This window comes from Coptis chinensis, chromosome 2 (genome assembly GCF_015680905.1).
Source record: "Coptis chinensis isolate HL-2020 chromosome 2, ASM1568090v1, whole genome shotgun sequence".
Lineage (NCBI taxonomy): Eukaryota > Viridiplantae > Streptophyta > Magnoliopsida > Ranunculales > Ranunculaceae > Coptis > Coptis chinensis.
In genome coordinates, this window is record NC_141457.1 from 10,047,769 (window position 1) to 10,191,641 (window position 143,873).

General features: G+C 36.4%; 7 protein-coding genes, 5 long non-coding RNA genes and 2 pseudogenes across 13 annotated transcripts; 9 read left to right on the plus strand and 5 right to left on the minus strand.

The window, feature by feature from the left end:
- Positions 1 to 8,052: 8,052 nt before the first annotated feature.
- LOC147514799 (uncharacterized) lies at positions 8,053 to 10,336 on the minus strand (annotated as a pseudogene).
- A 3,678-nt stretch (positions 10,337 to 14,014) lies between these two features.
- On the plus strand, positions 14,015 to 15,099 carry LOC147514800 (uncharacterized). The gene is made up of 2 exons (XR_015213295.1): positions 14,015 to 14,155; positions 14,375 to 15,099. It is a non-coding gene; the product is annotated as an uncharacterized LOC147514800 (long non-coding RNA).
- Positions 15,100 to 37,310: 22,211 nt separating this feature from the next.
- On the minus strand, positions 37,311 to 65,930 carry LOC147514801 (uncharacterized; annotated as a pseudogene).
- On the plus strand, positions 45,824 to 54,416 carry LOC147514802 (elongation factor 1-alpha-like). The gene is made up of 4 exons (XM_086594998.1): positions 45,824 to 46,285; positions 46,402 to 46,458; positions 46,587 to 46,618; positions 54,377 to 54,416. The coding sequence occupies exons 1-4, from the start codon at positions 45,824 to 45,826 to the stop codon at positions 54,414 to 54,416; spliced, it is 591 nt and encodes a 196-aa protein (XP_086451124.1).
- Positions 58,571 to 60,482, plus strand: LOC147514803 (uncharacterized). Its single transcript, XR_015209673.1, has 3 exons — positions 58,571 to 59,078; positions 59,677 to 59,775; positions 60,116 to 60,482. It is a non-coding gene; the product is annotated as an uncharacterized LOC147514803 (long non-coding RNA).
- Positions 63,689 to 64,231, plus strand: LOC147514804 (uncharacterized). The gene is made up of 2 exons (XR_015209675.1): positions 63,689 to 63,798; positions 63,905 to 64,231. It is a non-coding gene; the product is annotated as an uncharacterized LOC147514804 (long non-coding RNA).
- Positions 65,931 to 68,507: 2,577 nt separating the features above from the next.
- On the plus strand, positions 68,508 to 70,810 carry LOC147514805 (3-ketoacyl-CoA synthase 4-like). Its single transcript, XM_086585203.1, has one exon. It carries the CDS (start codon positions 68,993 to 68,995, stop codon positions 70,511 to 70,513), a length of 1,521 nt encoding a protein of 506 aa, XP_086441329.1. The 5' UTR covers positions 68,508 to 68,992; the 3' UTR covers positions 70,514 to 70,810.
- A 4,162-nt stretch (positions 70,811 to 74,972) lies between these two features.
- LOC147514806 (uncharacterized) lies at positions 74,973 to 80,662 on the minus strand. Its single transcript, XM_086592692.1, has 9 exons — positions 80,089 to 80,662; positions 79,423 to 80,000; positions 78,871 to 79,201; positions 78,554 to 78,732; positions 78,360 to 78,456; positions 77,977 to 78,263; positions 76,912 to 77,034; positions 76,122 to 76,263; positions 74,973 to 75,244 (listed from the first exon to the last, which is right to left on the minus strand). Exons 1-9 carry the CDS (start codon positions 80,660 to 80,662, stop codon positions 74,973 to 74,975), a joined length of 2,583 nt encoding a protein of 860 aa, XP_086448818.1.
- Positions 80,663 to 84,696: 4,034 nt separating this feature from the next.
- Positions 84,697 to 93,527, plus strand: LOC147514807 (uncharacterized). Its single transcript, XR_015209677.1, has 2 exons — positions 84,697 to 84,772; positions 92,760 to 93,527. It is a non-coding gene; the product is annotated as an uncharacterized LOC147514807 (long non-coding RNA).
- On the minus strand, positions 89,328 to 90,586 carry LOC147514808 (GATA transcription factor 19-like). Its single transcript, XM_086594412.1, has 2 exons — positions 89,904 to 90,586; positions 89,328 to 89,790 (listed from the first exon to the last, which is right to left on the minus strand). Exons 1-2 carry the CDS (start codon positions 90,327 to 90,329, stop codon positions 89,512 to 89,514), a joined length of 705 nt encoding a protein of 234 aa, XP_086450538.1. The 5' UTR covers positions 90,330 to 90,586; the 3' UTR covers positions 89,328 to 89,511.
- Positions 93,528 to 100,089: 6,562 nt separating the features above from the next.
- Positions 100,090 to 100,704, plus strand: LOC147514809 (uncharacterized). The gene has a single exon (XM_086592693.1). It carries the CDS (start codon positions 100,090 to 100,092, stop codon positions 100,702 to 100,704), a length of 615 nt encoding a protein of 204 aa, XP_086448819.1.
- An 8,276-nt stretch (positions 100,705 to 108,980) lies between these two features.
- LOC147514810 (uncharacterized) lies at positions 108,981 to 110,662 on the plus strand. Its single transcript, XR_015213296.1, has 4 exons — positions 108,981 to 109,021; positions 109,282 to 109,350; positions 109,422 to 110,406; positions 110,497 to 110,662. It is a non-coding gene; the product is annotated as an uncharacterized LOC147514810 (long non-coding RNA).
- Positions 110,663 to 120,854: 10,192 nt separating this feature from the next.
- On the plus strand, positions 120,855 to 123,606 carry LOC147514811 (uncharacterized). Of its 2 annotated transcripts, XM_086585218.1 has the most exons (4): positions 120,855 to 121,647; positions 122,011 to 122,100; positions 122,212 to 122,279; positions 123,364 to 123,606. In XM_086585218.1, the coding sequence occupies exons 1-4, from the start codon at positions 120,991 to 120,993 to the stop codon at positions 123,500 to 123,502; spliced, it is 954 nt and encodes a 317-aa protein (XP_086441344.1). In that variant the 5' UTR covers positions 120,855 to 120,990; the 3' UTR covers positions 123,503 to 123,606. The 2 variants fall into 2 exon arrangements, with proteins under 2 accessions (XP_086441344.1, XP_086441348.1); XM_086585222.1 differs by lacking the exon at positions 123,364 to 123,606 and having other exon boundaries at positions 122,212 to 122,283.
- An 80-nt stretch (positions 123,607 to 123,686) lies between these two features.
- On the minus strand, positions 123,687 to 135,717 carry LOC147514812 (sugar transporter ERD6-like 6). Its single transcript, XM_086585215.1, has 18 exons — positions 135,439 to 135,717; positions 135,295 to 135,357; positions 135,126 to 135,215; positions 134,965 to 135,024; positions 134,810 to 134,875; positions 134,608 to 134,673; positions 134,443 to 134,518; positions 127,585 to 127,649; positions 127,392 to 127,484; positions 127,134 to 127,214; positions 126,943 to 127,027; positions 125,365 to 125,411; positions 125,193 to 125,255; positions 125,039 to 125,098; positions 124,861 to 124,926; positions 124,719 to 124,778; positions 124,086 to 124,200; positions 123,687 to 124,003 (listed from the first exon to the last, which is right to left on the minus strand). The coding sequence occupies exons 1-18, from the start codon at positions 135,652 to 135,654 to the stop codon at positions 123,891 to 123,893; spliced, it is 1,485 nt and encodes a 494-aa protein (XP_086441341.1). The 5' UTR covers positions 135,655 to 135,717; the 3' UTR covers positions 123,687 to 123,890.
- Positions 135,718 to 143,873: the final 8,156 nt, after the last annotated feature.

The following is a 143,873-nucleotide window of genomic DNA, read 5'->3' on the forward strand; positions in this document are numbered from 1 at the left end:
GAATTAGTATTATCTAAGCAATTAGGAGTGGAACGAATTCTTACTCTAGTTTTGTTACATGATAATTGAGAGTAGAATTTTGATATAAAAAGACATGCAAATTATAGTTTACTTCTTCCTAGTATAATTAGCTAAGTAGGAGTAAAGAGCAATTTTCATTCTATCAAATGGCGCCGCTGCCATCTTAGTTGTCTTTAGAATTAAATTCCCTTAGTTTTTTCAATTCTACAAATAACCCAATTCACCCACCCACCCTATTGTTCTAAAGTGTTTGTGTTTCTGACTATGTTTTCTGCTTCCTGAAAACAGGATTTTGCTCCTGGCCTCATGGGAAATCCACTGGAAAATTTTGAAGTTGTACACTCAGAGCGCACACGCACCATATTTACACTATATCTGAGCGAGCACGCGCCTGCCTTCTAGTAAAGCTTAATTGTTTTGTGTTTTATTTCCAGTTTTAAGGCCCAGCCCGTTAAGAAATCGCACGCAAGGCTGTTTCTTAAATAATTAACAGAGCGCGCACGCGCCCTTGTTACTTTATAATTGAACGCGCCTGTACCCCTTTGAAGAAATCCCAATATACACAGGTTAGTTACAGGTCATCTTTTTGTTGTAAATAATTGTTGATTCAGTGTTCCAAGCTTCCACAGGACATTGATGTTCGTATTAAAGATGTTATTCATAAGCGTAGCAAGGAGGCATTCAGGTTCTCCTCCTTTCACTCCTCGTTTCTTCTGTCAGAGGAGTTTAATTCTAGTATATCAGGTTTTTGTTTGATTACTGTTCATGTTTCTTTCATATTGGACTTAGCCTTGCATGAGATTAAGGTCTGGTAAGAGAAAACCATCTAACGTTATCTATCGTAAACGTCAACGCGCACGCCTATCTAGAATATCACACACTACACCTGCATCAATGTCTGAAGAAGTAGAGACTCCTCTCTCTGATTTTTACAAATCCCTAAATAATGGCCCTAATCATGCATTGTTCTTGCAGACCCAGTGGGGGATTTTTGAATTCCCCCGAATATTTTTAATTTGTTACCCGTTTTTCATAGTTTAGACCACGAAAAAGCCTTATCAGCATATGCATGGGATAGAACAAGTTATCACTACATTCCATCATCCTAACGTAGGTTCTGAACAAATTAAACTGAGGGTGTGTTTCCTTTCACCCTAGCCGATAAGGCGACATCTTGGTTAACTACCTTAACGCCTAATTCCGTGGACTCCTGGGCCAAACTTGTTCAATTGTTCATGGAACAGTTTTACCCACCACTGAAGACAGATGAAATTATTCAAAAGATTCATTTCTTCCACCAAAACCCTCATGAATCCTTTTCAGAGGCCTGGAACCGGTACACTAATCTTCTTATAGAGTGTCCACATCATAACCTTACGAAAGACACGCTTGTTCGTGCCATTTTCAAGGGGTTTTCACATCATCATAAGGAGCTTCTTGATATAATGAATGGGGGTAGTTTCCTTAGTAAAGGAGCCTCAGAGGCTTATAGGCTTTTAGAAGATCAATCCAAGCGTAATAATAATTTGGGGGTAACGACATCCCCAGCTCCGCTACTTCTTCTTCCACAGCTAAGGCTGCCAGTATGTTTGAGGTTAAACCTAATCCCGAGCTTAGAACTCTAATTGAATCCCTCAAAAAGAAGGTAGAAGCCATTTCTGTTCACCTTAAGCCTACTCCTGTCATGAACATCAACTCTCTTCCATGTAATTTCTGTTTTAATCTTGAGCATACTGACTCCTATTGTCCTTCTGTCTATGAACAACCACCCGCACAGCCAAACAATATTTGCTCTTTAAATAGCCTTCCTAATACACCTTGGAGACAACCCTAACTTTAGTTGGCGAAATAATCAACCAGTTATACCTCTGGGGTTTAAAAATCAAAATGTTAGGCCAGCAAACAACTTCAACCCAGCTCCACCAAGACAAGTACAAGGACCAAGTAATTATAATAATTATAATAATAATAATAGAGGTATCGTCCTAGTTAATAACAACTATCACAACCCACCCGTTAATAATCAACGTGAGATAGTTCCTGTCACACCACCTGTGGCCACTACACCTTCACAATCAAATCATTTCGATGCCTACATGCAAGATCAACAATAGATTCTACAATCCATTCAACAATCTATACATACAATAGTTAACCCAAGAGAAAGCCCAACCAAAAAGTGTGTTTCCAAGTCAAGCTATACCTAATCCTAAAATGCCAAACACAACCTTTGAAGTAATCGGTAATACTAGTAATGAAAATTTAAACGTAAGTGAGTTAAATGTCATCACCACTCTCCGTTATGGTAAAGTGGTTGATAACGCCGTAACTATGCCCGTTGATACACCACCAGTGGTCATTACAAATGAAACTTTACTAGATACCAAAATAGAAACTGAAGATCCTACCTCTGTAGAGGTACTAGTTAAACCAGTTACAACTTAAAAGGAAAGCGGCCAAGGATAAAAATCCTATTGACCCATATGGTAAATATAGAGATAAACTACCATTTCCCCAGAGACTAGCTATATTAAAAAAGGATACAAATTTTGATGAGATTAGAGAAGTTTTTAAAAATCTAGCGATAAACCTACCTTTTCTTGAAGTTATTAAAAAATTACCACAACATGCTAAGTTTCTAAAAGAGTTGTGCACTACTAGGTGGAAAACAAACATTCCAAAAGACTCCTTTTTAACTGAACAGTTTCTCACTCTATCTAAACATAATGGAATCGTTAAGTACAAGGACCTTAGTCGTCCTACTGTACAATGCATCTTAGGGGATACCCACATGACAACTGCTTTATTAGACCTGGGGGCGAGTGTTAACTTACTCCTTTATTATCTATATAAACAAATAGGTCAACAACAGATCCAACCAACTAAAATGATGTTGCAATTAGCTGATCGTTCTATTAAGTATCCTAAGGGTGTTGTTGAAAATGTGCTTGTTAAAGTTCAAGATTTTTACTACCCAGCCGACTTCATTATCCTCGACACAGAAGTCGCTAACGACTTTGTTTCTATCATCTTAGGGCATCCCTTCTTGGCAACCACCAACGCGCTCATAAACTGCCGCGATGGTTCAATGTCCATGTCCTTTGGACACTTTTCTGTTGAGGTGAATGTTTTCAAAATAATGCAACAGTTACCCGATACGACTATCGATGGAGAAGTTAGCATGATAGAGAATTTAGCTCAAGATTATTTCAACAACACGTTTCCAGAGAATCAAGTGCACCAATTCATTTCCTTTGGAAGTTTTGACTTCGACAATGACTCCTAAGTAAAGGAAGTCAACGCCCTTTTCGAGTCTACTCCTATCTTAGATCCTTCTGTAGCTCCATCTTCTGAGTTTGAAGACCTCTTACCTAAACAAGTCTTTACTACTCAAGATGAAGACCCTCCGGAAGCCTTTCTACCTATTCCTCCCACCCCTATACTTAAACCTCTTCCTGCTGAGTTGAAATATATCCAACTTGATCCAGATGGTAGTCATCGGGTGATCATATCTTCTCAGTTGTCTGCTGATGAAGAGGCACATTTGATTATTTGATTAGGGTGATTAGGGAATATCGTTTCGCGATCGGTTAGTCCCTAGACGACATTAAGGGGATTGACCCTAGCGTATGCACACATCACATACATTTGGAGGATAATGTGAAGACTTCACGTGAACCTCAGCATTGTTTGAAACATGCCATGAAAGAGGTGGTCAGGGAAGAAGTCTTACGGTTACTCGATGCGGGTATCATATATCCCATCTCTGATAGCGAATGAGTAAGCCCCAATCACGTTGTTCCTAAGAAATTGGCTGTTACCATTGTGCGTAATGCTGATGGTGCATTACGCACAATGGTCAATCCCTAATTTCTTTTAATGTTTCAAAAGCCGGTTTTCAACATAATTGAAATCAAATATGGCATTTTTTAAAAGCAGATTAGTTAAAGGCCTAGCTAATTTTGAAAAATCCTTGATAAAATGCCTATAGAAACCTGCATGGCCTAAAAGGGCTCTAATATCACGAATAGTCCGTGGTATAGGTAGAGACACTATTTTATCTAATTTGGACTTATCTACTTCTATGCCATCACTAGATACAATATGACCTAGAACTATTCCTCTTTTAACCATAAAATGATATTTTTCCCAATTTAAAACCAGATTCTTTTCCTCACACTGTGTCAACACCTTAGAAAGGTTAAACAAGCAGTCACTGAAAGAGTTTCTATAAATAGAAAAATCATCCATGAAAACTTCCATAAAGCACTCCACCATGTCACTAAAGATATGAAGCATACACCGTTGGAAGGTACCAGGAGCATTACAAAAGCCAAAAGGCATCCGTTTATAGGCATATGTTCCAAAAGGACATGTGAAGGTAGTCTTGTCTTGGTCGTCAAGATCGATAATGATCTAAAAATAGCCAGAGTAGCCATCTAAAAAACAGTAATAAGCATGACCAGCTAGACGTTCGAGCATCTGATCTATAAAAGGTAAAGGAAAGTGATCCTTTCGTGTCATAGCGTTTAGGTATTTGTAGTCAATACAGATCCTCAATTTCATAGGAACTCGTATGGAAACATATTCACCAGTAGCATTACGCATAGTGGTATCACCCAATTTCTTAGGAACTACGTGAATGGGGTTTACCCATTCGCTATTGAAGATGGGATATATGATACCCGCATCGAGTAACCATAAAACTTCTTCTCTGACCACCTCTTTCATGGCAGGGTTTAAGCAATGTTGAGGTTCGCGTAAAGTCTTCGCATTATCCTCCAAATGTATGTGATGTGTGCATACACTAGGGTCAATCCCATTAATGTCGTCTAGGGACCAACCGATCGCAGAACGATGTTTCCTAATCACCTTAATCAAATGTGCCTCTTTGTCAACAGATAACTGAGAAGATATGATCACCGGATGACTACCATCCGGATCAAGTTGGATATATTTCAACTCAGCAAGAAGAGGTTTAAGCATAGGGGTGGGAGGAATGGGTAAGAAGGCTTCCGAAGGGTCATCCTCTTGAGTAGTAAAGACTTGTTTAGTTAAGAGGTCTTCAAACTCAGAAGATGGAGCTATAAAAGGATCTAAGATAGGAGTAGACTCAAAAAGGGCGTTGACTTCCTCTACGTAGGAGTCATCGTTAAAGTTGGAACTTCCGAAGGAAAAGAATTTATGCATTTGATTCTCCAGAAACATGTTGTTGAAATAATCTTGAGCTAAGCTCTCGATCATGCTAACTTCTCCATCAATAGTCGTATCGGGTAACTGTTGCATTATTTTGAAAACATTTACCTCAACAGAAAGGTTTCCAAAGGACATGGACATCGAACCATCGCGACAGTTTATGAGCGCGTTGGCAGTTGCCAAGAAAAGACGCCCTAAAATGATAAGAACAGAGTCGCTAGCGACTTTTGTGTTGAGGATAATGAAATCGGTTGGGTAGTAAAAATCTTGAACTTTACCCAGCACATTTTCAACAACACCCTTAGGATACTTAATATAATGGTCAGCCAATTCCAATGTCATTTTAGTTGGTTGCATCTCTTGTAGACCTATTTGTTTATATAGATAATAAGGGAGTAAGTTAACACTCGCCCCCATGTCTAATAGAGCAGTTATCGTATGGGTATCCCATAAGGTGCATTGTACAGTAGGACGACCAGGGTTCTTGAACTTAATGATTCCATTATTTTCAGATAGAGTGGGAAATTGTTAACTTAAAAAAGGCATCTTTTGGAATGTTTGTTTTCCGTCTAGTAGTGCACAACTCTTTTAGAAACTTAGCATGTTGTGGTAATTTTTTAATAGCTTCAAGAAAAAGTAGGTTTATCGTTAGATTTTTAAAAACTTTCCAAATCTCATCAAAATTTGTATCCTTTTTTAACATGGCTAGTCTCTGGGGAAACAGTGGTTTCTCTCTAAATTTAGCATATGGGTCAATAGGATTTTTAACCTTGGAATTTTTTTTCTTGGGTTACGGTTTAACTAGTACCTCTACAGGGGTAGAATCTTCAGTTTTTATTTCAGTATCTAGTAAATTGTCATTGATAATGACCACTGGTGTTGTATCAATGGGCCTAGTGATGGCGTTATCAACCACTGTGCCAGAACGAAGAGTGATGATGGCATTTAACTCACCTACGTTTAAATTTGAAATACTAGTATTATCGGTTACTTCAAAGGCTGTGTTCGGCATTTTAGGATTAGGTATAGCTTGACCTAGAAACACACCTTTTGGTTGGGCTTTATCTTGGGTTAACTGTTGTATGGATTGTCAAATCTGTTGTTAAGCTTGTACGTAGGCATCGAAACGATCCAGTTGTGAAGGTGTAGTAACCACAAGTGGTGTGACAGGAACTATCTCGCGTTGATTATTAATGGGTAGGTTGTGATAGTTGTGATTAACTGGAACGATACCTCTATTATTATTATTATTATAATTATTATAATTACCTGGTCCTTGTACTTGTCTTAGTGGAGCTGGGTTATAGTTATTTGCTGGCATAACATTTTGACTATTAAACCCTGGAGGTTTAACTAGTTGATTATTTCGCCAACTGAAGTTGAGGTTTTGTCTCCAAGGTGCATTATGAAGGCTATTTATGGAGCAAACATTGTCCGGCTATGCGGGAGGTTGTTCATAAGCGAGAGGACAAAAGGAGTCGGTATGCTCAAGACTAAAACAGAAATTACATGGAAGAGAGTTGATGTTCATGACAGTAGTAGGTGTATGTTGAATAGAAATGACTTCTACCTTTTTTATGAGGGATTCGATTAGAGTTCTAAGCTCAGGATCAGGTTTAACCTTAAACATACTAGCAGCCTTGGCTGTGGAAGAAAAAGTAGATTAGCGGGGAATGTCAATATTGCCCCCCCCCCCCCAGTTATTATTACGCTTGGATTGATCTTCTAAAAACCTATAAGCCTCTGAGGCTCCTTTACTAAGGAAACTACCCCCATTCATTATACCAAGAACCTCCTTATGATGATGTGAAAGCCCCTTGAAAAAGGCATGTCTTTTGCAAGGTTATGATGTGGTCACTCTTTAAGAATATCAGTGTACCGGTCCCAGGCCTCTGAAAAGGATTCATGAGGGTTCTGGCGGAAGAAATGGATCTTTTGAATCATTTCATTTGTCTTCAATGGTGTGTAAAACTATTCCATGAACAATTGAACAAGTTTGGCCCATGAGTCTACGTAATTAGGCGTTTGGGCAGTTAACCAAGACGCCGCCTTATCGGCTAGGGTGAAAGGAAACACCCACAGTTTAATTTGTTCATAACCTACGTTAGGATGATGGAATATAGTGAGAACTAATTCTATCTTATGCATATGCTGATAAGGCTTTTCGTGGTCTAAACCATGAAACACGGGTAACAAATTAAAAATATTCAGAGGAATTCGAAAATCCTCCACTAGGTCTGCAAGAACGATGCATGACTTAGGGCCATCGTTTAGGGCTTTGTAAAAATCAGAAAGCAGAGTCTCTCATTCTTCAGCCATTGATGCAGGTGTACTGTGTGATATTCTAGATAGGCGTGTCCATTGACGTTTGGGATAGATAATGTTAGATGGTTTTCTCTTATCAGACCTTATTCTCATGCAAGGCTAAGTCCAATATGAAAGAAACGCAACAACTGTCAAACAACAACCTGATATGCTAGAATTAAACTCCTCTGACAAAAGAGATGAGGAGTGAAAGAAGGAGAATCTGAGTGCCTCCTTGCTATGCTTATGAATAGCGTGTTTAATACGAACCTCATTGTCCTGTGGAAGCTTGGAACACTGAATCAATAATTATTTCCAATGAAAAGATGTTCTGTAACTAACCTTTGTATATCGGGCTTTCTTCAAAGGGGTGCAGGCACGCTTAAATATAAAGCAACAAGGGCGCGTGCGCGCTCTGTGAATTTTATTGAGAAACAGACTTTCACGCGGTTTCTTAATGGGTTGGGCCTGAAAATTAGACAGAAACACGAAATAAGCTTATTGGAAGGAAGGGCGCGTGCGCGCTCAGGTTTAGTGTAAATAAGGGCGCAGGCGCGCTCCGAGTACAACTTCGAAAAATTCCAGTAGACTTCTAGGAGCAAAATCCTGTTTTCAAGAAACAGAAAACACAGTTAGAACACAACACTTTCGAACAATAGGGTGGGTGGGTGAATTAGGTTATTTGTAGAATTGAAAAAACTAAGAGAATTAAATTCTAAAGTCAACTAAGATGGCAGTGGTGCCATTTGATAGACTTAAATTTAAAGCTCTTTACTATATCTTAACTAATTATGCTAGGAAGAAGTAAACTATAAATTATATGTCTTTTTGTATCAAAGTTTTTACTTTCAATTATCATGCAATAAACTAGAGTAAGAATTCGTTCCACTTCTAGTTGCTTAGAAAATACTAATTCAATTCGTGATTAACAATAAAACAATACGAGAGTAATGGTTCTAATTATAACTAATATTGAATATATTCTAAATTGAACTATGACAATTAAATAATAAGATATGAATATGAAGAAGGAATTAGGGAGATTTGAAATCCACATTGATTAATCCCTAACATGCTAGTATAGAGTTTGTTGCAACCCTAATCTTTATGTTTTCACACAAGGTTCAACATAAAGGTTAGGCATTTTTATCCCTAATTATTCATGGTATCTCTAGCCAATTAATAATTAGCATGAGAGGAAGTTGAAACCCATTCTCATAGTGAATGAACTATCCACTAGTCTAGGTTAATTTTACTTATTTCTGAATAGAAAACCCTAGAGTTGAAGCTCTTTAATACAACTATTTTATACTAACACATCAAGTCTTCATCAAAACTTCAATCAAACCCCTCTAATGGAGGTTTAGCTATAGTTCATTAGACTATCATAGAATAAATCATAAGAAGAAGAAGACATAATTAAAGTAGTACTTGATTAAAAATAACTTGAATTGTATTAATGGTGGCTAAGCTAATAAAACATAAACTAGGTTAAACTAAAGAGAAAAGGTAAGAGATATTTAGAGTTTTGCCTTAGTCCTCTTTATATATGAGAGGGCTAGGTTTACAATTTCGTGCATGGCTTTAAAGCTATGTTTTGGGCCACTAAATCAAATCCAAAACCTAATTACTTAAGTCCAAAAAAGGTTTATCTACTGGAAATTACTGCAACACCCTTTTCATTCACCTTTACTCCTCTGATTGGATCAAGGCTAGGACCTTTAGAAATCTCTTTCCGAGCCGGTCATTTTGACATATAATATCCCCAATTCCAAGGTATGAGTCCAAAGATACGGCCTGTAGAAGTTCTGTTGACTTTTATGCTCTATTTCTGCCCGCGTTGACTTTGACTTTTCATCTTTGACTGAGCTTTAAAAAGGCTTTTTCTTCTTGAAACTTGGGCTTTAACCATATAACTTTTTAGCAACCAATCTTTGCTCCTTTCTCTTGCAAAAGTGTCATATTTCTTCACATAATTGACTCCAAGACTTGAAATATACAAAAGTACGTAAACAGTACTAACTTTTATTTATTATAAACATAATTGGTATATATGTAATATTATTAAAGGGTCAAAACTACATTTTTGGGTTCTTATCACATACAATCTATAGAAAAACAAGATTGAGCATGCCAAACAAAACATCTAGTCTATGTAGATCGGATCTTGAAGCAGAGTCTGTTCAACAGTTAGGGAGTGTAACTCATGGTAATGTTTGAGGCATTGGCCATTTACTTGAAATTTGTTGTTATCTTGTGGATTAAGCAAAGAGATTGCCCTATAATCGGTCATAGCTGACATAATGAAAAGACCAGACCATCGTGTTTTCAATTTACCAGGAAAAATGTGTAATCTAGAGTTGTAAAGTAAAAATTTTTGGCCAATTTTGAAATCTTTACGCAAAATGTGCTTGTCGTGCACTCTATTCATATTAGCTTTGTTGGATTTCGAGAGATCATATGCATCACTCCGAATCTCCTCAAGCTCATTTAATTGCAGTTTTCACTTCTTGCCTGCCGCGTTGATATTGTAATTTAGGCTTTTGATGGCCCATAGAGCACGATGCTCAAGTTCAACCGGCAGATGACAAAGTTTTCCAAAAACAATGCGGTAAGAAGACATCCCTATAGGTGTCTTAAAGGCCGTTCGGTATGCCCACAAGGCATCCGATAAGCAGAGAGACCAGTTTTTCCTTAAGGGATTGACAGTTTTCTCTAGAATGGACTTTATCTCTGTGTTGGAGACTTCCACTTGGCCACTCCTCTGTGGGTGATACGAAGTAGCAACTTTGTGAGTAACTCCATATTTCTTCATTAAAAACCCAAAAAAATTATTACAAAAATGTGTACCCCCATCACTGATGATAGCTTTGGGGACACCAAAATGAGAGAAAATGTTTTCTTTTACAAATTTCACGACAGTCTTATGGTCATTTGAGCAACATGTGAGTGCCTCAATCCATTTGGACACATAGTCCACTGCGACTAGAATGTAGAGAAAACCTTGAGAAATAAGAAAGGGTCCCATAAAAGCAATGCCCCAAACAACAAAAATGTCCACAATTAAAATGGAATTTAGGGGCATCATATTGCGTTGGGTAATGCGACCCAGGTGCTGACAACGAATGCAAGCTTTGTAATGTTCGTTAGCATTGCGAAAAAGAGTAGGCCAGTAAAAACCACATTGTAAAACCTTGGCCACAATTTTCTTCCCACTTAAATGATCATCGCAAGATTGTTCATGGGAAAAAGATAACATGTCGTTACATTTTGATCTAAAATGAGATACAATTCAACTCTCAATGCGAAGTGCTAGATTTGAAGTGTGTTTTTGTAAAGCATTGGGACAAGTCCTTGATGTATAAGGTCAATGCAACATATCAGCTATTATAGTGGAGGACAAGTCAGAGCGACCTACTTATTTTTGTTATTGGTGTACTTTAATTCTTATATTGATATAATATCATTTGTAGACTGAGTATGCTGTTGTACCGCAGATGCCATTTTAACTCCATTTTAGATGAATGATTAACAAACCAAATGACTCAACTTTGGAGGTTATATATGTCCTAATCTTCCAATTCAATACATACGGTTGTTTATTACCTATTTACCTAAGATTTGGATACTTATTTCAGTGAATAATGTTACATAGATGCTTTTGATGTACTAATTTTTTATCTTTCTCGTTTGCAACGTGCATTTGCTAGGATGAGAGGCTCAAATTACGTGTGATTTGGAGCTATACTTAAAAGTTTATTGCTTACGTATATTTGAAAATCAAATATAATTGGAGTTCCCTTCTAGTCTAATTTTAAAGAGCTGTCGTGTATGCTCAGGCATGATGTGAATTGTAAGTATGCTCAGCAATTATATTTACACTCTTCGGTGAGTTTTGTTTGGCATCACGTGTATCTTGCAAAGAATGTTTAACATACCAGCTGATACCTCTATTTTATCGATTAAAAGAAAAAAGAATGTAAAAGCTACCTGAACAAGAATGTGAATCGCCATACAATGCGATTGATCAGCCTGCAAATGAACTAACTCAAAAGCATGGAAATAATTTACAAAGTCAATAAAACTCTTGCCATGTGATAATATAGAACATTTTCACTTCCAATATGGCTTATTTTAAAAGGGAAATAAATAAATAATAATGATAATAAGAAGAACCAATGGCACCGCTTATTGTAAAGGTTAAAATATTCAATGAGCCAACCTTCCAAACCTATAGCAGTTATAGTGTAACTACCAATTCAAGAAGGTGTCCAGTGGCTTTCTTGTTAAGCTTTGGGAAAGGGGATTTAAGGGGTTTAGGGAATAGAAGTTCTAACTATCAAAAAACAACAACAAAAACAAACCCAATAAAAATAGAATCAACAGATGCCAAGTGTTGTTAAATTCACTAAGATAACTTATTGTCCCTAATGAATTTAAGTCTCAGAGTATAATAGCTCCTGTAACTTCTATGACTGATGAGGTAGGTAAATATTTGGAAGACACTCAAGTTTGCTAAGTTCAATATGTAATACAAAAAGGAAGAGTTGCAAAAAAATTTAACAAGCAAAACAGAATGTCTGAACTTACACTTTCAGTTGCATGCCTAAATCCTGAAGAAATGTGCAGTACATACGACTTGTGCAGATATGATCATAGTACAAAATATCCCGATATATCGCGATATTTGGGGATATCTATCCATATTTTAGAAAAAGATATTTAAATATCACGATATGTTTAGAGATATATACGACTGCAAATATCAGTTATATTTCAATAATATTTGCGATATTTATGATATTTAGGGATATTTTGTGATATTTTGCGATATTTTGTATATATAACAATTTTATTTAATATTTACCATTATATTTCAAATAAATATAAATAATTTATCATGATATATCAAGAAATATCCACAATATCTACGATATTTGTCGATATTTTGGATATATCCTCGATATTTGCATGTGGAACAATGTCAAATATTCCCAAAGAAGGGGATATATCCACGATACATATCTAGAAATTGAATATCGATAAATACCCATATCCTGATATTTTGTACTATGGATATGATTCTTTCTTCAAGTCAACGCCATCTCTTCTAGATGGCGAACATTCTTCAATGTCCCTTCCTAGAAAGATACCAATGACGACTTCCTTCTTGCTTGTCTTCAGAAAAGCTGTAAGATCCACTTTGAACCTACCTTTCCATGATGAGCACAATCCTCAGATAACAATCCAGCCATATGTAGGTTTTTCCTCAACTGTAAACATGACAAATAATATAGAACAAGCCCTTCTTTCCAAAGAAGTCTAGAGACAATGTTTCTTCTTTTGACATGACCAGAAGAATTCATTTAATATGACCAAACTGGTATTTCACACCATAGAACGGCATTTAGCTATGTTGTCAAAGACAGGGCATATGCCGCCAAGCTCGCAATTGTTAGTGAAAAGAATTGCAGGTTGTTGGCAAAAGCATTGTTTGAGAAGGCGCAAAGGTGGCCCAAGGCATTATTTGGGAAACCTAGCACCTCGAGCCTCACCCCTAACAACTTAGGCATTTACAGATTGCAAATCGACATTTAAAATTGCGCCCTCAACAGCATCATGCCTTTGAAAAATGTCAAATTCTGTACTGTAAAACATAATATATCGATGATATCGGTCAATATATCAAGTGGTTGATATTTCACCACGCAACGATATTTACTATTATACTGCATAGCAGTGGGGCGTGAGCTGAGAGAGAGAGGGAGGAGGGCGTGGAGAGGGAGAGAGAGAGAGAGAGAGAGGAGGGCATGGAGAGTGGAGAGGGAGACAAAAAGAAGAAAAATGAGGAAAGACAGACAGACAGAAACCAACCAAATCAAATTTTGGTCAACATACCCTCTTCAACCCAGAACGTTCGCTCCGCTCACTTGATTACCAAGTCTAAAGATTATCAAACACTATAAAATTAGCCCTAGAGGAGAATTTAGCAGAAGGAACCAATTTTTATGCAAGGTCACACTTTCATGACTACTATTTTTCCTGCCAAATTGCAACCAATATGGGAATGTCATAAGAAACAAGTACTATTGCATTAACCATCAAAAGGAAAAAAGGAATATAGCAGCAGTCTACAAGAAGCCTTTTGTAACCGAAACGACAAATCATGGCATCAACAGGAGCCTTTAGTTACCAAAACAAAACAACATCAATAGTGTATCAGTTGAGTTAGAAATGACATGTAACGCGATACAATAAGGTTTAGACATATAGATAATTGGGTAAATTAGCGATTGCCCCCAGTTTTGAAGATTGGTTTTGCGATACCCCCACATAATAATTTAATTTGGATTACCCCCACATTCTAACTTCCCGTCAGTCAAACGTACAGTTAGTTGACTTCGTTGACCGTGGGCAAGATTTATGGTGAAAATGCGTGACGAAAATGGCCCTTACCTAAATATGACCGTTGATAAAAAAAAAAAAAAAAAACTATTATATATTAGATCTGAGATTATGACCATTATAGAGATTCTTTTGCAAGAACACCTTCTACCACCATTACTGGTTCTAGTGAGAGCAAACGACGCCGCCGCCCAAGTACAAATCACAACACTTTTTAGGCAAAATGAAGGTAATATCATGTATCTAAACCATGGTTATGCTTTCAAAATAAGATTTTGTGGTTAGTTTTGAATTAAAATGAAGTTTTCTTCTTCTCCTTCTTCTTCTTTAAGTATGAAGGTTTTGCATTGTGTTTTTTTGGGGGGGGGGGGTTAATTTTAATTATGAAAATTGGGGGTATCACAAGTGGTTATTGACTTTGTATTGTATTGCCTATGTTGAATGTCAGATGTGTAATCAACTTGGACACTCGGCTATTGAGTGTGAATTTGTGTACTCTCTTTGCAAGCAACCTACTTGTCACGGCATTCGAATGTTGGGCATCTCACATACAATAGCTAATCCAGAAAGAAAGTGTCTAAAGTGTTAATATCAATCATGCCCAAGTTATTTATAGTGGCTAGATGAAGCTATTTGTGAAAAACTATCTGGTATTGGACCAAGCTCATCTACCATTGTATGTTTTGAATGTGGTGAGACTGGTATTGGACCAAGCTCATCAATAAGCCTATGGGTGGACTGTAAATGCACGACAGAGAATTGTAGAGGAAGGAGGACACTTAAGACAACAAAGAGTGGGTTGAATGCTGGGAAGAAGTACTTGAAGTGTTATGTATGTGGGAGCTTTAAATGGCTTATTGATGCACTGAGAAAGGAAACAAAGACAACTACTTTGGCTGTGGAACCAATTGTTACTTTGAAAATGACTTTGTCAAAATTTTCAAAGCTTAATATAAAGTGAATAGTTGTAATGAAAGAATTTAATTCATATGTAAGAAATCCATTGCAGTTTTTTTTTAGTGAGAATTTCAGATAGCATTTATATACATCACATTGTCTGTGCATATTGCTAAACCTAGACACAGCTGTTGTATTCTGTAAGTGGAAGCCTATGGCTCTTGCCGATAAAAACAAGAGTTCTGCTAAATATAGCTAATACATTTTGCTGCTTCAGTTTCATTGTGGAGCTGTGATAATCATCTTTTGTGGGAATTATCAATTATGTCTCATGTCCTGCTGCTATGGAGGCTCTTTTTATACGGTTGTTGTTGCTGCTTTTCCATGAGATGAAAGACAATGAAATTCAAAATCAGAGATGTTGTTTTCAACAAAATTTATGAGATCTTATAATCTTCAGTTGTTCAAAATCAAATTTATAATGAGATGCGTGATCACCACAACGTGATATTTCTGACTCTTAAGTCTTAATATTATCAAAACCATGATTAATGAGTCTAAGCTACTGAACATCTCACACGTTTTATGGGATTATAATGAATATTCTTCTGCTGGCATTTTTTTTGTAGTCTTCAAGGATTTATTATGACTTACACATTCACAAGTTAATTGAATATATATAATGGCAAGGTGTCATAGTATGTAATGTCTAAAGGCTTAGTATGAGAGTACGCTAGACAGAGTGGCCTCTGTATGTGGATAAAGACTGATCACAAGGATGCTTCATATTTCTCAGCCCCTTAGGAAATAAGGATCTAATGAACTTAACTTACTTGGGAAAAACCACTTCACATAAATCAGTCATCTACACTGACCAGTGACATATCCTTCCATACACAAAAGCAAAACACATGTCACATTCTCTTTGCAAACACAAAAAAAGGTGAGAAGTATTCAACTGCTCAAGTCATGGTTTACTAACGAACCCACTAAAAAAAACATGAAGTTATATGTTCAAATGGTCCCACCCTCCTCTATTGCTTGTTGGTGGTTGCTTGAAATAAAGTCTTTTTTATGAACTTCTCTCTAGTTCACCTGCACATTCATGTGTTTGTGTTTCTGGTACTGCAGTATGGGGCACTTCAACTTGAGCTGCAACTGGTGTACTAGGTTGTTTCTTATTCCTGGGCCTCTTCTTATTTGATGCACTAGCTTGAGCACTTTCATGTGCTTGTGGGGCCTCTGTTGCTGATTGACTTTGTGTTGTTTCGGCATTAAGCTTTGCTTGTTCTGGGCAAGTCATGATGTTGTGGCTTGAGGAGTGGCATTTGCTACATCTTTTTATTTGCTTGGGTTTTGCTGCTGGTTCAAAATCATTTTGTTCCTCACCTGCTTGTGAATATGAAGCATTTTGTCCCGCACCAGCTTGTGAAGCATTATGTCCATCACCTGCTTGTGTTTGTTCATCTGCATCTTTTCTTCTATTTTTCTTTGGCCTTCTTGGTTGTCTTTTCAATGATGGTGGGAGAACTTGAGTAATTGGTTTCCCCCAGTCTTTGTCATTAGGTATAGGAAGAACAACCCTGCTATATGTCTTCACATATGCCCTCACTGTTTAAGTATTCATTACAATAGCTGCACATCAAAAATTAAAGTATTGATTAATAAGACAATCGAAGACCATACAATAATAAAAATATGTAAGAAGATGCAGGAAAAACTAACCTAGCATAGTTCAACCTCCTCTGTTCAATGATACAAACAACATGCATACAAGGTATTCCAGTGAGTTGCCACACCTTACACTCACATTCGTGTGCATCTAGGTTCACTAACCATCTGCTTCCATGTGATCCAAGCACAGTAAACATGTGGTCTGCAGCAGATATGTAAGTATACTCCTTAATAAAAAAAATTTGTTTCTCATGTATTGCCTTCACCCTAGGAACAACATCATTAATGTCCATCTCCATTGCCTTGATTCTTCTTTTTCTCATAAGAGTCATCAACATCAAATTCAATTTCTCTACAAAAGTGCATACTGGATTGTCCCTCAAATCCATTATCCATTGATTAAAACTTTCACTAAAGTTGTTATTGATATGCTCTGATTTTGTATAAGTCCAAAAATGTGATCTACACCATGTGGTAACATCCCTCTTTTTCAACCAATCGACTGCCTTCTTGTCAACCTTCTCCAAATCATCAAGAAATCTATTGCAGTCACTAAGCCTAAATGCCCTAGCTGCCCCCCTCCCCACATAACTCCTCAAATAGTTTACCTCCCTTGTAATCTTTCTTGAAATTTTTGTACATGTGCCTGAAGCAAAATCTATGAGCTGCACGTGGAAAGATAACATGCATGAAGCACTTCCTTAACTCCCTTTTGCATATCTGACATGAAGGTAAGGTTTTGTTCATGGTTTGACAAGTGTGAGTGCATAGCTTCCAAGAAAGATCCCCATGTAGCCTTGTTCTCTCCTGTGCATATGAAGACGGCCAGTAGGAATAGCCTATTGTTCCTATCTAAAGCTACCATGCTTAGACATACACCACCATATTTGCCTTTTAAAAAACAACCATCAAGGCCTATAATTGGTCTGCACCCCTCGACAATGCAATACACACATGATTAAACTCAAGAGTACCATCTTCTCTGGAGCAGCTACCCACAGAACCAGGATTTCGTTTCAATATTTGGACACACAACTCTGGAGCTTTTGCATAGCTTTCCTCATAATTACCATTTACCAACTCCATTATCTTTTGCCTAGCATGCCAAGCTGTATAATATGAAATCTTAACATCTAATTTGTCCCAGACTTCTTCTTTAATCATGTTACCTTTAAAAGTCATATGACGTCTTCTAACTGTATCCTCCATCTTCTCAGCCACCCATACAACATTAGCCAATTTGTTTCTAATCTTGATATCACCCCTACACTTCTTATCATGATCCCTTTGATACTTATTACACTAGGTAATATACCCATCATTCTTCTTGGATTTGCTAGCCCTTGCATAGAACATCCATGTGCATTCTTCTCTCTTGTAGTTAAGTCTCACTCTGTCACCATCATTCTTTTTACCCCTAAACTCAAACCTGTTTGCAATAACATATATCCTCAAATAAGTCCTACATTTTTGTATAGTAGACCACTCTATGCCTACATATGGCTCTTCAATTTCAATTTGCACAGGTGGCACCTCACCATCTGCTTCATCAATAATTCCATGAGTCAATTCTTCAAACTCCTCATGCTGTGGTTCATAACCTTCGGATCCTTCACTCTTTGATTCATCACTCCGATAGCCTTCTTTAGGTGCAATTTCATCAATGTTAATATTGTTTGGATTCAAAACATCATATTCTTCTTCAATAAGTGCATCTTCATCTTCAACCATAGGTGGAATTGGGTCCAACGTACTCCTCCTATGACAAGTCATTAATATCATACACAAATGTACCTTTCTTTTTTTTTCTTATGCTTAACTTCATTAATATGTGGAGTAGGGAATATATGGTCTAGTTCATCTATATCTTCATTAGGGGGTGGAATAAGAACCTCAAAATTAATAAAAACATTTAGGAACTCAGTATCATCAATATCACCTTCTCTCATCATCATCAACCAATCTGAATCATTTTCCACAGGGATCCTTACTCCATTTCTAAGGAAAAGTGGATAAGGAACCAAGTTAATGGTATACCCAAAAGAATTTGGAATGGACTCTAATATTGATAATAATCAACCATCTAAGAAAATGCCCTCCCCGCTAACATCATCAAGCACTATACTTCTACCTCCTGTGTAATCATAAGCTAAAAATTTACCATAAACCTCGGGATTCTCACTCCAACTACCACCATAGTGCACCCTAACGTTCTTAGATGGAAATATACCAACATTGAACTTCTATTTATATATCATTAGAAAAAAAAGGTAGACTTGTTAATTTCCATCACTAATTAAACCCTTGCCAAAACAAAACAATTTTTTTTTCTAATAGATTACTAACCTTGGTATTTCTTTGCTATTTCCATCCTTAATGTTGATTTCCGGTTTTCTCTTCATATTAGTTGGCAGAGAGAGAAGTGTGTAGTTCTTCCTGCTAAAATATTGGCTAAATAAAAAATAAAAAAAATAAAAAATAAAAGAGAGAGAGAGAGAGAGAGAGAGAGAGAGAGAGAGAGAGAGAGAGAGAGAGAGAGAGAGAGAGAAAGGGATAAATACATGGTTTTTCTCTTTCTTTTATTTTCCCATCTATATCGTGTAACTAAAATCGAACGGTCAAATTTAATCAAGGGCATTTTCGTCATGTAGTTTGAAAGAAAGTGGGGTGCATCGCAAAAATATTTTCACCAGAAATCTTGACCACGGTCAATGAAGTCAACTAACTGTTTGACTGACGGGAAGTTAAAATGTGGGGGGTAATCCGAATTAAATTGTTATGTGGGGGGTATTGCAAAACCAATCTTCAAAACTAGGGGCAATCGCTAATTTACCCTAGATAATTAGATACACAGGATAAAAAATAGCTCTTCATGTAATTGATATAAAACCGTTGTGTACACTTTTTACCCTAATCAATGAAATGAAACGTCCATTATCAATGAATTGAAGCCATCACGTAACGCCAATCATGGTGGGCAAATAATGTGACCGGATGTACCCAAGGTTTTTCCCTTCTACCTTCATCCGAAAATTAAAAATAACAAGGAAAACCATCAGGGGTGGCTCTGAGGGTAGCCGAGAGAAGCGGGCAGCTGGGGCCCCAAATTTTTTGCTTATAACTAGGGCCCTAAATTTAGTGACGACTATTATTACATGTTTTATGTTTTCTCACTGTTGACTAAGAAAACTACTAGTTTGCTCACAAGACAGAAAGCGTACTACACAATGACATTTTCTTCTTCTCCAACCTATAAATTCACCTCATTTTAATCAACTCTCTATATAGATTTTTTGTAGGATCTCAAAGGTAGAGGGGCCTCATATTAAGTGCTTGGCTAGGGCCTTAAGAACTTAGGGCCACCCCTGAAAACCATGGTAAAAGTATTTTACTGATCTTCATCGCAACCAACCCCCTTGCATTAATAAAAAAAAGCTACTAGGTTTGCCATGATATTCTTCACACTACCAAAAAAAGAGGGAACAAAAAAATTGACCTCAATAGGCGACTAGTGCATCCTCAAATCTTCTCAAAACCCCATAGCGAGTGACGTACCACAAGAAACATTGCACCTTCAAAGTAACCGTGGGTCCTCTTTTGCAGTGGCGGAGCCAGGAATGTAAGTGGGGGTGAGCCACCCATAAACCAAGCATAAAAAAAAACACTAATTTTTTTTTAACTAAAAATTCAAACCCAATCACAAAACAAGTATATTTCGAACATAAAAAAATCATATAAAATAATTGCAATAAATGTAATATAAAAAAATAAGAAAAGAAAAAATAATTCAATCTAAACAAATACTTATTCATAGTTGTCCTCGGCGACTTTCTTTTTTGTCATCTTTCTTCATCTTTTGGAAGCGTTGCAAGATCAACTCAGTATCAATGTTATCAAAAACTTCTTTTTCAATGTATGTTATTAAACAATCATTCAACCATTCATCCGCCATCCGATTGCGCACACGATTCTTTATGATATTCATAGCAGAAAAAATGCCCTCTCCATGAGCAGAGCAAGAGCAACAGTAAAATCAGCGCCAACTTAATCAACAAATACACAAGTGGGTACACAATGTCTTTCTTTGTCTCAACCATTATTTTGGCTAGGCTGCTAATTCCGTTTACTTTACCAAACTTAGTATCGGAAAGCACATCAATGATATAATTCTAAAGCCCATCCGCTAATTCCATCTGATCTATCTCTGAAAAATCATCGGGATAAAGTCTAGCAAAATGGATCAACTTTTGCTTATCGAAAGCAGCAAACAACTCACAAGGATCAAGTCATGCCATGCAAAGAAGTAATTATGTGTTTGCTTCGTTAAACCGGTCGTTTAACTCTTGAAGTTGCAAATCAATACAGTGATAGAATAATCCAACACGATAGTAATGTAAATTGGTGCTTCCTTCTGCTCTTCGTCGAGACCTCCCTCAAGCCACATACCTCTCTTCCATAATTGGAACAAACACATCATGTTTGGCACATAGTGAAGAAACTTCAATCAAGAGACTATCCCACCCATCATCTCTCATCGTCTGTAAGCGTACCTTTGTTATTTTAATAAGAGCCATGGCATTGACAATGTCTTAGTCTTCCTGTTGCAAAGCCTTTAACAAATCATTGCTAATTCCTAGTATCGCTTTCATCAAATGCAAATTTAAGATAAATTCAAAAGACTGCACTGACCTCAATAATCCGTAAGCCTCACCTCTTTGTTCCGAGCTTGAACCATCTTCCGCTATATTATCAAGCACATCAAGTACTGAACCATAACTGTTTATCATGCCAAGAAGTGTATAATTGTGTGAGCCCCATCGAGTGTCACCAGATCATTTAAGACTAGTCTCTTGATTCAACTCTTTACCACTTGAAATTTCTCTACTTTGTAAGGCTGCAACAACTCTAGCCTTCATTGCTTCACAAGAACATATCTAAATTAAACACATGATGCTCCAACAGTATTTACCACATTAGAGAGAACACTAAAAAGGTTAGCAATTGACTCATGGTTCTTTGCAACTGATACAAGGGCTAACTGAAAAAGCACGCAACACGTAATTATTTATATGTCGTTGTTTGTGTTATGTATCTTTTGCAAATCTTACTTAGCCTAATATATATTGATTATTATAGTGGCTAGCAAGGTATCAATCCTACTCTAAATAACTAAGTGATGATAATAGAGATTCCTAATCTAAATTACTCTAATGGATGCAAGTAAAAGATGTGGCTAAGTAATATAGAATATATAGTTGATTTGGTTTGAGATTTAAACTATGCATAAAATAAACTAAATTAAATATATGAATATGAATTAAGAGAAAGAATATCTTGGGAGAGATGAATCCACCAAAATCATATAATTAGTCTAATAAATCTACCTATCATGCTTAATATAAATCACCAATAGAAACTCACCATACCTACAAACCTTATGCTCATAACCATGATGATAATATGTAGCTTTCAACGTGTTTTCTATCTTTCCATCAAATACTTCTTCAATCTCCAATGATATCTTCTATCTAACCAAATTGTGCTTTAAGTGGCATTCAATATACAACTCTAGGTGCCATGGAAAATCCACATGTGGCATTAACCATACAACTAATTGAGGTGCCATAAAGAATCCAATCATCACACTAGAACACTAAAAACTAGAAGAAAAGAATCTAGGGTTTGTGGTATTTGGCTCTACACAATCTTGAATTACCCTATGACCTCCTAACCTCCACAGGAGCATTAGATCAATGGATGAATAAGAAGAAACTCAATGAGGGATTTAAACTAAAACATGATAGAAGAATAACTAAACTAAAACATACGAAAAAGGCTTTATCTCCCTTCCCAAGAGAAGAGAGATTAGCCCCTCATACTATGCTATGAACACAATATGAAAAAGAATAATATTTATAGATATTAATGGTGAAAAGGTCTGAACTTTCTTCTCTCTTAATTCTAGATCTAAGATGCAAACACTAAATTTCCTAGATGATATAAACTGAGGTTTTTGTGCCTTATATATATTGGCTTACATGCCCGTCTGGATAGAGATCCGAATCCTATGCTTATTTGGTGTCAAACTCTCTGTAATCTTTCTAGAAGTAATCTTGGAAAAGTTAAATTCGGTTGGACCAAAGTTGGACGTGGTCCACTTTGCCCTTCAGGCTATTTCCCAAGCTGCAGCTTCTGACAGCTTTCAATTTCCTAATTCTTGTGAAACTCTGACTTCTTTTCCATGTTGATCTCATCTTCCTATGAAGTCGAAATTAAGGCTTTGAGATCAGATTGAAGACTCTTCTAACTCAATTATTATCCTCTTTTAGAGTCCCATTAGGCTTGGCACTTATGGAGACAAATATGACATTTTTTTGCCTAGGCCTTTAAATTGTAATTCCCAAAGGACTCCTTTTTGACTTGTTTGACTTCTTTCCCTCCATATTTCATATTTAGGTTCTTTGACCTACAAAAACTCAAATTGCATCATATTAGAATATTTAAATATAAAATGGAGACTAACATACACATAATTGGGGTTATAAATTATTACTTTTGAGCACTTATCACAATCCCCAACTAGCATTTTGCTAGTCTCTTAGCAAATATGTGGTATACTAGAGAAGTGTTCAAAGCTAACAATACTAATTAAATAATAAACTAACTCACTTTCGCAGGCATCGCGGTTGCATTTACCATATGCAACAAGGCCTTAAACCTTTAAGTTACCCTTAAAGGACGAGTTATAGCCTCGTGAGGGTTTTCAGTTGATATACCCACAAAATCAATTTTAGATATGAACTATGGTGAAATCTAGAGAAAACAACTTTTTCAGTTAAAATGTCTAAATCAAAAAGTTATTACTTATTATACCCATGATCATAAAACATTAGGCTAAGGTTCTATTCATAAAGATAGAAAAGACTGACTAATCATCATAACTAGAGCTTATTCATTTTAACCATTTTGATTCCTTTCTCTTTTCAAACAAGCAACTAATTTCTACCTCACCTTTGGATTAGTATTTCGACTTCAAATCTCACCATTTCATACACTCACAAGGAAATCTCTCTCAGATAAGTTTTCTATTTTACCTCTATATGCAGGGAAATGAGTAAAAAGTAGAGCATCCCACATATTTAATCAGAAAGACGGAAATTTGCAAATATATAAATAAAGTCTCATGGAAAGAATGTCAATCACATTTGAAGTGTCGGGTCCTTCACTTTAGCATCCTCTCACCTATTATACACTTTATATCATACTTTAGTGATAAGTCTGGGTATTAAAATGGGGCCTAGGACAGGTTAACAAGAAAAGGGTAAAAAGGATTAAAAAATTTCTGAGAATATACTAAAGACTTTTTGCTTTTGACCTTCTTGGAAATTTTCTTCACTTGTAGACTGCAACGCTTGAACTTTATCACTACTTTTGCTCAATTATATATATATATATATATATATATATATATATATATATATATATATATATATATATATATATTCTTTCTTTTTTTCCTTTTTTTTTTTTTTTTTTTTTTTAAGCAAAAGGAATGATTTTCTTCATTTGACTTTGGTAAAATTTCCTTCAAAAAATCTTCTTCATTCTAGTTTGCCTCTTTAGTTCTTTAGAAACCCTCAGAAATATGGATAAGGCTAATAATATGGGATATACTCCTTATCTGGAGTTGGGTTTAAGATGATTGGTTTAAGAATAAAAGGTTTAATATATAAGGCTCAAAAGTGGTTAACATGATAATCCTACTAGGTGGGATAAAGGCTGATTGGTTCACTACTTGACTTATCAGTATGATATTCCGCTTTGAATAGACTACAAGACCTAATGGCTATCTCCCCAGTTGATGCCACCTAAATGATTGACCAAATCAAGAATAAATGAGACTACACAAATCTAATTTAAGCATGAAAAAATGGTTGAGTCAACTTGGACTCAGATTTACGTAAAGACTCTCCAAGAAATTAAAATTGAAAGGCTCAAGTCTCACAGGTCAAGTCTCTGTACTAATCCTCTAGTTTGGTAGAAGTTTAAGTTACTCTTTCATTTGAAATTCCTCTAGTGGTGTATTATATGAACTTACTTTAGACTAAGACTTTTATCAGTGAGATCTATTTCTAGTAATAGAAACTTAGTCTAAAAGTCTTACTAATCCTGGTCATGACTTATAATTTCCTATTTCATTAGCCAGTTTAAACGATAAAAATATACTTTTCACCTAGAATCACCATAATTCACATATAAACTTTCCAAATATTGTAATTAAAATATTGCAAAATTTTAATTCTCACACCCCTAACTAAATTAGGCATTGTCCTCAATACATGCAAAATTACATAATTGAAATAATCAGAGAAAAGGAGAGATATTACCTTAAATACGTGCAAAATTACATCAGCTCAAATCTGTAGAATTTATATCCTTAACAAAAGAAATAGGAGTAATGATTCGTGAGGAATAAAATTACTACAACGACTAAATATTTGTCATGTGCATGTCCATAGAGTTATATGCCTCCAAAAAGGTGTAGGTAGAATGTAAGAGTTACATGTACAAATGACATGACTGAAAATTTTAAACAATGAATAATAATAATAATACTAATAATAATAACTTAAATTAATAGTTTCATTGTTGCAAGATTTGTCTCTGCCTACAAATAAGAGTGATAAAACCATAATAGACAATCAAGTACATGAGTGATCACATTAAGAAGTACTGGAATACATAATCCTAGATAAAGTACTCTATTTCGATTTTGGACGACCTCTCTTTTGAACAGATGTTTCAGCTTTGTTGTTCTAGAGCGTAAGAATATGTTCCATCAACTCCTTATGTCGCTGAATACTCATCTCCTCCTTGTTTTTCTGATAATTATACAATTTGTGCATACCCTTAAATAGTGTTAAACCCATGTCTCGCACATTCGGATCCATCTGAGCATCAAAGACACTAGTGTTTTGAAAATAAGGAGGTGGGGAATCGTGGTCGGATGAGCTGGTGTCATACCAAAACTGGTTCACCCTCGATGCGTCAATAAAACTAGGCTCCCAAAATCCGTGGGCCGATTGTAAAATCTGCCTAGGAATCTGTCCTTCTTTAAGTTCTATTCCTTCTGCCTCAACTATTTCTGCACTAAATAATTCTAACTCGCACAAAAGCCTAGTGATAAAAGCTGGAAGGATGAGATACCCATGATTTGCATTTTTCCTCTCCATAATATTCTTCATTATAGTCTTTCCCAAACAAATTTTGCTATCCCTCTTCATTAGCATAAATAGGATATGACCACCAGGTTCATAGATCATAGAAAAATTACTCGACCCAATGACATTATCACAAATCCAACGATATGTCAAAATTTGATTCACTTGAAGGGAGCAAACTCGGACACGATTTGCAGAATCTACTTCTACTCTTTCTCCAAGCACGGCTCGATAGTCACATGATTGTTTCGCCTTTGTTTGTGGTCCATAGTGTGCTGAAATTCCCATTTTTTCGACTAGAAAATCAGGAGTGATGATGGTGGGTTCAGAGTCATTATCCCGATACAATTTCATTTTCCCATTCACCTCTTCATAATCGATTCTGCAGTCGTAGAAACGTCGAACAATACCTTCATGATATTTGTCTCCATTAGAATAAAATAGACAGTCCCAACCCCGAGTTTCACATTCTTCTTTAAAAAAAATCCGTTCATGGCATTGTTATCAAACAGCTCTCCATAACAGAGTTCAGCGTGAATCTTTCGTTCGGTTGTCATGTTCAACTGTTTGCGAACTTATCCTCGAGCTGTCGTAATTCTTATGGCCAAAAAAGAGGGTAAGATAACACAACAACACCACAGGACAAATACTGCAAATAGTTGCTCAGTAAAAAAAAAATTCATCCTGTACACAAAAACCTTGTTTCTCCGAAAATTTTCAAGCCAAACAAGTATTACTATGGCACCATTCCTTCCTCTCAGGTCAATACCCCCTGACTACCTTCACGTTCTCCCATTCTCCTCCGACAACAGCTAACAACAAAGAAAAGACAGAAACCCGATTTCAAATCGAGAATTTGAACAACCCATAACCGAAGCTGAGCGGTGATACGCAGGCATCGCGGTTAATATGGAAAGCAGGACGTCCAAATTGGGAATTGACCGGTGGTTAATCTTGCTGGTTAGCAAGTGTTTCACATCTTGGATAGGTGTAACTGGAAGTTCCAGCGCCTGGTAATGGGTGGAGTTAAATTACGATGAGGTAGTTGTTTGTTGTGATGGATGCGGCTGGAAGGGTGCGGCTTGTGATGGATGCGGCTGGAAAGGTGCGGCTGGAAGAAGAAGAAGGAGTGGTGGGTGCGGCTGGAAGAAGAAGAGATCGTTTTTTTCTCTTTTTTAGTTGTTGGGATTTTTTATGGTATTTAGGCCCAAATAATTAGATTGATAGACAGAGTAGGATTTGGTTCCGAAACTAAGAGGTATTCTACCTCACTTGACCAAAACAGAGAGGAATTTCACCTCACTAGTTAGCGGCGAAGGATACGATGCATCACAAAGACTTCTAAGTTCATATAAATTAACTTCTTATTCATAAAAAAAAATCATATTCATAAACTATTGATAATATAAATAATTAAAAGTAACTAATCTCATGACAGTAGAAAATAAAACTACTACTACTTTCTTCCTAATACTATACTATACCATAACGACTAAAGATAAATAGATTAATTCTCCGTACTCTTGATACTTCAAGCTCCTTCCCGAACCTTGTCATTGCTATCAATGTGCTCAAAAATTATCTTCCAAACTTCCTTGTCGGTACAATTTTTGTAAATATCTTCATCACTCCAATAACACCTCGACAACAACTTTCTTCCGTATTTGATGTCCAATTTAACCGTATAATCCCAAGCCAAGAGTCTAGAGCGCCTAAGAGTGATGTGTAGTGCATTGACTGTTTGAATTGGGATCCAATCTTTGTAGTGATTCTCTAAGCCTGGACACAAGTGACGTACCATCTTGCAAATAAAAACGGGGAGCACTAGCTTATTGGTGTTCCTAAGAAAGACGTATACGATTTATGTTAGCATTCTATAGAATACGTTGTAGAATTCTCCGTTCTCCAAAGCCTTTAGTAAGTGTAGGCTATATTTATCACCGGAAAATAGATTAGGATCACCGAAGATATTGGTAGAGATCCACATCAAAGCTAAGGCACGGTTTCGAGCAAAGGTGTTTATAGGGATGCGCTTGCGATCTATTACTTTCTAACCTGGTCCTAGTTGCTTCTCGTAGGTGAGAGCCCCATTCTTTGGTTCTTGGTTTAGAAAGTTCCTATTGATTCCTCGACTCATATCCTCCACCAATCCTGCTAGTTCACGCCTAATCTCTTCATCTTCTACTCCAAACATCCTTGCAATCACTTCGGGGCTTATGCAAAAGTGCATGGTTTTAAGAGATCCTACTAGGTATCCCATAGTACTGAAGGTTTGAAGACAAGAATAGAATTCACGAACCATCTGAGGAGAGTAGGTGTCTTCTGGTGTATAAATCAAACCAGCCCAGTTTCTAATTTCTAATTGATTTCCGAAGTAATGTCCTAAAAGGCTGTTAAACAAATCTTGATAGCACTTCTCTGGTATGATCTTGGCATCTGGAGAGAGATTGATTTGGGTGAATTCAACAGTCTGGAATGTACCTAAGTTCATGTAATTCATTGTAGCACATGGTCAGTTTATGATTTGAGAGGTATTTGCGGTGAAAGCGGTGAAATATGGAGAGTATGGGTCGATTTCTTCTGACATGTTTTGGCGATGAGATATAGAACGAAAGAGATTTAGAACGTATTGAAGTAGTGAACTCAGGAGACGCTACAAAGTATAGCTTTATAGGAGAAGTTTCAGACGTGCTCCACTTCTCTCCTAGTCGAACGCAAAGCTAAAAATACCTGACTTCACGACCGGGTAGATTTCTATTCCTTTTTGAACTCGAATTCTATAGACTACCTGACTCTCTCTTTTTTCTTTGTACGAAAATATTTAGTCTTTTGGGTTATGTTGGACTATCCTAAGTCCTCGATCCTAGTTAAAATGGAATTAGTATAAAACTAATGAGAGCTAAAGTGGAAGTCCATCTTTTATAGTTGAAGCAATGTGAGTTCAAATGAGGTTTACTGCTGTGAATTTTCAGCACAGCTCGTGCACGATTTCGCTTTTTTTTTTTTTTAGAAAAGGAATAATTTACTATCTGTTTAAAACTTACTTGGGTTTGCCTCCCATAAAAGCTTAAGTTTAATGTCGCCAGCCGACACAGAGGGGGAAAACTTAAGTTTACCCCCCTAACTAAATTAGGCTCATCTTCTAATGTGGTCTGATTTACTCTATCCTTCATTTTCTAGCGGCAGAAAATAAGAAATGAATGGAGCTTATTGTAACTGGTTCTGCTAGTACAAGGATATAATCTTGCAACACCGTGGGTAGTTTATCCCATAGATTGTTTTCCGGATCAGGTATGTCTTTGTATATTGGTTCTATAAGTAAAGTTTCCTCTATATCTCGTGTAGGTAGCTCTAAAAATGGTTTTAAACGGTGTGCATTTACTTTAAAACTAGTACCTCGTTTTGGATCCTCTAACTTTATTGCACCATGATGTGTAACGTTTCTTACAAAGTAAGGACCTGACCGTCTAGACCGCAATTTCCCTGGAAATAATTCTAATCTAGAGTCATAGAGTAAAACTTTCTGACCTGAGTAGAAATCTTTCCTTAAAATTTGTTTATCATGGGCTAGCTTTGTTATTTTCTTATAGTTCTTTGAACTTTCATAGGCGTCACTCCGAATTTCTTCTAACTCGTTTAGTTGTAGCTTTCTTTGTTCTCTAGCCTTATCTAATTCAAAGTTCATGGCTCTAACAGCCCAATAGGCTCGGTGTTCTAGTTCGACAGGTAGTCTTGCCATAGACAATACGATAAGGGGACATAGCTATAGGAGTTTTGAACGCAGTACGATAAGCCCATAAAGCATCATTAAGTCTAAAATACCAATCTTTCTTCGAAGGGTTAATTGTTTTCTCTAGAATATTTTTTATCTCCCTATTCGAAACTTTGGCTTGCCCATTTGTTTGTGGATGGTATGGGAGAGCAACTTTATGTGTTATTCCGTACTTGGACATTAGATTTCCAAATACCCGATTGCAAAAATGCGAGCCATTATCACTAATTATTGCTCTAGGAGTTCCGAACCTAGGTAAAATATACGCTTTAAGAAAATCTACGACCACTTTATGATCAGCGGTCCTTGTTGCTATGGTTTCTACCCATTTGGACACAATCAACTGCCACTACGATGTATAGAAAACCATTAGATTGAGGAAAAGGGCCCATGAAGTCTATAACCCATACGTCAAAAATTTCACATATGAGAATGGATTGTTGGGGCCATTCATTTTGTTTGGTTATTTTTCCTAAATGTTGGCATCTAGAACAAGCTTTACAATAGGTTATAACATCTCTAAACATGGTGGGCCAATAAAATCCACACTGCAAAATCTTAGCAGCGGTTTTTCTTGAACCGAAATGTCCACCACAAGCTTGGTCATGGCAAAAAGATAGAATAGATTGTTGCTTAAATTCCGGGATGCATCTACGGATTATCTGATCTGGGCAATACTTAAATAGGTAGGGGTCATTCCAAAAATAATCCTTTACTTTGACGAAGAAAATATCCTTCTCTGGTTTGGTCCAATGAGATGGGATTTGATTTGTCACTAAATAATTCATGATGTCAGCATACCATGGTACTCGTGAAATATTATAGAGGTGTTCGTTAGGAAAGTTTTCTCAAATAGGTGGGGATTCTATGAGAGACTCACACACTAGCCTAGATAAATGGTCAGCGACTACATTTTCCTTTCCCTGTTTGTCGTGGATTTCTAAGTCAAATTCTTGTAAAAGAAGGATCCAACAAATTAAACGTGGCTTAGCGTCTTGTTTAACTAATAAGTGGCGAAGCGCCGCATGATCAATATAAACTATAACTTTAGATCCAATAAGGTACGAACGAAATTTGTCAAGGGAAAAGACGATAGCTAACAACTCTTTTTCAGTTGTGGAATAGTTTCTTTGAGCATCATTAAGTGTTTTACTCGCGTAGGATATTACATAAGGTACTTTGTCCACTTTTTGGCCTAGAACAGCTCCTACGGCATAATCGGATGCATCACACATAATTTCAAAAGGTAATATCCAATCAGGAGGTTTGATAATTGGTGCGGTTGTGAGTGCATGCTTAAGTTGTTCAAATGCGGTAAGGCAGTCTTCCCCAAATTCAAAATCACTATCTTTGACTAAGAGATTTGTTAAAGGTCGTGCAATTTTGCTTTGCTAAAATCCTTAATGAACCTACGGTAGAAACCGGGCGTGTCCTAAGAAGGCTCGAATATCTTTTACACATTTTGGGGCCGGGGAGTTTAGCTATTAACTCAACTTTTGCTCTATCCACTTCGATACCCGCATCAGACACGGAATGACCTAAAACAATCCCTTGTTTTACCATAAAATGACATTTCTCCCAGTTAAGTACTAAGTTGGTGTCACGACATCTTTTTAAGACTAAAGATAAATGGTGTAGACAATCGTCAAATGTAGGTCCAAAAACAGAGAAGTCATCCATAAAGATTTCTATGAATTTTTCTACCATGTTACTAAAAATACTCATCATACACCACTGGAAGGTAGCTGGTGCGTTACATAAGCCAAAAGGCATATGCCTATAAGCAAATGTTCCAAAGGGAGATGTAAATGTAGTCTTCTCTTGATCGTTAGGATGAATAGGGATTTGGTTATATCCAGAGTATCCATCTAAGAAACAGTAAAATGCTTGGCCGGCTAATCTTTCTAGCATTTGGTCTATGAATGGTAAAGGAAAGTGATCGTTTCTAGTAACACTATTTAGCTTTTTATAGTCAATACATACTCTCCATCCGGTTTGCACTCTAGTAGGCACTAACTCATTGTGATCGTTGGCTACAACCGTTATACCTGATTTCTTTGGTACTACTTGTACTGGACTAACCCACTTACTATCTGGTATTGGGTATATAATATCGGCATCTAGAAGTTTGATTATTTCTGCAAGTACCACTTCTTTCATGTTAGGATTTAGACGTCGTTGTGGTTGGCGAGAAGTTTTGGCATTTTCTTCTAGGTGAATTCTATGTTGGACAACTGAAGGACTTATCCCTTTTATGTCACCTATGGACCATCCTATAGCTTCTTTGTTTTCTCTTAGAATTTCTATTAGTTTAGTTTCTTGTTTACTAGTTAAGTTTGAAGCTATCACAACGGGTAATTCCTTTGCCTCATCTAAGAACACATATTTTAAGTTTGTAGGTAAAGGTTTTAACTCACGCCTAGGTGGTTCCGTTAATATAGGTGGTTCAATTATATCCTGTGTCTTTTCTTTAAATTTATTAGATGCACCTGGAATGTTTTCATCTAGCAACGCATTAACCTGACATCTAACACTATCCTTCTCATAATCAGTAACTAATTGTGATAGGCACATTAACAGTGGATCTTCTGGATAGGTTTGTTCAAATGTTTCGGGTGCTAATTCCTCAATCATACACATATCATCTACCCCTTCGGTATCATCAGGATGTTTCATAAGCTTAAAAACATTTACTTCCACTTTTAGATTCCCAAATGTTATTGTCATGCTCCCATTCCTACAATTTATTAGAGCTTCTGCTGTTGCTAAGAATGGTCTACCCAAAATGATAGGAATTTGGTTTCCATTTGTAGGTAAAGTGTCAAGAACTATAAAATCAATGGGGTAATAAAAATCAGAGACCTAGATAATTACATCCTCGATTACCCCTCGTGGAATCTTGACAGATCTATCAGCTAACTGTAGTCTAACATTTGTTGGTTTCAAGTCTTTTAACCCTAGTTGTTTATAAACTGAGTAAGGTAACAAATTCACACTAGCACCTAAATCCAATAATGCTTGATCAATGTAGTCCTCTCCTATTCTACACATAACTGTAGGACTACCGGGGTCCTTATGTTTTACTAAGGCTTGGTTCTGTAGAAAGGATGAACACCCTTGTGCAAGGAAAACTTCTTTTGGGATATTTTTTTTCTTTTTTACTAGGTCTTTTATGAATTTGGCATAGGAAGGCATTTGTTTAATTGCACTTAGAAAAGGAATATTGATATGTAGATTTTTAAAAATATTCATGATCTCATTATATTGTGTTTCCTTTTTGTTATCTTTTAACCTAGAGGGGAATGGTGCGGGTGGAATTTTTCAGTTACCTGCTCTTTGGTTTTCTCAGTTTCAACTGCCTTTTCCTTATCTTTTGTTATAACAACTTCATCAGAATCAAGTATGTCAACTTTGTTATCTACTTTCTTTCCTGACCTAAGGGTAGATATCGAGTTAACTCCCTCTGTGGGTGCGGATGAAGGGTTGGTTTCAACTTGATAAACATTTCTACCTTTTGGGTTTTGTTCAGGTTGGCTTGGTAAGGTTCCTTTGGGTCTCTCGGCTATACTAGCTAGTATCTGATTGAATTGTTGGCTTATTTGTTGAGTCATAACATCAAATTTTTGGTCAATCCTTTTGAATTCATTCTCGGTCTTGGTGGCTAAAGCTTTCATGGTTTCATTTATGGTGTTGGGTTGGGTTTGGTAATTAGCCATAAGATCAATGGTTAATTCTCTGTTCAAGTTTGTTTGTTGTTGTTGTTGTTGTTGTTGTGGATAATACTGTGGAGAAGGTGCTACCGCGCCTCTATTATTCATGTATTGTTGCCTATTGTTCCCTTGATTACCTTGAAAACCATATTGGTTTTGCTGTGGAGACATGTTTTGTCTCCATGAATTGTTTGAGTTATTCCTAAGATCTGGGTTATAGTTGTTGTTGTTGTTAAAATTATTTTGATAACCCTGTCTTTTGAATGTATTAAAAGCACAAACATCATCAGTACCTTGAGCAACAAACACAGAGCAAACTGAGGTGTCATGATCTGTAGTAAGGCAATTTTCACAAAATTGATTGACACTCATTGCTTGTTGAGGTTGATTATTCTTTGGAGGGTTTAAAGTGAATGAATCAAATTTCTTGTTTAAGTTTTCGATTCCTGTGGTTAAACTAGCAATGACACCTTCAAGTTTCTCATTGAGTTCATTTTTAACCTCATACATACCTGGTTTACTAAAACTCATCCCCCCATCTACCCGTGCCATGTCCTCATGGTCACTACTATTGGCCCAATCCTTAGAACTCTCAGAAAAGTTTTGCAAAAAAGTGTAGGCTTCATCAGGAGTAAGACTAGTAAATCTTCATCCATTCATTGATTCAATTAACTAACGGTTCATAGGTGAAAGACCTTTTATAAAGTAATGTACTATATTAAGTATGTCAAAACCATGATGTGGGCAACGGACAAGTAAATCATTAAATCTATCCCATGTTGTATGAAACTCTTCATTAGGTTTTCCTTTGAAGGTTGAAATAGCCAATTGCATGGCCTCAGTTTTACGTAAAGGGTAATATTGTTTCATAAACTTTTGTGATAGTTGCTCCCAAGTAGTTATAGAATTAGAGGGTAGGGATCTATACCAACGTAGTGCGGCATCCTCAAAAGTCAATGGGAACAATCTTAATCTAGTCTCTTCAGGGGAAAGATGAGGTGCTTTAAAAGTACTTAATATGCTCAAGAACTTACTCAGATGATTATATAGTTCTTCATTTGTTTTTCCATAATATCTTGGCAACATCTTAAGAATGGTGGGCTTAATCTCATAGTTATTGTTATTGTCGGGCATCACTATGCAGTTCGGTGGTTGAACTGCGATAGGTTGAAACAAGGTGCTAAGAGTTCTTTGATCAGCCATGGCGTCTAATGGTACTCTCTCTGGTGTATCCTCTAAATCTACTAGTGGTGTGTGTGTTTCAGATTCAGACTCAGATCCTGAGTTCAATGGTGTGGTCTCCTCCAAAACCAGAATTGGAAGATTGTTACAAGAATTAGCTCTTCTAATTAAACGTTTACGAGGTGAATCACGAAACCAAGTTTTCATGCACTAGATAATAAAGCTATGTAAAATAATCTAATATGCACTTAATTAACTAAATTATATTATTAAACTATATGATGCTAACTATTAATGCTAATTATGAAACCGCTAATAGGGGATTCACGGTGGAAGAGAAGCACTTACTGTTACAGCAAGCAAAACAAGTCCAAAAATTTTGAAATGTTTATAGAAGCTACCTGATACGTTCAGAAAGTAGCCTGTAAAATTTCAGAGCATTCGGAGCTTGGTAAGTCCCTCTTTTTTACTGTTCAATCCTGCAGAGTCTAGTGAAGAAGTTTTCTGCACACACTGTAAACAATCAATTAAATAAATACGTAAAAGAGCACTAAAAATCACGAAATTTTTACTGGAATTTCAATTTGCACAGGTGGCAGCTCACCATCTGCTTCATTTTTGTATAGTAGACCACTCTATGCCTACATATGGCTCTTCAATTTCAATTTGCACAGGTGGCAGCTCACCATCTGCTTCATCAATAATTCCATGAGTCAATTCTTCAAACTCCTCATGCTGTGGTTCATAACCTTCGGATCCTTCACTCTTTGATTCATCACTCCGATAGCCTTCTTTAGGTGCAATTTCATCGATGTTGATATTGTTTGGATTCAAAACATCATATTCTTCTTCAATAAGTGCATCTTCATCTTCAACCATAGGTGGAATTGGGTCCAACTCCTCCTATGACAAGTCATTAATATCATACACAAATGTACCTTTCTTTTTTTTCTTATGCTTAACTTCATTAATATGTGGAGTAGGGAATATATGGTCTAGTTCATCTATATCTTCATTAGGGGGTGGAATAAGAACCTCAAAATTAATAAAAACATTTAGGAACTCAGTATCATCAATATCACCTTCTCTCATCATCATCAACCAATCAGAATCATTTTCCACGGGGATCCTTACTCCATTTCTAAGGAAAAGTGGATAAGGAACCAAGTTAATGGTATACCCAAAAGAATTTGGAATGGACTCCAATATTGATAATAACCAACCATCTAAGAAAATGCCCTCCCCGCTAACATCATCAAGCACTATACTTCTACCTCCTGTGTAATCATAAGCTGAAAATTTACCATAAACCTCGGGATTCTCACTCCAACTACCACCATAGTGCACCCTAACGTTCTTAGATGGAAATATACCAACATTGAACTTCAATTTATCATTAGAAAAAAAAGGTAGACTTGTTAATTTCCATCACTAATTAAACCCTTGCCAAAACAAAACAATTTTTTTTTCTAATAGATTACTAACCTTGGTATTTCTTTGCTATTTCCATCCTTAATGTTGATTTCCGGTTTTCTCTTCATATTAGTTGGCAGAGAGAGAAGTGTGTAGTTCTTCCTGCTAAAATATTGGCTAAATAAAAAAAAAAAAAAAAAAAAAAAAAAAAAAAAAAAGAGAGAGAGAGAGAGAAAGGGATAAATACATGGTTTTTCTCTTTCTTTTATTTTCCCATCTATATCGTGTAACTAAAATCGAACGGTCAAATTTAATCAAGGGCATTTTCGTCATGTAGTTTGAAAGAAAGTGGGGTGCATCGCAAAAATATTTTCACCAGAAATCTTGAACACGGTCAACGAAGTCAACTAACTGTTTGACTGACGGGAAGTTAAAATGTGGGGGGTAATCCGACTTAAATTGTTATGTGGGGGGTATCGCAAAACCAATCTTCAAAACTGGGGGCAATCGCTAATTTACCCTAGATAATTAGATACACAGGATAAAAAATAGCTCTTCATGTAATTGATATAAAACCGTTGTGTACACTTTTTACCCTAATCAATGAAATGAAACGTCCATTATCAATGAATTGAAGCCATCACGTAACGCCAATCATGGTAGGCAAATAATGTGACCGGATGTACCCAAGGTTTTTCCCTTCTACCTTCATCCGAAAATTAAAAATAACAAGGAAAACCATCAGGGGTGGCTCTGAAGGTAGCCGAGAGAAGCGGGCAGCTAGGGCCCCAAATTTTTTGATTATAACTAGGGCCCTAAATTTAGTGACGACTATTATTACATGTTTTATGTTTTCTCACTGTTGACTAAGAAAACTACTAGTTTGCTCCCAAGACAGAAAGCGTACTACACAATGACATTTTCTTCTTCTCCAACCTATAAATTCACCTCATTTTAATCAACTCTCTATATAGGTTTTTTGTAGGATCTCAAAGGTAGAGGGGCCTCATATTAAGTGCTTGGCTAGGGCCTTAAGAACTTAGGGCCACCCCTGAAAACCATGGTAAAAGTATTTTACTGATCTTCATCGCAACCAACCCCCTTGCATTAATAAAAAAAAGCTACTAGGTTTGCCATGATATTCTTCACACTACCAAAAAAAGAGGGAACAAAAAAATTGACCTCAATAGGCGACTAGTGCATCCTCAAATCTTCTCAAAACCCCGTAGCGAGTGACGTACCACAAGAAACATTGCACCTTCAAAGTAACCGTGGGTCCTCTTTTGTAGTGGCGGAGCCAGGAATGTAAGTGGGGGTGAGCCACCCATAAACCAAGCATAATAATAAAAAAAAAAAAAAAAAAAAAACACTAATTTTTTTTTAACTAAAAATTCAAACCCGATCACAAAACAAGTATATTTCGAACATAAAAAAATCATATAAAATAATTGCAATAAATGTAATATAAAAAATAAGAAAAGAAAAAATAATTCAATCTAAACAAATACTTATTCATAGTTGTCCTCGGCGCCTTTCTTTTTTGTCATCCTTCTTCATCTTTTGGAAGCGTTGCAAGATCAACTCGGTATCAATGTTATCAAAAACTTCTTTTTCAATGTATGTTATTAAACAATCATTCAACCATTCATCCGCCATCCGATTGCGCACAGACGATTCTTTATGATATTCATAGCAGAAAATGCCCTCTCCACAGTAGCAGTAGCAACAGGTAAAATCAGCGCCAACTTAATCAACAAATACACAAGTAGGTACACAATGTCTTTCTTTGTCTCAACCATTATTTTGGCTAGGCTGCTAATTCCGTTTACTTTACCAAACTTAGTATCGGAACGCACATCAATGATATAATTCTCAAGCTGATCCGCTAATTCCATCTGATCTATCTCTGAAAAATCATCGGGATAAAGTCTAGCAAAATGGATCAACTTTTGCTTATCGAAAGCAGCAAACAACTCACAAGGATCAAGTCATGCCATGCAAAGAAGTAATTCTGTGTTTGCTTCATTAAACCGGTCGTTTAACTCTTGAAGTTGCAAATCAATACAGTGATAGAATAATCCAACACGATAGTAATGTAAATTGGTGCTTCCTTCTGCTCTTCGTCGAGACCTCCCTCGAGCCACATACCTCTCTTCCATATTTGGAACAAACACATCATGTTTGGCACATAGTGAAGAAACTTCAATCAAGAGACTATCCCACCCATCATCTCTCATCGTCTATAAGCGTACCTTTGTTATTTTAACAAGAGCCATGGCATTGATAATGTCTTGGTCTTCCTGCTGCAAAGCTTTTGACAAATCATTGCTATTTCCTAGTATCGCTTTCATCAAATGCAAATTTAAGATAAATTCAAAAGACTGCACTGACCTCAATAATCCGTAAGCCTCACCTCTTTGTTCCGAGCTTGAACCATCTTCCGCTATATTATCAAGCACATCAAGTACTGAACCATAACTGTTTATCATGCCAAGAAGTGTATAATTGTGTGAGCCCCATCGAGTGTCACCAGATCGTTTAAGACTAGTCTCTTGATTCAACTCTTTACCACTTGAAATTTCTCCACTTTGTAAGGCTGCAACAACTCTAGCCTTCATTGCTTCGCGTAACATATCTCGTCGCTTACATGATGCTCCAACAGTATTTACCACATTAGAGAGAACACTAAAAAGGTTAGCAATTGACTCATGGTTCTTTGCAACTGATACAAGGGCTAACTGAAAAAGCACGCAACACGTAATTATTTATATGTCGTTGTTTGTGTTACGTATCTTTTGCAAATCTTACTTAGCCTAATATATATTGATTAGTATAGTGGCTAGCAAGGTATCAATCCTACTCTAAATAACTAAGTGATGATAATAGAGATTCCTAATCTAAATTACTCTAATGGATGCAAGTAAAAGATGTGGCTAAAATGTAATGAGAATATATAGTTGATTTGGTTTGAGATTTAAACTATGCATAAAATAAACTAAATTAAATATATGAATATGAATTAAGAGAAAGAATATCTTGGGAGAGATGAATCCACCAAAATCATATAATTAGTCTAATAAATCTACCTATCATGCTTAATATAAATCACCAATAGAAACTCACCATACCTACAAACCTTATGCTCATAACCATGATGATAATATGTGGCTTTCAACGTGATTTCTATCTTTCCATCAAATACTTCTTCAATCTCCAATGATATCTTCTATCTAACCAAATTGTGCTTTAAGTGGCATTCAATATACAACTCTAGGTGCCATGAAAAATCCACATGTGGCATTAACCATACAACTAATTGAGGTGCCATAAAGAATCCAATCATCACACTAGAACACTAAAAACTAGAAGAAAAGAATCTAGGGTTTGTGGTATTTGGCTCTACACAATCTTGAATTACCCTATGACCTCCTAACCTCCACAGGAGCATTAGATCAATGGATGAATAAGAAGAAACTCAATGAGGGATTTAAACGAAAACATGATAGAAGAATAACTAAACTAAAACATACGAAAAAGGCTTCATCTCCCCTCACAAGAGAAGGGAGATTAGCCCCTCATACTATGCTATGAACACAATATGAAAAGGAATAATCTTTATAGATATTAATGGTGAAAAGGTCTGAACTTTCTTCTCTCTTAATTCTAGATCTAAGATGCAAACACTAAATTTCCTAGATGATGTAAACTGAGGTTTTTGTGCCTTATATATATTGGCTTACATGCCCGTCTGGATAGAGATCCGAATCCTATGTTTATTTGGTGTCAAACTCTCTATAATCTTTCTAGAAGTAATCTTGGAAAAGTTAAATTCGGTTGGACCAAAGTTGGACGTGGTCCACTTTGCCCTTCAGGCTATTTCCCAAGCTGCAGCTTCTGACAGCTTTCAATTTCCTAATTCTTGTGAAACTCTGACTTCTTTTCCATGTTGATCTCATCTTCCTATGAAGTCGAAATTAAGGCTTTGAGATCAAATTGAAGACTCTTCTAACTCAATTATTATCCTCTTTTAGAGTCCCATTAGGCTTGGCACTTATGGAGACAAATATGACATTTTTGCCCTAGGCCTTTAGCTGTAATTCCCAGTGACTCCTTTTTGACTTGTTTGACTTCTTTCCCTCCATATTTCATATTTTGGTTCTTTGACCTACAAAAACTCAAATTGCATCATATTTGAATATTTAAATATAAAATGGAGACTAACATACACATAATTGGGGTTATAAATCATTACTTTTGAGCACTTATCACTAACTGAAGCTGACACTACCAAAAATTTGATTTTCCCCAACAGTAAAGCAAGAGCTTCCTCGATACTCATCAATCGTCGTTACCTAGCAATGGTTTAAGACTGCAAGTACTAGTAAATGACCGTCACAATTTTTTCGAGTTCGTCATATTTTATAATTGCAACTCTTTGACACTCATTTTTTGTTGGGAAATGTGTCACATCATAGATGTCGGTAAGAAAAACCATCGCATTGTTATCCTCGATAGTTTTTTTTAAATTTGCTCGATGTAATTTAACCGTTGGAAGTAGTAATTGTTCCAAATTGTTGCAGAAACTATCACAAAATCTTCTATTATCATTGTTGACTTCTCTTAATTTCTTTTAACTGAAATTAAAACCTTTTACATTAATATTATTATTTTTTATTGTTTTTCGAATAGAAGAAGCATAATTGTAATAATTTTGAATATGGAACGAGGTTTAAGATGACAATTTTTTTTTTTTTTTTTTTTTTTTTTTTTTTTTTTTTTTTTGAGACTACATACATATACAACTTTAGACTATTTTAAATATATTCAGTCAAGTTTTTGTTCAAGTTCCAATAGAACACCAATATTAATTTGTTCCATTCAAGAAACATGCATGATTCACTTATATACTTATCGAATTAAACTTTAAAAATTGGTGATAATCATCTAGCCAATTACGAACTTCGAGATAATTAAAATCAAGAAGCTAGTGATGATATTATTATTATTGTTAATTAATTATATGCAGTTAGGTACAGTTTAAAATTAAGTTTAATATTAGAATCAAATTAATCAATAGGACGAAGCAATATGAAGAGTTCAAACATCAACTATACAAAGTTTAAACTATATATGCAATATATATTAACCTACAAGTTGTTAAAAGGCATGAGCATCACATCCCTCTTTAGTTTTGAAGTGTCAATTTGTAATTAATTAAGGTTGTCGCTCCAAGTGATGTCAAAGTTTAAAATCCTGTTTTTTTAGCGTCTCTCAATCCATTGGCGGGGAACTATATATAGGGTGTAGATAGTTATAATGTATACATTAGTGTGAAATAATTGGAGTATAATTTGAACACCCCCAAACGACACACCCAATTAGCCAGACATGTTTACACCCCCACCCACGGCCCCTACTAGGGCAGGGAACGGGTCGGGTTCGGGTCGGATATGGCTATATCCGAATTTGAACCCGAATCCGAATCAGAATAAAACCAAAATCTTATATCCGAATCTGAACTAAACCCGACCAACCCGATCGGATAACACTAAAAATGCAAAAAAAAGCCCAAAAAATATATCCGAACCCGAATCTAACATACTCGAATCCGAACTCGACCCGAATAAATAAACGGATAAAAAAATTGACCCAAACCCGAACTATTCGGATTCGGGTCAAACCCGACCCGATTCCTACCCTAGCCCCCCCACACACACACACACAGTTTAGCATGGTTTCACCCCATGGAACCGCATACATGCACACATGCACAATTACGTAGACTGTTGACTATAGTAATAAGAATGTAGTAATAAGAAAAGAAAACAAGTGGGCCTCTAAAAATGGGTTAACATGGTTTTTGCCCATGGACTTGGTTAAAATAAGTGACCCGAATCAGACCCCAAAAAACTTGATCAAATGTGACTGACCTAAGTCGTGGATGATAACAAATGAGAATGGGGTTATTTCTCGCTGAATTGCTGCGCATATCGAAGCGCCAAACCATCGAATTTCTTCTAAAACACCCTCGAAATAACTAACTCCCTCTAAAAGATTGCAAAAAACCCACACTCCCATGGTCGTGCAAGTTAGTTTTCCTCCATCTCCACAATCTAGGTGTTTATATATATGTGGCTCAGCCATGTCGTTTTTCACAAATCCAGAGCTTTCTTCCAAAGAGTTTGGTATGGAAACTTTTACTCTGTGAAATAGTTCTTCTGCCTTATTAGAATCTTTACTTGTTACTTCTTTAATTGTTAGTTTAGTTTGGGACTTTGGTGTTTGTCACTCTAACTGGTGTCTTGCATTTTTCATCTGTATAGACTTATGGATCCTTTGGACGAACAAGATGGTAGCAATTCGCAAGGTGCTGGACAAGAAGACGATAGCAACTTGCAAGGTGATGGACATGACCGTAGCAATTTTCAAGGTGCTGATTTGGGTGACAATGAGATAAGTGGTAATATACTGTGTACCCTAAACGTTCTTGTTTTATAACATTTTATTTTATGGTGTTACCATATTTATTATTCTGACACATGTAGGAGGGACACCTGCAGTGACTTCTTCGACCAAGAGAGGACCCTCAAAATCCCCTAAAGCATTACCTGATGGGAAGAAAAGGAAAGTTAGTACTAATGAGCTAGGACAGCCCAATGGGTTAGATCTGGATACCAGGACATTTATTACCGGGTTAGGAGTGAACACTAGGAAATATGTTCCAATAACATACCAGAACTTTCGTGTAGTGCCAATTGACTTTAAAAAAAAAAGTTTTGAGTGTTCTGGAGGTATATTATCTTTTAACTATGTTTATTAAATGTAAGTATGAGTTTATTGCTTTAGGACATACTACAGTGTGTACTAATCAATGTTACTTTTACATGCATATTAGGACAATTTTGATTTTGATGACGTTTCACTAGAGTACCTCAGAGAGAGAATGGATCAAGCTTGGAGAAATCACAGGCATAACTTGCATAAGTGCCATATCAAAGGTAAAAGTTGGGCATCAGTGAGAGCAGCTCCACCCCCTCCTTTTTTTAACAGAGAGCAGTGGTATTGGTTTCTAGAATACACAAAGAGTGAGAAGTTTCAAGTCTCAATTACATAATCCTGTTTTTTTCTTTGACTCCTCTTTGATTAAGTATTTGACGACTTTAATTAGTAATGAGCTAATGAATTTTTTTGTTTGATTAACTTAGGCTGCAAGCAAAAGAAACAAGGCTAACCGTTCGAAACTCAGAGCACCAAATACACTTGGCAGGAGGAGCATGGCTACCACACGGCATGTCATTGTGAGTATGGTTCAATTCTTTTGTGAAGTGTGATAATTAGGCATATTTTATTTTTTTTTAAAGATGCAATAAAGGAATTAGAATAATATTCCTGCTAAAACCGGGGAGATTAGTCCAGGAATATCATTTGCCCTTACATCTGATAAATCTATTCTTGCTAGCCTCCTATACTGGTTTGATTGGGAATTGCCTAGTGGTGTAGAAAAGAAGGATGTGGATATGACTGAATCTTTTGGTCTCACAGTTAACCTTAAACTATTCTATTAATTCCAGTGTCTCCCTTCTCTTAATCCCTGCAAAGGTTCTTGCGTCATTTTCATTAATATGAAGAGAGTGGAATGTCAATATGTCACATACTATGTTCTGTTAATAAGAATAATGTTATCACGCATTTACTGTATATAAGATTTGCATCTTATCCATCCCCTGCTTTTCTTTGCCATCGCACCTCTGGCTGTTAGAACAATGACTAAGCACTTTCGGCTTCATAGTTAGTCACAACCCCAAGTCTTTGTGCAAGAACTCATATGATTACATTTGCACATTTTCTGCACATAATTTATGTGCCGTCATTACCCATTGCCAAGAGAGGAGCCGAGCCGCCTGCGTGTTGATTTTCACAACATCACTAGCGGTGGGTATCCAAGACACTTGCTTGATCTGATCGACCATTTGTATCTGCATTGGAAATTTGTGCAGTAAAGAGAGTTCAATAGGGTCATTCTTCATATAGCCATGTTATGATAGGTTACTTTGGTTGTATTGCAAAGCTAAGACTTCCAATTCTTACAAAATATGCAAGAACATTGAATTTCTTGAATTATTATTTGTTGAAAACATGAATGTTGTGAAACAGATTATAAAGGAAACAAAAATTCAGCAAGCGTCATGCATAATGAAGACCGGCCTGTAGGCTATCTTGAGCATGAAAACTCCACATATGTTGTCCATGTGCAATGTGCACTTATGTTTGGGGACATCTAGATTATGATACGTTTAGAGATGCCATTAGGAAAGCTGACTTGGAAAGTTAATATCATAAATTGCAAAACCGAAATAAAACAACAAGAATATCCATAATTCCGTATCCTTGTTAGAAAGTGGCACATACACGCAAATGTCATCTGCACATTAAATTAACATAGTTGCTTTTTATACTCACATACACCTATATTTTAAGGCTGTGGAAAACAAGTTCAAGTCTGACTTGGAGGTTGGGAGGGCAGAGGTATACATTTGAGCCCATACTAAGAAAGACAAAACCATTCAGTGCCCTGAGATCGCTGTAAGTGCTAAAAAATTGACTACATTTTATTCTTCAGTCACTCATAGTTTTACAAAGTTTATTAGTTTATATATTGCTAACTAGTTAAAAATGTTTTAGGAAAAAATTCAAGGAATTGTGAATTCTGATCCTTCGTCCAACATTTTGAGTGTTGATGATGCACTTGCATAGGCAAGTTATACTTAATGCATTGGTATATATCTTTATATATTTATTCCATCTGTTTTTTATGTGTAAATCGGATTAGTCTACAGACACTTGGAAAAGACAAAAGTGGACGTATGAGAGGTATGGGTGCTGGTGTTAGTAGTACCATGGTGAAAAAACTGCTCTAGTTATGAAGAAAAATGAAGAGTTGAGATGTGAAAACACTACTACAAATTCAAAGTTAGACAGGTTAGAAACAGAGCTTCAAATGGTGAAGGACATGATAGTGGCATCACAGGTACATGTGGTAGGATTATTGAACTTTAGAGCGGTGTTGTTTCTGGTTTTCCTTAGTTGCTAACATGTAGTTTGTCTACATTTAGCCTGCATCCCAAACTCAAAGAAATCCTATTTCAGAAACACCTACTGTAGAAGTTCCATTAAGGCAGCCTAGTCAGGTATATTTTTTTGGGATAGTTTTATATATTGGTGCATTTTTATATGGTGTATTACTTTAAAAAGGTATTTATGTTAGTTCAAAATTAATGCAGATGCATTATTCATTTATGAACAAGATGAGAGATTTGCATTTTGTCGGGGGCTTAAAGGTTGCTAGTGGAGAGATTGTTGTAGTAAACCCACAATCTATTTTCCATGGTAGGCCTATGGGAGAGGGGGTTTTCAAAATTCTCTTAACTAAGGTGGTTGACAGTGAGGCCAGAGTGTTCTTTCCAAATGATTTTGCTAGTACACTTGGAGAAGTGGGTGTGCATGGATATGTCACTTGGCCAATAGCTTTTCTGCAAGTTCCAAAGGACGACGCTTAATGTTTATCTTGTCCGGGCGTGGGTGCCAAGCCTCCAGGCGTAGGATCGGTTACAACATCCAAAAAAAAAAAAAAAAAAAAAAGTTGTTTATTTTACTAGTTTTGTTTGGACGTGGCTGTGTAAATATGTTATTTGACTACATTCGTTTAGACTTCTCCATTTGTACATACGTTATGATGTTGTTTGGCAATGATCCACAAGGTTTGTCTAAGGTTCCCTTGTACATTCATTTCTTTTGCTGCAAGCTTGGTTCTATTCTGCCTCACAAGCTTTCAGTAATGATGTAATTGAGCAGTCCCAAACAAATATATATCTTACATCATATTGCCCTTCTTGTTAACTTTGTGAGGCCCATCTGTGCTAGCTTTTAGATTCATTTTGTCTGCAGCATTTTGTTTTCCTTTGGCAATGAGCACGTATCTGATCTATATCCCAATTGTCTCTTTTCCTTCACTTTTATTAACTGCAGCCATGGGTAAGGAAAAGATTCATATAAGCATTGTTGTTATTGGTCATGTCGACTCTGGGAAGTCCACAACCACTGGGCATCTGATCTACAAGCTCGATGGAATTGACAAGCGTGTCATTGAGCGCTTTGAGAAAGAAGCGGCTAAGATGAACAAAAGGTCTTTCAAGTACGCATGGATTCTTGACAAGCTTAAGGCTGAGCGTGAACGTGGTATCACCATCAACATTTCCTTGTGGAAGTTCGAGACAACCAAGTACTACTGCACTGTCATTAATGCTCCTGGACATCGTGACTTTATCAAGAACATGATCACTAGAACTTCCCAGGCTGATTGTGCAGTCTTGATCATTGACTCAACTACTGGTGGTTTTGAAGCTGGAATCTCCAAGGATGGACAAATTCGTGAGCATGCTTTGCTTACATTGACTCTGGGAGTGAAGCAGATGATATGCTGCTGTAACAAGGTATTATTGGCTTCACCTTTTTTTGTATTTTCTTTTGTTCATATCACTTTTGCTAGTGTGAAGTTTTGTTACTTATCTTGTAAATTTGTGTTTATTCCTTTTGGTTTTGTTTGTAGATGGATGCCACCACACCTAAGTACTCCAAGGCGAGGTATGATGAAATTGTGAAGGAGGTGTCCATAACTTGAGGAGATCAGTCCGGGAAGCTGCTCTCTCAGCTCACTGCAGTCTTGCAACATGGATTCATCAAAAGAAAATCATTCCTATGATGGCTCCGGACATTTCTTTGTACCTTTTGCAGGGACTTGATTATCTGGTGCCAATCCCACCAAGGTGCTTGGAATTAAGAGCAAGCGACTCTTTCAATCTCCTGATGATACCTACTTACTTGAGCGATTAGCCGATGGTCCTCCATGGGGAAACTATGATGAAATAGGGAGTATGTTGACTGACATGGATTGACTCCCCAAGTACACAAGCCCAAATAATGGATTTCGTTCAGTAAGGGGTTCAAAATATAATGCTTCTGATGCCGAGGGATCATTTTATCTGATTTTCATCTCTGCATAGCACTGATATTTGAGATAGCCAATTCATATAACTTTTCGTCACTCTTCAGTGAAATGTCCACCATCTGCGCAGTTCAGATTATAATGGTATACGTTTAGCCCACATAGGCCCCTACCATAAAGACTAGCTTAATGCATTTCTAAGTTCGTGTATACCTGAACTTGTATTACACCATTGCGGTACACATCCAATTGTTGAATTTGTCAGGTAAAGAGATTTTAGCAACATATATACAATTCTTCCCCCCAATCATCACAGAGGTCCTTTGGACCTTCCCTAGCACAACCCTGGGTGAACTCATGCTGCTGAGGAAGAGTGCATCTTGGTTCTCCATGATGCTAGGACTACTCTGTTGGAGCTTGACAACATTGTTCCCTTAGTTATTCGGTATACCACGTCATCCATGTTATGAATACACAACCAGTTCTACACCTCAACCTCCCTGGCACACAGTGTTGCGACTTATCACCATAGTACAAAATATCAGGATATGGGTATTTATCGATACTCAATTTCTGGATATGTATCGTGAATATATCCTTCTCTTTGGGGATATTTGACATTGTTTCACATGCAAATATCGTAGATATATCTAAAATATTGACAAATATCGTGGATATTGTGGATATTTCTTGATATATCATGATACATTATTTATATTTATTTAAATTATAATGGTAAATATTAAATAAAATTGTTATATACACAAAATATCGTTAAATATCTCCAAATATCACAAAATATCTCTAAATATCACAAATATTGCAAATATCATCAAAATATCGCCGATATTTGCAGTCTTATATATCTCTTAACATATCGTGATCTTTATATATCTTTTTCTGAAATCTGGATAGATATCCCCAAATAACGCGATATATCGAGATATTTTGTACTATGCTTGTCACAGCTTCCTGTTGGTCAAGTTAAAGGCGCATTTTGGTCGTTGCACCTTATTAACAGCTTCTTTTTATCTTTGGTAAGCTTTTCATCTTTGGTACGCCATGTGTCACACCCCGAATTTCGATAAATCAGATAATAATAATAATATCCGACTCCTCGATATCCGAGATGTGACAACAACCTCACAACCCAATCTATATCATAACCCTAATGAATAATAATACATGCGGAAAAACTAAACAATAAAATACTCAAAACAATCCACTCATCATTAAGAAAACTTGTGATAAAAAATTAAGTTACAAACTTCTTCACTTAAGAATTCGGAAAAATAAATTAAACATATGTCCCCAACAAATTCCACTACATCTCTGAGGAAAAATGAAATGACATCTTATTAAAAATAAATGCTAACATCAATCACGAGTAGCACGCCACCTTTTCGAACATCAGCTAACCCTGTCCAAGCTGATCGACTATGTTCATATAAGAACACACCCGATTAGCAAACATGCAAATCAGGTCAGCATTATAAATAATGCTGGTATGAGTAGCCTTAGCAAAACCATTTAGACATACATAATATTTCATTCTTTACATGGTAGGTAGTTCCTCCATCGAGGCGCCTCAGCTTAAGGTAGTTAGTTCCTTCATAAAGGCACCTTAACTTCTAACTAAGAGTAAATAACTTAGGTCAGCCTAGTACATACCTTTATGCATGCTCTATCGCAGAATGGGTCCTCTCTGCAAGAATAATTAGTTTAACCCACTCTCCTGCAAGCAATTTGTAATAATCATAGAAAAAATGAAACTTAACTTGAAAGTCTTAAATCAATAACTACAAATGAGGAAAATATCATGGCAGTAACATTTATCAAGTGTCCCTAGTAACCCGTCGTCTCTATGTTTTACCTAGTTTTCCTGGTTACCACAATCGCTACCCAACGCCGAACATGTACATCCACATGCCTCCCCTTACATAATGTACCACTCGTGCGTGTAACTACCTGGCGGGATGCGCGACACCGTAACCCTCACACGAAAAGCCATTATGTAAGTAATGCCACTATTCGGCATAAAAGTAACGCGCGTCTCGTTCTAAAGTTTGGCGAACGAGATAATCAAGCCACTATTCGGCTACGCCAGAAGGGCCATTCAGATTGCACATGCCCACACAGGGCCAATCAAATTGCACACGCCCACACAGGGCAAATCACATGAGTTGTGGTAGCTAGGTTCTAGGATTTTCGTTACGTAATTTATTCAAACGTATATATCTATGCATCTTAAAATTTCTCTATCTTCACGTGTCAAAATTTACACCAGATCGACGTCAAATCTATATTAGATACTGACAAACAAGTTTATACAAGTGTCACCCACATCCTATCATCGGATTGGTCCATAAAATCAATCTATAACATTTTTGGAAAAAGTCAACAGTCAACGGGTCAACAGTCAACCCAACAGTCGACGGTCCTAACCGATGGTCATTCCACCCGGTCCTCACCCAAACCCATATTTAAAAAGAGTTCAAACCCTGGTCCTAATCGACTGGCTAAACTGACCCAGTTTAACCCGGCCCATAAACTAATCTGGCCCAACTGGAAATTTCAAAACTAACTAGATCCCATGCGATCCAATTCAAATTTTAGGACCATCCCACATAAACCTTTTAAACCGGCCCAAACCAGAACTGATAGGGTCCGGCCCAACTAATTAGTCCCAAGTCAAAAAGTATACCGCGACCTGGAGCACTAGATCGCTCTCACGGTCATCCCCTTCGCAGCAACAGCTGCTAGCTTCCAGCCACCCCCAAAAATCCTTCACACACCACCCACCAATAACTCAACGAAAATTGTGTGGGTGAAAAACCCCACAACTTTACTTCACCAATCGACCCCAAATTTTCAGTTTTCGCAATCCCTCTCAAATCACAGATCCGACTGCCATTAATGTTCTTGGAGCTCTTAACCACTCTCAAACTTTCCCCCTACCACCATTCATTCAACCAACAACCCTCAATACAAGAAAAATAGTTCAAACACGGAAAATAAATACAAAAAAACAAATCCCTCAGTATCACAGTAATGGGAGTAATGACGTTCTTTACAGGGGAGGAGGTTTGGGGCTCGCGCCTCCCTTTACCACCACCTAATGGTGTTGACAGTCCTAACAAATCTACCAAGTTTTAAACCTTCACAATAAGAATACTCTTTGAACAGAAAATAGCAAAAAATGAAAGATGAACAGAACATGGTTTTGGACATACAGTTAACTGTGTCTATATACGGGAAAAATACGAAAAATAAACTACTCACTTCCTATGTTATCGGCAACAGAAAATATCGAAGAAAATAATGAGAGAACCAATCCCAGCTAGCTCGCGAAATCCGCGTTCTTCTCCGTTTTTTGCTTGTGTGTGTTGTTTGTGGTTTTCAGGAAAAACTAGTTTCCAAAGTACTAAATATTCTTATATCATACTATGGAAATATTATTTCTATTAAAAGTATATATATATATTCCTTAGGTTAATATCTTGTTTCCTTTTTATTTAAAGCTTTCCAAAAATTAAAGATAATCTACCCACATTCAAAATTCAAATATTATTTTCCTATATTAACATTTTTTTGAAATTACTATTTGGTATTCCACATGCTAGCACGTTGACCAGAAAAATACAGTCAAATACAGAAAATATTAAATATTGTTACGCAGATAATGTAAATATAAAATAGGGGTCTTACACCATGTTTGACTAAACCCAACGAGGCTACGACCTCATTATTGAAATGAAGTTCGTCAACCAGATGAGCAGCAGAAATGAAGACCAAGTTCTGAATTGAAGTCTTTGTATGGCATTGAGATCTGGTAGCATACTATATTAAGCATTAATACCGCAGTTATGGCCACAATATTCCTCAACATATCTACTAGACATCAAATATTTCGCTTAAGAAATCTTCTAACTTGGGCCACTTTTCCTATACAGTGTTAAGAATCCTTGGTTACTTGTCATCGCTGTAAAGGGGTGTTTTGGTTTTCCTTTAGATGCAATGAAGAGAGGAGAAAGGGTTGAGGTTTTATGGAGAGACCGAGTTCGCTGATGAGCGAGCTGCCTACGTATCTTCTCTTGGTTTTTTCAGGGGAGAGAAGAATCAGGTCTCACGTAGTTCAAGTAGGTGGTATTTATAGGCCTAAGGGAGTGTTGATCTCTGAGACACGTGTACCCTCTTGTACATGTGTAGGGTGGAGATTATGAATGTGTGTTGGACTGGTTTTAGTATGAGTCGTGGGCTGATTGGAAGTTGGTGAGGTAGTCCCTATTTCCCGGTGGTGGGAAGTACAAGTAAGATTTTGGTAATTATAACACCTGGTGGTGTTTCTGTCTGAAGCGTTCTGTCTCCAGCCGTTTGTTCGTCTTGAGACATCCTTGAACGAGCTTAAGCGTACCACCTACATGAAGGGAGCTGCTCACAGATCGGTCTTGGGGGTCGATGTCCTGAGTTCGCTTATGCTTCGCGCGTGTACAATATTCCTTAATGAGGATATTGCTCCCCTACAATCGCTAGTTATATGTCTTCTACATTTAGAGAGATGTAATGTGAAGGAGAAAAATGAAACTCCGTGAGAGCATCTGGATGAGCCAGAGACTGAAAGAGGTCAAATACATAAGCGCTGTGAAAGTCCTTTTTGTTTTTTTTTGCTTACTCCTTTAATTGGCTTTACAGTTTTAAACAATGTCTCTCTTTTTTTTTGGTAACTAGTTTTAAACAATGTCATATTGGACAGTTAATTATGTTGGCTAACTCAAGGCCCAAAATATTGTCCATATATCCGATATATCGCCGATATATATCCACCGAATATTGAACCTTTTTTTCCGATATATATATCGGAATTTCCGATATAACGATATATATCAACCGATATATCCGATATAAATTGTTGACTTTGACCGATATTGTTGACTTTAACCGATATATTGACGATATTTCCGATATAATTGATGATATTTCCGATATAATCGACGATATTTCCTATATATCGACATACAAAACAAAATTTTGACTGGTCAACAAAAAAAGAGATATCTCTTATATATCCGATATATATCGATTTTTTGGTACACCGAAATATTTACCGAATTCGATATTTTGGGCCTTGGGCTAACTTGAAATGGATGGGATCAAATGTTATCCAAGTTTACAAGAAAATTGTCTTTTGTGAATGATACATGAGTCCACTTTGTTCTATAAAAATGCTACTTAAACACTGGATCAAAGCTAATTGGGGACACTATATAAAGACTGAATGGAGAAGAAAGAGAGAGTTTTATTCGATCATTCCCACAAACAGTTTTAGAAAACAAGAGAAAGAAATAGAGAAACAAAGCAAATGTAAACCTCCATTATTAATAAATAAAAAGATTTGTTTCACTTCAATTCAACCTCATTCAAACTACATTTCTATCACTCATCTTCAATGACGAACATTAATTCGTGTGATTTGAGATCAATCATCCAAATATTGTTCTTAGACATTACAATAGGTATATAAAAGTATTTTATACAACAACTTTACAAGTGCAACTTTAGCTTACAAGAACCATCATTATACTTACCCACCACAAATCGGACAATCCCTCCTCCCCAATCTATACCCAACTAATTAAGAGTAAGTAGGGGTAGGAAATTGAACCTGACCCGACCCGCACTGAACCCGAATATGTCAGGTTTGGATACATTTCTATAATCGTATTTAAATTTGGGTCGGATACAGATACGGGTAATTCGGGTTCAGGTACATATTTTGGGTAATTTTTCACATTTTTAGTGTTATCCAATCGGGTTTGGGGCATAGATTTAGTAAAGTAAAAAATTTGGATTTGGATATTTGCATATTTGACCCGTTCCCTACCCTAACCAATGCCCCATTAGTTACTCACCAAAGCTTCTCCTACCTACTTAAAGTTTTGATTAGTAGGCGGATTGTTGTTTGTTTATTTTTATTTTTCTTTGTTATTATTTTTTAAATTTATATAAGTTTTTTAAAGTTTTTTCCACATGTACCTTTGTTCAAATAATTTTCGGGGAATTAAAAATCGAAATAAAAACAAAAAATAATAGTGGATGTGTATGAACCCAATGTATTTTTAAAAATTCAACATAAATTGAGAAAGTCCAACCTTATTTACTATACCAAAATACAAAAAAATAAAAATGGGATTCTTTTCTTATATTAATACGAGAATTCTTCTTCAACTAAAACGAAGATTATATCATACTTCTTAATTAAGTCAACTATTAACAACTTCAAATGGATCACTCCCTCTATTGAAATGGGTAACGGGTTTTCAAAGGTATAATTGGTTTTAAAATTAAACCAATTTGTTATGAATTTTTCATTTGTTTTAATCATGATTCTTGAGCAAATTTTCAAAAGAGTTGTTGCGTATGTGGTAAGGGTGCAAGTAGATATCCAAATATTCAAATCCGATTCAAATTCGTATTCGAAAAATCAGATATTATCTGAAAATTTCGGATATTGGATTTGGATTTGGATAATTTTTTATGTCCGAACTAGTTTCGGATTCACCATATCCGCATCATATCCGAAAATATCCGATCCGATTTAAAATTTTAATAATTATTATATATAATTTATTTATTTATTTATTTATTTATTATGGTATAAAATATTATATAAAATCATAAACTAGTAATATAAAACTATAATAACCAAATAATAATAATAAATGACAAATATATATATTTATAATAGTTTTTATAGTGGTAAAATGAATTATTCAAAGAAAATAAAATTTTAATTAATATTAATTTTCTGATTGGATATTATCCGATATCCGATTCGGATATCCGAAATTGGATTCGGATTCGAATATCGGTATAAATTTTCGGATTTGGATACAGACATATCCGAATCCGAACCTATCCGTTTGCACCCCTAGTATGCAGTATGGTAGTATGTAAAAATATAATCTTAATTTGGTATTAAATATGCTAAATATTTAGTTTTTTTTATGGGAATAATTAAAATGAGTTTATGACAATTAATTGAAGTTTATTAAGAATGAAAAATTGTTAAAAACGAAGAGGAACTTGGATTATTAGTTAATGAAATTTTCTTATCAATTTCAGGTTTCACCTCTTGCCATAAGATGTGATTGCACCGTTGAGATACGAAGCAACATACATCTCGATGCGAAACGACTGATGGTTTGTGAAGCCACACATGTGTTTTAGTAAGGGATATCGTTTTGAATCTCATCGTCTAAAGAAAAGCAACTAAAGTGGGAAGTTCCCATAAAACAGTTATGGGAACTTCCAATCTATCTTTTCTCTATCTCCTCCTTCCCCCTCAATACAACCTTTTCTTTTTACTCTCTTTCCCCAAAGTTAGATTGTGTATATCTACCGTCACTACCAATTCAAGGTTTTACGTGACCATCGATTAGTATTAACCAAGGTTTTCTCTTTGATGAAGTAAGCACTTTTCTTCAATATTAAATCTTATTTTCAGTTGTCTAATTGTTTATAATTGCATAGATATATGCCTTTACCTATCTAAATTATGATTGTTTTAAACATGTTGCAGAATGGAAATGGGTGACTCTGCAAAAGACGACAGGTCCTAGATTGAGCTTAGTTTTCCTTATCAACATTTTATTGATGGTGTGTCGAGCTTTGTGAAATTCGTGCAAGTTCGTTTTCCTGATACAGAGATGACACAATGCCCATGTAATATGTGCAAGAATCAACGAATTCCAGTTCCATATGAAGAAGTGAAGATACATTTGTTCAAACATGGTTTCAACCCAGCTTATAAGATTTGGTACTTGCATGGTGAGAGTGAAACATTTGAGCACGCCAATAATGAATCAAGATTCCATGACCACCAAGAAGATGTATACATGGATGACTTTGACGAGCTTCTCATAAACTCAATGGCTCAAGATTCTGGTGGTAATCCAAATGCTTGTGTCCAAGATAAACCAAACACGGGGACTTAAGGTGAGAACAGATTCAGAGAGGTACCACCTACTGAGTTAGGAAATATGCCAGAGTATCTGAACCCCTTGTATAATGGTAGTAAGTACAATGTGCTCAGGTTTACACCGAGTCTGCTAAACCTAAAAGTGGGCCATGGAAGGAGCAATAGAAGTTTTACTGAGCTCCTTCAGCTTCTAAAGGATGAGTTACCTCCAGATAACAACACCCCAAAAAATACTCATTATGCGTCGAAAGTCATTAAAGAAGTGAAACTTGGATATGAGAAGGTTCATGCTTGTCCAAATAATTGTATGTTGTATTGGGGAAAACATAATTCCAAAAAGATTAAGTGTGACACATGTGGTGTGTCTAGGTTCAAGTTTGATGGAAGAACAAAACAGCGAGTCCCTACGAAGATATTGAGATATTTTCCAATAACTCCAAGACTGCAAAGAATGTACAGCGTGCCCTAGGTAGCTAAAGAGATGACTTGGCATTCAACCGGAAGAATGACACCCGGAAAGATGAGGCACCCAGTCGACTCTAACACATGGAAGTCCATGGATAGAAGGTATAAAGATTTTTCATCTGATCCTCGTAATGTTCGCTTGGGATTATCCACAGATGGATTTAATCCTTTTGGCACGTTTAGCACAACACATAGTTGCTGGCCTGTATTGTGTGTACCCTATAACCTTCCACCGGGTTTATGCATGAAGCCACAATTTACAATGCTCACACTACTCATTGAAGGCCCAAGCCAACCAGGGAAGGACATTGATGTGTTTTTGCAACCTTTGGTTCGGGAGTTGAAAGTTCTCAGGGGAGAAAGGGGTCACAACATTGGATGCGTTCACTAATACCGAGTTTAATCTTCGTGCTATGTTGTTGTGGACAATACATGACTTTCCAGCATATGGGGATGTTTCTGGTTGTAGAATGAAAAATTTGGCTGTCCTTGTTGCAGTCCAAAGACAGATTCTATGTGGCTTCGATATGGAATGAAACATACGTTCATGGGTAGCAGGAGGTGGCTGTCAACTTTAGATAGAAGCAGAAAAGACACAAGTGCTAACACTTTTAATAAGAAAAAGGAGTCTCGTGGACAACCAATACGTTTGAGTGGGGAAGTAGTGAAAAAAATGACTGCTGGACTAGATGTGGTGTGGGGGAAAACTAAAAAAAATAAAAAAATAAAGGGGAGAGAAGATGATGAATATGTGGATGGTGATGCATCAGCTTGCTTCTGTAAACAGTCAATTTTCTTTAAGTTTCTCGAGTACTGGGAGCATATCCCTGTGCGCCATAATTTGGATGTTATGCATATTGAGAAAAACGTTTGTGAGAATTTGATTGCATTGATGCTGAACACAAAAGGAAAAACGAAAGATGATGCTAATGCACGTAGAGATTTGAAGCGGCTGAAAATCAAAAAGCGAGTATGGCTGCAAAAATAGAATGGAAAGGAAATTTAGAGGCTTGGTCGTTATTGGCTCATGAAAGAAGAGAAAAGGCTATTTCTCCAGACACTATGTGATTTACGTGTCCCTTTTGGTTTTAGTAGCAATTGGAGGAATATTGTCACAGAAGATGGTATGGACTTAAAAGGTGCACATATGAAGTCTCATGACTATCATATCTTGATGCAGCATTTGCTTCCTATGTTGATCCAACATGCATTTAAGGATAGGAAGGAAATTCGCCCTTTAATTATAAGTTTCTCTTCATTTTTTAATGCTCTATGTTCTAAGATTATCGATGTTGATTCACTGTTAATATTAGAGAAGGATATGGCAAGGACACTATGTGAACTTGAGAAGTATTTCCCTCCGTCAGTGTTTGTTGTCATGATGCACCTGCCTATCCATTTGGCTTATGAGGCTAGGGTTTGTGGACCTGTTTATTATCGATGGATGTATCCATTTGAAAGGTATGGTGTAATTTTGATTATTTACATTGTAGACATATTATTTGAAATATGTTATACTTAACACGTCGTTAATATTGAAGGTTTATGAAGACTTTTAAAGGCTATGTTGCAAACAAAGCTCGACCTGAAGGTTGTGTGACAGAGAGATACCTTGATGAGGAGGCAATAATATATTGCAATCAGTACAAAGGAAAAGGTAAAACAAGTATTTTGAAAGAACTGGAGGAGAAAATGGATGACTCTGCTAAATCTTTAGATGATATTGATGACAATGGTGAGGCTAGACCAGTTGGCGTAGGTCAGACCTTTGTCATCCATGGTATTGAATATGAACAAGCTCGCCATTGGGTACTCAACTGTCATCCTAAATATGAAACGTGGCAAAGGTATGCGTTATTGTAACCCTATATATTAAATTATCATCGTGCATCTTTTGTAAGCTTAAATGTTCCCCCTTTTGCTTTAAGGAAATACACTGAATTCATACAAGAACGTAAGGCAACTTTAGGAAAGAAATCTGGACACTATAAGGTTCCTAGCGAAGAAGAGTTTTTACCCTGGTTGCAACAGCAGGTACTAGAAAACAACTTAATATTTGCCTGCTTTTAATTAATCAAATCTAATTCTTTGTTGTTAATATTTACAGATGGAGATCGTTGACTCTACGGATGTTGATTTCTTAGATATTATTAAAGGACCTTTGTCGATTGCTACGCGCTACAAGAAGTACTGCATAAACGGCTTCCTCTATGTTACCAAGGACCATGAGAAAACTAAAAGGTACCAGAACAGTGGGGTTAGCACAAATTGTATAACCACTTGTTGATCTAGTGCTAAAGACAAGAATCCAGTAGATGAATCATTGATGTACTATGGAGTTCTCAAAGATATCATCCAGCTAGAGTATCGAGAAGGGTACAAGCCTGTCCTCTTTAAGAGTGATTGGGTTAAAGTGACTCACCATGGTGTTAGATGTGATAAGGAAGCGAATCTAAGATTAGTAAATTTGTCGAACTTTGCTAGTTATAATCAATTAGGTGACAAACCATTCATTTTTGCACAAGATGCTAACTAGGTGTTTTACTCTAAAGATCCCAAGGAGCCGGAATGGCATGTTGTACTAGAGGGTCCAGCAAAGGCATATTATGAAGATAAAACTTGTATTCTTCCCAATGAATCGGTCTTAACCAGTGCTGAAGTTTGAACCAACAATAGTGAACAGGCAATGGATGATGAGCTGATCTATAATGATCCTGACGAAAATGTAGTGGTTGTTGAGAAGACTAATATACGAAAGCGGTTGAGGAAGCAATAGGTATTATTATTTGTAGTTGTTTATGTGGTACCCTTTTGCTGGCTAAGAAAGTCATTTGAATTGTATATTATTTGACAATTGATTGTTTGTCTTTTTGAATGTATTATGTGGTGCTAGTGAATTTTAAATTACCATCTTCTAGGTAAACCTTTTTTAACTCTGCCAATGCCAAGTTTTTGCTTAGCATTGCCGGTCCCAAGCCCGGATAAAGGAGGAGGGAAAAAGGTAGGTTTAACCTTTAATAATGGAACATGGTGGTCTTACCAGGTATCATTTCTTTGTTGTTTGTAGTCTTTTGCTCATATTTTTCGTGCGTTAAAAATGTCTTTGTATATATTTATTAATTCTGCACACATCTGTTAAGGTGTGTGGTTATTTTTACACGTTGCACCTTAGACAGTATAGGCTATCTGCATCTTATGCATGAAGAATATGGGCTCCAATAGCTAATAGAAATCAGGAATAATTGTTGAGGCTTGCATATTTAGTCTTTTATTATCAATTTTAGTTGGAAGTGGATAAAAGTGAATTACATCATTGGATTGATAGATGTTGTTGTAGATCATTTCTTTAGTGAATTACATCATTGCATCTTCAGTTATAAAAGCAGTGATAAAAGATTTTAAGATGATGTTCACTTGATAGATTTGTTTACATTTTTAAAAATCTTTCCATTTGTAAGTAAGATGTTCTACTTGTTAATTCTTCTTCTCCATTTTTATTTTTTACGTGTTTCCACAGGAATATTTCGTCTAAGAAGTATGGTCCCTTTATTATCTTTTCTCTAAGGCTCACTCTCTCAATGCAAATAATTGGGTTCTTTGTGAGGATGGCGTCTTCAGTAATATGGATTCAGATTTACAGAATGGGGGTTTCATGTGTAGACAATACACGGGAAGTCAATTATGATTTACAAAGTAGTTTTTTGACTCCCTCAACTTTTGCCGCAACTAGACAGAATTCTCACATTCTGATGAGATTTTAGGAGGCTCTATTTATAATCCAGCTTATTTCTCATCTCTTTTTGAAGATGTTCAAGAGAATGGATCTGCTGATGGGGTAGTGAGTTTCTTTCTCCTTTTGTTTTGAATCCTTTTACTTTTCTTCTTTCTATGTTATAGATGAAATTTCCATGATCCCGTTAGCTTGTTTTGACAAAACCCAGTTGATTGAATGCCTGAAATATGTACCTTCTGGAAAGAAATGAAGGCGAAGTCACTAGTGAACATGCGTAATCCATATTGGAAAGAAATGAATGCAAAGTCTTTGAAACATAATGGGAATACTATTCTTTGATTTGATATCTTAGACTACATCTTACAAGTTTGAAAAGATTGTTTTGTAAAGCATGCTTTGGAGAAGGGATCGAGATTGTGGCAATTGGCTAGTAATTTACTAATTTAGTGGTGTAATGACTATTCAACTTTTCAGTGGTTCAACTTAATGCTGTTTTCCTTTAGGTTCTCCCTGATTAGAGGTATTTAGTTTCTTAGCATTGAATAAATTCTTATCCAATTTTCACTTGGGAACAAAAAAGGCAGATTAACAAAAACAACATTAATAATGACAAAAACGTTTCCAATAGTTCAATGCGAATTGTTAGTTTATTTTTTTTTCTTAATTTGTATAGACTCATTCATCGGAATTATTCTTTTTGTAGGAAAATAAACTTGATACTGATGGTGACCGTGGGTCTTCACCCCTTTCCGAATCTTCACAACTAAAATCATGCATCAGCAGATCTTTCCAAGTTGTTGATGTGCGTAACAGACCCTAATTATGATTTTTATTTTATTTTTGTTTTTACGTAATGATTACCTTCAGTTCGGGTAAGACTTTCTATCGTTTTTAAAAACAATTCTGAGAGGGAAATTTCTATTTTTGAAGAAAATATAAGAGGGCTTAAAACGGGGATCTCGACCAATTGAAACTATTACAGAATGTTATAAAGCACAAAATCTGGCAGTTAGAGTTGTTATAATAGCTTATAGAGTTTCCTTTGAGTGGTCTCTTCATTAAATTATCAGTTTGGCAACACAGTACCTATTGCTGATTTACTATTTAGTGCTTGTCACTGAAATTTTACACTTCTGGAACAGGTATGAGAATGCAAAGGCCACATCACACGTTTTTTCACTTGGTGTAGATCTTTCTTGAAAAGCGGGACATGGTCACAAATTCACAATGTGGCTTGTCAGCCTAGCAGGCCAAACATCCAATACTGAGCTCATTAGGGTAACCTTGTACTTGGATTGCATTAGTGCTTGCGTTTTATGGTTTGGGGGCACCCTTTTCCATCTTTTCTGAACTCCCAATTCTTCTTCTTTTCAAATTTTTTGATCAAACTCTAACTAGGCAGTTAGGTAGTGTACATAAATGGGAGCTGTATAGTTACTTATTTTTATTCTTTTCTCCGATATAATGGGTATATAATATGAGAAATACAGCAGCCCTGTTTATTCTCCAGAGATAGTTTTATTTTCTCTGTCGTTCAGTTTTAGCAAGTTACTCTGTGAAGTGTTGTGGCGTGGCTTGCTTATTCACTTTAATGGACATTATTTCTGGTCAAATAATCCGGCGTAGTTAAACATGAGGTCTTGTCAACCTTGAATGTCAGCTACGTTCTTGTCTGTCTAAGTTTTGGTTAGATTGACCAGGAGCATGACAAGGAGATAATCATAGCAAAATCCTCAGGACTCCTCTACCTTTGTAAGCTCTGGAGTGGTTCCACTGGCCATTTGCATTCTCTTGGTGGCCATCATCATCATAACTAAGAGGACTGATATTTTGTTCTCCTTTTCTTTATACTGCATTTGGCTCTTTTATTAGGTCTTCTTGTCCTTTTCTTTACTAAGGAATCTAAATGTACAAATGTTGTACCTTCCATTTTTCTGTCTATACCTTCTATTTTGTAGTCTATAACTTCTATTTTTCAGTGAATCACTTAATATCCCTTAAGGCTTGAGGAGCTATGATTAGAACCTGTATTCATCATCTTGGATCAAATCAATGATTTATTTTTGTTTCACATACTTTTTGGAACTTCGCTTGTTATAAATTAGCTTGCACATTGATATCAATCTTTACACGACTGTTGGAGATCTTTGGTGAAACAAAATCCATGTACAAAGAAGTAGTTTTAGGCGGTGATGTTTGGGATCTTCTTGACAAGTTAATGATTTATATGGGAAACCCTATGCAAAGATTACTCAGAGAGAAGTGCAGTTTTGTTCGGATAATTTTTTCTAATTCTTATTTATTACATACTATTTTTAATCGGCAATATCTTATTCTTTTTGGAATAAGCTTAGTTTCTATTGGTAGATTTTGATGTAGCTCTTTGGTGTCTGACAGGGTGTTCTTCTCTCTGGTCCTCCTGGAACAGGTAAAACACTTTTTGCACGGACACTTGCAAAAAATAGTGGAATGCCATTTGTTTTTGCTTCTGAACATCAGGGTGTTGCTTCTATCTGGTTCACTGGACTTGACTTTGGTCCCTTCATGAACATCAGTTTCGCTTCTTAATTAGTAGGTGCTTTCTTCTTCTTCATTTTATTTTGTTTGTTTCTTATAGAGATAAGCTAATGGTTCAGACTTCAGAGTATTTATATTTCTCATACTTGTATAACACTCTACGCATACACATAGTTTGAACGTTTAATTATATTAAATACTGGCCAAGTTTTGGGCAGTGGTGTTTGTTGCGTAGCATTTCACTTGAGCTAATTTGCTTATGCCAAGCTGTTCTATTCTACTTGAGCTAATATAAAATGTTCAACTATTTTGCTTTAGGTGAGTTAAAAAAAGAGTATCCAAACTGTTTGACCATAGAGTCCATTTTTTTCACAGAATTGACAAATGAACCCTGACATTGTTAACTGTTTTTTTACTTGGCGTTTGGTTAGACTTTACCTTGAATAATATGTTACTTAACTTTGAGTCATAACTATTTTTAACATTATAGGTAAAATGAGCAGATCACTTGAATAAAGTTCTTCTTTCCACTTGAAGGAAATTATAACAATAGTCACAAATTTTACAGAAAGTTGCAACTACATCTGGAGATATGAGGAAAGCCCTCTGCGTTTACAAGTCAGTATCATTATGGCTGTGGAGGGTTTGCTTGTTGCAGCATACACTAGTTTTCATGATTTTGATTTTCATTCTCAAATTGTTGATCTGCATAATCATGCTTTCATGAAACTCATGCTTTCGCGAAGCAAAGCTTGTAAACATATTAGTCTTTTTGTGTTTGAAATATCAAATATCTTTAAGTCCTTAATATTAAATAAGAAAAAGTGAAGAACTATGGATTCATCACAATGGGAACAGGTCACAGTCTATTACAAGATCTGCATTGAAGAAACAAACTATTGGTATCTGTTTCCTTGTCCTAGAAGAAAAAATATTTCTGTGGTGATTCATAGTCTTTTTATTCGTTATTTGTTTTTTCTGTAGGGAACTAAAACAAATAAATTATTTGAAATTTTCAAGTCTACATTTTTTCCCCTCAATGAACACATGTTTACACCACTACATTCTGTTCATTGCAGGAGTGCCATTGAGATGGTAGAGGCAGAATTAAGAGATTCTAGCAAAGACAATGAATCATCCACCCGAGAATGCATCATCGGATCTATTTAAAGCTCCTTTAACTGACTGCTTGCTTAAGCAGGAAACTAACATTGTAATCTCTTTTAGCAGAACATTGTTAAATCCAAGTTCAGTACATAATCATCCAAAGTAGTCATCCTTCTCATTTTCTGACCATGAAGGTTTTGACTTCATTTGCAGGTAAGGGTTGATCATATGACTTTAGCTTTGTCAAGGACGTTTAAATCGACAATAGTGGATACCATACAGTCACTGCCTCAACATCAACAGGTCGGTTCTGCTTAGTTTCCATCTAGTTATAACTATGTCATACACTATATCTATTGTTTTCATCAGGTCAACTAAAATGTAATTGCAAAACCTAAATTCTACACATTTATAGCCCCTTGTAATTATATCCTTGCAACTTAAGTTCACTTGTAAAATTTATTAGCCTGGAAAAACTTGTAACCAAGTTCTTGCTCGTCATAAAGCTGTAAGGGAACAAACTTCTATATTATAAAAGGAATTCAGTTTTGCCCAGTTTTTAGCTGTCAAATACTCATTGATGGTTTCATGGTTACTGGTACGCTGAAAAACTTTAATTAGCCCTTCTTGTGCTTTCACATTATAACATTCAGGTTTTGTTTGTGAGTTACTCATACACTTGTCACTGCAGATCGTACTTTGTTCTATGGTGAAGCTTTTCCGTGGAACTAAGAAGGATACTATTGTTGGAGAGGTGTGCTCTCTTTCCTTATATTCATTTTTAGATTTTGAAGTGGCCATTAAGATACTCATTGCCTATTTTTGGTGCAGCTGAATAGATCTTACATTGACTTGAGCAAATCAGCACAAATTCCTCCCGCCAGCTTCCTGAAATTTTCAAATATGTGTAGAGTGCACAATGACCAGGTGCTTGGAACACCACTCAACCTAATGATTTTTCTCATCTTCTAAAACACCGATATTCAGATCAGAATCGATTCAATTTGTGTGCATGACTCAATTACATAGTCATGTCGCGGCCTTGTTGAGTTGGGTGCGACCCCTATATTACAAGAGAAAACTAACAAATCCCACGCTGTTTGGTATGCAGGGAATTTTCAAAATGGGCCAATCTCGGGATGATAGATCAAAAAGAGTAACACTAAAAGTTGATGAATCAGACACCATGTTTGCCTTGCAGGTACGCATCAAAGTATTTCCAAGGCATCTTATGCTCAAATTATCAATCCCTTCATAGAAGTGAAACATTTTTCTTATATTTTTTGGAAATTCCTTTGGCTTCACAGGCAATTAGATTTTTTCGGAACTGTCTCCAGTAACCAGGAAATTTCTTCTTGAGCTGGATATGGTGGCTATTTGTTGCAATGTAGGCCATTACTTTCGACAATTCTTTTGGACTCACTAAGCGAGATGAGCTGCTGATAATCCATTGATTTCGGGAGCTAAACATTCTATAATGTAGTATAAGAAATTGTAATTTTTTTGTACTTCTATGTCATGTACATTGATTTTTAATAAAAAAAGGGTATTGGTTATAGAACTTTGTTTGAGGTGGTTATGTGGTGTACGAATTGTTTTTATATTATAATCTTTAGCGACTATGCTTTAGTATTGGTTTATGCCGTTTTCAACCCCAAAGCTCGTCATTGTTGAGAATTAATGACACATTCTGCAACAATTTATAAGTGTAGGCCATTCTGAGAATTTAAAGCCGTTGGAAAAAAATTGGCTATACTGACCATTTTGAGTCGTCGAGAAAGTTGTCAATATTTGCAAAAGAAATTAGTTGTTGGCAACTCTGATGACTTTAAACCATTGAAATATCTTGTTTAAGCCGACAATTTTGGGTCATCATGCTAACTGTTGGAATTCTTGACAAGCCTTAGTTGTCGTTCTGGGTCATAGTTGCAAACAGTCGCATAGGTGTCGCAGATGTGGAAGCATTGCCAACGGTTGTAGTGACAATTTTAACCCGTCAATGATGCATTTGTGACACCACCTTCGCTAATGACTTTTCTGACAGCCATAATTATCACGAAAGCCTTTTAGTGACAACTTTTAGCCATCGAATTATATCAAATTTTTGGTGGTGTGATGAGCGAAATAATGAACATAAAATGCAAACTCATTCTCTTTCATTATAAGTGTTTTTAGGCCATTCAAATCACCTTGCATATTGCTGGCCCCATCATACCCTTGTCCACGCAGTCTAGATATGCTTAACCCATACTTAGAGAACAACTCATCAATTGTCTTTTTAAGTGTTACTGCACTAGTTTCCTTAACATGCACAACTCCAAAAAATCTCTCAATCACGCAACCTTTCTTGTCAACATAACGCAAAACAACTGTCATTTGCTCTTTAATTGATATATCACATGCTTCATCGACTAAAATAGCAAACAATGAGTTTCCATAATCCTTTAAAATAGCATTTGTAGTTTCCACAACAGCTACATTCACAATTTCTTTTTGTATATAAGGCGAGGTCAATTTTCAATTTTTAGAAGCATTATCAAGAACGTTCTTAATGACTTCGTTATGATCTTTCAAAAATCATATAAGTTCAAGAAAATTTCCTTTACTGATCGATTCCTCTGATTCATCATGGCCACGGAAAGCTAAACCTTGTCTCAAAAGAAACCTAATACAATCAGTTATTGCAGTTAGATATATTCGATAATCCTTTTGAACTTGGTCAGATTGTCTATCAAGAAATGTTTCGATATGGTGCTCTTGATTTAGCAATGCCCGTGCTGCCCTGTAAGCAATATTATGAGCACTATTTGGTCCTCCAACATGCTCTTTTAATTTGGCTTTCTTTTCCCAATTAGTAAACCCCTTGTAAGAAAAAACATCTCCACTTCCTTGTGCCCCCTAATCAGATTTAAAGAAATAACAATAGTGACAAAATGCGGCAACTTTGTGAATACTATATTCCAACCAACTAAACTCTCCATACCACTCTTTTCGAAAGCGACGGTTCCTCTTGCCTATTGTCCTTGGAGGAAAAGTATGATTAGGCTGGCAAGGACCCCTAAGCAAATATGTTTTTCTCACTGAGTCACGATCATTGGGATGATAATCTGAAATCTTGTTCCTTAATCCAGGGTCTCCCGGAAGACTAGACAAGTCAAGTTCTTCACGATTTCCATATTAAACCCGCTTTGACGTAGGTTGTTCAACACCACCATCCTCAGTTTCTTGGTGACTTCGCTTTGAAGAGGATCCTACTTCAACACTAACAACATGATCTGTGTTACTAGTTGGTTGAGCGGGCAACGACTTTTCTTTGAGCAAATACTTTAGCATAGCTATTTAAACAATTAAAATAAACCACCAATCAATTTAATTGAAATTGCACGAATTAAAATAAACCACCAATAATATTTACAAAATAAAATAATAATCACAAACATATAAAAAATCTAAATAATATGGTTTATGAATCAGTACAAAAAGACGACAAAAAATTAAATAATATAAGGGTTACCTAGTTACCTCCACAAAACCAATAAGTGTAAAGTTGTTTGTTTTTGTAGAAAAGTAGAAGACTTAAATTTAATATAGAGTAATAAGAGAATCGAGGAGAAAAGAAGTAGAGTAGGTGAGGGGATTTTTTTCTTTCTATTTTTTTTTAATAGATACAAGATGGTTTCTGTTTGGGTTTATATATGGGTGGATAAATACGAGATAAAGAGGAATACAAGTAGTATTGGTTTTCTATTTGCTTTTTTGGTACTATTTGCTTTAACCAAATCAAATTTGTACATCAAGTACATCACATGACATCAGCATATCTCTTTTGTTTCCTCTCTCATGACTCATGAGCACATGCCGCACTTTTCTTTTTCTTTTTTGTCTTTTACTTACCACTTAGTAATTAGCACTTCCGCAGTTGCGCCATAACTAGTTTTTTTTTTTTTTTTTTTTTGGGTCAGGTGAGGGTACGCCAGGGTGTATGCTGGGACCCCCTGGCTCCGCCACTGCTCTTTTGTGTTTAGTTTTAACTGGGTACGCCCGTCTAGTGGTGTCAAATGGGCACCCGGCCCTCAAACAATGAAGCCCTCATGTTTTGAGGGTCGGGCCAGCCCTACTCTCATTTACCTCGAGGGCCGGGTCAGGTCAGGCCAATGCTTAAATATCTAAGCCTTTACCCGTCCCTCAACCCTCTCAGGATGGCTTGAAGGCCGGGCTTGAGGGCCAAACATGAGGGCCGGATACTATGTTATACATTTGATTTATAAAATAAATTTAGAAACATTAGTTAAAAATAATAAAATCGAATGCATTTTACAATTAAACCTTCAAACTATTAAAAAAACTTGTTAAAGTTGTATTAGTCAATTAAGATCAGTTAAATTTATTTCATAAAATATTATAATTAAATTATAAGGTTGGCAAACTTAATAGCTAAACGTTCTTTTAAGTGATTTTTAACATATTAATGCTAAAATGAAATATATTGTAAAAAAATTTATTAAAATATATGTAATAAATGTTGAGGGCCGGGCTTAAGGGAGAGCTTAAGTTTCAAAGTCTAGGTGCTTACCCTCTCCTCAAAGGCTTGAGGGCAGATCCGACCCAGCCCACGAATGTGTGAGGGCCTCATTTTAAAGGCTTTTTCAGCCCATAGACTGGGGCGGGCGGAGGGTTTTAGGGCCACTTTGACACCCCCAACGCCCGTCACAAAAAGCCCAACGCAATATCTTGACCAGGCACACCCGTAAGTCAATGGGCTGGACTAAAAACTTGATATCATGTCTTACCCGATAAACTGTTCAATCAATTAAATTTTACACCTACTTCTGTACATTTCCAACACCTAACTAAAATGTCCGTGGGCTGTGCTGTTACATGTACATTTAATTGTCTCAACGAAACACGTGTAACATTGAATCCATTCTATGGTTCCATCCAGATTGACTGTGTTGTCAGTTTTTCATCAACAGAAAAATTTCTGGGAAAGTCAAAGAAGAAAGCTGGTTAAAGAGTGGAACCAGTAAAGAGTACGCTATAAGTATCTCCGTTGCCCAATTCTAGGTGAACATAATTTAAGTTTTGCAATGTGAAAGATCTTGAATTAATGTCGCCATTTCTATTTTCTACCTTATTATTTGTAACATACGGAAATAAGTGGACTGCTCTTGATAATGATGGTCCAACATATTGGAATATTGAGAATCAATTCACTAAGGTTATTATTATGTTGTCTAAATGAGAGTGATTTTTCAGTTTTGTTGTCTGACATATGGCTTGGCATCAATAAGTCTGAATGTACTATTTTTCTTTTTTTTGGTTCAATTGTTTGATTTCATACTAGTGCTGTAGTGCAGTACTGCAGTCTCTACGACTCGCTTCAAAAATGCACAAACTTGCCGTCAAAATAACGCCATTTGTAGAAGTTTATTTCTAAGCACATTTAGCTATTTTCCACAATAATTAGTCAATCACACGTGGTTTGAGTTCAAAAGGGAAATGATAAGAATAAAATGGTGAAAGCCAAAAGGCAAAAAGAAACGCAGCTTTTGATATCAACAATGTCAAAAAGAGGCATACATATGCCAATTGCTTTTGATGTTTTGCAATCGTATAGTATCCTCCTTGCCATAAATTTGGGATTTATAGTGAATTGTGGATTCTTCTCGCGAATTTATTATATTCAAGAGCCATTTTCAGCATGTCAAACTCAAATAGGAATTGTCACATATTTATGATGGGAAAAAGTTTTACACGATGATATTTTCGCTATCAATTTTCAATGAGAATATGCTGTTACATCTGAACACAATCATTACAAAGACAGAAGGGATATACTGCTGGTCCCGGGACCAAATTACTCTATTGGTCTTAATAGGAATCATCTCCATCTTTAAATGACGATACCATCATCCAACTATTTCAACTGCCAACCAATCACGTCTACCTAGAAAACTAAAGGAAAAAGCTCACCTCATTAAACACTCACAAGTCACAGCCATCATACAAACAATTTATAAGCAAAGTCGTCCAAACCCCCAAAACCCATTTCCAATGTGCCAGACTGCCAGCAAAGCATCCACTCATTTCCTCTAGTTTGACCCCCCAAAACCCAATATCATTTCTCAATTCTCAGCACTAGCTCTCTCTTTCTCTCTGTGTGTGTCAAACGCACCAGAAAAGAGAGATCTATACAAAAAAAACCCAACCGCTTCATTTTGAGGAGTGGTGACTGGTGAGAGAAAAAAACAAAAAAATTAAAACATACTTCTCCGGCTCTCCTCACCTCCACCTCTCTCCACTCCTCATTCAAACATAATAAATCTTCATTTGTCCACACCCCATCATTATTTAACCACACCCCAGCATTATCTAAACACCCCACAACAACAAAAATGAGCGGTACGGCGGTGAACGGTGGAAGTATTCAGATCAAGCAAAGTAGGAGACTCCCAGATTTCCTACAAAGTGTGAATCTAAAATACGTGAAATTAGGTTACCACTACTTAATCACACATCTGTTAACCTTATTATTAATCCCACTAATCATCATCATCGTCATCGAAGGTGCCCAAACGAATCCAGAGGATTTAAAACAATTATGGTTCCATCTCCAATATAATCTAGTAAGTGTAATAATATGCTCCATTTTTCTTGTATTTGGTTGCACATTTTATATCATGACTAGGCCACGTCCCATTTATTTAGTCGATTTCGCATGTTATCGTCCACCGGCTAATATGAAAGTACAGTTTTATCAATTTATGGAACATTCTAGACTTACTGGTGATTTTGACGAGTCTTCGTTAGAGTTCCAGAGGAAGATCTTGGAAAGGTCTGGATTAGGAGAGGAGACTTATGTGCCTGAGGCAATGCATTGTATACCGCCGCAGCCATCTATGGCCGCCGCTAGAAATGAGGCGGAGGAAGTTATGTTTGGTGCATTGGAGAATTTATTTGCTAATACTAAAATTAAGCCGAAAGATATTGGTATACTTGTGGTGAATTGTAGTTTGTTTAATCCTACTCCTTCGTTATCGGCTATGATTGTTAATAAGTATAAGTTGAGGGGGAATATAAGGAGTTATAATTTAGGTGGGATGGGATGTAGTGCTGGGGTTATTGCAATTGATCTTGCTAAGGATTTACTTCAGATTCATCGGAATACATATGCGGTTGTGGTGAGTACGGAGAATATTACTCAGAATTGGTATTTTGGGAATAAGAAATCGATGCTGATACCGAATTGTTTGTTTCGTGTTGGGGGTTCTGCGGTTTTGCTTTCTAATAAGTCGGTTGATAGGAGGCGAGCTAAGTATAAGCTTGTTCATGTTGTGAGGACACATCGTGGTTCAGATGATAAGGCGTTCCGTTGTGTGTATCAAGAACAGGATGGTGCTGGGAAAGTTGGTGTTTCGTTGTCTAAGGATCTTATGGCAATTGCTGGTGGGGCTCTTAAGACTAATATCACCACTTTAGGTCCCCTTGTTTTGCCAATCAGTGAGCAGCTTCTGTTCTTTTCTACTTTGGTGATCAAGAAGTTGTTCAATGCTAAGATAAAGCCGTACATCCCAGACTTTAAGCTTGCATTTGATCATTTCTGTATACATGCGGGGGGGAGGGCTGTCATTGATGAGTTGGAGAAGAATCTGCAGCTACTACCTGTACACGTTGAGGCGTCTCGGATGGCTCTTCATCGGTTTGGGAACACCTCATCTAGCTCCATATGGTACGAGTTGGCTTACACTGAGGCCAAGGGAAGGATGCGTAAGGGCAACCGTGTCTGGCAAATCGCCTTTGGAAGTGGTTTTAAGTGTAACAGTGCGGTCTGGGAAGCTCTCCGATATGTGAAGCCGTCTCCCAACAGTCCATGGGAAGATTGCATCAATAGATATCCAGTGAAAACAGTTGACTAGCTTGGCCTTTTTTCCCCATTAGCAACTCCTCACCAGGACATTAGTTAGCAGCAATTCTTTCCAGCTGTGTGATTGCGTAACTTTTCGGTACTAAATTCATGTGTTCCTCTCTCTGATTTGATTTGATTTGATTAGGGAAGTTATAATAGTTGTTCTCTTTGTTGTTCTTTTCAATTAGCTTGTCTGTGGCAGGTGTTATGGATTCTTGAACTGTTGTTCCTGTATTCTAATGCTTTGAAATTTTTAAGCTGCATACTCATGAATTCATACAAATGTTAAGCATTCAATGACCAAAAATTTGTGTTATGTGATGCGAATGATGTTACTTATTAAGAAGGGTTCATATAATTTTACTAACTCAATTGGATGGAATGAAGAGCTGTTCTGATTTGGATATAAGTCTTAATAATGTTCAATTTAACTGATAGAATATAAAGAGAAACCATTATAGTAGCACACACACACACACACGCACAGATTGTGAACTGGGATCCCAATTCGGAGCTCATCATGGCTGCATGTCATTGAATAATATTGTACTAATACCATACAGCTAATGTGTTCTGTGAAAAGGAATAATCTTAAAAGAGGTTTCTTTTAAAACTTTAATGGATGTTGTGGTATATTGTGATGCTCCATGATTATGGCATATTGTGATGCTCTACAGAATTAGTCAAGAAAAAAAAGGTTAGCTTCTTCTTTGCAGTTGCGACTCAAATGAGCTGTCAATTTACTCCATTTTCAGAAATTGAAATGGAGAGTCCTGAATAAATGTGAAACATGTCAGAGCTATTCATCTTTTTGACAGAGTTTCGGTTTACATTATTCCTTCTCGCATATTTCCCAGTTTCTTCATCAATATCGTCTTTTGGTTCCTTTTGTTGCCTCCTCATTTTTGTAGATGTATTGTGCATGATGTACAGCATCATTTTTGAGACCCTTGTGCCTTGTAGGAACCTGTGCAGTTGAAAGGCACAGATGCTGGCTAGGCTCACATTACTTAATGCGTTGCAGTTAAAGCTGAGCCTAGTCGTGCTCTGACTGCATTGGTAGGAAATATCTTCATTGTTCTGTCATTTTATTGTAGAATTGAATAGTATATAAGACACAATGTGCACAATGCTGATCTTTGGCCTGCTAATTTCATTTTGCAAACCTGAGCTTAGGTGCTCTTTGACTGCATAAGTAGGAATGATAAACGTTGTTGATTAATTTTGTTTTTCATCTGAAGAGTGTATAATAAGACATAATGTGCACAATGCTGGTCTTTGGCCTGCTAATTTGATCTTACAGCTTGAATACATTGTTGTCAGATGTGTCCACCGTTTCCAACTCCTTTCGTTGCTATGAACTACAGATAGGACGAAGTATCCTGTAGAGGTCCTTTATCAGAGGTCTTACATTTTGGCAACCTGATAATTGTAGAAGCTAAGCACTCACAGAAGTGAGATAGATTTGCATTAAAATAACCAAAATGAACTAATGTAGTAAGCTCTGGAACAATAAGCTATATAATGTGATTTATTTATAGATCACAAAAGGGATCTCACGTAATAGTTACAACATAGAGTTTGTTGGTTATCATGGAGATTGTTGTTATACTTGATATCGATCTCCCCATCAAAAGTGAAATCTGCAGCTATTGCAAGGTATCCCCATGACCCCATCCAAGGCCAATGTAAAACAAACATAATCTAAGAGGGGGAACAAAAACAATCATTGAGTTACAAGGATGCCCCAGTTATTAAGTTACCTGTACAGATGTGGTTGCTGCCAGGCAACAAGGTCTTCAATCAATTTTCTGATGCCATTTTCTTACGAGCATTTTGATGAATTCTGGTGCAATTTGAAGATGTTTATCTTGCTTAACCAAAGAATGATGTAATTCAAAAGACAACATCAAATTGGATAGAACGTATCGATTCAAGTTATAAACAAAAGGGTGGAAATCTAAAGGGAATTGAAAGATACATTTCCATGGACTGCTTATGAAAATAGTTTTGGTTGGAAGAATTGGAAGAAGACGTCCTTGTTTGGCCAAAGGCTCTGATCATGGGTTTCAGGAGTCGGTGTTCTGGGTTCATTTTTCTCTTCTTCTGGGAGCTAGAGGAAGGAAATAGAAATTCAGATGAAACAGGAGAAGGATGGTAAACTTAAATTGGCCTTAGGTGTGGAAGATAGGTTTAGATGTCTTTGTTGTTGAATGATATCGATGGAAGTGTTGGAAAAGCTGTTAGGCGTGACTACAGAAGAAGCATGGTTTGTATCGGAATAAGAAGATTCAGAAACTGAGTGGTACTGAGATCATGCTTGGTAACTGTCTGAGGCTATTAGAAATTTGGTAATTAGTAATCATGGTATAGCTATAATTTCAGATGCTCAATGTTTAGGAAGTTGCCAAGTTTCCTAGTGAAACCTGAAGACTTGAAAGAGCAGCAAAGGGTTCTTGCTAAATAAGCTAAGAATAAATAGTTCGGCAAATGATGGACTGATGAAGCCGATGCTATCAACCAGAAAAAACACTGGAACTTTATAACTCAGTTGAGGCAAGACCTGTTCAAATGCTTCTACTCTGACATCTCACTTGCCCTGTACTCTGCGGTGAGGAACTTCAAGATGGCTATTTGCTCTGCTGCAGTTTTATGTAGGTAGTGCTAGGATAATTGGCCAGGATCTGGAAATATAGTTAAACATGTTCTGATCCTTAGCTGATTACTAGACATTCATATTATACTTCTGGGTAACATTTGAGCAATACACTGGACAGGAGTATATTTTGGGGAACCTAATTTATATAGCTCGAAGACCTTTCCATATGTGATAGGGACCAGATTGATGGAACCTGAGACCTCTCAGAAACTAGAAGTTTTGATACCATGTTAAATTGTTATATAAACATAAACAATTTATGTGAAGGGTCAATTTTATTAATATATTAGAGTAGGCTTGGAATACTCATATATGTCAACACTATTCTTAAACTTTGAGTATTCATACTTTTCAATTTGTTATTCACAAGGAATTTGGTCATGGAAATCAGTTTCTAGCCCTATTTTTGTTTCAGCAAGGGTGGATATTCTGCATCAAGAATTCTTCTTATGGCACAAATAAGTATGGAGCCATGGAGAAGATAAACACGCCTTGTTTTATCAATTTCTGCTCAAGTTGGCTACCACTGTTCTGGAGCCGCAATTTTATGAAATCAGATAAATGCATTGGTCTTCAGTTGATCAACGTCTTAGTTGTTCACTCGATCTAGCCAGCGAAGGGAACGGTTCTATCTCTCTCTATGCCCTCGTTCCTCCTCTTCTCTTACGGTGCATTTTTCTCCCAAATCTTTGCAACCTTTCCATATCGTGATCTATTATCTATGTAGTTAATTTTTCTCACTATTTTGTGTATCAGCCCTTTCCAAGCTATTAGACTTGCAGTTTACATATTTAACTATTTTGAAGTCCTGAACTATTGCATGGCTGTAATGTTGTCCACATATCTATCACTTTCAATGGTACTGCTTCCGAATAGAATTTGTTAAAGCTAGTTGCTATGCGTGGTCTCTATTGCTTCCAACTAGATAGACCAAGATTGGTCTGTCAGCTTTCTATTTTTTTGTTTAGCGTAGCAGTTATTCTTGATCCGTAATCTGTTGTTTTCTGCATCTAGACAAGTACTTAGACAAGGTAATTTATAAGTAGGATATGTATTTTCTGTTGTCAGCTGTACATTTTATTTTCTTGATAGTGATTAGTGGGGTCAGAGTCAGATATACCGTGTAAATGTCTGATTTTATCACTAAAGATTAGATCTTTACAACATTACACCAAATATGATGGTTTAGCTTAGGGTTTAGAAGAGGGAAGGTGTTGGTTGATTGGGAATGATTGCTCTTCTTGAGGGAAGAAGATGCCTACGTATTCAATGGTTTAGGTGGAACTGGAATGAAGACAATATAGTTCTGGGATTGGCTTTTATAAGTGTTGAGAGCATGCATTTGGTAGAACACGTGTGATGATATGGACAGATGTGTTATTAGGATGAGCAACACGTTCTCAGAAGCTGCATGTGTGTAATGGTTCTTAAGTTATTTGAGCAAATATACAACGAGTGTGGTTAATACCGTAAGCATGGCAATGATTTGGGTGTTGCAGTGAACAAAGATCTGGTACCAATGATAAATGATGAATCTGGCAGGGGTGATGTCATGAGATGAGGTCGTGTATTAGCTGTCCAGAATTGAGTCAATCTCAATGACTACACGAGTGTCTAGAGTCAAGTCGACTTCATATGTGACTAGTATCTGGAATCGAGTCAAGTCGTTGGGTGTTTGTGGATTCATCATCTCGAGCCGTGTCTTGGCTGTAGAGTTTGTCATATACGAATCGTGCCATGATGTCGTGTGCGTATCACATGAGCATTACGTAGGATGTCCCTTACATACCGTATTCCAAATTAAATTAGACTAATACTGAAAGTTTGGGAGTGCTGGCCTCAGCCAAACAAGAAGTAGCTTCACATAGTGCAGTACTGCAGTTTTAGGTGATGAAGCTCTAGAACTCAATTCAATCAGACACGCCTTAAGTTTTTCAGTTTCCTTCATTCGTACATTGTTCTCATAACAAGTCCGTCCTAGCAGTGTTAATTTGCACTTTGTGCGCCACTCCAACCATTTTTGTTCATCTTGGATCAGCATCATTCTGGGATCCTTGTGCCTTGTAGGAACTGGTATCTGGCCTGTTGATTTCATTTTACAATTTTACAGTTTTAAATCGTTGTTGTCTGTTTTGCCCAGTTTCTCCCTATTCCCTAAATATAGATTCTCCCATATTCCCTAATCCCTAACTATAAAGTATCACCGATACATTATGAATTCTGCTGTGAAATCTCACGTACTGGGACGCAGGTATGACAATAAATTCAACCCCGTGTCGTGTACTCGTGTGTAGCAATACGCAAAATTTTCAAATGTTGGTATTTCACCATATCACCATATGCTGTACTATGCTCGAGGGCTGAGGCAGCCATTTTCATCTGGTAGAGCTGAAATAGACTTTACTTTGAGGACTTAAAAGTTAAAACCAACTAGTGACGGACCTAGAAGTTTTGCCGAGGGTATTCAAATCGACAACAATTATATCTTTCTTTAAAGAAATGTTGTACTTCTTTCTGTATCATAAACTTTTTGTAAAACAAATCGTTCCAAATTTTGGAAATATTTTAGTTGTAATTAAATAGGAGTAAACATGCACGAAAATCAAACTGAATTTATTTTCATATTTCGCTAACCAAATTATATTAATTTTATTGTTAGGGACACTTCAAAACGAACTTACGCATAAAAGCAAAAAACAACTCTATTTTTTTTTTGGTCCAAAAAAAAAATAAAAAAAAGGCTCTACGAAACATACAAGTTTTGTATATGTGTACATAGATGGAATGCATATCAACTAGAATTTAACCCGTGGCTACGTCACTCAAGTCATTATGGGTGTCTTTCACACTCATCGTGTCAATACTAAAAATTACATCTAGTCTTCGTGGAGGCGATAAAAAATTATTTATGTTTCCAAATAATCGAACAGAATTGACCTAACTTGAATGACATTTTTACAATACGAATGTATAGTAATGTTCTCAGCTTGGCCAGAGGCATTGTAATGTTCCCACCACTTCTCATGCCACTCATCACCTATTCCATTCTTCCCCCACTTGTCTGCAGTTTTCTCCATATATAGTAGGCCACTTCCAAGATCCTGTGTAGATATAAAAACCGATAGTGTAGCTTGCTATTTATATATAGTACAGGAGAATAAGCAGATCGATACCAGTTTGAAGCTCTAACCGAGATAAGAAACAAAGCAATTCTAAATTGTAAAACTTGATATTCAATTTTGTATTTCTTTGATGTTGCCAGTAAGCAACAATATATAAATTTGTGCCACAACTCATAATAAAGATTGGAAATTCTAAATTACTAATCTTAATCTGCAAATGATCTAGCGCTATAGCCGACAGGTTGGATGACTAAAGCCAGTCATTGCTCATATAACTTTATAGTGTGAGTAAATGTCTATAGATACCACTGGAAGTAAGACTGTCAATTGGAAATTATTATCTACAATAATATACTCCTATTAGGTGTTCAGTATACTAAATATGACCCAAAAAAGACATTGATCAAGTTCTAATAAGCTGCAATACTAACTTGCCCCATGGACTCCTTCCAATATTCATGCCAAACATTTCCAGTTGCATTGCGTCCGGATTTCTCCGAACCAAGCTCCTTATATTCATATTGGTCTGCTGCCTCCCAAAATTTATCTTCCCACTCAACACTTTTGTCAGCGCGCACTGACTCCCCTACTCAGTGTCCATCAGCAGACAACACCATTAGGTCATACCTCAACACCTGTCTCTTTCCAAAATTTCGATCCATCTGGCCTCACTCCATGAAGCACTTCATCAGTTGAGTTAAGAGCTTCAATTGCTTCTTTTGCATTTATTGAAAATCGCATGCCAAGTTCCTGTTTCTCATCCAAGGTATGCAGCTATGAGTCGGCATTAGAAACATCCACCTTCTCAACCTCCAGAAATGACTGAGTTTGTGAACTATAAATTGTGTAAATATTCCAAGAACTTATTACCACTAAAATCAATAAAGAGAAAAATTCCCAACCTGTGAATTTGTGATGAAAAGCTATGTTTCTTTCGTAGTGTATAGAAGCTCCCATTAACACCTATTAATATCGGTTGGAGATTATTGGGTAAGATATACTATATATCGAATGTTAAAATACACAGTATAGTAATGGTTTTCTTCAGTAACCCTCTCTCTTACAACACAATCAAAGTGAGGAGTCAGTGTTGAGGAGTACGTCACTAGAGTTTGGCCTCTGTTCAAACTAAAACGACGAAGAAGTTTATTGAAGAGTTTGGCCTCAAAGAAAAGGATGTCACTGAAAACCTTGAACAAAGAATGAATGTAAATAGTTGTGCTTAACGTAGTATGTTAATTACCTTCAAAGTAGCTAATGATGAGGCATAATAAGATAATTTCAATGCAAGAATAATATTAATAACTTTAGAAGTAATTTTGTATAAACTTTAAATTTTGTATAAAAAGAAATTGAAAAATAAACATCAAAGCTAAAAAATTACGAAATATACCTTCTCTCAAACTAAAGCAGGACTTCAGTATACACGATATTAGTTGTGTGGTTTGAAGAATCAGGAGGGAGGATGACATTGATTCGCTTTGAAGAACTGCATCTTGATAACGCCACATATAGTTGACCATAGCTAAACACCGGGTTTCGCAAATCAATACCAACGTACTTAACAGACTACCCCTGTGATTTGTTTATCGTCATTGCAAATGACAATCGAATCAGAAACTGTCGTCTGGTCATTTGAAATGGTATTTCATTGGTCGAAAGCGTTAATGATATTCTCGGGATAAAGCGTACATTCCCTGTTTTTTCTCCAGTTAAGATTACAACTTGCAACACGTGTGGCTTTGTGCACACAATCATCAAGCCTGTGTCGTTACAAAGTCCATCTATTGGCGCTATATTTCTCAGCAACATTACTGGGCATCCCTTCTTAAGCATAAGCTTGAATGGAGGCAACCTAGAAGGATCGAGTGAGTTCAAGTACTTTGTCGGATAGCTATTTGCGTTACCACTATCAACAACACTGGCAGCGACTAACTTGTTAGCACCTAAGCAAACAATTTCTTCCCCAGGAAATGTATCTAGTACAGTAGCATTTATAGTGCTAACGTCATCGTTGCGTGCTGAAGAGATAGTCCTCTCGGTCAAATAATTTGGGTCAGCTTCCTACTGCTCACTTAGATCGGGATATACATTATTTAGCAAATCATGAAGATTGCTACAATTTTGAATCTCCGACGGCAATTGAACACTTTCTTCTGGTTTCATTCCAACCTGAAATTTTCAAATGAGAGCATATGAGATGAGTGATTGTGTATATTTTAAAATGGTCATCAAAAAGCATTATTTTTTTCAAGAAATTAAGTAATACCTCCATCAAGAAATTGGAAAACAACATGTTCTCTGGCAAGTCACTGTCTAATCTCATATTTTGCACCAAAGATAAAACATTGATGTGTTTCCAGAGCAAAGACCTTCTCAGTGATGCACCTACAATATCCTCACGTTCACCTTGTGGTACAACTGGCAGAATTTGTCGAAAGTTACCGCCTAGAACAACAGTGATTCCACCAAATGGTCTTTCATTGTTATAAATATCTCAGAGTGAACGGTCGACTGCTTCAATACAAAACCTATGCTGCATCAAGACTTCATCCCAAATTACCAGTTTTGTTTCTTTAAACAAACCTGCTTGGAGCGAATCCTTTTTGAAGTCACACATAGAGTTCTCCAACACATCAAAAGGAATAGAAAAAGTTGAATGAGCTGTTCTACCACCATCTAATAAAAGTGACACAATACCAGATGAGGCAACTGCAATCACAATATGTCCTAGATGACGACATTTAGCTGCAATCATATTATACACAAATGTATTTCTTGTACCTACAGCTCCATTTAAGAAGAAAATTCCCCCTACATTTTGCATGACTGAATCAACCACGATATCAAACGCATGGCGTTGCTCATTCTTAAGACGACCAATGTTACGATTGATTTGTTCATCTTGTAAATCAAACTGGAGTTAGCGTTGCTCCCAAATTAGTCTATTTCCAATCCTTTTGTTCCATATTTTGAGTAGTCGGGGCATCGGGGAAAAGTCTTCTAGAGTTTTGTTTTTAGATTCCATGAGAAACTGCTCCAATAGATGCAACCCGTAATCTTTCACTTGCAGGAAAATTGTGTATTAATAATATAATATAGGCTACATGAAGGAGCCATTAATATAATATCTATCACCTGCTCTTTTGATGGATTAGGAATGTTGAAGATAGTTCGTAATTTGTCCGCCAGGTCGTCGCATATACTTGTTGAGAATCTATCCCACAACAGATGTGGTTGCACTGGATTGCATTCCAACAGAATAATGTCGACCAATCTCCTTAGCTGATATCCAATATTCATTATCGTCGTTTCTTCTAAACAATGTATCCACTTTCCATCATCTTCAAGAAGTACACGTGCAACACACGCAGCCTTGAATGTTGGATGAGGAATACCTTCAAATTTGCGTAGATCCTTAAATGATGTTGGGCCCTTTACGATGGTCAATAGTAGACGCAAGTAAAACCTCTCTCCCTCGTTGGGCTTGGCAAAATACATCCTGCCAATAGCATAACCACTGCTTCTTTTAGTCCATACCTTATCTGTTTTGTGCCAAACAAAATACTCGGGAAATTCTTGGTAAGTATAGGTTCGAGCATCAGGATTTGAAGCGTAACAATCGAAGAATGCAGTGAGACCCGACTTTTGACGTTTTGCCCTCTCAAGAATATTCTCCATCGGTTCCTTAAGGTTGAACACAACATGATACATACCTAACAACAAATCATAACTTAACAGTATGACATTCCAGTATAACTTAATAGTATATTGATGAAATTGGTTTAATTAGGTGTTAAATACCTTGCAAGTGAAGAGATAACCTTACAACAGTTGGAAACTCTTCATGTAAGGAAAACCCAAATAGCTGCCAAGCTGCTTCTGGTGGTCTGATATATCTGGCATCAATGTACTGTTTAATCTCATTTCCACCATCTAACACCATTGTTGTTCTGTCATTGCCCTTGTGGATGTACTTAACACATTGCAATCCAGCACACACTTCGACATTAATGTGACAATTAAACATCCTTACTAACTCTGGATTATATGGGACAACATCCCTATTGTCAACCTCTTTGTCTTTCACCATATAGACACGTTCGGTGTTGCAACGCATATAAAGTGGATAACTATCTTTTTGTATAGTTGTCACCTCTGTAAACTCATGCAGAAAATGTTTTGTGCACTTGCTATTTTCCATACATGGTGAGTTCATGTTTTTAATACCACATGGTCCATGGATCATACAACTCTTTATTGTATCAAAGAGCAATGGATCTTTATCTGGGTTAGAAAATTCTGCATATATAATTCGATCAATTTGGGCTGCAGTACGAATTTTATCTTCATGCTTGAGGAAAAAGAGTGCATGCATGTGCGGGAGGCCGCGCTTATGAAATTCAATGGTGAACTTAACACATGACCTACTTCATGGCCAAAGACATTGTTCTTCTTGATATATTTTATTAAAGCTCTTCTCTTCAGTTCGAAAACACGAGCAACAACCTCAGGTCTATCAAATGCATTCTGGTGTTTCAAAAGGGCTTATTGCACTTTAGGCCAGTGAGTATTTGCCATCATTGTAAGAAATATATCTGAATGCTTATTGTAATGTGTTATAGCCATTAAGTCTTGAAAGATTTCATACATGTATCTTGGACTTCCAATGAACGACGACGGCAAAATAAACCGCTGACCAATCTGATCAGGATTTGTACCCTCAACTACATCTGTCAAACTCATGTACACTTAAGCACGAAGATCTTTTTGGTGGGTATAATGATAATAGAGCCGATTTTGCTCGATAGAAGCCTAAACATCACACAAAAACTCCTAAAATAATTTTCCACCATAAAGTATTGCTGAATATTTAGTATGACGTTCAAACAAACGATATGCATAAAACGCCATCTGAGTCAATCGCCTCGGATCATCATCATTGACATCGTAAATGTTCATCTCGGTTGACCAGCCAAGCTCACCTTGAGGGAAGGACAAAGGATAGAGCAGGGGTAGATAACCGGGATTACATTCATTAATCTGTTTCAATGCATTTCCTGCTCTATAATGAAGAATGATATCTCTCATGCTTCTGATTTTAGTTTCATCCCCAGGTAGAACAACTGCAATTTCATTTGTTGAAGGAAAATTGTATCGTCGTCGGTCAGTAGATGTATTATAATGGAGATAAGCTGCCACATCATTTTCCTTAGTTGGGCATGCACTCAATATATCATATGTTTGACGAAATTTTTCAGCAAATCTATTACAACTCGATAGTGTGCTCTGAATAATATCTAAAACATCACGTTTCAAGTTCTGATTTCGGTGATGGCATACGTCAAGGGCACTGGCTGGGTCATAAACATAAAGTTGAGCATAAGTCGGATCTTTCCCAGGTCCTAATAGTAATGATCCAATTTGATGGCGTAACTCACCATGAACGGTGAATGGAATAGGACCACTACCGCTGAATATTCGGTCATCCGCTTGACTACCGAGACTGGTAAATGCATTAGCCAAGTTATACTGACGAAGATGTTGTCTAAATGACCTGGCTTTGGCGCCACTACCATTATATAGATCTTGAATTGCAGGATGCAATGGACTAAGTAGAGGAAGACTGATTTTTCTTTGTTTGCAACACGTCCCAAAAAGATGTCTACTAAGCGATGAATTTGCAAGCCTTTCATCCATTCAGTGCAGTGCTTTATAGAAGGGACATGCCACATCCATCTTTCCAAAATAATGTTGAGCGTGAATATGCATATCAGTAGAAGATTCCTCTAGATGAATCGTAACATTGCTAAAAATTGTTAAGTCGGGAAAGAAATAAAAAGTATGTCAAAGATAATATTTTGATCGAGAAAAAATACAAACTAAAAAAAAAACAGATAAATGAACTTACGCGTGGGACATTGCTGGAATATTTTGAAAGTTTGATGCTAAGTTTCTCCTAGTCCGCTTCTTTTTAATTATAGTCAAATCATCATTGACTCTTTGCTTTCTTTTGCTCCTCACCCTAAAACTTGTTGCTAAGGGGAATTCTCTTGATTCAGAAACACTAATAGGAAGTGGAGTAGTGACATTTAATGCCACATTTTAAGCTCATTGTCTCTCTCTTCTTGTCCATTGTGCCAACGTTCGATTAGAAGGCACTTTTTGAGTGTGTTTCCTCAAGCTTGAGGCTGACGAATTAGCACTTTTGCGTTCTCTATCTCTTCTTGTGCGTTGGGCTAACTTGCGGTTAGAAAGCTGGGAAGGTATGAAAGCATTGGTTGGACTGAATTCAAGAGTTAACTATGGAGGTGTGATGACAACCTCTTGAGCTGATTGGACTCGATGTTTCTCTTGCAACTGTTTGTTGACAACCTATATTTTGTATTTGATAAAACAATAAAGACATCACAAATCAACGTAACAAATATTGCATATATTGCGAAAATATAATACATACCTTAGCATTGGTCGGACTAACCTTAACAGTAATAGTTGATTGTGGAGGTGTCACCACCTCCCCATGAGCTGATTGGACTTGATGCAAATATTTTTCTAAGGTTGACATATTAGCACTTATGCGCTTTCTCTCTCTTCTTATATATTGGGCCAACTTGCACCTAGAAAGTTGCGAAGGTATGAAAGCATTGGTGGGACTGACTCCAAGAGTTAACTGTGGAGGTGTCACGACAATCTCTTGAGCTAATTGGACTTGGTGTTTCTCATGCAATTGTTTGTTTATAACCTGTACAACACAAAATTAACGTACGGTAGAAAACAAACATTGTATATATGACAATATAATACATATATACCTTAGCATTAGGATTAGGATTGGTTGGAATGACTGTAATAGTTGACTATGGAGGTGTGACTACTAACTCATGAGCCGATTGGACTTTATGTGAAGGTAATTCTGAGGTTGACGAATTAGCACTTATGCGCTCTCTCTCTCTCTCTTCTTGTGCATTGAGCCAACTTGCGCTTAGAAAGAGTAACACTAAGTAAAGTTAACCGTGGAGGTATCTCGACAACCTCATGAGCTTATTGGACTTGATGGTTTTCATGTAACTGTTTGTTCATAACCTTTATTTTGTAATTGGTGAAAGGTTAAATACATAAAAAAAATTAACAATATTAACGTAAGCATAAAATAAACATTGTATAGATTGTGGAGTTTTACAATTCATATAAGAATAAAAGAAAAAAAAATAAACTTGAAAGAATAAAAGAAAAAAAAATAAACTTGAAAAAATACCTCAGCAAATGCAGCACGTTCACTGGTAGAAGTAGTTTGTGTCTTATTCATGCTGAGGAGATAATAGAAAACAATAAAAATTTTATGAGAACATGGTAGACTACAAAATATTGATAATCAATAACTTGTTGAGCAAAAAACTAAATAAATATGACTGCAATGAGTTAAAGAAGACACTTTCAGTAGAAGATAACTAAAATTACACAATTGCACCTTTTCTGGAAAATATGAAACTAAATAGAAATACACTCATTGTCAACATTCACTCCTATGTTTACAGAATGCAAAGAATCCATGGGAATCATCATTCATACCATGCTAAGTTAAACTGTAAGTAATAGGGACCATGTGAGGTGCGTGGATACAGTTCATATAATAACACCTGAATCAATTACAAATCACAATCTAACTTATTCTAGAATTATGTGCGGCTACCTACATTATCAGCAAAGCAACCACTACACTATTTTGCGCCAAATTGGAACGTATGGCATCCGTTCTTGTTAAGCCCATCACAAATGTGGCTAAAAGTTGGTTAGTTTTGTACACAATTGGGAACGGGCCTAACAATAGGAATGGGGATCATCCAGGTGTAGTGGCTGTTAGTATCACAGTTAGTAATTCATGGTACAACAAAATTTCAACTTATAATTCAAGGTCATGCACAAGTTAAAAATTCGACATAAAAAAATCGTTAAATTCAATGCGGGCAGTATTCGCACAGTATTCGTGTATAATTCAAGATCATGTATACGGTATTCCACCTCTAATAAAACATGTTATGTTGCTTTAATAATTTGGGCATGCTTAGTATTGGTTCATTATACGTTATCTATGTTTATGTTGTCTGATCTTTACAAAATGTGACCTTGTTATTTGTTTGGTGTTTAAAACGGCTGGTAACACACAAATGAACTTCAAATTATTTTGAGAATTACTAATTGTGGTTAGTATCCTATTTATCACCTATTGAGGTGTTCCTACCTCTACATGGTAATGTGCAGCTAAGACAGGATTGGACTTTTCCTTTTTACTATGTAGGTATCCTCATCAGATTCTCTCGTTTTTACTTTCTCCGCACCTTGTTATCCATCTTTCTTTCTACGTACTTACAGATAATGTGCTTTCTACACTATAAATTCTCTTCTTTACAGGTGCAAGGATATGGTGGTGAACATGGTTAAGCATGAATTTGATAACACAAGGGCCAGACTCGAGCACCCAATTAAGGTAAAAAAATATATATAATCATACCTTTTGAACTTGCAATATATGATTTCTCTCGAAATATAAAGCTTGACTTCTTACTCCCATACTTCTGATCAAGAGATAGTATATGTCATGTCCTTGAAATTTGTATCGTATTTATTAGGATCCAAGGGTTTGTATTGGTGTCAATACTATCTTGGTGACGTGATTGGGAAATGAACTCTTAGTAGAGGAAAACTCTTAGCTTGATTCTTAATTATGAGGAGATAATAAAGAGAGAACGGTTATCCTGCAGTTCCTTATGAGAGGAGAAAGAGATAAAGTTGTTTCTGAATGAGAGTGCTAGGTTGTGACTTGTAGCTCCACTTTACGACCAATTTTATCCCCATCTTCCCAACCAACTATTAGAGCAATGGAGAAGAAGCACCCTTGTTAAGTTTCTGGTGGTGGCCAGTCTGGAGAAGGCTATGGAGAGTTTGTCGATAAGAAGGCTATGAGGATTAATATCATCGAGTTTGTCGATAAGAAGGCTATGAGAATTAATATAGAGTTTGTTGATAAGAAGGCTATGAGGATTAATATCATCGAGTTTGTCGATAAGAAGCTATGGAGAGTTTGTTGATAAGAATGTTATGAGGATTAATATTGAAGGGTTTTCTTTGAGTACGTTTTCATAAATATTGTTTCCTAATTGGAATCAACTTACTCTTTAATCGTGCCGATTTACCGTCAGAGGTACTGATTGTATTAACTATTAGCCATCCGATGTAGGGTTCACACAAACCACTTAAAAACCAAGCTGTTTTATGGAGAGTTTGTCGATAAGAAGGCTATGGGGATTAATATTGAAGGGTTTTCTTTGAGTATATTTTCATAAAGATTGTTTCCTAATTGGAATCAAATTACTCTTTAATCGTGTTGGTCTACTGTCAGATGTACTGATTGTATTAACTATTAGCCATCCGATGTAGGCTTCACACAAACAACTTAAAAACCAAACTGTTTTATTATATAGATTACTAATGCAAATCGTTTTCAAAAGATGATATGTACATTTTACTGTTTTAGTATCAGACACGGTGAACATAGTTGGCCAAGTAAGTAATTAAAATCATCAAGCAAGTAAAGGTTAAATATTAATTACGTAGTATTATCGGGGGAAAAAAAACTAAATAAGTAGTAATAAAAATATAAGCTAGTGGGTAAGAACATCATCAACGTGTTGTTAAAAAAAATTGTGACACAACAGCTTTTTGTGTAAGTAAAAATTGTTAAAATCAAGTTATGTATCAAAGCGAATTGATAAAATTGTTATTTTCTATTTCGGACGGGAATAGTTGTCCGTCTGTGTTTTTTTTAAAAAAAACAAACAAACAAACAAACACTGAGAAGAAAATAGTTGTCCCGTCTGTTTCAATTAAAACAAACTAGAATTTTGAACACGAGAATTCTTAATTATACTAAAAAGTTGATCAATCTTAGAACTCAACTGATTAAGGTCTGCATGTGCACCTGATGGAGTCTCATAAGATGTTTCAGCCACTGCAGCAATTTTAGGAGCATGGTTCTTGGCATAGTTATGAGAACCAGTCTTAGATCTCAACTCCGAATGCAGTTTAAAACAACGGTCTCTAGTGTGTCCCGTATTCCCACAATGATTACAAACCAATGGCTCATTTTTGCGATTTCCAACAAAAGAAGCCTAAAATCGTGATCCAGAATTAACAGCAAATGTTATCTGATCAATGGGAGTGGGTGTAGATTTTGGCGACGACGTTCATCACTTTCTACTATAGCATAACCTCACCCGGAGAAGGTAGTGGAAAAGTACCCAAAATCTAACAACGAAGGGTCTCGTACTCATCTTGAAGACGACCTAGAAGAAACTGGTATACCTACTCATCCTCCGATGCTTTATTGAGTTCCTTAGCCTGGAGTCATACTAGAAATTGAGACTTATAATGAGCTAACTCGTCCCATCTCTTCTTCAGATTTCCATAATAAACCTTCACAGAGTCATCTTTTGACTAGCATGAGTGATGTGTTCATAAATTTCATACTTACGAATTTGGTTTCGAGAATGTGCATACATCTCGTTCAGCCTAGTCCATAAGCCATCAACTGTATCATAAAACGTACATAAATAATTCATAAACATCAAACTCCATAAAATTAAACAACCATGTTAAGATCTTACACCAGTTAGTGTCCCATGCGCGCTGCCAACTTGGCAGTCTCTGTTGCAGTAGGTTTTGGTACCTTTCCTTGCAACTAACTATTGTCTTCCCTTGAGCACCAAGAAATAAATTAACTGAGCGTGACCAATCAAGCAAGAAAATTACTGTCACTAAGCAATGAATTAGTAATGCGATGATGCATTAAGGAATTAGATGATCCATCTGCAACTATTGTAGGTACAATCTCACCTGCCATTCTGAACTCAGGAAAAAAAAAAAAAAAAAAAAAAAAAAAAAAAAAAAAACAACAACAACAAACAAACAAACAAATGCAAACTGCAGCAGCGAAAAAATTAAGAGGCCAAAGCCCCAAATAAGAAAAACTTAATTGAAACAAGACACCCAAATATAAACCCTGCTACACTAAGAATCAGTGAATCAGTTGAAAGATCTCCCACTGGAAAAAGCTACTGGATTACCAACGACGAAAAACTATGCAACAACTAAAAAATAAGAGGGAGGAACCCAAATAAGACTGTCTTGAAACAAGATGCCCAAAAAAGTGTTGCACGAAGAACCAGCGGAACGGAAAGCAAATCCAACCACAAAAAAAACACTTTTGGATCATCACAATAGCCCCAACATAGAATAGAACAAGTTTAAATAGAAAACTCACCTAACACATTGTAAATAACCAAACAACAAAAACAATCGAACCCCAAACAATAAAAACCGTCGAACCTTTTTTTTATCTCATTTGGTTGGCTCGGCTCTGCTGTGAGAGTTCCTGATTACTTGATTCAGACCTGGCTTACAAGAAGAAAGACATGCACTAGGAAGAAAAAAATGGAAAAGTACATCAGTAAAAAACGAACTTTTCTCTCGAAAGGGATCTGATTCTTTGTCAAAAGTGAGGTATTCAGCAGTGTTGAAATCAGGAAGGAGAGGGATTGTGATGTAATGTGTTGTGGTTAGATAATGGAGGTGATATGTTAAGGAAAGAGATGGTGGTGGTGGGTAGCTGTGATTTGGAATGGAGAAGGCTCCGATACCAACAAGATTGGGTAGAAAGGTAAGGCTTATCATAGTCATTGACAGAGGTAATATTTATTATCATCAAATGAGAATACAATTTTGTAAGGGAAGAAAGAATTACAATGAAGAATGAAATAAATATCAAAGAGAATAAGATCATATCAAATGATCTTCCCGGATATATTCTCCAACACAAACATTAAGAAGAAGGGAATAGTTGTCCTGTCCGTTTCTGTTGGAGTTATCCCTCACATGAGAATGAGGAATAAGAGGAGAGAAACAGATATTGTTCGTGTGAATAAGTTGAAGCGCGCACGAGCTCGATTTAGCCTGGCCCAAGGCATGCCCGCACCCTTGCCATGAAAAAGAAGATAGTTTTTTTTTCCAATCTTTCACGAAACATGTCTACTAGAAGTTTGGATGAAAAAAATAAGAGGGCGCGAGCGAGCTCAGATTTGCCTATCTGAGAGCGCGCTAAACTTGCAGACTTCTATTTTTTCTACAATAACCGTGAAATTGGAGATTACTATAAAAACAGAAATTAGATTTTAGAAAACCAAGTCTTGAATAGAAACCCAATTTTGAGAGCAATCAAAATTGAGAAAAAACTCTTACAAAGAGAAAAACTTGTAAGGAGAGAGGACTAATCTAGTAAGGTGGAGACTTGAGAGGAGTGATTATAATCTTCATTCCCATACTTATAAAAGAATTAGTTCTTGTGGAAGTAGACATCATTGGCCAAACCACAATACATCTTTGTGTTGTGGCCGAATGTTTTGCTTGTTTGATATTTCTATTGCTTATCTTATTTGTGAAATATTAGATTTTTTTTATTAGAGTAGTAGATTGTCTAAGTATAAGCTATCTTAGTGGGATCAATTGGTATTGTTTTTCCCAACAGTTTCAATTTTTTTAATTATTAAAAAAAAAAAATTGCATAACAACGAGAAAACTTGACTCGTGCCCATCCGACCCGCTACTATAATTGTGAGTATTTTGATTGTGAATTTAACAATTGTTGTGATCGAAACGTCGTTTTGGGCAATGCGTTGGTGACCCAAATTGCCAAAAAAATTGCTGACTGTCACATTAGAAACAATTTTTAACAGTGTTGATGATGCTCTAACGTGATTAAAATTTAGCAGAATTAGATCCTCTCCCCCCCCCCCCAAAAAAAAACTTGAGGGTATTCAAGTGAATGCCTTCAACATACCAGGGTTCAGGAAGATTCTAGCTAGTCTTAGACCGGATCATGTAGGAACATATGATCCGGTGATGTTTGTTAACACTTAAATTAAGAGCTTAATTAATCTTAAAATCATAAGAGGTGTTTGCTAACCAGCCTACCGCTCAAAACAACAAAATTTTACCCAGTACAAACCGAATATATCATTACCCTTACCCACTGTTTTTCTACGACCGAGACACAACAACGGTTTTTAACCATATGTACTTCAATCACATCATCTATATATGATGATCAAGAAGTAGTCCAGAAAACAAATACTACCAAGGACCAAGTCTAGCTACAGTGATTCCATAGGAACATCAAAATGTGCAGTCATGGACGAGGCTGGTTCTATCAGGAACATTGAGACGCCATGAGAGAAAAGGAACACCAGTAGTTTCTCCATCAATGCATCTGAAGTCATTTCCAAATGCCTGTGCCACTGCTGCATGGTGTGCCCATGCATGGTGATGATGGTGATGGCTCATCAGGTGTTGTGGTTCAATGATTGTTGGTGCAGGACCACTATTAGAGTTGTTGGCTGCTGTGGCTCTTCTCTCTTCTTTTTTAAAACGAATTCCACATGCATTACAAAGTGACTGCAAGAATTAAACAACAATCACATTAGAACATATATAACATTAGGAAAAGAGAAATAAAAAGTAAAAGAATATCATATGACGATACACAAGAAAAAAAATATATATATGACCTTGGGTCCTCTAGGTCCATTTCTCCAGAGGGGTGTAGATGTAGTGTCACAATTAGCACACCTACGAGCAATAAGGTCTTCATTCAAACTGTTGGCAGTGCCCTTATAGTTATCCCTAAAACCCCCACGGCAAGAAGTCTTATGTGTTGGTGGTGTAGATGGAATATTTTTTTTGGTTTGAAATGAACCCCAACAAAGATTTGACATGAAGGAATTTCCAGATGACTTGTTATTGCTTTGACGTGTAGATGGGGTGCCTAAAGAAAGAGTGCAATCAACAGAAGAAGTGATTGGGTACATATCAGCTTCATCATAAGGGTGAGGTGTAGGGAACACCATGGAGAATGAGTTGTTGGAAGTGTGGAAAAAATCACAAGAACGGGAACTGTTTGTGTTGTTGCCTTGAGTGCTGTTGCACCTATGCATATCTCTTGTTTCAAAACTTCTCTATTTTAGGCTACTGGGGTTGCTTGTTTTTCTCTTGGAATGAAAACTATAGATAGGAAGAGGAAATGGGCTGTTGCTTAAATGGAGAATGTGTGAACTGTATGAAGTGTGCAAGTACGATACTTGAATCAGGTTATGTTTCAGTCTTTCAGATGAGAAAGAAGCGGAAAAAGAGTTTGAGAAATGGCAGAAAAGGTTGATAGATGGAGAGAAAGAGACAGGATCTAATAATGTAATCTTTGAAAAAACATGAAAGGGATCAAGAAGTACGATTAAGCTGAGAATGGTATTGTCACGTAGCTTTTGAAAGAAAAAAATAATGGCAAAAGACTAGGTCAGCTAACACTTCTTATCAGTCTTCTTTGTCGTCAAATGTGCAAATATATATCAAAGAGAGTTGGAGAGAGAAAAAAGTGAAGTTTAATCGATCAGTCAGTGAATCAGGCAATCTGTGTGTGTTGATCGAGACTGAAGACTAGATCTTAGTCTCGCCTCTTTTGATTGCCCAAGTATAAGACGATTCCACTTACTGTAGTAATTCTCGCGTTATTGGAGAATCCAAATTCTGTACTTCATGTTATTGTTATCTGCGCTATCATAACTCATAAGTTCATAACCAAGACAAATTAACGATATGTACTGTTTTTTTAGGTAGGACGCTGAATTAGGTGCTTACTGCTTACTGCTTAGTTCCAGATTTTTTTTTGGGGCTATACTACTAGTTTCATATTATCAGGGAAATTCCAATGTTAATGGATATACACTTTTAGACTGCATTAGTGCATTTGCAATGTTGAAATTGTCAAGTGCCTCTGACTTTTTGAACCTTATATCCGACTCCCTATAATCGAATGTATGCATCATGCACATAGAAATGGTGGAGTGGAGAATCAAAGAGCAAGCAAACAAGAAGAGATCGGTCATGGGGGCATTGAGGGGTAGTCAAAAAGAAACCACGTGACAAGCGGGAACAGTCTTCCATGGGGGATGGGATCTCTGCACATCACCGATCACGAGACGAGACACAACCGGGTCCATTACCCCAGAAAAACACAAAATCTAGTCATATACTCTAACTAAGCTCTGTCACTGATCAAACACCGCCTGCCAACACCCCATTCTCCCAAGGAAGAGGGAGAATATCATTGGGTAACACAACAACTACAAAACAAATCTAGACACTGTATCACATCTAATCGCAATCTAAAATCCGATCCCATCTTTGACCACTAAACGATCAATTATAGGCTCACCGTTCACACCAACATAACTTCGGCAAATGTTGTTATGGGCCTTGTTAGGTCATAGAGTGGGCCTCCATGGTCCAACAGTTTACAGACTAGCTAATCCACATTACAAATGAAACATTAATTCCTTGATATAAGGTTCGAGAAAGAGAATCAGATGGCATCTAGAGATTGGCGACAACGTCCTTGGACAAATTGGACAGCTAAACACTTTCCAAAAGATGCTCTTACTTTACAACATTGCCTTGGTAAACTGTGTCATAATACTAAGTTACTAACCACGATATGACCACGATATATCCAAGCTAAGGGTGTCGATGGTATCTGTTTAACCGAACTTGAACTGTAGAAAAAATCATAGTTCCGTTCCTATTTTTAAAAACCATTTAAAAATGGATACTAAAAAAACCTATAAAATTAGGTTTAAAATCTTAATTTTGGTTTTTATTAGCTTAAAACTCATTGACTTTATTAATTATAGCTAAAGCCTACCCGGTTTTTTGAAAGGTGAAATAAAGGTTCCAGTCGGTAAATTTCGAGTTTATGTCTTTTCTTTGTGTATCATTTTTTCAGAATGCCCGTTTTACCCTGTTCAAGTTTTTCCTCACAAACACATCCCCTCTCAAAATATATTTTCATCACTGCACTCCAACATACACTAGTTGTCGACCTTTGCATCTCCCACAATCAAAGTAATCACCTTGCCTTTCCATCTTCTTTTCTCCCCACTCTTTTTTTCCTCTAATCATTCCAAAAAAAAATGAGTGTTTTTATTATTATTTTTATTATTTATAATTTTGGGTTTCAAAATAACCTTTGAAATTTGGTATTGATTGACCTTTTGGATTTCATTACAAATGAAACATTTCCTCTTTATGTAGATTAGTTTTATTGCATATTCTTGTAATTTCAAGCGGTTGCTATATATATTGATTGTTTAATTTAATATCCGATTTTCTTTACTTTGAATTATTAATATTGTTACTGCATACTTTGTAAAGTTATATGTTTAATATATTGTGTAATATTCCAATTGTGTTTTCAAGGTCATTTAACTTGTATTGCCTTTGGCACTTGAAGAACAATGTTGGTTATGCTACACATAAATATAACAAGTTGAGGAAATATGTTGTGAAGCTATTTTCTAATTGTGCTTATGTAGCTTCTCATCATGAATTTTGGACTTTTGCTGAAAAGTTGAAGAAGCATGGCGGTCTTCCTGTGCAAAGGTTTTTAACAAATATTAGATTGGAAAATTGGACAAATGCATACTTCCGCAGTGCTAGATATGGTGAGATGTGCTCGATACTAGCTGAATGTTTCAATGCATGATATGGATCACTAAAGAGCGTTTCCTGCCTATTACTCCTATGTTTTTTTTAATCATGGAAAAGATGATAGAGATGACTTGGAACAGATTGGAGGAGTCTATGAAATGGAATTCCGTTTTATGTCCAAAAATGGAGATAGTACTGGTTAGTAAGGTTGAAGCTACAAAGACTTTGAGGGTGGTTAGATCCAATGAAAATCAGTTTCTAGTTCATAGCGATGTTATTCATTCAGTTGATTTGATGAATAGATCATGTACTTGTAACTATTGGCGTATCGATAACTTCCTTTGCATACATGTTATCGCTTGTATTGGTAGTAAGGGTGATTCTTTTTATGGCTACATTGATGAAGGATATATGATGATCACATTCAAACAATGTTACTCACATTCTATTAAGCCAATTCCGAATGGTTTTATGCTAAGACATATGCCTGATTCTCCTACAATTTATCCGTGTAGTCCGAAGATTGGTCTAGGTAGACTCAAGAAGAAAATAATTGAAAGCACCAGTGTGATTCGTTAGTCTGTGATCAGTTTTGATGTTCTCAGCAAACCATATTTTTTTTGTTATCTTAATTGAAAATTTTAAGTTTGGTCTTCTGATATTTATTAATGAGAAATTAATACTCATTGTATACTTTTTATTGAATGTTGATACTCATTTGAGATTATTCGCTAGTTGTTGTTTTTTTTTATTTGTTATAATGGAATTTATATCCTGTGAAATGATTCATGTTGCAGTTGTAATTAAGAGTGCAACATTCATGTTGCAGTCGTAATTGATAGTGCAACATTCATGTTGTTGTCATAATTGAAAGTGTAACATTCTAATTGATAGTGCAACATTCTAATTGAGAATGCAACGCAAATGAGAATGCAACATTCTAATTGAGAATGTAACATTTATGTTGTAGTCGTAATTGACAGTGCAACATTCATGTTGCAGTTGTAATTGAGAGTGCAACATCCATATTGTATTGGGATATTATACAAGAACCATGCGTGAGACTTACTTTTGATGTAATACATGAGACTTAATGCTAGAACCATGCGCAAGACTTACTGCTATATACATATATAAAAGAATCTTGGTGGATTTGAACCACCATCCTCTTGGGATTCTTCTCCCAAGTGCTCTACCTTTTTGAGCTAAAGATCCATTCTTTTTATGTTAACTTCATCACGACAATACTTATAGTACATTTTAATCAAAAGTAATAAGTGCACTTTCTATTGTGTATAGCCATTAAGTTCTTTAACATTCGTATATGAGTACATGTAATCTCAATTATTTGATATCAATGTAATAGTGCAACATCCATGTTGTAGTGGTAATTAACAGTGCAACATTCGTATTGCAGTTGGAGTTAACAGTAATTGACTATGCAACATCTATGTTGTAGTGGTAATTAATTGACAGTACAACATCCATATTGCAGTGGTAATTGATAGTGGTTGTTGAAATGGTAATTGATTGTGCTACATCCATACTGCAGTGATAATTGACAGTACAACATCCACGTTACAGTGAGAGTTGACAGTGGTTGTCGGAATGGTAATTGACTGTGCTACACCTATGTTGTAGTGGTAATTCACAGTGCAACATCCATGTTGCAGTGGGAGTTGACAGTTGAAAGCAACATGTAAAATCAAACAACAAACATCAACAATTAAACTTCATGTTCATCTAAGCAAGAAACAAGTTCATTCAACCAAAACACAAAATAAAACTGAAATTAAACATATATATGAAGATTTTAAATTTAGTTCTCACCTTTGTAGTAGTTGGTTGTCTTTTGTTTCGAGTAGATCTCAGTTTTTATTGCACAAAATCAGCGGAATCTTCATTAATTTCTTCATTTCGAATTTCCATATTGCACTTTTCATTTCAATTTGGGGGAACTAGGGATTTTTTTTTTTTTAGATTTCTATTTGGGGAAGATAAGGTGAGGGACAAATTTGTAATATTAACAAAAAGCCAACCAGGTGGGCTTTTGACATAATTACAAAAGTTCATGTCTTTTATCCATAATTAATACAGAACCATGGGCTTTAGGCCCAATCTCTGAAAAAACCCAGACTATATAGAACCGGATCGAATGGTTTTTTAAACAAAAAAACAAGACTAGAATCGGAATCGGAATTGGACTGGAACTGGACGTTATCATACTTTTAACATAAAAATATTGAAAGAAAGAATATAAAAACTCAAAACGTTCATTTATATATTACTAAATTTTATTTATTAGTATAATATGTAGTTTTCATAGTATTTAATGTTATAAATAATATAAAAATATAGTTTACAACCTGAAATATATGGTTTTATTTAACTTATTATTGAATGACATCATTACTTATATCAATATTTAAAAAGCAACTCGTTCATGTAGTATTTTTGTATTTTTAGAACACTTTTTTTTAATAAGACCAATAAAAAATGTGTGTAAATAATGAATCTCTTAAGAACTGCGTGAAATGAAGAACTGGAACCGGAAATACCTGCTAGGAACCGATAGTTATGGGTATGGTTCCACAATTTTAAAAACCGTGAAAAACTGAAACTAGAACCGAAATCGTAAAATTAAATGGTTCTTGGTTCTTACAACACTAAGAACCAGACCAGAACCAAACCGTTGACACCCTTGATCTGATCCAAGCCTCCAAGATAGACAAACACTAGCAGTAGTTTAGTACATACTATTCATGTACTCCAGCTTTTGAATGCATTTATATTACTTCATCTATAGTGTATGTAGTGGGCAAATATCGTACCATTAGATATTTTATCTAATATTTCAAAACTCGAGATATTGACATAAGGATCAATATCTCGGTATGTTTGGTGGTTATTTCAAACATTTGCAGGTATTGAGGGGGAAAGGAAGGAGGAAGACAATGGACACGTGTCAGAAATTGATTGGGTTAAAGCTAATTGAAGAGGACTACATAAAGACTGAAGGAGTAGAAAAAAATTCATTTGATCATTCCCACAAAAATTATTAGAAAACAGGAGAGAGAAACAAAGCAATTGTAAAACTTCCATTAGCAATCAATAAAAAGCTTCGTTTCACTTCAGTTCATTTCATTCATTTATTCAAACTATTACTGAATCTTAGTGATCTTAGAGCAATCAAGTAAAGTTGTTCTTAGACATCACATTGGCGCCGTCTGTGCATCGAGAACAAGAAAATTTGAAGTTTTCTTCTTCTTCGATTTCGAATCCGAAGTTTTTCTGAGTTTGAGTGAAAGAAGAATGAGTAGTGAATTGAGAATTGAATCATAATGGCTTCAAATAAAAGAGCAAATAGCAAGCGAGTGGATAATGATAATCAATCACAAACAAGGAATACAAGAGCTTCAGTAAGTAAGCGATATCAGGAGGAAAACATTGAAGTAGAAGTTTCACTTCAAGAAGTCTTGAAGCGGTTGAGGGAAATAGAAAAATAGAATGTTATATTACTTAAAGATAATCAAGAGATGAAGAATGCAAGTCCAAGTCAGGTTTTAAAAGATCTCCATGTGGAAGAGGAGGAGGCTTGTAGTTCAAAGTCAGTTAGTCACTATACAGAAAAGGCATCGGCAAAAAACGAAAGAATTGGAGAAGCATCGCCGATACCACAGCCAATCACCAAAGAGATGATACAAGAGATGATGCAGAAGCAGTTGGGTAACCAGCTTCTCGAGAAAACTTCAGTATCGATAAGAAGATTGGCAGATGATGTCAGCAGGAACCCGATACATCAAAGTGTCGAGATGATGCCCATTCCACCCAAGTTCACGATTCTTAAATATACTCAATATGATGGGACGTCAGATCCGATGGATCATCCATTTGGATATCGACACCAATTTTCTATCTACCAAGGAACATCTTATCTAGATTCATTATTATGCAAATCCTTCTCTTCAAGTCTGAAAGGGGAGGCTTTGAAGTGATTTTGCTCTCTGCAAGAGGGATTGATATCATGCTTCAGGGAGATCGAGGAAAAGTTTTTGACCAATTATGGTCATCAGCGAGTAAAACCAAAGCAAGTGTCAGTTTTGTTCCAACTCAAACAAGGAAAGAAGGAATCTCTTAAAACCTTCTTGTCGCATTTCAAGGCAAAGGCGCAGCTCATAGAGCATTTAGATGAACCAGAAATGACAGCGGTGATGGCATTTCAAACAGGGCTTATTCTAGGTTTTCGATATGCACAAGTATATGCTTTGTAAGGATATTAAAACTCTGAGAGAGTTGTATGATAAAACTAAGAAAGATGTGCAAGTTGAAGAAGGTATTCTAGCAATATCGATTCAACTAGTGTTGCAGGCGTCGAAATCAAGTAAGTCTACCAAGGAGGAAAACTATAGCAAATCCGATAAGAGGAAATCGACGGAATCTTATCCGAAATCAGACAATCAACCTTCACAGAAAAAGAGGCTTGAAAAGTCACTGAAAGATAAATTAGATCCAAGTAATTACATCGCTATTAATACTATAGTGGAAGACATTTTAAGGAGGGTGAGGAAAGAACCTTGTTTCCAGCATCCGACATACAAGCTTCGGGAAATAGCAAATAAACCATTTTGCAACTTCCATAAGGTCAAGAATCACGAGACAAATAAGTATTTGTAACTGCTCAAAGAAGTGGACAGATTAATGAGAGATGGGAAGCTCAGGGAGTTCAGAGCTGATACTAGACCGGAAGTGACAGCTATGGTAAATGATAAGCCCTTAGGGATAATCAACATGATATATAAGGGGGTTATCCCACAGAAAAAGATCATAAGGGAACCCTACATTAGTATCGGCAAGCATACCTAGAGCTAATATGTTTGTACCTGATGATCTATCAAAGGTAATGTTATCTCATGATAATGCTTTGTTAATTACATTAAGGATATTATGATATAATGTGCAAAAGGTGCCAGTTGATTGTGGAAGTTCAATGAATATTCTTTTTTGGAAAGCATATACGGGTATCGGATTTAATGAGTCGCATCTGGAACAACCACATTTTAATATGTTTGGTTTCAATAGGAGCTCTACTAGGCCAGCTAGGGAAAATAAATTACCAATAAGAGCAGGTCCGCAGACAATTATGACTAAATTTATAGTCATTAAACATCATTCAGATCATAATGCTATCTTGGGAAGAAAGTGGATACATGTTATGAGAGCAGTTCCGAGTACTTTCTACCAAGTTATCAGATTTCCAATTGCTTATAGGCCACATGAGATAAGAGGTGATCAGTCAGAATCCGAGAAATGTAATTTTGTTACTGTTAAGGGTATGATGAAAAACAAAAAATGGACACTAGGGGCGTCTCGGAGACCACCAGATAGAAATTAACAAAATCTTCATCTCCAAAATCCGATACCAGTAAACAACAAGAGGATTTTAGATTCACCTCGGAGATGAAAACATAGTTGGAAATAGTTTCAAGCAAAATGATGGATGAAGTACAGAAAGTAAATATTGGTCAGGACAATGAAAGTTGCTTTACTTTTATTGGTAAAGAGATGAGTTTAAAAATCAGGCAAGATTTGGTAGAATTCTTAAAGACAAATAAAGATGTATTTGCTTGGTCGATGGCTGATCTTCCAAGAATTGATCCTCTTATATGTTCTCATAAGCTGAATATGAGAGAAGGAGCAATTCCAATGCATCAGAAATATAGGAGGGTCAGGCCTATATACAAAAGTGCGGTACAAGATGAGATTCAGAAGATGCTAAAATGTGCAATCGTCAGGGAAATTGATAATTCATAATGGGTAGCGAATATTGTTGTCGTACCAAAGAAGAATGGCAAGGTTAGAATCTGTGTGGATTTAACCGATGTTAACAAGCAATGTCCCAAAGATTACTATTTGATGCTAAGAATTGCTGAACTAGTCGATCAAACAGCTGGGTTCGAGTTGTTGAGTTTTTACGATTGTCATTCAGGATATTTTCAAGTTATAATGGCAGTGCTAGATCAACTGAAAACAACGTTCGTTGTAGAAGGAGGTCTTTACTATTTCATCAAAATGTCATTCAGTCTTAAAAATGCAGGAGCAACATATCAAAGGTTGGTGGAGAAAATGTTCTAAAATTTGATTAAGCATATTGTGGAAGTATACATTGACGATATGGTGATAAAATCTAAGAGGGCAGATGATCATGTTAAAGACCTCGATATGGTGTTCCGAATATTTAGACAATTCAACATAAAGCTCAACCCAGAGAAATGTACTTTTGGAGTAAGTTTTGGGAAATTCCTGGGGTATATAATTACAAATAGAGGTATCGACATTAATCCTTATCAGATTTGAACTCTTCAGCAAATGCCTTCTCCGATTACTAGGAAGCAGATACAAAAATTAACAGGAAGAATTGTAGCTATGAATAGATTTATATCAATAACTTCTGACCGATGCAAACCCTTATTCAAGTTGCTGAAAAAGAATACAAAACTCATAAGGGAGGAAGAATGTGAATTGGCATTCTCATAATTAAAAAAGTATTTTCAAGAAGTGCCAACTTTGATAAAACCAGAAGAACGTGATACTTTATTTTTATATCTAGCAGTATCTGACTTTGCTATTAGTTCGGTACTAGTAAAAGTAGAAGATGGAGTTGAGTGACATGTTTATTTTCAATCCAAAACCATGCTCGAGGCTGAAACTAGATATTCGATGTTGGAAAAATATGCATTAGCTCTCCACTATTCTACTCAAAGGTTGAAACCTTATTTCCAATCCCACTCCATCATTGTCATGATGAATCTTCCTTTAAAGCAAACTTTAGCCAAGACAACTAAGTCAGGAAAAATGGCGAAGTGGTCAGTGCTTATTGATGAGTTTGGGATTGGATATAGGAATAGGGTTTCAGAAAAAAGCCAAGTCTTGGCAGATTTCTTAGCGGATTTTCCTGCTGAAGATGAAAATTGGAAGATTGAAGAAGATAATGGCTTAAATTTGCAAGAACCTGATGAGGTGATGGATGAAGATGATACATGGGTTGGCTCAAATGGGTGGAGACTTTTTGTCAATAGATCATCAAGACAAAAGGGGTGTGGTATCGGAGTTGTTCTGATAACCCCTAAAAATCAGAGACTGGAGTCAGCAGTTACTCTAGGCTTTCACACATCTAACAACGAAGCAGAATATGAGGCATTTATAACAGGATTATAAATGGTTAAATCGCTAAATGTCAAAGAATTATTTGTATTTAGTGATTCTCAATTAGTGGTAAGCCAAATCAATAGAGGATATTCAGCAAAATGTGATAACATGATCGATTATTTAAACTTTGTTAGATTGAATCTCAAAAACTTTAGCAAGTTTAAATTTCAACACCTCGATCAAGGAGAAAATCAACATGCAGATGCTTTGGCATATGTCGCTGCTATGCTTGAAAATATGGAAGGACGTCTGTTGCACATTGGTGTTCAGCAAAACCCAAGTATTGATACAGAACATTCAGAGGTTATGGAAGTAGATACATGGGGGGTGTCCTGGTTAAGCAGCTATGTTTCATTTTTGTCTAAAAGTGAATTACCAGAAGATAAAAACGAGGCTAGAAAGATAAAAGTAGGAGCTAAAAGATATCTGCTAATTGATAACGAGTTGTATCAGAAAAATCCTGGTGGACCACATTTAAAATGTATATCGACAGCCGAGGCTAGCCAAATTATTGCTGAAATGCACGAAAGGGAATGTGGAAATCATTCGGCAGGGAGATCATTAGCTAACAAGATAGCGAGGGAAGGATACTTCTGGCCACAGATACAAAGAAATTGTCTTTGATATGTAAAGAAGTGTATCTAGTGTCAGAAGTGGACACACTATTCATGTTCCAGTAGAAGAGCTGCATTATGTATCGAACCCATGGTTGTTTGTCATATGGGGGATGGATATTGTTGGCCCACTAATACCTGGGAGAGGTAAGAAAAGATTCATGCTTGCTGTAACTTACTACTTCACTAAATGGGTAGAGGCTATAGCTTTGCAGCATATCAAAGAGCAAGATATTATCAGTTTTCTATTTGAAAGAGCAGTTTGTCGATACAGTCTACTGTATGCCATCATATCGGATAATGGTCCCCAATTCATTGGAGGCAAGGTGAAAGATTTTCTAGAATCATACAAGATTAAGCACTTCACATCAGCACCTTATTATGCTCAAGATAATAAGCAAGCTGAGGCGACAAATAAGACTATTATGGATAATATCAAAAAGAAGCTAGAGGACAAGAAAGGCTTATGGGTTGATGAATTAAACAGTGTGCTATGGGAATATAAAACAACTCCAAGGGTAGCTACGGGGGAGTCGCCATTCACTCTGGCCTATGATATGGAAGCAGTCACTCTAGCCGAGATGGTGGTATCGGCATCCAGAATAATGCTTCTAGAAAAGGGGCTTAATGACCAAGGGATGCATGCAGAGGTCCTAAACTTAGAAGAAAGAAGAGAACAAGTAAGAATAAAACTTGATTCTTATCACAGACAGCTCCGAAAGGCATTCAATAAAAAGGTCAGAGGAAGAAGTTTCCAAGAAGGCGACCTAATGCTGAAAAAGGTAACTCAAGCGACAAAAGAAAAGGGAGCTGGAAAGCTATCGACAAACTAGGAAGGCCCTTACATTATCCATAAGGCTGGAATAAATGGGGCATATTATTTGAAAAGTGCTGATGGAGAGTTACTACCAAAACCTCAGAATGTCAATAATCTGAAGGTATTCTATCAATAATATATTTTTCAATTTTATTGCATATTGAGCTATATAGCAAGAATATTCAATTCAATAAAAAGTTTTAAATTCATAAAGTAATGATGTTATAATATGCGCATAAAGCCCTGATATCAATAGAAATGTTGGTATCAGGCATATTGTCAAAAGTCCTGGTATCAGAAACAGTGGCAGATAGCAAGCATATAAAGCCCTGATATCAATAGAAATATTGATGTCAGGCATATCACCAAAAATCATGGTATCAGAAACAATGGCAGATACCAGGCACATAAAGCCCTGATATCAACAGAAATGTTGATGTCAGGCATATCGTCAAAAGTCATGGTATCAGAAATAGTGGCAGATACCAGGCACATAAAGCCCTAATATCGACAGAAATATTGGTATCAGACATATCATTAAAAGTCATGGTATTAGAAACAATGGCAGATATCAGGCACATAAAGCCCTGATATCGATAGATATGTTGGTATCAAGCATATCATCAAAGATCCTGATATCAAAAATAGTGGAAGATACCTGGCACATAAAGTCCTTTTATCAACAGACATGTTGATATCAAGCACATAACGTCATGTTATTGACAGACGTGTTGATATTAGGCACATAAAGGCCTGATATTGACAAAAATGTTGGTATCAGGCATATCGTCAAAAGTCCTGGTATCAGAAATAGTGGCAGATAACAGGCACATAAAGTCCTGTTATCGACAGACGTGTTGATATCAGGCACATAAAGTCCTGTTATCGACAGACGTGTTGATATCAGGCACATAAAGTCCTGTTATCGACAAATGTGTTGATATCAGACACATAAAGTCCCAATACCGACATAAATGTTGGCATCAGGCATATAGTCAAAAGTCTTGGTATCAGAAACAGTGATAGATACCAGGCACATAAAGTCATGTTATCGACAAACGTGTTGATATCAGGCACATAAAGTCTTGATACTGACAGAAATGTTGGCATCAGGCATGCCGTCAAAAGTCCTGGTATCAGAAATAGTGACAGATACCAGGCACATAAAGCCCTGATATCAACAGAGATGTTGGTATTAGGCATATCATCAAAAACCCCAGTATCAAAATCCGATACAGAGCTTGGGCACAGAAAGTTCTGATATCATATATATTATCAAAAGCTTTGGTATTAGAAATTGTCAAATGATTAAGGTATGTGTTTCAGATTTTTTTTTTAAATATCAGTGATAATCTTCGTGTTTATGTATGGGTATCGAAAATTTTTCATTGTAAAAGTTATATATTTTAAGTATCACTGATATTATGTTTTTGTTTTATGTTGGAGGGTATCGAAAATGTTACTTATTGCACTGGGAAAATTTTGAAATTTTAAGCACAGATAGTTAAGGTAATAAACAGTTTATTTTTCATCTTCATCTTCAAAAAGTTAAATAGAATATTGGAAAATGAATAACAAAAGGAAGGCGACAGTCATCATCTTCATCTTCATCATCATCATCATCTTCATTTTCATCATCATACTCATCATCACCATCAGTGGAGGATCCATCATTACCTTTTTCATAGCAATATGGGTCTCGAAGCCACTCATCTTCATATTCTTCTTCTTCTTCATCATCTTCTTTTTCTTCATTTTCTTTTTCTTTTTCTTCTTTTTCTTTTTCTTTTTCTTCTTCATCATCGGAATACTCAGTTGTTGGGCAATCTGACAAATGAGGCCATTCCGGAAGGACCATGAGAACAGCAAGAGTAGTAAGATAATAGGAAAGGGGAGACATTTTTCTGTTTGTTTTGTCATTTTCAGTAAAAAGTTTGTAAAACGTAAGCTAGATTCATGTTTTATGAGGATCTTTTTATACAAGTAAGAAATTGTAAAAACGAGGAAAATTAATGGTGTTTAGTAAGAAAACGAGAAAATTTAAGGGTGATTAGCAAGAAAACGAGGAGATTTAATGAGATCAATTGAAAAAGTATATCTGTGCGTGAAACGGTTTAAATGTATTAATTCATTCAATGGTAAGTCAGTCAAATTTAATGGGTTATTATTTCAATGCATGTTGGATTTTGAGTTCATTTGATGTTTTCATTTATTAAGGATAATATGAGCCTTTAAGTTTCAAAACAGTGGGTAAGTATTACAAAATTCATTATCAAATGTCTAAATATCAATGATACTCTCTTTATTTGAGGGTATTGAAAATTTCATTTTTTAAAGTTATATATTATAAGTATCATTGATACTCTTTGTTTGTTTAAGGGTATCAAAAATTTCATTTTCTGATGATACAAGTCTAAGTATCATTTGATACTCTCTCTATTTGAGGGTATTGAAAATTTCATTTTTCTGATGATACATATCTAAGTATCAATAATACTCTATCTATTTGAGGGTATAGAAAATTTCATTTTTCAAAGTTATATATTATAAGTATCATTGATACACTCTCTCTATTTGAGGGTATCAAAAATTTCATTTTTCTGATGATACATGTCTAAGTATCAATAATACTCTCCCTATTTGAGGGTATCGAAAATTTCATTTTCTGATGATACAAGTCTAAGTATCATTGATACTCTCTCTATTTGAAGGTATCAAAAATTTCATTTTTCTGATGATACATGTCTAAGTATCAACGATACTCTCTCTATTTGAGGATATCAAAATTTTCATTTTTCAAAGTTATATATTATAAGTATCATTGATACTCTTTCTTTGTTTGAGGGTATCGAAAATTTCATTTTCTGATGATACAAGTCTAAGTACCATTGATACTCTCTCTATTTGAGAGTATCAAAATTTTCATTTTTCTGATGATACATGTCTAAGTATCAACGATACTGTCTCTATTTGTGGGTATCGAAAATTTCATTTTTTAAAGTTATATATTATAAGTATCGTTGATACTCTTTCTTTGTTTGAGGGCATGGAAAATTTCATTTTTTGATAATACAAGTCTAAGTATCATTGATACTCTCTCTATTTGAGGGTATCAAAAATTTCATTTTTCTGATGATACATGTCTAAGTATCAATGATACTCTCTCTATTTGAAGGTATCAAAAATTTTATTTTTCAAAATTATATATTATAAGTATCATTGATACTCTCTCTATTTGAGGGTATCGAAAATTTCATTTTTCAAAGTTATATATTATAAGTATCATTGTTACTCTTTCTTTGTTTGAGGGTATCAAAATTTTTATTTTTTGATGATACAAGTCTAAGTATTATTGATACTCTCTCTATTTGAGGGTATCGAAAATTTCATTTTTCTGATGATACATGTCTAAGTATCAATGATACTCTCTCTATTTGAGGGTGTCGAAAATTTAATTTTTCAAACTTATATATTATAAATATCATTGATACTCTCTCTATTTGTACTTTATGAATTTGAAACTTTTTATTGAATTGAATATTCTTGCTACATAGCTCATTATGCAATAAAATTGAAAAATACATTATTGGTAGAATACCTTCTGATTATTGACATTTTGAGGTTTATGTAATAACTTTCCATCAGCACTCTTCAAATAATATGCATCATTTATTCCAACCTTATGGATAATGTAAGGGCATTCCCAGTTTATCGATAGCTTTCCAGCTCCTTTTTAATTTGTCGCTTGAGTTACCTCTTTCAACACTAGGTCGCCTTCTTGGAAACTTCTTCCTCTGACATTTTTATTGAATGCCTTTCGGAGCTGTCTGTGATAAGAATCAAGCTTTATTCTTGCTTGTTCTATTCTTTCTTCCAAGTTTAGGACCTCTGCATGCATCCCTTGGTCATTAAGCCCATTTTCTATAAGCAATATTATGGATGTCGATACCACCATCTCGACTGGAGTAACTGCTTCCATATCATAGGCCAGAGTGAATGGCAACTCCCCCATAGCTACCCTTGGAGTTGTTTTATATGCCCATAGCACACTATTTAATTCATCGACCTATAAGCCTTTCTTGTCCTCTAGCTTCTTTTTGATATTATCCATAATAGTCTTATTTGTCGCCTCAACTTGCCTATTACCCTGAGCAAAATAAGGTGTCGATGTGAAGTACTTAATCTTGTACGATTCTAGAAAATCTTTCACCTTGCCTCCAATGAATTAGGGGCCATTATCCGATATGATGGCAAATGATAGACCGTATCGACAAACCACTCTTTCAAACAGAAAATTGATAATATCTTGCTCTTTGATATGCTGCAAAGCTATAGCCTCTACCCATTTAGTGAAGTAGTAAGTTACAGCTTAAGCATGCATCTTTTCTTACCTCTCCCAGGTATTAGTGGGCCACTAATATCCATCCCACATAAGTCAAACGGCCATGGGTTCGATACACAGTGCATCTCTTATGCTGGAACATGAATAGCGAGTCCATACTTCTGACACTAGATATACTTCTTTGCATATTGAAGACAATCTCTTCGCATCTGTGGCCAGAAGTATCCTTGCCTCGCTATCTTGTTAGCTAATGATCTCCCTGCCAAATGATTTCCACATTCCCCTTCGTGCGTCTCCGCAATAATTTGACGGCCGTCGATATACATTTTAAATGTGGTCCACCACGATTTTTTTGATACAACTCATTATCAATTAGTAGATATCTTTCAGCTCCTACTTTTATCCTTCTAGCCTCATTTTTATCTTCTAGTAATTCACCTTTAGACAAAAATGAAACATAGCTGGTTAACCAAAACGCCCCCCGCGTATCTACTTCTATAACCTCTGAATGTTCCGTATCAATACTTGGGTTTTGCTGAACACCAATGTGCAACAGACGTCCTTCCATATTTTCAAGCATTGCAGCGACATATGCCAAAGCATCTGCATGTCGATTTTCTCCTCGATTGAGGTGCTAAAATTTAATCTTGCTAAAGTTTTTGAGCTTCAATCTAACAAACACTACTAAAAAAAAGGGTTTTTATCTCGGTTCTAAAACTATCCTTATCTCAGTTATGCTGATTAGCGAGATAATATGTCCCATAAACTAGTTATTAACTACGAGTTGAAATATGTTATCTCGATTCTTACATATCCGAGATAGACCAAAATATAATTATCTCGCATGGTGTGGCACTGATATAATAGGAAATTTCAGTTATCTCGCACTCAATCGAAATAATTGAAATTAAACCAAATATCTCGGCACTCAACCGATATAACTAATCTTAAATCAAATATCTCGGAATAGATATGCAAAATAGAAAACAGAAATCGCAGAAAAGGAGGACACGATTAGATAATGCATGAACTCAGGATGGCAACTGCGCGCCGCGTTGTGCTCCCAGCCTCCCAAGTATCTCGTTTTCCACTCTCCAACTTAACAAGGTAAGTATCGATTTTTATAATTGCAAGCACCGATTTTTTTAAATTGGAAGAACGAACAAATTTAGTCCCTTCTCAAAAGCCCTAGGTTGTAACTATTCTTCTTCAACCTAATGAAATGAAATTCCATCCCAACTTTGTGGCCTAATCAGAGTTATAACTAATTTGAAGGTGGAGTGTGGACGCATCTCTTCCTCTCTTGGATCAGTGTACTTCATCTCCTTCATAAGGCTTCAAGGTACGGTTTTTCTTTTCTATTGATTGGAGACTTTGGATGTAGCATTTTAATATTTGGCGAAATTAGACATGCTTATGAGATGTGTTGTTTCGGAGGATGATGTCCATGGTGGAGAGATATTCTCCAAAACTAAATATATTAATACATATTGTCTATAGGGATGTCAATTTGTAATGCCATGATGCATGTCAATCTAGATAGCCCGACCATTTAAGGGATGTAAGCCTCATAAACACTGATACACAGTATCCTTCTCAATCTAGCCTGACCATTTAAGGGATGTAAGCCTCATATACACTAATACACAATCTCCTTCTTACTATTGATAGAATCTACATGTTTATATTTAATAATATAGATATTTTGCAGGTGAACGAGTTTATTGGTGCTGACTTGAGTCCTAGAAATATCTTCTTTCAGATAGATAAGAACTGGCCCCGCTTAGTCATCCTTGATATAGGCGCCACAGCTAGAGTGCCAAGGATGTTTAGGCTATTGGCAGACGGGATGGCCGCACTGCTGCAGAATACCTTCTGAAGTTATCAAAGAAACAGAAGTGTCCGTATCCTTGTGCCTTCATTGAGGTAACTATGTTAGGGTTACATATGATATGCAATTTAGTTAATGTGCAGCCGTGCAGGTATGTTAACATGTAAGATTTGAGTGCCTCCTCTCTTAGAACTTGTGGTCATGTGCTTTGATTTGTTTTGTAAACGCCTTTAAGTTAGATCTGTTGTCAATGGAGTAAATTACTTTACTGGTCTTTTTATTAGTCATGGTCTTTCATTCAATAGAATGTTGAAATACGCTGATGAGAATGAAAGGAATTTTGGGAAGAGACACTACTTTGAGTAAAACCAAAACAACTAACAAATTATGTTAAGTGTTAACATTAGAAAAGAATACACATCCCTTTCTTTGCCACAGCATCAGCCTTCGTGTCATGATTGACGTCAGGGTCAGAACAATTCAACTTGTCCCTATCAGTTAACTTAACATTGAGATAACAATGACTTCTTTCCAATCAAAAAACGTCATCATTTCGAGGCTCTTGATGGTTAATGACACCCCCCCCCCCCCAACACACATACACACAGACCAACCCCACTCACCTTCTATCTCTCTCTCCCGTGAAGCTCAGCAGTTGCAAAGTTATTGGCAAAGGAGGATGTTATCTTATCCATCAAGGCTTTACTCTTTGGTGATCTAATAAGTTTTACGTATAGGAGTTCTCTTTGAGTCGTTGTGGCTTGACCGTAATTTCTATTGTGTGCAAATACTGGTTGATTTCAACGTCAATTGAGGACCTTTTATTTGGAACTTGTGGTTGTATCTTTCTTCATTTTGAAAGTACGGATCTTTTTTCATTATCTAAGTCAGGGGATGCGCCTTACCCCTGGTCTTGACTTTGGTATTTAAATAGATTTCCCTCTGTAGATGTCTAATCCTTTCAATTCAAATCATTACGATTCCAGAAATAGATATATATTATATAACATATATATTATATATTTGGCTGATGCGAACTAGTAAACTCTGCAACTTTTCAACTTTTCCTTCAGTAATGCTATTCCGACCCACTTATTTGACCCTACTATTTGAACCTATTGATGTGTCAAAAGTCATCATCATTGATTTACATAGAGATAGGTGTCCGTGTGTATGGTAATATAAACCAACGTTATCCAAATAGTGAGTCACAATATAATTATTCTTTACTCACATTTTGAGCTTCCTCTTTCACTATCATTGCAAAGACTCCAAGACACTTCGGAAGGCGTTTTTCCATATCAAAAACTCCGTCTGAAGCACAAGTACTTATTGAGGTAATTTTTTATTTACTACAAAATATGAATTAAGAAAAACACTTTGAGGGTAAACCGCCTGAAACTTGTTAAGTTTCTGAAATAATGTTATTTCAATAGTATGCAGTCAAACTGCACCTGGGCTCTAGCTTACCCATTTTGCCTCGTGCCCAGGGGAGCTTAGTATTGCCTAGACTGGCAAATATACTCTATCCAGACTTTGCATTACACCATAAATTTATTTGGACCTTATGAGGCACTTATATTCCTTTGTTTTTTAGGTCTTTGAGCAAGGACTGCGTGGAGTTGTTTTGAAGGTCGAAAATGTTGATTTTGTCCTTGAATTGAAGGTAATTTCTCTTGGAGTAGAGGTTTTCCACTATAGTAAGGCATTGGCTCTAATCGTGGCTGGCATTATCAGGACTGTATTGACAGAAGATGTGAATCCATTGAACTTGGTTAAAGCTACTGTTACACGTGTTCAAGTGGAATGGGTGATCACATGTGTTGATTTGTGCACTCTCTTGAGGCCCGGTGAGGGAATTCTGGTCTGATCTAGACTCTGAATTTGTCATGTCGCTCCAATTAAGAAAGAAAGAACAAGGACTTGACGATGGTCTCTTCACTGACATCAGGTTTGCTTCTTAATTCTAGGTGCTCTCTTCTTCATTTTTTTTGTTTGTTTCTGCTACTGTAGCGGCTAGTATCTTACTTACCAATTACCATTAGTCTGGCTAAGCCAATATACTTTGACAGCAAGTTTGTTAATAGCGTTTGTGAAGCCCACTCTTTTGTTAATTGAAGTTTGTTCAACAAGATGTTGCTAGAAATTTTTTGGCATCTCCTTTTTAAGTTTTTTTGGTTGTAAATATGGAGGCCCCGGTTCTTTATTGTTGTTTTGGGACTGAGAACCATTGTGTCATTGCTTTAAGTCGAATAAGTATAATGCATGATTTTCTGTTGATCCTACCTAACCTAACGTAATATGTTTGCTTCCTTATCAATGGGTTTTAGTTAAGGCAAAGTTCATGTTGGTAGTTACAGATTTTGGACTATTGAAATACTGGTCTGAAGGATTGGAATTTATGGTTAATTACAATATCGCGAAAATCTCTATCGTATTATCAAATTGAGAAATTCAAACTTTGCAGGCTTATTATTTCGGTGTTAAGTTGAATGATATTGCTGCAATATTCTCATTTCTTGCTTATTTGTTATTGCCTTTGGTGTGAGGTTTTAATCATGGATTCTCAATGACGTAAGAATGTAACTTAAGCATGCATCAACAAGAAGCATAGCTATAACACCAGGATGCAGTAGGATGATAAAATGAAGGGTGTTGATAAATTAAGCTTTCCTTCTCAAGTTGTCCTTTTGTCTCCTAGTGAACTAGCTTGTGAATTCAGGTATGCTTTTCGTCCTACATAATACGCTATATGGTAGTGTAGGTTAACTATCTATTAACTTGCTCATGCCAATTATTTATTTGATTGTAGTTGTAGGTGATGAATGCAAATAAGATAGGAATAGAATGGTCTGCAAATCCAAAAGCTCGCTTGGAGATCCCAATTTGATGCTCGTGCCTTTGTCACGCGTAAGAACAGTCACATTAGTATGACAAACAAGCCCAGATGGCAAGATAGCAAGACGTCCATCTTTGAGGGTTCCAGCAAGGCCGCAAGTACTTGACTTTCAGTTGATTGCACCAAGCTAGGCGACATCCCATCTAGTAAGTTTTACCTCCTGAGAACTAAGCCTAGACTTGCGCCTCATCTAGATGATAGTTCATATTGGGAGTTGTAGACTATGGACTATTGAAAACACCAGCTAGGCATCATTAGTGGTTTAGGTTTGTTTTTGCGAATTATGTTCTCTATTCAACTATTGCTACCATTTTCTATATTGGAGCTTGTCTTGTGAAAGATAAAATATCCACATTTAATAAATTTTTCACAGTAGAATGTTAATTGATTGTTGTTTTTCTTTCATATCGATTAGATATAGTTCTAATCTACATCTGTTTGCAGGTTTTCTTTGCTCTGACCATTGGGCCATGAACATTTCTCAAGCCAATGCAATGGCTGAAAAGTAACAAAGCCAAGGACTCATTGGTCTATTTTCAACATTCTTGACAGTAAACCAAAGATAGATTCAAGAAATGATGAAGACGACACACTAGCCAGTGTGAGAGGTGATATTGACTTACATCATGTCCGCTTTAAATACCAAACACGCTTGGATGTGCAGATCTTCTAAGACGTGTCTGAGTATTCCATATGGAAAGGTTAAAAACATGTCTTACTATAGTTCAAAGATTAGTTGATATATATAATATTTGAGTTATTATCAATGATTGATCAGTAGTACTCTTTGGAAGTTACGTTCATGTTTGACATTGTTCATTCAATAAAATGAGATTCTTCAAAGAAATTGACTTATGTTGGGTTGCTTTTGTGGATTAATGGTGTTGATGTTTATGAATATAAAGGGTAATATGGTGGTTGTTCGGGAGAGTGGTTTCTATTTGCAGGTTGTCATAACAATAACAAAACATTAAAATGAAAAAAAAAATAAAATAAAAAAAAATGGTAAACTATGTCGGCCAAAAAAAGAGGTGAGATAAAATGTTGTACATGTGATCACCCTTTCCAAAAGAATTTATCACGGTTTACTTTTATCATCTCGGTTTCAATAAAAGAACATCTCAATTTTCTTCTATACTAATTGGTTTCAATCACAATTCATCTTGGTTTTATTCCATATAATCTCTGTTTGATTGAGAAAACTGAGATAATAGATTTAGATAAGATGTCAGACTTCTGAGATAATTTAGTAGCTTATTATCTCGGTTTTATAAAAGTTTATTATCTCAGTGGTTTTTACCTCGGTTTGTTTTTCCTAGAAAACTGAGATAAAAGCTCTAACATCTCATCTTTTAGCTGAGTTTATAAGCCCTTTTTTTAGTAGTGAAAGTTTAAATAATCGATCATGTAATTTTGTTGAATATCTTCAATTGATTTGGCTTGCCACTAATTAAGAATCACTGAATACAGATAATTCTTTGACATTTAGCGATTTAGCCATTTCCAATCTTGTTATCAATGCTTCATATTCTGCTTCATTGTTAGATGCGTGAAAGCCCAGAGTAACTGCTAACTCCAGTCTCTAATTTTTAGGGGTTATCAAAACAGCTCCGATGCCACACCCCTTTTGTCTTGATGATCCATCGACAAAAAGTCTCCACCCATTTGAGCCAGTCCATAGATCATTTTCATCCATCAACTCATAAGGTTCTTGCAAATTTAAGCCACTATCTTCTTCAATCTTCCAATTTTCATCTTCAACAGGAAAATCCGCTAAGAAATCTGCCAAGACTTGGCTTTTTTCTGAAACCCTATTCCTATATTCAATCCCAAACTCATCAATAAGCACTGACCACTTTGCCATTCTCCCTGACTTAGCTGTCTTGGCTAAAGTTTGCATTAGAGGAAGATTCATCATGACAATGACTGAGTGGGATTGGAAATAAGGTTTCAACCTTTGAGTAGAGTAGAGGAAAGCTAATGCACATTTTTCTAACATCGAATATCGAGTTTCAGCCTCGAACATGGTCTTGGATTGAAAATAAACAGGTCTCTCAACTTCATCTTCTACTTTTACTAGTACCAAACTGATAGCAAAGTTAGATACTGCTAGATATAAAAATAAAGTATCACCTTCCTCTGGCTTCATCAAAATTGGCACTTCTTGAAGATACTTTTTTAATTCTGAGAATGCCAATTCACATTCTTCCTCCCATATGAATTTTGTATTCTTTTTCAGCAACTTGAATAAGGGTTTGCATCGGTCAGAAGTTCATGATATAAATATATTCAATATCTCAGTATGTTTGGTGGTTATTTTAAACATTTGCAGGTATTGAGTGGGAAAGGAAAGAAGAAGACAATGAACACGTGTCATAAGTTGATTGGGTTAAATCTAATTGAAGATGACTATATAAAGACTGAAGGAGTAGAAAAAAGATTCATTCGATCATTCCCATAAAAATTATTAGAAAACAGGAGAGAGAAAGAGGGAAACAGAGCAATTGTAAAACTTCCATTAGCGATCAATAAAAAGCTTCGTTTCACTTCAGTTCATTTCATTTCATTCATTCAAACCATTACTAAATCTTAGTGATCTTAGAACAATCAGGTAAAGTTGTTCTTAGACGTTACAGTGTATTAATGATTTGCCATGTTGATAACTCGTGGGCTAACCTCTTCATATTTGATCGTGTTTAGAAAACAACTACAACAAAGTCAGTTCTGTTAATTTTTTCTGATCCATAGATTTAGATCTTTGTGGACAAAAAGTGCTTGAATGTTTTGATTACTCTTATCTACCTTATGGAGCACTTGATTCAAATATATGAACTTATGTGGTTTCTCATCACTGTTTATGTAATTCTGCTTCATGATTATACCTTTATACCCTCTTTAATGAACTCCGGGATTTGCTAATGTACAGCCTAACAATTTAAAACCACACCAATGACCAAAGCCTTCCTGGCCAGTCCTCTTTTTCTTTGTGTGGATTATGTGGGGATCTAGAACCAAGCTCAACAAGACGAACAATTCAACATTTTGGAACTACAAATGTGATAATAAATTAATAACTGTTTTGATGTTCCAACTTTATTCCCAATTTTCAACTCTTAGAGCATATTTAGGAGAGAAACCAAGAAAACACCAAATTTTTGAACCAAACCAAACACCAAACCGAAAAAACACCAACCAACTTCATGAGAGACATCAAATATTCGACATCAAATGACGCAGTTTTGGATAAATCGTGCCATATATCCCACACAGCTTTCTCAAAACTGCGCCACTGAAGCCCATCTTAAAAGCCCAAGCCCACGCGGTTTTTCAAAAACCACGCGATGTGTCGCACATCAACTTTCTTCTTTTTTCTCTTTCCAAATCTCTCGCGCGGTTTTCGGAAAACCACGTGATTGAAGCCCACACTCTAGCCCAAGCCCATGCAATGTTAAAAAAAACCACGCGGTTTTTCCAAAACTGTGAGAGAGATTTGATACAACACTAAAGCTTGAACCAAATTTTGGCCGATTTGGTGTTTGGTTTGGTGTTTTTTTGGTGTTTTCATCAACATGTGTCTCTCCTGAAGATTAAAAAATACCAAATTATTAGAAATTTGGTGTTTTCATCAACATGAGTCTCTCCTAAAGATTAAAAAATACCAAATTATTGGAAATTTGGTGTTTGATGCTAGGATAGTATCTCACCTAAATATGCTCTTAATTAGACACCCCAGCACGACTCGCACCGAATAAGCGACCTATATCATATGACGACTCCATCAAGGTTCTACAACATCTGACGACTCTATCAACTATCGACTAGACTTGACTCTAGATGTTCGTTACACTCATGCAACCTTCAAGATCGACTTAACTCCAAACACTCATTACACGACCTCATCTCATGACGTCATCACCTAACAAGCTCATCATTACTATCATTGGCATCAGATTTTTGCCCACTACAACACTCAAATTATTTCCATCATTACTACATTTACCACACTCTTCCTATACCTGCTCAAACACCACAATATCATAAACCACTACAAATGTGCAGCTCACGAGGACGTATCGCTCATACTCGTAGCACACTTGTCTATACCATTACAAATCTCCTACCAATTGCATGTTCCCAACACCTATAAAAGCTAAACCCATAACTATGTTAGTTTGATTCCAGTTCTCCCAAGACACTGGATACGTAGTCATCTTCTTCCTCATAATTAAAGAGAGCAGCCATTCCCACCTAACCCACACCTTCCCTTTATAAAGCCCATGCTTAATCTACACTTGGTGTAATGTTAAGTGATACTTAGGGAGAAAATCTGATATTTACAATACATTAGTTGCATCCACACAAAGAATAAAGAAATTAGTTATTTACTTTCGAAAATCCACTAGAAATAATATGTTGGGTGATGATCCATGGTCAATGTTAACTATTCAATTATATCACTTAACATCATTAATCGAATTAGCAAAATACGATATGTTCCACAACATGGTTTATATATACTGAGAAGACTTGAAGACTTGAGACTAAGGTCTTTTCTAAATCAGTAAAAGAGCAAAAGATTCCTATTATATGAATATTCATCAATGAGTTGGACTTTTTTCGATAATACCATATATATATATAATAAATCTAAAGGACCACATGCATGATATCTTGATCCAATATACAGTTAGGTAGATTACAGACTTGAAGTTGGTGGTTAATTAGACCTAGCAATCAAGTGTGCATCTCCATTAGAGTTCCTACTTATCCACTTCAACTTACAAAAGGTAAAAAAAAGATAAAAGGTTTGTTACAGAAACTTTCAAGCTATCTAAAAGCCATGAATAGGTAGAGCTATTAAATGCCTTGATTACTTTAGTCCATCTAGAAGAGATAACAAGCAAAATCGCAACATCAGCTGCCACCATTTCTGTCTCCTATGCAGATCTGGCTTTGAATCTTCTAGTTGTTGCTCCTACTATTTTAATTTCCAACAGTGTCCCAATGCGAGTTATGCATCTAGTTGTTGCCCATCCTAATTCTGACTAGAAGGAGGCATCAAACCTGATAGTAATACAATCATTAGGTATGACATGAAAAAGATAATTAAAATTAGAATGAGAATGCATAAAATGCTGATTAACAAAATTTAGAAATTCAGGGTTTTATGTTGAGAAAGCTTTCATGCATTTCTCTGCTTCCAAATTACTTCTCCTGGTAGCCCTTTCCCTATTAGGCATTCTATGCTCAACCCTAGTTTCATTCCTTGTAATCCATAGATTGTATAACAAGTAATAGGCCTTAATTAATGGCAACTTGAAAAGTATCATGATCTTTGCTACGACACCATGTCATAAACCTTGTAACCCAAGATTTCACATGATTACTGCCTAGGCTGTCCATTCTAATTAAGACTTGGGTATAATGTGAATCATATAGCCTTTGACCATTCACAATCAAAGAACAAGTGGTTATCGGTTTCTAGGGTCCTAAAAAAGAAATGGCAAAGTCACCATATATTTATCCTTCTTGCAGCCAGCCTATCTCCCATATGTAAGCCATTCATGCATGTACAACTTCCATAAGAACACATTTGGACATTGGCCAGGAGTTTGGATTTCCAAATGTGCTTTATAGTAAAGGAATTAAAGCTAGAACTTTGGCCTGCATATCTTGTTTTTTAAAGAAACTTGTAGGTTGATTATTTCATACTAAAATTTCTAGACTTTTCAGCACTCCACATCATTTTATCCCTACCAGTGCCCAAAGGTCTTATAAGAACTTCTTAAATCTTTATCAAGAAAAGGTTGGAAATACATGGACAACTTTTCATCATCCCATCAAGTCCCATCACCTTTAAACAAATTAGCCATATGAAGATTAATCAACTTGGTGTCCGCTATTCGTAGCTCTCACAATGTCATAGGTTTATTATTACATAAAACCCAAGGATCATCAAGGACAGAGGTAGACACCATTGTGAAAATTATTCCAGATCAGGCCACCACTAATCATATTAAAAGTTTTGTGTATGCCTTTCCAAAAGTAGATGACATAATTAGGCGGTTCATCATCAGTATCACCAATCCGGCCAGTTCTAACTATAAATGTTTGCAAGGGTTTTTGTCCATATAGAGTATATATTAGTAGCAGCAGTCCGGTTCTTAGACGGACATACTGTTCGCAGACGAACTAAGAGAAACAAGCCAACTCATCATGGTAGGTCCCGACAGTCAACACCCAAAAATAAAAAATCGAAAAAAAAATCAATAATAACGGGATTTAGAATTCTTTTGCAACAATATTATTTCGTCATTTTGTCTACAACCTTTCTTCCCTAACAATTTATCTCCCAAAAAACATTGGTGCTCTCATTTTGAACTAGCGCTTGTCTCTCTCTCGCTGTGCAATCTCTACTGCGGAGTACATATTGAATCTCTCTTTCCCTCCCTCTCTTTTGGTTTTCCTTTTCTAGTCCAATACTCCAACCACCTTCTTGACACCTACTTTATTTTCCCGGTAGTTTATATCAATTTGTACTGTTATATCTGGGTTTGATTTTGATTTTTTGAATTGGTTCTAGTTAGCTACATCTAAAATCTGCCATGAATTGATTGGTGGCTCAAATTAAATTATGAGGAGACCTCCATGGTTATAGGAGTATATTTCATATTAATCATGTTGCCAGTTAAATGTACTGTGCAAAAACTTTCAAGTATGTTATGAATCACCTCAAGCTTGAAAGTCATTGTTTTTCATTGTATTTTTTTCGATGATAATAGTTTTTTTGATTGTTTGGGTTACTATGTTATGTTTGAGGAAGAAAGTTGGGATGAATTGACTGAGGTGTGTTGGAGAATATTGTGAATCCCATTTTTTATTGACTAGATATTTGTTGTTCTTTTATTTTCTTTATATCTTTTTCCTTATTTATGTTGACTTGTGGGACCTACCAGTTGTTTGAGAATTATTCACAAGTCATCGTGGCATTGAGGTGGATAGTTTCTCTCTCAAGTGCGCTTGCAAACAATTCGCTTAAGAATGGGACTGTTAGTAGCAACTTTCCAAGGTATGGTAACTTGGCAAGCATAGCTAGGTTCATGTCTCTCATCTTCTTTAACTCTAAATCTAGCTCCATATTTAGGTTTGCAAATGTGCTCCTATGGTGTGGACACTTTTTGAATACTCAATATCATGCCAAAAGAAGTCTATGCATGTTTTGTCAATCTTATTATATGTAGAGACGACATGAAGTATGTAGGTGATCATAGCATAGCATAAAGGGGAGTAATTTGTATTACCGAATTTCCTGCCTGAGATAACATTTTGATAACATTTTAGCTTTTTACACCTTTATTTGGTTGTGAATCTTATCAATCGGATAATCAAAATCTTCATACTTCTTTTGTGACAACATGATTGGAATACTCAGATATTTTTCCTTTTGGATCAAAGAGTCTCATATTCCGGAATCAATTATTTGGACTGCTGGTGTTAGCTTTGTCATTTATTCCCGGCAAAATAGCTGGCCAGTATTCGAATAAACAACCGTGTGACCGTCCATGATGCACTCCATGAATTACAATCGTGCCCAATAGATGGGGTGATAGTGTAATATATAACACTTTGCACATGGGGTTTGTTTATTGTTACTGGCCCATTTAAACCCACTAGTTTTGAGCACCTGGGCTACGCCACGTGTCTGTGATACTATTCGTTTGTTTTACTCATTTTTTCTCAAAAATCTCAAGACTTTTTGTCCCTAAAATATACCAATTATTAGCTTGATATCTAAATATTTATTTTGTAATTTAAGATGGCAAATAAGGACATAATAGTCTAAAGGGATTATCTTGATTGAGACAACTCAATTAATACATTTGCCCACGCCAATTATCTCGTCAGCCTTCATATTTACTTTTTAGCCATTACAATCTATTTAATATTATAATAATATTTAACTGTCTCTATTATATGAAACTGGGACAAAACTGTCCGAAATAACATAAATGAAGTTGCCTCTTTGTGCGAACGGATTTGCCACAGCTCTCCAGCTCACTCACCTACGCCGTAGAATAGATAAAACTGATAAAAGTCAAAGGTTCCTCCACATAAAAATGTTATACGCTATAACCTAATTTGTCCAACACACCAACAAGAAGACTTTGCGTTAGGCAGTGCAGGTGATCAAACATTAACGATCTTGCTCTTAATAAATACAGGAGGAAGCAAAAAGTTGATGAACCAAACCTTTCAAATTTGTCTTTACGTGTTATGGAGTTTGTCTACACTGTATTTCAGAATGAAATCTTAATTAATTAAGTTTCTTATCACTCTCTCCAAATGTATGTACGAAATGCCTAAATTAATTTTAACATGAAAGTATCTTATTCAAGCAAAAGAGTGATCCATATGTCCTTATGACCAACTAAAGCAGATCCAACTGGTAGAATCAAACAGTTAGTCCAAAAAATACGTATATTGATGTCTCAAGTCTCAACTAGATGACCTCATTTTAGTCATTTTTGCAGCTCGCAAGCTGAAAATCTTACTGCCTATGGTCCAATACCAAACAAAACAAAGTAACACGTGGTACACACGTACACTCGGGGCACCATGCCGGAAGGGGCAAACTATCCACAGAGCAAATGGTTTCTTAGCTAAAATATAACCTATTCAATGAAGAGTTCATCTTTATCAAGTTAGAGCATCATCAACGTGTGGCTACTAAAAAAAAATTGTGACACATCATCATTTTAGCTCGGTCAAAATTGCTAAAACCAGTTTATGTACTAACCTATTTTTTCGATATTTTCAGTCTCTATTTCGGACGGCATAATTTGTCCCGTACATTTTAATTTTCAATTTTTTTTATTAAAAAAAATCAAACATTCAAACGGAAATAGTTGTCACATCTATTCCTAATTTTTTTACTAAAAAAAATTCAAAACATTGAAATGGTAAAACTTGACCCGTTCAAAAAATGATGATGATTTTTTTTTTTTTTTATTATTACAGCCGTTTTTATTTTTTTATTAAAATTTTTTTTTGAAAACCTTCTAGACGGCAAAAGTTGACTCGTTCAACATCTGAACGGCTAAAGTTGTCCCGTGCGAGTGGCTACTAAATTTCTGAGTATTTTGGTCGAGAATTTAACAATTTATGGGATAGAAACAGGTGTTTGACAGTGCATTGATGAACAAAATTGCCAAAAAATATTATTACCTGTCACATTAGAAATGGAATATAGCAGCGCGTTGATGATGTTCTTATTGAGACAAATCATGCTGAATATAGTTAGTATGGAAGTTTTCTCTTGCTTAAATATCAATCCTAGTAGTAGATTAGGAAAGTCATGGCGAGTGTATCTAACAGTGTATCGTGTATAACAACAATACATCCAAGACCTCAATACTAGGTTCTGTGACTTCTGTGTAAGCAACTGGGGTAAAATGTTAAACCCAAGGCCCAGGCAGAAATTATTGTTGGGAAAAACGATACCAATCGATTTCCACTAAAATAGTTTGAATATGAACACTCTATACTCCAATGAAAAATCTAAGTTTTCATTACAACCAACAACCACAAACCACAAACATAATCTATGGAATTAACTATCACAAACAAGTAATAGCAATATAAAGTAACTTACCACAATAAGACACAAGATATAACGTGATTCGGCTAATGATGATACCTACTTCCACAAGATCAAATCATTTTATAAATGTGGAAAGGAAAATTACAATCATTTTTTTCAAATCTCTCCAAAATTACAAAATTTCTCTTCATTAATATCTTCCTACAAGCTTTATCTCTTTATAAGGGTTTTCTCTCAATTTTGGTTGCTCTCAAAATTGAGTTTCTCTCTTGTATATCTTGTATGACTTATGAATAAACAACCCTAACTTCATATATATATATTTAAGATTCTAAAATTTCGATGTGAAAAGAAATTCCAAATCAACTAGGTTTGTTTGCTGAAAACCGGACTCCTAAGTTTAAGTGTTCCCTAACTCGGTTTGTCTCTTGAAAACCGGACTTCTAACTGTGCACGGCATGGGCCTTGTATAAACTCAACCAGGTCTTACCAAAACATGGTGAGGACCCCACAATTATATGGTCTCTACTCTTAATCTCGTGTATAGTGATTGTGAACATAAATTTGGGGCCAACACCATCTAAACTCTCTTATTCTATATAAACTAATAAAAGGCAACTATTACAGATAACAACCCAACACCCTCCCTGCTGACTCCTTCATTTCCATCTTAAAAGGCCTCTTTCATCATTTAATCAACAATCAGCTCACAAGATTCGGCATAGTTTTTGTCATTGACACTTGCCGATATTAGTGAGAAAGTGTCATCTGTGCTGTGTCTTTGTGAAGAAGAAAGAAAAGAAGAGATGGTGAACTTAGTGGCAGCACAAAAACCATTGCTGCATGGGCTAATGAAATTTGCAGGATTAAGGAACATAACAACAGAAGTGGAACCAGGAACAAAGATGAATTTCTGGGTTCCTTCTGAAACCATCAAAAAAGTTGATAATAAAGAAGAAAAACAAGAAAACAAGAATCCCCAAAGGCAAAAACCAGTTGTAGTTTTAGTGCATGGGTTTGCTGCAGAAGGCATAGTGACATGGCAATTTCAAGTTGGTGCATTGACCAAAATGTATGCGGTATACGTTCCTGATCTTCTCTTTTTTGGGGAATCAATCACAGACAGTAGTGATCGATCCCCCATGTTCCAAGCCGAGTGTTTGGTCAAGGCTCTTGGCCAATTGGGCATTCAAAAGTGTATACTTGTCGGGTTTAGCTACGGTGGAATGGTGGCATTCAAGATGGCTGAGAAGTACCCGGACCTGGTTCAGGCTATGGTTATATCTGGTTCCATATTGAATATGACTGATTCCATAAGCAAATCCAACCTTGAGAAGCTTGGATACACTTCTTCCACGGACCTATTGCTGCCTACTTCTGTTAAAGGTCTTAAGGATCTTTTGTCTGTTGCTGTTCACAAGAAGCTTTGGTTCCCAGATTGCCTTCATCGTGATTATCTCGAGGTACATTTTATTAATTTTGTATATATTTTTTAAATGCAATAGAATGCAAGGGGGGAAAAACTCACACTGCATGCATACCCCATACCAGCTCACTACAACTCTACAAGACTCAAATTAAAGGAAAAGTTTGAAGCCTAACAAGTAGAAAACCAAATACCAAGCCCAAAGGCCGGAAATACAAGCTTATAGGGCTTATCTTGGGCTATGATTCTATAACAAACCCAGCCGAGTCCAGCAAGATTTTGTCAAATCGAAAAACACAAGAAAAAAATAAATGAATCGAGTATTCAAGTGTAAGATGCGTTCTAGTCCCTAATGTCTAATTGTGATCTTTTTGTTTTCCGTGTGAATAAATGGTCTTAGGTAATGTTCACTAACAGAAAAGAAAGAAGTGAGCTCCTGGAAGCTTTGATCGTCAGCAACAGGGATGTCACCATCCCCAGTTTTTCACAGGTATAATTATTTGTACATGGTACTAACCATTGACATTTGTTCTTTATTTGTACAGGGATAAAACAATTTAGGTTGTTTTGCTGACTTCCATTCTACTATGGTTATTTGCAGAGGATACATCTTCTCTGGGGAGAGAATGACCAGCTTTTTGACATTCAGTTGGCAAACAGCATGAAAGAGTAAGGGGTTGTTTGTTTTTTTTGAATTCAGCATTCAGAGCCTCTTAAACTTAAGTTTTAAGCATTCAGAGGCTCAAAACTTTTTTTTTTTTTAAGTAGTTTAAGCATTAAGTGGTACTTTTAGCATTCAGCATTCAGCACCAAAATTTCTTCTGAATGTTGAATTCTAATACTTGAAACAAAAAAGTCTCTTCTTGCCCTTTCTTAAGAACCCAATCTTAAGAACCCATTTACTTTCCTACCTTGACTTTTATGGTTTCAAAATAGGTTCTTCAAAATTTGATGTTGGCGTCACGGGTTTTTTCATTTTTTTTTTGTGAATGATATCCACTTTGTTAAAAATAGAATTACATATATATATTCTGAAAATAAACAAAATATGAAAATAAACCGTTAAAATATATTTGTGAAAGCATATTTTAAATAAATTTATTTATCATTTATTTTTTTTGATAATCCATCTCTTCTCCTCAAATATAATATATATTTTGTTTAACAAGAAATCAAGTTAGTGTTTAAAATAGATAGCATGAGTAAAATTGTCCTAATGATTTATATTCAAATTTCTCTCGAGTTATTCTAACAGAAAACAAACATGTTTTTTAGAATTCAGCAATCAGCATTTAACATTCAGAGGATGAGCCATTCAGCATTCAGCATTCATAGGCTAAGAAAAACAAACGACCCCCTAAGTCGTTTATTTTGCCAACAAATATTATGATGTTGATCAAACACCAGTGCGCCTAGAAAATAATTCCCAGAAAATCGTACATTCTTCTGACTAGACTACTAGTTCATGTAATGGACTGTCGAAATAGTTGGCCTGATTTGAAGCGGGTTTTATCACTTCAAAAGGCTAATATAAACAACTTACTTTTTTGCGGCATCAGCCTGAAAACCATTTTCTTCTGAAAATGCACAATAAGGCCGCATCAACATATTCACTAATGCATGTTTATGATGTTGCGGCGAACATATCAATTTGACGTCGTTTCAAGAAGCTAGTGTCTAGTGGCTGTTAGCTCTTCATAGCCCTGAGCACGGTAAAATCAATGCTAACATAGCTCTCTGGATGTTATCACAGGAAACTGGGAGATAAAGCAACACTGGAGAGCATAACTAAGGGTGGTCACCTTGTTCATCTGGAGAGACCCTGTATTTATAATAGACTACTAAAGAAATTCCTGGCCTCCATTGAGGCAGAAGAAGCAACCCCACAATGAGGGGATTCACACCATCTATTTTGTTACTTTTCCATTATTTTCTGTACCAACACCCTCGTTTCGTATTTGGAAAATAAGAATATCTACGGTATGACTTAGAATTATTGTTAGTATAAAGTATAAACCATAACTTCTAATAAGCCAAAGTTGCATGGGCTTCTCTAATACTAATTTGGACAGGTCATTATACTAACTGTAGTACTGTACTATTCATTGGTATAAAATGTATCACATAATATGGTACAAATTTCGGAGCTGGATCACAATTATGAATGAAGGTGGACTTGACTTACACAGGAGACAGCACACAAGCCACTCAACTGTTTGCCATTAGAATCAAATTTTGCTCCCGCACCATGAGTCAGGAACCTGGTCTTTAATCAGAAATTCATCGGAACGAAAACTGAATTTCTTCCAGAGTTCTTCCCTTGGTCTCAGGGACCCAAAGGGCCACAAACAGGACAGTGAAAGCACTCACAACTGTGTAAATGGTAAAAGTTCCTGTTGAAAGTTATGATGCACTCTCAGTTCCATAAATAAATAGATAGATAGAGCAATGGAGAGAGAGAGAGAGAGAGCACACCTCCATGACTCCAACTTAGGAGAAAGTTTGCTGTCACTGTAACTACCCAGGATGTAAACCAATTGGCCAGTGTTGCTGTGCTACCAGCAAGGCTCTTAATATTGACAGGAAGTATCTGCAATGACATCCCACAAGCTATATAAGTTTGATTGTAAACATTGAATCATACCATGAACATAATGGTTAAAAATGTTAATCCTTTCTGATAGGAAAAGTGAGAGGACTACGGTTATGAATGTACTTTTTCATGATAAGCACTAACATCAATGTAAGCATGCTTGGAATGGAGGCTTGCTTCTAAATCAATGAAACGAGCAAGTCGACAAATAGGCATGTTTCAGGAAAACATTATAGAGCACGCAGCTTCTTATGGTCAACCAAAGGCCTGATAATTTGTTTTCACGTTACATCTAAAGAATTACTAAATGGTTTGCTCAAAACGAAGCTTGAGGAAATAATCATCTCAAACATCCCTTCCACGAGATGGCGTGGTCATTGGGAAAAGGAAGAGATTTACTTGATGAACAAGTCCACATATCTTTATCAGAAACTTGAAAGATTCAAGTTCCAACTAGTCCAAGAAGGACCAAAAAAAAAAAAAATCAGTATACATGGGATGGAAGGAATGAGTACCTCAGACATTATAACCCATGGAATCGCTCCAACTCCGAGAGAGAAAGATAAAACAGCAGCCTGCAAGAAAAACGGCTATTAAAATAACACCAAAGCACTGAACAAAGCAATAGAAACCACAATGGTACAACAAAGTATGTACCAAAACTCCAACCACCGACAGTATACTGAGCAGGCTATAGAAATGAGAATCTTCTAATATGGCATCCTGGATTCGGTGGAAAGTGAAAAGATCAAAAAATGAAAAATAAAAAATATATATACATCTTTAAATCTGTAATACAACTCAAGATTGTTAGAAGGTTCATGGCACGACTGACCTTCAAATAAAATACAACTGCGACAAGCAGGAAGCTAACTGTCATTCCAGATGCAGAGACCTGCAGCACATAATCATATTCAGTTCTTTGCTTTTCAACTTTTGAGCATATATTGATTTCCTAGGAGGAAAACAAAACTCTTGTTCTTACTCACTGTGAGAAGAAGCCTTCGGCCAGCTTTATCCACTAACCAAGTAGTAACACCAGTAGCAATAACCTAAAGAACAGACAACACTTGTTAAAGAAATAATGAGAGTTCCTATTTTTTTTCTTTCTTTCATACTTTAGCAAAAACAAATATGGCTTTGTATGTATTGGTTAAATACTTGAATAGCGCCAAGTCCACATGTTGCAACATTACTTGATGAAAGCCCTGTTCAGACAGCCACATGGAAGCCTAGTCAGAATTTATTAGCCGGTAAATGGTTGTAAGCTTACTAATTTGTCATTTAAGTCATCAGGTCACGCGATTCACGTAAATCTACATGTATGTCAACAACCATCACAACAATAAGGTTACAATACACAAAAGATCCAACCACATACGGATTTATTCCTGGTCCATCGAGTATTGCTCATTAATTGGTCAGAACAATTATAATATAAGAGATACCAGCTACTCAGTCCTGTATTCTTGATACTCCGTTACTCTAGATTATTCGTGATTGAGTCATGAAATAAGCACGTTGTTGGTTTTCCAAAACTTCTATTTCAAAATGTGAGTTCTATTTAAGAATCTCTTTCAAGCTTTCAAGCTTTCAAGCACTTAATACCTTGAAATCCAGTTTTGCTTGGAAGCAGAAAACACAACACCCTCTTCAGAATGAGAACGCTTTTGCAGTTAGTGGTGGTGCCAGGAAGTTTTTATGGTGGGCAAGGTATTAAGCGCTTATCAACAGACGATGTTAAAAAAAAGGTTTGATAATATGAAAACCAAGTTAATTTTGGTCTAGCACACCCATTAAAACATGTAAAAATGCTCCACTATACCCTACTTTCAATTTCCTAATTTAAAAGTGAGCTTATTAAAATCATAATAGCCTAAACAAGGGTAGGAAACAGATTTAAATAAAGAGTCAATATTCTCTCCGCAAGGGACTTGGAAAACTTATCATCCTCCATGAATGAAATCCAAGCTTCATTAACTCTACCTTCTCTAAGGAATTCTTAAATCTGGCCATAGGTAAGGTGGATAAGCCAAGATTCACAGCTTTCCGATCTTTTTTTTATATTATTATTATGATTTTTTTTCTTTTCTTGGGATAGATGTCTGAGAATGCCAGAGACTCTTGCTGGATTCCTAGGCTACGTGGATGTCATTTACTTAAGGTTTTAATCACAGTTTTCAAATTTAAGACTCTAGATCAACTCCGCCAGGGAAAAGGAAGACCTACCAACTGGACTATGCAGGTTGCTCTTGGCAGGACTTCTAGGAAGTCGATTTTGTAAAATCTAATTCGTCCTTTTTCCTATTTGGTTTTCCGTTTCAAATTCACACTAATATTTCCTTGCAAGATTGTTGCCCAAACAAAATTGGTTACAAAGGGTTCACAAGTTATTATGAGTTTCACAATGGCATACATGTGTACAACTTCTTTAGTTCGCACCTGTTATATTTTATAATTCTTATTCAATTCTTTATATATATAGATACAGACATGAGGGAACATGCAGTGCAAGTAATAAAAATAAGTCAAACCCTATACTCTAGCCCCAAAAACACCATAGACAAAGCAACAACATTCTGTAAAGTCTAATCCTAATATTCTCCATCAACCCCTCCCAAACTCACGATGTGGAACATCCAGAGTGTACCGAGAAGAAACTGAAGACTGCTGCTTGATCACCGCAGCAAAATGCTTAGTTAGTAGAAGTATGTTTAGAGTCAAAGAAGTTTATCTTACCGGCAGCTTTGAAAATGTTACTGGAGTAGAATAAAAGGGCATTGATTCCACTTGCCTGCTGCAGCATGAGTAATCCAATACCTATCTACATGGTACCAAAGCCTGTTGTAGTTAGCTTCTAATTTCTTTATAATTTCACAGCTGGGGACACAAAACTAAGAGAATAAGTCCAACCAACCAGAAAAGCTTACCGCAAGTGGAAACCAATACTTTTTCCGTTTGAGATCCGAAAAACGAATTGTAGTCCTTCTGCTTGTTGATGTAACAGCCCTCTGTACCAAGTACATTCCAGTAAAATTAATGAAAATCGTATAGATGGGTTATATCCACTAACTCTTCAACGTGTTCCTTGGGTGTATGCGTGTGTAACCAAACTGATCAAACCATTAGCAGACAAGCCTACCATGAACAAAACAAGTTAAAACAAATGGAAGAGTTTGAGTTAATACTTTGATTTCATTCATTTCAATTGAAATATCTGTATCAAATCCTCGTAGAACTTGCAATGAAGCTTCACAATCTTCCATCATACCCATCTTCGCCTGGATATCAGAAAGTAAATCCAACAAGTACAGCCAAATGTCATAACATAGAAACGAGAGCCAAATCAACTGTAAATGAGGCTTACTACCACACACTCACCAGCCACCTTGGAGATTCGGGGATGAAAAATAGGCCAGGTATTAAAATTGTACAGGGTAAAATTCCTGCAAATCAGAATTAAAATCAGATGCTGGAAAATTGACATAAGGTTATTTAAAGTGGTAGCACAACCCTAATTAACATGGATGAAATAGGTTACTGCAAAATGTTTCTTATCTCCATCACAAAATGCAGGAAAAACGTCTGAAATTGGATATCGTTCTCAAGATCACTAAAATACGGACAAAGTTGACAAATGAGTTAACAATCCCTCGCCAAAAACTTGTAGGTTACTCAATTGAGATTTATTTGACAAGAAATCTTGTTGAGTATTTGGTTTAAAAAATGCTTGTGCCATTTTGAAATTTCAACTAATTTGAAAATAATGGTTGAAGAAATTAGGTTATCTCACATGAAATTAGGCAAGGTGAAAGAATAATGTTGATACTGATTAAGAATGCCCTGGCTTAGTGTTGTGAATAGAACAATGCGGAAACAACATTACCCACAACAAATAGATCAATCCTACACAAGAATCAATCCTTCTTACTAGACAAAACTCCAACACCCTCCAAAGTAATCCTAACACTTCTCAATATCAAATAAACAAGTATCTAAAGTAAAACAATTAATGTAAAAGAAGAATAAACCACAAGACGAGATATATCGTGGTTCGGTAATTTACTTACGTCCACACTACGAGTTCCAAGCTTTACTAGATGTCCGGAGTAACAGATTACAAGTCTCTCAATTTACTCACAAAGAATGAACACTCAACTCACAAAGAATTGCTCACTTATAATCTCTCTCTTTCTTGGTTTTGGTTAAGTTAGGTTTATACAGAAAAAACCTATATTTATACTGTTTCAGAAAAAACTTCCGAAACAGTCTTTTCATGCTAAAATCGGTGGAGCGCAGGTCGCGCCTTGGTCGCAGAAAAAGTACTGGAGTTTGCCAAAGGCATGAGCGTGGGTCGCGCCTTCTCCAGGCATAAATAGAGCGCGGGTCGCACTCTTCACACCAGAGAGAAAAATACGTCTTTTTCTCTACATTCTCCACCTCGGTGAGGTTTTAACACATAAAACCGAGCCGAACACATCCAGCAAGAACACATCTAGTAGGAACACATCCGATGGAAGACTTCATGATCCAATCGCCTCGAAGGGCCATGCCCACAAAAGGTTCATTCAAGCATGTAGGATTTGGAGCAAGTCCAAACAGTGTTGGAACTTAACTCCGGTGACAACCTTTGTCAACATATCAGTAGGGTTGTCATGGGTGTCCACTTTCTCAAGTGCTACATCACCATCCTTAACGACATCTCGTATAAAGTGATAACGGACATCAATATGCTTGGTCCGAGCATGATGAACCTGGTTCTTCGCCAAATGAATAGCACTCTGACTATCACAATACAAAGCAACACTGTTCTACTCAATACCCATATCATCTAGAAAACCTCGAAGCCATAGTGCATCTGCCACTGCCATATACTCTGTCTCAGTAGTAGATAGAGCAACTGTAGCTTGTAACATAGACCTCCAACTAACCGGTGCACCATGCATCATAAACACATAACCAGTAGTCGATCGTCGTCTATCTAGATCACCTGTATAATCTGAATCCACATATCCACTGACATAACAAGTGCCTCCACCATAAACTAATCCCACATCCAAGGTACCCTTCAAGTACCTTAGTACCCATTTCATCGCCTCCCAATCTTTCCGTGATTTGCCATATGCCCTTTACAACACTAATCGCACGTAAAATATCTAGGCGTGTGCACACCATAGCATAGATCAAACTGCCCACGACACTTGCATAAGGAACATTAGCCATATGTTTTTGTTCCTCCACCGAACTAGGAGAGAACTTAGAAGCCTAAAATGCCCAGCCAAAAGAGTAGAAACCGACTTTGCATTCTCCATACCAAAACGAGAAATTACTTTCTGAAGGTATTTCTTCTGAGATACAACTATCCGTCGCTTCTTCCTATCTCTGTCAATCTCCATGCCTAATATCTTCTTGGCTCCACCTAAATCTTTCATCTCGAACTCAGAGCTAAGTTGAGATTTCAACTTGTCTATCTCCATCATGCTTTTGGAAACAATAAGCATGTCATCCACATAAAGCAGGAGATAGATGAAGTCATTACCACGAAGTCTACGAAAGTAAACACAACAGTCATACTTACTTCGGGTGTACTCATATTGCATCATGAATGCGTCAAAGCTCTTGTATTATTGACTGGGCGATTGCTTTAACCTATACAGTGACCGATTCAATTTACATACATGATCTTCTTTCTCAGCAACAACAAACCCTTCAGGTTGTCTCATATAGATCTCTTCCTCCAAGTCCCCATGTAAGAGAAGCAGTTTTCACATCAAGTTGCTTTAACTCCAAGTCGAAGTGAGCAACTAAACTCAATAACACACGAATGGAAGTATGTTTGACCACCGAGAAACATACCTCATTATAGTCGACTCCTTCCTTCTGTGAGAAACTCTTTGCTACCACTCTTGCCTTGTACCCAGTATTATCGGACTCAGGAAGGACCTTTTTTTTTTTTCTGAACACCCATTTACTGCCGATAGTCCTTTTGCCTTTTGGTAATAAAACTAAGTCCCATATGTGATTTTTATCAAGAGACTTCATCTCTTCTTACATAGCAACCAACCAATCTCTGTAATGAGCATCTCTAACAGCTTTCTTGAAGCTATCTGGCTCATCATCTTCGATATTCAGTGCATATGGCACTAAATCCACCTGACCATAGTGTTTCACCGGGCCGTGCCCATACTTGTGCACTTCTTTAACTTGTCTCTTTGGCTGTGGTCGGCCAATACAAGTTTCGCGGATGCTCTTTGCTCTTCTTGTTGTTGTTGTTGTGGTTCCATGAGTTGGTACCTCATCATGAACCAACCGGTCGTCTGGCTGCGTCGAATAACTCAAGCTCGATGGCTTGAACTTCTATAGACTTCACCCGTTCCGCCCGGCTCCTTCCTACTGCTTGAAGATAACCGCGAAGTCTCATCAAAGGTAACATCTCTGCTGACCAGGAACTTGTGGTCTTCTAAACACCACAATCTGTATCCCTTTACCCCATTTGCGAAACCTAAGAATATGACTTTCTTAGCTCTAGGATCATTGTCATACCGTAGTGTCTTTAGCTCTAGGATCATTGTCATACCGTAGTGTCTTTAGCTCTAGGATCATTGTCATACCGTAGTGTTTTTACCTTCTTAGCTCTAGGATCTAGTTTGCTCTCCCTCACATGATAGTAAGCAGTCGATCCAAATACTCGCAAAATACTATAATCAGCTGGGTTACCTGACCACACCACACCTCATAAGGTGTCTTACAATCTATAGCTGGAATTGGTGACCTATTATACAGGTAACACGCCATGGACACTACATCTGCCCAATACTCTTTTACTTTAGGACGGCATTAGACAACAAACATCTCGCTTTTCAAGCAAGATTCTATTCATCCTCTCTCTCAATTCCATTCTGGCGTGCCCCCTCGACCGTCTCTAGTGTCCGGCAATTCCCTCATTAGCGCCTGAAAACTCTTGGAAAAGCTCATAAGTATACTTAGTACCATTGTCATACTGTAGTGTCTTTACCTTCCTATCTGTGCGATTCTCAACCCTTGTCTTCCACTTCTTAAATGTCTCAAACACTTCATCTTTCGTTTTCATCATATACACTCACACATAGCATGTATAATCATTAATGAATGAGACATAATAACGGTTACCTCCTTTAGAAGCCACTCTGGAGGGTCCCCAAACATTTGTATGCACATAGTCAAGGATGTCTATTGTCGTGTGCTTGCTTGACTTGAACTTGACTCTGCACTGCTTCCCATAGACACAATGCTCACAGAATTCCACACTTGGTTTCTTCAAGTCCTTTAAGAACCCTCGTTTGCACAACTCAGACAAACTCTTTTCACTCATATGCCCTAGTCGCATATGTCACATCTTAGTACACTGAGAATCATCACTACATACAACCACTACTACATCACCTATCACCGTACTACCTGTCAAAGTATACAAGGTTCCATGTCTTTGACCCTTCATTATTACTAAAGAGCCACTGACAATCATTAGGACTCCACATTCGCCTACAAACTTGTGGCCTTTCGAATCCAAGGTACCAAGAGAAATAAGGTTTTTTTTTAGCTCAGGAACATGCCTCACATCAGTTAAAGTCTTCACTATACCATCATGCATCTTGACCCGAATAGTTCCAATCCCTACCGTCTTACAAACAACGTCATTACCCATCAAAACGGAACCACCATTAATGCTCTCATAAGAAGTAAACCACTTTCTATTCGGGCACATATAGTAGGAACATCCGGAATCAAGAATCCACCTTTCGGCCATATAGTCTTGTGTGGACACATAGAGACTCAACTCGTCCCCTTCAGAGCCTGAAACATAACTTGCCTCAATTTTTGCCTTACCTTTCTTCTTATCATCTCTCTTGTTCTCTTTTTTTTTTGAGGACAATTAATTACTTAGCGTAATGTCCATTTTCATCGCAATTGTAGCAGACTTCACATGTGTCAAAGGCTTCTTTGACTTGGACCTAGACTTCTCATTGCTTGTAGAAGCCTTTTCATACGACCTTCCTCTTGCTTGTAGAAGCCTTTTCATACGACCTTCCTCTTGTCACTAGCCCCTGACCTGCGTCAATGCTATTCTCTACACATGTCTTCTTCATCAGCTCATAAGAAAGAAGAGCACTCTGAACTTCGTCAAGATCAACATCATCTCTGTTCATAAATGTAGTCATTAGATGCTCATAGCTTTCTGGCAAGGAGAATATTAAATATGCCGTTTGATCCTCATCATCCATCTTCATGCCCACATTCAAATAATTTGCTAGGCGTCGACGGAACTCACTAACGTGCTCTTGCATCGTTGAACCATCCACCATCATGTACCGATAAAGACGCTTCTTAAGGTACATCTTGTTCGTCATGCTCTTGGTCATATACATAGACTCTTTAGTTTAAGCCAAATCTGCGTGCAGATTTTTTCCTATCACACTATACATTACCTCATTAGCAAGACACAACCGGATTGATGAACAACCCTGAAGATCGAACTCTTCCCAATCATCATTACTCATACTCATTACTCATACTCGCAGCCTTTGAATTAATCCCCTTTAAAGCCTTGTGCAAACCTTGTTGGATGAGGATGTCCCTAACTTGGACTCTCCAAATCCCAAAATTATTCTTTCTATTAAACTTCTCTACTTCAAACTTAGTATTTGACATCTTGGAAGCCATCTTTCAAGTTACACACAATAACCCAAAAAACAATTTCACTTAGGAATTTAATCGAACACCTTGTCTATATAAATTTCGAGCACTATGGTTTTTTACCAAAACTCAAAATCCTAAGTCGTAAACCTACGCTTTGATACCAATTGTTGTGAATAGAACAATGCGGAAATAACGTTACCCACAACAAATAGATCAATCCTACACAAGGATCAATCCTTCTTACTTGACAAGACTTCAACACCCTCCAAAATAATCCCAACACTTCTCAATATCAAATAAACAAGTATCTAAAGTAAAACAATTAATGTAAAAGAAAAACAAACCACAAGACGAGATATATCGTGGTTCGGCAATTTGCTTACGTCCACACTGCGAGTTCCAAGCTTTACTAGATGTCCAGAGTAACAGATTACAAGTCTCTTAATTCACTCACAAAGAATGAACACTCAACTCACAAAGAATTGCTCACTTATAATCTCTCTCTTTCTTGGTTTTGGTTAAGTTAGGTTTCTGCAGAAAAAACCTATATTTATACTGTTTCAAAAAACTTACGAAACAATCTTTTCATCTTTGAAATACTGATTGGGCTGGTCGCGTCCTCGACCAGGCAAAGTCGAGCGCAGGTCGCGCCTTGGTCGCGGAGAAAGTACTGGAGTTTGCCAAAGGCATGAGCGCGGGTCGCGCCTTCTCCAAGCATAAATAGAGAGCGGGTCACGCCCTTCACACCAGAGAGACAATACGTCTTTTTCTCTACACTTATAGAGGATTCCGCTTGCTCAAGTATTTAAGAGCCTTAGCTTAACGAAGATATTGATCAAGGTAACCACTTTTCTTGATTTACAACCCCAAGCCCAGACTCAATTCAGGAGTACCAAACTGTATATATATACCGGTGATATCAGGTTTAGCTAGTTATGCCCTATAGGTAGAAAAGATGCAGGAAAAGGGCGAGTAATTTATATCTATCTACATTTGTATACATACAAATTACACTTAGCAAAATGCTGAAACTCGAAGTCGATCACTACTTTGGCGGGATCTATTGTGACTTGATCGAAGGACTCTCGTTTGTAGTTATAACCAAGCTGCAAAATTTTGAGAGACGTTCATCCACCAACGCGATCTGATTTTCATTTGCACTTGCATTGAGATGCTTCTCTCAAACACTTATTTTAACATAGTTTTTCAAAATTTGTTTTTTAAACTTGTACTACACCAAGCATATCCATAATCTTTACGAAGCAGGACGTTATCTGCATAGGGTGAGCATGTTTCCATAAGAAAAAACCAGCCCAAATGATTCAAGAAAGAATAGTGTCCTTAGTGAAGTACTGATGTATGTGATGTTATGGAAACCATACAAGAGTTGTCCATGTCACATGGAGAACTTACCGTGTCTAATAAGATTATAATTGCAATACTGCTTAGCAACAAATAGGTACATTAATTTAAGAAGTAAACAGAAAATTGCAAACCTTACAAAACCCATAAAATCTACAAACAAAACAACTCTCCTCGAGATTAAGCTTTCTACATTCTTACCTATAACCGCTAGCGCTCTCCAAGGAAAGAAAAGTCCCAAGACATAAGCCAGGAAAATGCCAATAGTGACTGAGAGCTACACAAAAACAAATAATAAATTGTTATAAACTTGACACATTGAAATTGGGAACTACCTTACTAATAATCCATTCAAACACAGTGAACCTGATTCACAGAGCCAAGACTTCCTCTCATGTTTGGAGGCGCTATCTCTGCTATGTATACAGGCACCTTCAGAAAAATAACGAATTGCAGTTATACACTTACAAATTTCAAAGTGGGAACAAACAGTAGAGCAAAAACAAAAGATTCTTCTACTTCAAAATTAAAACATGGACACAAACCAGGGCGCAAGACTGAAACTCACCGTATACGAGATTACTCCCACCCCAAATCCTTCTAACAACCTTCCCATATACAAAAATGAATAGTCCTACACAAAATCAACACTAATGCAGTTTAAATAACAAGAAAATCTCCTTCACTCTTACTGAAAACTAAAACAAGTACACGAAAACTAACCTTTGCGAACGAAATGGCAAGCCAGCCAATCACATTAGGAATTGAAGCGATCATCAAAGACTGCAATACAACCAATATTTCTTCTTAAAATCACTAAAAACATATAATCTCAATCAAAACCAGAGAATAGAAACTAGTAAGTAGTTGGGGATTAGTATTACCCCTTTTCGACCAATGTATTCAGATATCTGACCACTAGCTATTGCTCCAACCATAGCACCCACATTGGATAAAGACCCAAACAAAGAAAACTAACAACAACAACAACAACTCAAATTAGTCCAAGAAACAAGAAACAAAACAACAGGGCATTAGTTAAATAGTATCCACCTCAGATAGCGAAAGCCGAAGATCTTCAACTATTGCAGATTGAGTAGGAGATGAAAAGCCTGACTGAAACAATAAAACAGTAAGTAAAAACAAAGGGGTAGGTTATGTCAGACTCAAAGTAAAGTCTAAGAGGAAGGTTATTACAGTGAACCCAAACTGAATAGGACCAAGAGCAACAATAAGAACACAGAAAACAACTGAAACAGCACTATCACGAATAGCTCCAGTATTCATCATAGAAGAACCAAGTCTATCCATCATACTAGATTGTCTTGACCCCATTCTATACCAACTTCCAGTATGTAGAAATGGTTTTTTAAGTTCTTTATTACTCCCATCTTCTTCATCTCTGAAACTCATTTTTTTTTTCTTTCTGGATGAAGAAGAGAAGAAAGAAGAGCTGGTACGTTGTTTTGAACAAGTGTATTAGGGAATATATATTATTTTAAGGGGATGGAATTGGAGAGCCACAAAGTCCAGCTTTGTTGTTTAGTGAAATGGGTCCGACTTTATTACCGTTTTTGGGTTATTACATTTCCTATAAGCTCCCTGCTCAGTACGTGGACGACACATTTAATACTATTTCAGGTGAACTTTCTGTTTTTCAGAATTTTCAATGTTCAGCCAATTGAGAATTTTGGACAATGATTTTGAAGAATGGGAAATGCCAGGGTGGGTGATATTATTTTAGGATTATTTAGTCCTACTTATACGGCCAAGAAAATGGATGACTTTTTGTACATAGTTTGGGTTTGTTCTGTGATTGAATATTTGAGTGTCGAATCTTTTTGATTACAAATGTATGGTCGTGGTCCTACACTCCTACACTCCTACTCCTCTCCATGGGAGATTGGGTACTCCTAGTCTCCTACACATTCTTCTCCCAGTCTCTCAATTGGGTACCCCTCTAAATCTGTGTATCCCTAATCCCTGATCCATAGTTTTCCTGGAACCTGGAAGTCTGGAACCAAACACAACTTTAAAGATGGAAAACCGTAGAACAAGTTGCTAATAAATTTATCCCAAAAAAAACATAGTGACAGGAGCATGGTAGCATGCCATCCATCTTCTAAAACCAACATGTTATGTTACATGAACGAAGTTACAAAGGCCAAAAAAAAAAATCGTCACAAAAAAAAAAGTAATATAGCATGGATGTGGCAATGTGGCAGATCCATGCCACAAAACCAACAATATTTCTTAAGGATGAGATCACGTAACATGCAACAGCACAAAGATTAGGTAACGTGCTTAACTGTCCACTTATCCAATATATATACAATAAAAACTAAAGAATGAGAACAATTTTTTAAGCACCACGCTTTGTCCTAGAAAAGTGTACGTGTATGGATAACACAAGCCACTTAAAAAAATTGAAAACCATATTGAACATGCATGTTTTCTTCTTAGCTTAATTGGAAAAGAAATAAGAAATGGACTTAGAGGTAGTTAGGTTAGTATGTTACTTGTACCTCAAGTCTAAGTTCAAATTTTCATCCCAACACTTAATCATTAATACACAGATCATATCAAAGACAAAACTCTATGATGTTCAACTAACGAAAACAAGACACTTACTCAATTGATCTCCAAAAATGATTTTGTGTAGGTAAGTGTTATTTGGAGGATAGTATCTTTTACTATTTTAAAGATCCCGATCCCGACCTAAAGTCTCGCAACAGTATTTTATAATGTTTTATGTAATTTTTCTTCTATTTCTTTGGATAGTTTTATCTATATTTAAATTATTAAATTTTAGTAGTTGTTTTGTCAAAGTATAGTAATAAAGTATGGTAATATGTTGTATTGTAAAGGTATAAAAGGAAATAAAAAAAGAACAGTTGTGCGTTTCCTACAAAAAGATTATGGGCTCCATATCGAAAGATTTTGGCACCACCACAGTGTTACTCTCACACGTGCATTTGCACGTCATAATACTAGTTTCCCTAACCAGTGGACTAGATGGTAACAGTATAGTTTTTAAGTTCAGAAGAGGGGCCTTAATTGGGAGTTGACACTTAACAAATCTTTATTGTTGTAAGTGCTCTCCGGACGCAAAGCCCAGTCCAAGGCCATCTGATTTATGAACCACTTTGTTTTCTATTTTCATGGGCTTAATGCTAAGTTAGAAACACATGGGCTGAAATCTTTAAGAAATTTTTGTCTGCCCTAGATTTTATCCAAACTGTAGTGAAATTCTATCTAAGGCATTGCAAAAGGTAAAAAGCATAGGCAAAACAGATGAAAAACCCACTCTCAAAACCACATTTTTTTTTATAATCACTCACAAAGACTAGATAGAGATGAAAAATTAGGTATATTCCTGACGTGAAATAAAAAACCGTCCGAAAGGGTAAAAAGTCAAATTTACCGAAATTAAAAAACAGCCCGACCCAACCAAATCGACCTGACATATATAATATGAACATACCTCAGCATGAGCCATGAACAATCATTATTTATATCTCAACATGATGTATAATCAGTGAGAACACATTGGAGTGTTCATACATGTTTGGAGTATGAACAATCATTGTTCATATCTCAACATGAGCTATTAACAATTATTGTTCATACTCATCGTAATATATGATCAGTGATAATACATATTGAAGTATGAACAATCATAACTATTTGAAATATGAACAATCATTGTTAATACTTCAACATAATATACGATCAATAAAAACACATATTAGAGTATGAACAAATGAACAATCACTATTTATATTTCAACATGAGCTATGACCAATCAGTGTCCATACCTCAAATGTTCACCTATTTGGAATATGAACAATTAGCTAGTATTATTCATACCAAAACGACAAAAATGATAAAATTGGAAAACATTAATTCCAAATCCCAACTATTTGTCATAGCTTATAAGTCATCCAAAAATTAGTTTTCCAAGGTTATTTCCCGGTTAAATCGGGACTATTTGTCATAGACAGTGATTTTGGCCCAAAACTGTTGCCAAAATGCATAAACACATGTTATCAGCAGGTTTCCAGGTTCTTGTCGTGATCTTTACTAAAAAAAAGGTTATTGCCAAGAAAATGGCTTCAGGTTGTACTGGTTTCAAAGTGCTGTCAGGAGAACTTTTGATTTCCTGCATGAAACAAACATCAATAAGACACCAATTATTTGGGCATTGTTTGGAAATCAAAGTCAGTACGCCAATGTTCAGGATTGCTTATTCATTAGTTTGAAGGTTGACCAGTTAACTAGTTTAGTTCTTAAAAAACGCCCACTTGCGCAATTTCTCAAGGAGCACTCTTTCTCAATTTCGACAAAAATTGAACAACGAAAAGTCCTCAGGTTTAGTCTTCAGTGGTTCAATTTATTGTCATTTCAAGGTGGTTGCAATTTGTACTGAGGTGTAATGACATTCTAAATTGACGTAGGATGGATGGCATTGGAAGTCATTTCCAACGTCATATCTGTCGTGGGCAAATATCGTCAACTCAATATTCCAGTCTATATATCGTGACTAATAAAAAATATCAATGTAAGGGTCGATATTTCATAATTGTAGTTTGTATGTTGCAAGTGTAAGCGGGAAAAAGAGGAAGAAAAAGAGAAGGGGCACGTGGCACAAGCTGATTGGGCAAATCTGTACTTACAATACTATATAAAGACTGGAAAAAGAAGAAATGATTCATTCCAAAAATCATTACACAAAAACTGTAAATATAGAACAAGAGAGAGAGAGAGGAAAAACTGTAACCGATACTGTCATTCAATAACAAGTTTCATTCGATTCAATCTTTATCATTTAGCTTTAGCAATTCAATCTTATTGATCATAGTTGGTTTCTCTGATCACTACATTGGCGCCGTCTGGGTTCAAAGACAAAGATCGACTGTTTTGTCTTTCGTTTCTTTTTCTTTGATCGAATCCATTGATTGAAATAATGGTGGTAAAGAGAAGATGTTGGTAAGGATCAAGAATGAGCATTATTTTCTTATTTTCTTTGAAGTTTTGGAATATATCTATTGTGAAGGAGTTGGAAAGAGTTTGATAGGATCAATGGAGAATAGAAATTTGGTTAAGGAAAGTAATCAAGATGCTCCAAAGCGTGCTACAGCAAGAACTTCTCAGGCTGTGTCTAAGAATGAGGATCGAAGAACTCGAAGATCAACAAGTAGAATGATAGAAGAAGTAAAAGAAATGCAAGAAAAAGAAGTATCTCTGAAAGACTTGTTGAGAAGGATGAATGAGTTAGAAAAGCAAAATCAGATGTTAATGGCTGAGAATAAAGCAATAAGGGAGGAAAATGAGAAACGTGCTGAAGACGCTATGTATGAGAAGGATGACGAGGAGTCGAGTTTTGGAACTCCAGTAGTACGAAAGAGTCATCTCGAGGAGAGGAGAAGGAGTCATCTTGAAGAAGTACAATCTGTAGCGAGGACGACATCGAAAGTGGTGCAAGAAGAAGAAGGTAAAGTGCTAGTCACAAAGGAAATGGTTCAGGAAATGATGTAGAAGCAATTAGGAGACCAGCTATTGGAAAAGGTTTCGGCATCGATAAGAAAGCTGGCAGATGATGTCGGTAGAAATCCATTAAAAAAGGAGATAGAGAGGGCCTTGTTACCTCCGAAGTTCAAAAACCCAAAATTGAGCCAATATGAGGGAGCTACTGACCCCATGGACCATCTCTTTAGTTATCGACATCAGTTCTCGATATATTAGGGCCCGAATATTGGGATACTGTACTATGTCGATCATTTTCGTCAAGCTTGAAAGGGAAAGCATTAAAGTGGTTTTGCACAATTCCAGAGGGATCCATTTCATGCTTCAGAGAGATTGAAGAAAGGTTCCTCACTAATTACGGTCACCAGGGGTGAAACCAAAGCAGATGTCAGCCTTATTCCAGTTGAAGCAAGCGAAGAAGGAGTCATTAAAAGATTTCTTAACAAGGTTCAAGGCTGAAACGTAGGTAATAGAAAGATTGGACGAATAAAAAATGACAACTGTCATAGCTTTTCAAGCTGGGGTAATACCAGGATCTTATATGCATAAGTATTTGTTGAGGAAAAAGGTGAAAACATTGCAAGAGTTGTATGATAAGGTTGATAGAGATATCATAGTAGAAGAGGGGTTGAGAGCCGCTACGGTACAAACAGTATTACAAGTCACTAATGCGGGGAAGAAAGATAAGGATAATAATGATCGCTATGAAAATCGAGACTCCTCGAGGTCAAATAACAAAAGACCTCAGGAGCATTATACAAATCGAGAAAGTCAACCACAACAGCGAAGAAAGTATGACAGAACACTGAAAGAGGAGCTTGATCCTAGCAATTTCATAGCTCTCAATTCCACACCAGAAGATATTTTGCGGAGGATAGCTAAGGAAGATTTTGTGGTATGGCCGAAATATACTCTTAGGGAAATGAAAGGAAGGCCTTATTGTCAATTTCATAAGATCGAGAACCATGAGACTAATAGGTGTCTCCAATTATTAGAGATAGACAGGCTAATGAAAAATGGGAAGCTGAGAGAGTTTCGTGCTGATGTTAGACCTGCAGAGACAGCGACCATAAGGGAGAAGCCATTGGGCGTAATAAACATGATTTACAAAGGGGAAATTCCTCAGAAAAAGATTTTTCGAGATAAGATAAGGAAGATCTCGACGGTCAAAGAAGTACTCGAGGTCAATATCGAACCAGTACCAGTGAGTCAGTAGCTAATATCGGCTAGCATTCCTGGGGCAATCATGTTCGTACCGGAAGACTTGTCTAAGATAATGTTACCACATGATAATGCGTTGCTAATCACTTTGCGTATTTCGGGCTATGATGTACAAAAGATATTAGTGGACTGTGGTAGTTCAGTTAATATTTAATTTTGGAAATCATTCAAAGGAATTGGTCTCGATGAGTCACATTTAAAACTACCAAAGTTCAATTTATATGGTTTTAATGGAACTTCTACCAATCCTGCTGGAGAGATAAAATTGCCAGTTTGAGCTGGGCCTCAGACGGTGATGACGAAATTCGTGGTTATCAAGCACCAATCTGATCATAATGCCATATTGGGAAGGAAATGGATACACAAAATGCATGCTGTGCCTAGTACATTTTATCAAGTTCTCAGATTCCCAACTGTATATGGACTGCATTGTAGGAACCATTATTCAGAATGACTATTTCTACAAACCGCGAACACCACGCGCAGCGGAATTAATGGGTGTCCACAATTTGTGATTGGAAAACATACCTTTGAGAATCGGTCTAGATAACTCTGAGAATCCAAGCTTTATGAATCTGAATCAACAATCAACCCCTTGATCTTCTGTTGTATTCCTTTAGAATAGATTGGTCGTTGTGTGGACAACGATCTACCAATCCCCTTCTTTCTCACAAAGCTAGATCCAATTTTGGATCTATCTTTCCTTGCTTCTTTTTCTGTTCAGATGAATAGTGAATTTCGGCCAGAGAGAGAGTATTCTATTTATAGGCTATAACAGGGACCATGAGGAGAAATTAGGGTTGGGCCTCCTGACGGGCTTGGGCTTCCCATGTTCGCCCCGAACACACGGCCCAAGTCCGTCAACAAATGGCTTATTCCACTAAAGGCCATTGTTGCACTACCGCCCTAATCCCAAATTATGTGTCAGCATTTATGGGCTCCATATTATATGCTCGTTGATCTCCCCGTGTTTAAGATATCGAATGTCCGTTGATTAAGTCAAGTTACTGATAACTACATTAATCAACTTCTTATATCCTTCAGTAGTACCACTCAACCTCATTGTTATGTCGGAATAAATCCACCTGCAGGGTTTACATGACAATCTTTTTTAGCTCCTCAAGGGGACATCATCAACCCGACTTCTTGCAGGACACAGATTCTTTCTATAATCAACAGCACACCTTACATACAATGTCATTACCCAATCCATCGAGTTTGTTGATTCACCAATAAAGCTCACTCATTGATGATTTAAAGCAATGTACAATGCATGTAAGTGCCCATTATTATATCCGGATTAGGAGGACAAGCATCCATAATAACAGAGGCATTTGTTCTCTTATATAGTCAGTATAAGGAGAAACAACCTCACTTGGTCCTGTTCAATACACACAAAGTATACTAGTGTAATTATATAGTCAAGATAGACTAATACCAGATTATACTACAATCGTACTAATGGTTTGTCCAAATCCATCTAAGTTGTGAACGATTACTTATACTTTATAAGGTACTTATGATATGATCTTCTGTGTATTCACACCATATCATCTACAACATAAAGTATTAGACACATGCATATAACTAATAACATATATAATATGCATAACATTTGCCAATATGATTCTCATTCAAAATATAAAGAATTAGAGTTAATACAAAAGTAATATTTTTAGTATATAACCCTATCATGCACGAGATCAGGGGAGATTAGTCCGAATTAGAAAAGTGTAATTTCGTCACAGTAAAGGGAATGATGAAAAGGAAAAGCCAAGATACTGGGGGCGTCTTGGAAAATTCCATTTAGCAGTTACAGCAAGATTTACCTGCCGATACCAACATGCAGATACAGGAGTAGGTAAAGTTCACTCAAGAGATGAACAAACATGAAAAACCACCATGGGAAAGAAAAACCATAGAGGCGGTGGAGAAGCTTAATATAGGTATAGCAGAAAGTGAGCCTCATACGTTCATTGGTACAGAAATGGCTGAAAGTATAAGAAAGGAGTTGGTGATATTCTTGAAAGAGAATCAAGATATTTTTGCATGGTCGATGTCGGATCTCACCGGTATCGATCCAGATATATGTTCGTATAAACTGAATATGGAAGAAAACGCAACTCCAGTGCATCAAAAGCATAGAAAAGTGAGGCCAATGTATGAAGAAGTTGTGCAAGTGGAGATACAAAAGATGTTAGATAATGACATTATCAGAGAAGTTGAGCATTCTGAATGGGTAGCAAACATAGTGGTTGTACCCAAGAAAAAAGGTAGAGTTCGAATTTGTGTTGACTTTACCGATGTGAATAAAAGGTGTCCAAAGGACCACTATCCCATGCCTAGAATTGATGAATTGGTCGACCGAACGGCTGGTTTCAAGTTGATCAGTTTTTGAGATGGCTATTCGGGATATTTTCAGATTCTAATGGCTGTGATAGATCAGTTAAAAATGGCGTTCGTGGTCAATGGAGGAATATACTGCTTCATTAGAATGCCATTTGGGTTGAAAAATGCGGGAGCCACTTACCAAAGGCTAGTGGAAAAGATGTTCAAGAAACTCATCAAACGTATTGTCGAGGTCTATATCAATGATATGGTTATCAAATCTATGAAAGCTGGAAATCACATAAAGGACCTCGACACTATATTTAGAATATTGAGAGAGTTTAATATGAAACTTAATCCCGAAAAATGTACTTTCAGGGTCAGTTCTGGTAAGTTTTTGGGGTACATAGTTATGAAGAGAGGTATCGATGCTAATCCTGATCAAATACGAGCGCTTCAACAAATGTCATCACCTACAACTAGAAAGCAAATACAAAGGTTGACGGGGAGAATAGCGGCGCTCAATAGATTCATATCCAGAACTTCTGATCGCTGCC

Excerpts from the sequence above, each read along its gene's own strand:
- LOC147514805 (XM_086585203.1), top strand. The coding sequence starts at position 68,993 with ATGAGCGGTACGGCGGTGAACGGTGGAAGTATTCAGATCAAGCAAAGT.
- LOC147514812 (XM_086585215.1), bottom strand. The coding sequence starts at position 135,654 with ATGAGTTTCAGAGATGAAGAAGATGGGAGTAATAAAGAACTTAAAAAA. Across the intron at positions 134,876-134,964 it reads TTGCCATTTCGTTCGCAAAG|GACTATTCATTTTTGTATAT; the intron begins GTTAGTTTTCGT and ends GATTTTGTGTAG. Across the intron at positions 124,004-124,085 it reads CCTAAGTTGGAGTCATGGAG|GAACTTTTACCATTTACACA; the intron begins GTGTGCTCTCTC and ends AACTTTCAACAG.
- LOC147514809 (XM_086592693.1), top strand. The coding sequence starts at position 100,090 with ATGGTTAAATCGCTAAATGTCAAAGAATTATTTGTATTTAGTGATTCT.
- LOC147514802 (XM_086594998.1), top strand. The coding sequence starts at position 45,824 with ATGGGTAAGGAAAAGATTCATATAAGCATTGTTGTTATTGGTCATGTC. Across the intron at positions 46,286-46,401 it reads TGATATGCTGCTGTAACAAG|ATGGATGCCACCACACCTAA; the intron begins GTATTATTGGCT and ends TTTTGTTTGTAG. Across the intron at positions 46,459-46,586 it reads ATGATGAAATTGTGAAGGAG|GGACTTGATTATCTGGTGCC; the intron begins GTGTCCATAACT and ends TACCTTTTGCAG.
- LOC147514806 (XM_086592692.1), bottom strand. The coding sequence starts at position 80,662 with ATGCATGCACTCTTTTTCCTCAAGCATGAAGATAAAATTCGTACTGCA. Across the intron at positions 80,001-80,088 it reads GTTATCTCTTCACTTGCAAG|GTATGTATCATGTTGTGTTC; the intron begins GTATTTAACACC and ends ATTTGTTGTTAG. Across the intron at positions 78,457-78,553 it reads TTTCCAATTTCTTGATGGAG|GTTGGAATGAAACCAGAAGA; the intron begins GTATTACTTAAT and ends TGAAAATTTCAG.
- LOC147514808 (XM_086594412.1), bottom strand. The coding sequence starts at position 90,329 with ATGCATAGGTGCAACAGCACTCAAGGCAACAACACAAACAGTTCCCGT. Across the intron at positions 89,791-89,903 it reads ATGGACCTAGAGGACCCAAG|TCACTTTGTAATGCATGTGG; the intron begins GTCATATATATA and ends TAATTCTTGCAG.
- LOC147514811 (XM_086585218.1), top strand. The coding sequence starts at position 120,991 with ATGGTGAACTTAGTGGCAGCACAAAAACCATTGCTGCATGGGCTAATG. Across the intron at positions 121,648-122,010 it reads TTCATCGTGATTATCTCGAG|GTAATGTTCACTAACAGAAA; the intron begins GTACATTTTATT and ends AAATGGTCTTAG. Across the intron at positions 122,101-122,211 it reads CCATCCCCAGTTTTTCACAG|AGGATACATCTTCTCTGGGG; the intron begins GTATAATTATTT and ends GGTTATTTGCAG.